Genomic DNA, 132524 nt, shown 5'->3' on the forward strand with positions numbered 1-132524 from the left:
TTTCCCTCCAAATCCCCCTTTTTTCCCCAATTTTCCTCCCCAAATCCCCATTTTTCCCCAAATCCCCATTTTTCCTCATTTTTTCCTCTCCAAATCCCCATTTTTCGCATCCAAATCTCATTTTTCCCCCAAATCCCCATTTTTTCCCCATTTTCCCTCCCAAATTCCCAATTTTTCCTCATTTTTCCCCCCCCAAATCCCCATTTTTCCTCCCCAAATCCCCTTTTTTTCCTCATTTTCCTCCCCAAATCCCCATTTTTTCCTCATTTTTCCACCCAAATCCCATTTCCCCCCCCGCCCAAATCCCATTTTTCCCAGGTAGGAAATTCCCAAAAATCTGGGATTTCCTGGAATTCTGCCCCTTGGAAGAGCTTTAAATCCAGTTAAATATCCACGTTCTGCTCTGCCAGGGGATCCAAGCTGGAATTGGGCACTGCCAGGGATCCACTGGAATTCCATCCTGGGAATTCCATCCTGGCCAGGAATTCCTTCCCAAAATCCCATCAAATCTCCCCTTTCCCAGTTCAATCCATTCCCTGTGTCCCATCCCTTATCCCAAATCCCTCCCCAGCTCTCCTGGAGCCTCTCCAGGTTCCAGAATTTCCTTGGATCTTTTCCAACTTTCTTTGGACACTCCCAGGGATCCACAGGAATTCCTCCTGGGAATTCCATCCCAGCCAGGAATTCCTTCCCAAAATCCCACCCCAATCTCCCCTTTCCCAGGTTAAATCCATTCCCTGTGTCCCATCCCTTATCCCAAATCCCTCTGCAGCTCTCCTGGAACCCCTCCAGGCTCCAAGATTTCCTTGGATCTTTCTCAACTTTCATTGGACACTGCCAGGGATCCACAGGAATTCTTCCTGGGAATTCCATCCCAGCCAGGAATTCCTTCCCAAAATCCCACCCCAATCTCCCCTTTCCCACTTAAATCCATTCCCTGTGTCCCATCCCTTATCCCAAATCCTCCCCAGCTCTCCTGGAGCCCCCGCAGCCTCTGGAATGTGCTGGGAGCTCTCCCTGGATTTCCCTTCTCCAGGGGAACATTCCCAGGCGGGCTCCAGCCCCGGAGCATTCCCTGGCTCTGAGCATTCCCTGCTTTTCCCGCAGATCCCAGCGGCTCCAGTTCGATGTCTCCTCTCCCAACGGGATCCTGCTCTTCCGCGAGACCAGCAAGATGATCACGACCTACGGTGAGGGAGCCTGGGATGCATCCATGGAAAAATCCTGGATAAATCGTGGAAACGTTCTGGGTTCATCCATGGAAAAATCATGGATGGATCCATGGAAAAATCATGGATTCATCCATGGAAAAATCATGGATGGATCCATGGAAAAATCCTGGATAAATCATGGAAACGTCCTGGGTTCATCCTGGAAACATCCTGGGTTCATCCTGGAAAAGTCATGGATGGATCCATGGAAAAATCCTGGATAAATCGTGGAAACGTCCTGGGTTCATCCATGGAAAAATCCTGGGTGGATCCATGGAAAAATCCTGGATAAATCGTGGAAACGTCCTGGGTTCATCCTGGAAAAATCATGGATGGATCCATGGAAAAATCCTGGATAAATCGTGGAAATGTCCTGGGTTCATCCTGGAAAAATCATGGATGGATCCATGGAAAAATCCTGGATAAATCGTGGAAATGTCCTGGGTTCATCCTGGAAAAATCATGGATGGATCCATGGAAAAATCCTGGATAAATCGTGGAAATGTCCTGGGTTCATCCTGGAAAAATCATGGATGGATCCATGGAAAAATCCTGGATAAATCGTGGAAATGTCCTGGGTTCATCCTGGAAAAATCATGGATGGATCCATGGAAAAATCCTGGATAAATCGTGGAAATGTCCTGGGTTCATCCTGGAAAAATCATGGATGGATCCATGGAAAAATCCTGGATAAATCATGGAAATGTCCTGGGTTCATCCTAAAAACGTCCTGGGTTCATCCTGGAAAAATCATGGATGGATCCATGGAAAAATCATGGATGGATCCATGGAAAAATCCTGGATAAATCGTGGAAACGTCCTGGGTTCATCCATGGAAAAATCCTGGGTGGATCCATGGAAAAATCCTGGATAAATCATGGATAAATCCTGGGTTCATCCTGGAAACATCCTGGGTTCATCCATGGAAAAATCCTGGATAAATCATGGAAACATCCTGGATTCATCCTGGAAAAATCATGGATGGATCCATGGAAAAATCCTGGATAAATCGTGGAAATGTCCTGGGTTCATCCATGGAAACATCTTGGAAACATCCTGGATGATGGAATGGTTTGGGTTGGAAAGGAGCCACATAAATAATTCCTAGATTTCCTGGAAAGGATTTGGAATGCCATCCCAATTCCCAGATTTTGGGTTGGGATGGATTAGAAATCCCATCCAGTTTGGAATTCAGGGGATCACGGGATGGTTTGGGTTGGGATGGATTTGAAATCCCATCCCAATTCCCAGATTTTGGGTTGGGATGGATTTGAAATCCCATCTCAATTCCCAGATTTTGGGTTGGGATGGATTTGAAATCCCATCCCAATTCCCAGATTTCGGGTTGGGATGGATTTGAAATCCCATCTAGTGTGGAATTTATAGGATCATGGAATGGTTTGGGTTGGGATGGATTTGAAATCCCATCCCAATATCCAAATTTCAGGTTGGAGTGGATTTGAAATCCCATCCGCTTTGGAATTCACGGGATCAGGGAATTGTTTGGGTTGGAAAGGAACCACATAAATAATTCCCAGATTTCAGGTTGGGATGGAATTGAAATCCCATCCCAATATCCAATTTTGGGTTAGAATCGAGTTTAAATTCCATCCCATTTCCCAGATTTTGGGTTGGGATGGATTAGAAATCCCACCCAGAGTGGAATTCGAGGGATCACGGGATGGTTTGAGTCGGGATGGATTTGAAATCCCATCCCAATTCCCAGATTTTGGGTTGGGATGGCTTTGAAATCCCATCCCAATATCCCAATTTCAGGTTGGGATGGAATTGAAATCCCATCCCAATATCTTCATTTTGGGTTGGAATGGATTTGAAATCCCATCCCAATATCTTCATTTTGGGTTGGAATGGATTTGAAATTCCATCCAGAGTGGAATTTGAGGGATCACGGGATGGTTTGGGTTGGGATGGATTTGAAATTCCATCCCAATATCCCGATTTTGGGTTAGAATAGAGTTTAAATTCCATCCTAATTCCCAGATTTCGGGTTGGGGTAGATTTGAAATCCCATCCCAATATCCAAATTTCAGGTCAGGATGGATTAGAAATCCCACCCAGAGTGGAATTTGAGGGATCACGGGGTGGTTTGGTTGGGATGGATTTGAAATCTCATCCCAGTATCCAAATTTCGGGTTGGGATGGAATTGAAATCCCATCCCAATATCCAAATTTCAGGTCAGGATGGATTAGAAATCCCACCCAGAGTGGAATTCGAGGGATCACGGGATGGATTTGAAATCCCACCCAGAGTGGAATTTGAGGGATCACAGAATGGTTTGGGTTAGGATGGATTTGAAATCCCATCCCAGTATCCCAATTTCGGGTCGGGATGGAATTGACAGCCGGGGCGGGGATGGGAGTGGTGATCCCGAGCCGGAATTCCCGCAGGGAATCGCATCCTGACGCTGGGCGAGGTGCCCAAGGACCAGGTGTACGCGCTGAAGGGAATGGAATGGATTTGAAATCCCATCCCAATATCCCAATTTCGGGTCGGGATGGCTTAGAAATCCCACCCAGAGTGGAATTTGAGGGATCACGGGATGCTTTGGGTTGGGATGGGTTTGAAATCCCATCCCAATATCCAAATTTTAGGTTGGGATGGATTTGAAATCCCATCCCAATATCCCAATTTCAGGTCAGGATGGATTAGAAATCCCATCCAGAGTGGAATTCGAGGGATCACAGAATGGATTTGAAATCCCATCCAGAGTGGAATTTGAGGGATCACGGGATGCTTTGGGTCAGGATTGGATTTGAAATCCCATCCCAATATCCCAATTTCAGGTCGGGATGGGTTAGAAATCCCACCCAGAGTGGAATTCGAGGGATCACGGGATGGTTTGGGTTGGGATGGGTTTGAAATCCCATCCCAATATCCCAATTTCAGGTTGGGATGGATTTGAAATCTCATCCCAATATCCCAATTTTGGGTTGGGATGGAATTGAAATCCCATCCAGTGTGGAATTCAAAGGATCACGGGATGGATTAGAAATCCCATCCAGGGTGGAATTCAAGGGTTCACAGAATGGATTTGGGTCGGGATGGCTTTGACAGCCGGGGCGGGGATGGGAGTGGTGATCCCGAGCCGGAATTCCCGCAGGGAATCGCATCCTGACGCTGGGCGAGGTGCCCAAGGACCAGGTGTACGCGCTGAAGCTGAAGGGAATCTCCATCTGCTTCTCCATGCTGAAGGCGGCGCTCAGCGGCAGCTACGTCAACTTCGGCGTCTTCCGGCTCTACGGCGACGACGCGCTGGACAACGCGCTGCAGACCTTCATCAAACTGCTGCTCTCCATCCCGCACAGCGACCTGCTGGTCAGCCCCGGAATGCCGTGTCCCGGGAATTCCGGCCCTGGGAATGCTGGCCCCGGGAATGCCGTGTCCTGGGAATGCTGGCCCCGGGAATTCCGGCCCTGGGAATGCTGGCTCCTGGGAATTCCAGCCCTGGGAATGCCGTGTCCCGGGAATTCCGGCCCTGGGAATGCTGGCCCCGGGAATGCCGTGTCCTGGGAATGCTGGCCCCGGGAATTCCGTGTCCTGGGAATGCTGGCCCTGGGAATGCTGGCTCCTGGGAATGCCGTGTCCTGGGAATTCTGGCCCCTGGGAATGCCGTGTCCTGGGAATGCTGGCCCCGGGAATGCCGTGTCCCGGGAATGCTGGCCCTGGGAATGCTGTCTCCTGGGATTCCGGCCCCTGGGAATTCTGGCCCCCGGAATGCCGTGTCCTGGGAATGCTGGCCCTGGGAATGCTGGCCCCGGGAATGCCGTGTCCTGGGAATGCTGTGTCCTGGGAATTCTGGCCCCTGGGATTCCAGCCCTTGGGAATTCCATCCCTGGGAATTCCGGCCCCTGGGAATGCTGGCCCCGGGAATGCTGGCTCCTGGGAGTGCTGTGTCCTGGGAATTCCGGCCCCTGGGATTCCGGCCCCTGGGAATTCCGGCCCCTGGGAATTCCAGCTCCTGGGATTCCAGCCCTTGGGAATTACAGCCCCTGGGAATTCCGGCCCTTGGGAATTACAGCCCCTGGGAATTCCGGCCCTTGGGAATTACGGCTCCTGGGAGTGCTGTGTCCTGGGAATTCCAGCCCCTGGGAATTCTGTGTCCTGGGATTCCGGCCCCTGGGAATGCTGGCTCCTGGGAATTCCGGCCCTGGGAATGCTGGCTCCTGGGAATTCCAGCCCTGGGAATGCCGTGTCCCGGGAATTCCGGCCCTGGGAATGCTGGCTCCTGGGAATTCCAGCCCTGGGAATGCCGTGTCCCGGGAATTCCGGCCCTGGGAATGCTGGCTCCTGGGAATTCCGGCCCTGGGAATTCTGGCCCCTGGGAATGCCGTGTCCTGGGAATGCTGGCCCCAGGAATGCTGGCTCCTGGGAGTGCTGTGTCCTGGGAATTCCGGCCCCTGGGAATTCCGGCCCCTGGGAATTCCAGCCCCTGGGATTCCGGCCCCTGGGAATTCCAGCCCTGGGATTCCGGCCCCTGGGAATTCCGGCCCCTGGGAATGCTGGCTCCTGGGAATGCTGGCTCCTGGGAGTGCTGTGTCCTGGGATTCCATCCCCTGGGAATTCTGGCCCCTGGGAATTCTGGCCCTGGGAATTCTGGCCCTGGGAATTCCGGCCCCGGGAATGCCCGTGTCCTGGGAATGCTGGCTCCTGGGAATGCCGTGTCCTGGGAATGCTGTGTCCTGGGAATGCTGGCTCCTGGGATTCCGGTCCTGGGAATTCCGGCCCTGGGAATTCCGGCCCTGGGAATTCTGGCCCCCGGAATTCCGTGTCCTGGGAATTCCGGCCCTGGGAATTCTGGCTCCTGGGATTCCGTGTCCTGGGAATTCCGGCCCCTGGGAATTCTGTGTTCTGGGATTCCGGCCCCTGGGAATTCCAGCCCCTGGGAATTCCGGCCCCTGGGAATTCCGGCCCCTGGGAATTCCGGCCCTGGGAATTCCGGCCCCTGGGAATTCTGGCCCCTGGGAATTCCGTGTTCTGGGATTCCGGCCCCTGGGAATGCTGTGTCCTGGGATTCCGGCCCCTGGGATTCCAGCTCCTGGGAATTCCGGCCCCTGGGAATTCCATCCCCGGGTATTCTGGCTCCTGGGATTCCAGTCCCTGGGATTCCAGCCCTTGGGAATTACGGCCCCTGGGATTCCAGTCCCTGGGAATTCCGGCCCCGGGAATGCTGTGTCCTGGGAATTCCGGCCCTGGGAATTCCAGCCCTGGGAATGCTGTGTCCTGGGAATTCCGGCCCCCAGGAATGCTGGCTCCTGGGAATTCTGGCCCCTGGGAATGCTGTGTCCTGGGATTCCAGCCCCTGGGAATTCCAGCCCCTGGGAATGCTGTGTCCTGGGATTCCAGCCCCTGGGAATTCCAGCCCCTGGGAATGCTGTGTCCTGGGATTCCGGCCCCTGGGAATTCCAGCCCTTGGGAATTCCGGCCCTTGGGAATTATGGCCCTGGGAATTCTGGCTCCTGGGAATTCCAGCCCCTGGGAATTCCGGCCCCTGGGATTCCAGCCCTTGGAAATTACGGCCCCTGGGAATGCTGTGTCCTGGGAATTCCGGCTCCTGGGAGCTCCAACCCCTGGGAGTTCCAGCCCCTGGGAATTCCATCCCCTGGGAATTCCATCCCCTGGGAATTCCATCCCCCAGGAGTTTCATCCCCCTGGGAGTTCTATCCCCCTGAAATTCCAGGTGATTCCTGGCGGGCTGGATTTCAGAATTCCTGGCTGGATTTCAGAATTCCTGGCTGGATTTCAGAATTCCTGGCTGGATTTAGGAACTTGCCGCTCCCAGAAAACCCCGTGAGCGTCTTTCTCCCGCTCTTCCCGCAGGATTATCCCAAGCTGAGCCAATCCTACTATTCCCTGCTGGAAGTGCTCACGCAGGACCACATGAACTTCATCGCCAGCCTGGAGCCCCACGTCATCATGTACATCCTGTCCTCCATCTCCGAGGGCCTCACCGCGCTCGGTAACGCATCCCGGGATTCGGCGTGGGGGCGGGAAGAGCTCGGAGCCCAGAGCCCCGATGTCCATGGGGGGTTGAATCCCGATTTCCATGGGGGGTTAAATCCCAATTTTCCACGTGGGGTTAAATCAAATCCCAATTTCCACGTGGGGTTAAATCCCAGTTTCCACGTGGGGTTAAATCCCAGTTTCCACGTGGGGTTAAATCCCAGTTTCCACGTGGGGTTAAATCAAATCACAATTTCCACGTGGGGTTAAACCCCAATTTCCATGTGGGGTTAAACCCCAATTTCCACGTGGGGTTAAATCCCGATTTCCACGTGGGGTTAAATCCCGATTTCCACGTGGGGTTAAATCCCAGTTTCCACGTGGGGTTAAATCCCAGTTTCCACGTGGGGTTAAATCCCAATTTCCACGTGGGGTTAAACCCCATTTTCCACATGGGGTTAAATCCCAATTTCCACGTGGGGTTAAATCAAATCCCAATTTCCATGTGGGGTTAAATCCCAATTTCCATGTGGGGTTAAATCAAATCCCAATTTCCATGTGGGGTTAAATCCCAATTTCCACGTGGGGTTAAATCAAATCCCAATTTCCACGTGGGGTTAAATCAAATCCCAATTCCCACGTGGGGTTAAATCCCGATGTCCACGTGGGGTTAAATCCCGATTTCCACGTGGGGTTAAATCAAATCCCGATTTCCACATGGGGTTAAATCCCGATTTCCATGTGGGGTTAAATCCCAATTTCCATGTGGGGTTAAATCCCAATTCCCACGTGGGGTTAAATCCCAATTTCCACGTGGGGTTAAATCCCAATTTCCACGTGGGGTTAAATCAAATCCCAATTTCCATGCGGGGTTAAATCCCAATTTCCACGTGGGGTTAAATCAAATCCCAATTTCCACGTGGGGTTAAATCCCTCTGTTCCACATGGAGTTAAATCCCAATTTCCACGTGGGGTTAAATCCCAATTTCCACGTGGGGTTAAATCCCAATTTCCATGTGGGGTTAAATCCCAATTTCCACATGGGGTTAAATCAAATCCCAATTTCCATGTGGGGTTAAACCCCAATTTCCACGTGGGGTTAAATCCCAATTTCCACGTGGGGTTAAATCAAATCCCAATTTCCACGTGGGGTTAAATCCCAGTTTCCACGTGGGGTTAAATCAAATCCCAGTTTTCCACATGGGGTTAAATCAAATCCCAGTTTTCCACATGGGGTTAAATCAAATCCCAGTTTTCCACATGGAGTTGAATCCCAGTTTTCCACATGAGGTTTAAAATCCCAATTTTCCACTTGAGATTAAATCCCAATTTTCCACATGGGCTTAAAACCAAAAATTCCCAAAAATCCAGCATTTCTTGGAATTCTGCAACTAGGAAGGGGTTATTTCATCCTCTGTGAGGTTATTGCCCCAAATCCCCATTTCCCCCCCATTTTTCCCCCATATCCCCACAAACCCCCATTTTTTCCTCATTTTCCCCATTTTCTCCCCATTTTCCCCATTATCTCCCCATATCTCCCCATTTTCCCCAATTTTATCGCCATTTCTCCCCATTTTTTCCCATTTCCCCCGTTTTCTCCCCATTTCCCCCCTGTTTTCTCCCCATTTCCCCCCATATCCCCTGATTTTTCTCCCCATTTTCCCCAATTTCCCCCCCATTTTCCCCATTTTCCCCCCATTTTCCCCATTTCCCCCCATTTCCCCCATTTTTCACCCCATTTCTTCCCATTTTCTCCACATTTTTCCCCTATTTTTCCCCCATTTCTCCCCATTTCTCCTTTTCCCCATTTCTCCCCATTTCCCCCATTTCTCCCCATTTCTCCCCATTTTCCCCCCATTTTCCCCCATTTTCCCCATTATTCCCCATTTCCCCCATTTTTTCCCCCCAAACCCCCATTTTCCCCGATTTCCCCCCCATTTCTCCCTATTTCCCCAATTTTCCCCCCATTTCCCCCAATTTTCCCCATTTCCCCCCCTTTTCCTCATTTCCCCCCATTTCTCCCCATTTCCCCCAATTTTCCCCATTTCCCCCCATTTTCCCCCATTTCTCCCCATTTTCCCCATTTCTCCCCATTTCCCCCCATTTCTCCCTGATTTCTCCCCATTTCCCCCCATTTCTCCCTGATTTCTCCCCATTTTCTCCCCATTTCCCCCCATTTTTCCCCCATTCCCCCCATTTTCCCCCATTTCTCCCCATTTCCCCCCATTTTCCCCAATTTCCCCCCATTTTCCCAATTTCTCCCCATTTCCCCCCATTTCCCCCAATTTTCTCCCCATTTCTACCAATTTTCCCCATTTCTCCCCATTTCCCCCCATTTCCCCCCATTTCTCCCCATTTCCCCCAATTTTCCCCCCATTTCCCCCAATTTTCCCCCCATTTCCCCCAATTTTCCCGATTTCCCCCCATTTCCCCCCATTTCTCCCCATTTCCCCCATTTTCCCCATTTCCCCCCTGTTTTCTCCCCATTTCCCCCCATTTTCCCCCCAACCCCCATTTTTCACCCCATTTTCCCCCATTTCTCCCCATTTCCCCCCATTTTTCACCCCATTTTCCCCCATTTCTCCCCATTTTTCACCCCATTTTCCCCCATTTCTCCCCATTTCCCCCCATTTTTCACCCCATTTTCCCCCATTTCTCCCCATTTTTCACCCCATTTTCCCCCATTTCTCCCCATTTCCCCCCATTTTTCACCCCATTTTTCCCCATTTCTCCCCATTTTCTCCCCATTTCCCCCCATTTTCCCCTTTTTCCCCGGTGCCCGCGGGCTCTCACTGTCCCGCCGTGTCCCGCAGACACCATGGTGTGCACGGGCTGCTGCTCCTGCCTGGACCACATCGTCACCTACCTGTTCAAGCAGCTCTCGCGCAGCACCAAGAAGAGATCGACGCCCCTGGCCCAGGAGAGCGATCGCTTCCTGCACATCATGCAGCAGCACCCCGAGATGATCCAGCAGGTGAGCCCCAAAATACCAAAAAAACAAAAAAAACGCACCTGGGGAGGCCAGAAAGTACCAAAAACGCACCTGGGGAGGCCAGAAAATACCAAAAACGCACCTGGGGAGGCCAAAAAACACACCTGGGGAGGCCAGAAAGTACCAAAAATGCACCTGGGGAGGCAAAAAAATACCAAAAATGCACCTGGGGAGGCCAGAAAATACCAAAAATACACCTGGGGAGGCCAGAAAATACCAAAAATACACCTGGGGAGGCCAAAAAACGCACCTGGGGAGGCAAAAAAATACCAAAAATGCACCTGGGGAGGCCAGAAAATACCAAAAATGCACCTGGGGAGGCCAAAAAATGCACCTGGGGAGGCTAAAAAATACAAAAAAACGCACCTGGGGAGGCCAGAAAATACCAAAAACACACCTGGGGAGGCCAGAAAGTACCAAAAATGCACCTGGGGAGGCAAAAAAACGCACCTGGGGAGCCCAAAAAATACCAAAAATACACCTGGGGAGGCCAAAAAACGCACCTGGGGAGGCCAGAAAGTACCAAAAATGCACCTGGGGAGGCCAGAAAATACCAAAAATGCACCTGGGGAGGCAAAAATTCATGGGATGGGATCCATGGGATTGGGATGGCATCCATTAGATCCATGGGATTTGGGATGGGATCTGTGGGATTGGGGTGGGATCCATGGGGTTGGGATGGGATCCATGGAATCTGTGGAGTTGGGATGAGATCCATGAGATTCATGGGATGGGATTTGGGATGGGATCCATGGGATTGGGATGGTATCTGTGGGATGAGATCCATGCAATCCATGGGATTGGGATGGGATCCATGGGATTGGGATGGGATCCATGGGATGGGATTTGGGATGAGAACCATGGGATCGGGATGGGATGGGATCTATGGGATGAGATCCATGGAATCCATGGGATTAGGATGGGATCCATGGAATGGGATGGTATCTATGGGATGAGATCCATGGAATCCATGGGATTAGGATGGGATCCATGGAATCCATGGGATTGGGATGGGATCCATGGGATGGGATTTGGGATGAGAACCATGGGATTGGGATTGGGATGGGATCCATGGGATGGGATTTGGGAGGAGATCCATGGAATCCATGGGATTAGGATGGGATCCATGGGATGGGATTTGGAATGGGATCCATGGGATGGGATCCATGGGATGGGATTTGGAATGGGATCCATGGGATGGGATTTGGAATGGGATCCATGGGATGGGATCCATGGGATGGGATTGGGATGGGATCCATGGAATGTATGGGATTGGGATGGGATCCATGGGATGGGATTTGGGATGGGATTCATGGGATTGGGATGGGATCCATGGAATGTATGGGATTGGGATGGGATCCATGGGATGGGATCCATGGGATGGGATTTGGGATGGGATCCATGGACTCCATGGGATTGGGATGGGATCCATGGGTTGGGATTGGGGATGCCTTTAACCCTTGTCTCCCCGTGCCAGATGCTCTCGACGGTGCTGAACATCATCATCTTCGAGGACTGCCGGAACCAGTGGTCCATGTCCCGGCCTCTGCTCGGCCTCATCCTGCTCAACGAGAAGGTGAAGCATCCCTGCCGCCGGAAGAGGCGGGCTGGGCAGGAGAGCATTCCCAGAAATCCTGGGAATGAGCCCGTGGCCAGGGTGATCCCATGGACAGGACAATCCTTGGAATGATCCCGTGGCCAGGGTGATCCTTGGAATGGTCCCGTGGCCAGGATGATCCCATGGCCAGGATGATCCTTGGAATGGTCCCATGGACAGGGTGATCCTTGGAATGATCCCATGGCCAGGATGATCCTTAGAATTATCCCAGTTTTGGAATGATCCCATGGCCAGGACAATCCTTGGAATGATCCCAGTTTTAGAATGATCCCATGCTCAGGATGATCCTTGGAATGGTCCTGTGGCCAGGATGAATCCTTGGAATGATCCCAATTTTGGAATGATCCCATGGCCCAGATGATCCTTGGAATGATCCCATGGCCAGGACAATGGAATCATTTTAAGGATTCCATGGCCCAGATGATCCTTGGAATTTTCCCATGGCCAGGACGATCCTTGGAATGGCCGTGTGGCCAGGATGATCCTTAGAATTATCCCAATTTTGGAATGATCCCATGGCCAGGATGATCCTTGGGATGATCCCATGGCCAGGAGGATCCTTGGAATGATCCCAGTTTTGGAATGATCCCATGGCCGGGATGATCCCATGGCCAGGATGATCCTTGGAATGATCCCATGGCCAGGATGATCCTTGGAATGATCCCATGGCCAGGATGATCCCATGGCCAAGGACGATCCTTGGAATGATCCCAGTTTTGGCATGATCCCATGGCCAGGACGATCCTTGGAATGATCCCAGTTTTGGCATGATCCCATGGCCAGGATGATCCTTGGAATGATCCCAGTTTTGGAATGATCCCATGGCCAGGACGATCCTTGGAATGATCCCAGTTTTGGCATAATCCCGTGGCCAGGATGATCCTTGGAATGATCCCAATTTTGGCATGATCCCATGGCCAGGACGATCCTTGGAATGATCCCAGTTTTGGCATGATCCCATGGCCAAGGACGATCCTTGGAATGATCCCAGTTTTGGCATAATCCCATGGCCAGGATGATCCTTGGATTGATCCCATGGCCAGGATGATCCCATGGCCAGGATGATCCTTGTAATGATCCCATGGCCAGGATGATCCCATGGCCAGGATGATCCTTAGAATGATCCCATGGCCAGGATGATCCCATGGCCAGGATGATCCTTGTAATGATCCCATGGCCAGGATGATCCCATGGCCAGGATGATCCCATGGCCAGGATGATCCTTAGAATGATCCCATGGCCAGGATGATCCCATGGCCAGGATGATCCTTGTAATGATCCCATGGCCAGGATGATCCCATGGCCAGGATGATCCTTGGAATGATTCCATAGCCAGGACAATGGAATCATTTTAAGGATTCCATGGCCCAGATGACCCTTGGAATTTTCCCATGGCCAAGGACAATCCTTGGAATGATCCCATGGCCAGGATGATCCCATGGCCAGGACGATCCTTGGAATGATCCCAATTTTGACATGATCCCGTGGCCAGGACGATCCTTGGAATGATCCCATGGCCAGGATGATCCTTGGAATGATCCCAATTTTGACATGATCCCGTGGCCAGGACCATCCTTGGAGCAATCCCCCTCCACACGGGGTCGCTCCCTCCTGATTCCCAGATGCCGAGGGGGGCGGGCCGTGTCCCGGATCCCGGATCCCGCGGGAATTAACCGCTGGCTGTCCTGCTCCCGCAGTACTTCTCGGACCTGAGGAACAGCATCGTCAACAGCCAGCCCCCGGAGAAGCAGCAGGCCATGCACCTGTGCTTCGAGAACCTCATGGAGGGCATCGAGCGCAACCTGCTCACCAAGAACCGCGACAGGTCAGCGCGCAGCGGGGACGGGCGCAAACGGGGGAGCGGGAACGGCACCGGGGGAGAGGGAACGGTGCTGGGAGAGAGGGAACGGCGCCGGGAGAGAGGGAACGGTGCTGGGAGAGAGGGAACGGCAACGGGAAAATGGGAACGGCAACGGGAGAGAGGGAACGGTGCTGGGAGAGAGGGAACGGCACCGGGGGAGCGGGAACGGTGCTGGGAGAGAGGGAACGGCAGCGGGGGAGAGGGAACGGCAGCGGGGGAGCGGGAACGGTGCTGGGAGAGAGGGAACGGTGCTGGGAGAGAGGGAACGGCAACGGGAAAATGGGAACGGCAACGGGGGAGAGGGAACGGTGCTGGGAGAGAGGGAACGGCAACGGGAAAATGGGAACGGCAACGGGGGAGAGGGAACGGTGCTGGGAGAGCGGGAACGGCAGCGGGGGAGCAGGAACGGCGCCGGGGGAGCGGGAACGGTGCTGGGAGAGCGGGAACGGTGCTGGGAGAGAGGGAACGGCAGCGGGGGAGCGGGAACGGTGCTGGGAGAGAGGGAACGGTGCTGGGAGAGAGGGAACGGCAACGGGAAAATGGGAACGGCAACGGGGGAGAGGGAACGGTGCTGGGAGAGCGGGAACGGCAGCGGGGGAGAGGGAACGGCAATGGGAGAATGGGAATGGTGCTGGGGGAGAGGGAACGGCAACAGGAGAGAGGGAACAGCAATGGGAGAGAGGGAACGGTGCTGGGAGAGCGGGAACGGCAACAGGAGAGAGGGAACGGTGCTGGGAGAGAGGGAAGGGCAACGGGAGAGAGGGAACGGCAACGGGGGAGAGGGAACGGTGCTGGGAGAGCGGGAACGGCAACGGGAGAGAGGGAACGGCAACGGGAAAATGGGAACGGCAACGGGAGAGGGAATGGTGCTGGGAGAGAGGGAACGGCAACGGGAGAGAGGGAACAGCAACGGGAAAATGGGAACGGCAATGGGAGAATGGGAATGGTGCTGGGGGACAGGGAACGGCAACAGGAGAGAGGGAACGGCACCGGGGGAGCGGGAACGGTGCTGGGAGAGCGGGAACGGCAACGGGAGAGAGGGAACGGCAACGGGAAAATGGGAACGGCAACGGGAAAATGGGAACGGTGCCAGGAGAGAGGGAACGGCAACGGGAAAATGGGAACGGCACCGGGGGAGAGGGAACGGCAACGGGAAAATGGGAACGGCAACGGGAAAATGGGAGCGGCACTGGGGGAGAGGGAACGGCAACGGGAGAGAGGGAACGGCAACGGGAGAGAGAATGGTGGAATCATGGAATGATCAGAATGATGGAATGGTGGAGTGGTAGAATCATGGAATTATGGAGTGGTGGAACCATGGGATGATGGAATGTGATGGAATGCTGGAATGGTGGAATGTGATGGAATGGTGGAAGGATGAAATGATGGAATGATAAAACACTGGAATGATGGAATGGTGGAATCATGGAATCACAGAATGATAGAATGGTGAAATGATGGAATGGTGGAATTTTGGAATGATGGAATGATAAAATATTGGAATGATGGAATGATAGGGTGGCATGATGGAATGATGGAATGTGATGGAATCATGGAATGATGGAATGCTGGACTGGTGGAATGGTGGAATGGTAGGATGATGGAATGATGGAATGATAAAATATTGGAATGATGGAATGATAGGGTGGCATGATGGAATGATGGAATGTGATGGAATCATGGAATGGTGGAATCACGGAATGGTGGAATCATGGAATGGTGGAGTACTAGAATCATGGAATGATGGAATGCTGGAGTGGTGGAATAATGGAATGGTGGAATCATGGAATGTGATGGAATGATGGAATCATGGAATGGTGGAGTGATGGAATGGTGGAATGATGGAATGATAAAATACTGGAGTGGTGGAATGATGGAATGGTAGAATGATGGAATGATAAAATATTGGAATGATGGAATGTGATGGAATCATGGAATGGTGGAATGCTGGAGTGGTGGAATGATGGAATGGTGGAATCATGGAATGTGATGGAATGATGGAATGATGGAATGGTGGAATGATGGAATGATAAAATATTGGAATGATGGAATGTGATGGAATCATGGAATGGTGGAATCATGGAATGTGATGGAATGGTGGAATGCTGGAATGATAAAATACTGGAATGGTGGAGTGCTGGGATCACGGAGTGCTGGGATCACGGAACGCCGGGATCACGGAGCTCTGGAATCACGGAGCTCTGGGATCACGGAACGCTGGGATCACGGAACGCCGGGATCACGGAGCTCTGGGATCACGGAGCTCTGGGATCATGGAGCTCTGGGATCACGGAGCTCTGGGATCACGGAACGCCGGGATCACGGAGCTCTGGGATCACGGAGCTCTGGGATCACGGAACGCCAGGATCATGGAGCTCTGGGATCACGGAGCTCTGGGATCACGGAGCTCTGGGATCACGGAGCTCTGGGATCACGGAGCTCTGGGATCGCGGAACGCCAGGATCGCGGAACGCCGGGATCAATCTCCTCTCCCATCTCCCCCAGGTTCACCCAGAACCTGTCGGCGTTCCGGAGGGAGGTCAACGACTCCATGAAGAACTCGAGCTACGGCGTCAACAGCAACGACATGATGAGCTGACAGGCGCAGAGCCCCCGGATCTCCCTTCCCGAGGGAAGATCCCAGGGATCCCCAAATCCCCGGGGAGGAGGGAGCAGCAGGTGGAGCTCACCTGGGCAGGTGTTTTCCCGTGGGAAGGGCAGAATCCAGGTGCAGGAATTCCAAGGTGTCCGTGTCTCTCTCTTTTTCCTTCCCTGGCCGGAACGTGGAACCGGCGGCGCTCCGCTGCGAAAAGCCTGCCTTGTATAAAAAACAAAAAAAAAAAAAACAAAAAAAAAAAAAAAAAAAGAAAAAAAAACATGTACATTTTTTCATAACATTTTGGAGCAAGGTTTATATTGAGTTTCAGAAAAACGAGATGAAAAAAAAAAAAAAAAAAAAAAAAGGAGAAAAAAAAAAAAATTAAAAAAAAAAAGACAAAAAAAAAGGCCAAAAAAAAAAAATCACAAAAAAAAAAAAAAAAAAAAGATGATATAAAAAAAAAAAAAAGACAAAAGGACAAAAAAAAAAAAAGTGTGATTGAAATTTTTACAGAGTCCTGGTGCAGCCGGTGCTGGTGTGAGGGTTGTGAATGCGAGTGAGGATTTCCTGGGCGAGGGGGTGGCTGTGTGAAAATGCAGAGATTATTTAGTGAGACGAGCTGGAGAGAGAGAGAGAGAGAGAGAGAGAGAGAGAGAAGCAAAAACTCAAACAACACAAAAAAAAAAAAAAAAAATTAATTAAAAAAAAAAAAAGCAACAAAAAAAATTTAAAATAATAATGATAATAATAATAATAATAATAAAAGAAAAAACAACCACAAAAAAAAAAAAAAAAGGCATTGTAAAATTCCAAATGTTTATTTTTTTTCTTATTCAGCCCCCCCTCAAAAATGGCAATTCCCCGCTCCCGTCTCGCCCTCGTTCTCGGGAACTCGGAGCCGTGGCGGGATCCCTCCCGTGCTGCTTGCTCCCGGCTGTCCCCTCCCAGGGCCCCTTTTCCCGTCCCTTTTTCCCATTTTCCGGGCTTTTCCCCCTTTTCCCGTCCCTTTTTCCCATTTTCCGGGCTTTTCCCCCTTTTCCCGTCCCTTTTTCCCATTTTCCAGGCTTTTCCCATCCCTTTTTTCCCATTTTTCAGGCTTTTCCCATCCCTTTTTCCCATTTTCTGGGCTTTCCCCGTCCCTTTTTTCCCATTTTCCGGGCTTTTCCCCCTTTTCCCATCCCTTTGTTCCCATTTTCCAGGCTTTTCCCATCCCTTTTTTCCCATTTTCTGGGCTTTTCCCGTCCCTTTTTTCCCATTTTCCGGGCTTTTCCCATCCCTTTTTTCCCATTTTTCAGGCTTTTCCCGTCCCTTTTTTCCCATTTTCGGGCTTTTCCCGTCCCTTTTTTCCCATTTTCCGGGCTTTTCCCCCTTTTCCCATCCCTTTGTTCCCATTTTCCAGGCTTTTCCCATCCCTTTTTTCCCATTTTCTGGGCTTTTCCCGTCCCTTTTTTCCCATTTTCCGGGCTTTTCCCATCCCTTTTTTCCCATTTTCCGGGCTTTTCCCATCCCTTTTTTCCCATTTTCCGGGCTTTTCCCGTCCCTTTTTTTCCACTTTCCGGGCTTTTCCCGTCCCTTTTTTCCCATTTTCGGGCTTTTCCCGTCCCTCTGTTCCCATTTTCTCGGGGCTGCAGTGGGAGCGGCGGCGCCTCCCCGCGGCAGCGCCCGGGAACGGCACCCGAGCGGGTTTGGGATGGGGGAGCGGGATCCGGGGATCCGGGGGATTCGGGATGGAGCAGGGATCCCGTGGGATCAGGGTTTGGGGTATGGATGGAGCAGAAATCCCCTGGATCCAGGGGCAGGATCGGTTTGGGATGGAGCAGGGATCCCGTGGGATCAGGGTTTGGGATGGAGCAGAAATCCCCTGGATCCAGGGGCAGGATCGGTTTGGGATGGAGCAGGGATCCCGTGGGATCAGTTTGGGTGTGGATGGAGCAGGGATCCGGTGGGATCGGGGTTTGGGATGGAGCAGGGATCCCGTGGGATCGGTTTGGGGTATGGATGGAGCAGGGATCCATCCCCTGGATCCGGGGATCCCTGTGCCGTGTCCCCCTGCGCTGCAGCCGCTCGTGTCCCTGTCCCTGTCCCTGTCCCTGTCCCTGTCCGTGTCCGTGTCCTTGTCCGTGTCCGTGTCCCTGTCCCTGTCCCTGTCCCTGTCCGTGTCCCTGTCCCTGTCCCTGTCCGTGTCCGTGTCCGTGTCCCTGTCCCTGTCCGTGTCCGTGTCCCTGTCCCTGTCCCTGTCCGTGTCCCTGTCCCTGTCCGTGTCCGTGTCCCTGTCCCTGTCCCTGTCCCTGTCCGTGTCCCTGTCCCTGTCCCTGTCCGTGTCCGTGTCCGTGTCCCTGTCCCTGTCCCTGTCCCTGTCCGTGTCCGTGTCCGTGTCCGTGTCCCTGTCCCTGTCCCTGTCCCTGTCCGTGTCCGTGTCCGTGTCCCTGTCCCTGTCCGTGTCCGTGTCCCTGTCCGTGTCCGTGTCCGTGTCCGTGTCCCTGTCCCTGTCCGTGTCCGTGTCCGTGTCCGTGTCCCTGTCCCTGTCCGTGTCCCTGTCCGTGTCCCTGTCCGTGTCCCTGTCCCTGTCCGTGTCCCTGTCCCTGTCCCTGTCCGTGTCCGTGTCCGTGTCCGTGTCCGTGTCCGTGTCCGTGTCCCTGTCCCTGTCCGTGTCCCTGTCCGTGTCCCTGTCCCTGTCCGTGTCCCTGTCCGTGTCCGTGTCCGTGTCCGTGTCCCTGTCCGTGTCCCTGTCCCTGTCCGTGTCCGTGTCCGTGTCCGTGTCCCTGTCCCTGTCCCTGTCCGTGTCCCTGTCCGTGTCCCTGTCCCTGTCCCTGTCCGTGTCCCTGTCCGTGTCCGTGTCCGTGTCCGTGTCCGTGTCCCTGTCCGTGTCCCTGTCCCTGTCCGTGTCCGTGTCCGTGTCCCTGTCCGTGTCCGTGTCCCTGTCCGTGTCCGTGTCCGTGTCCGTGTCCGTGTCCCTGTCCGTGTCCGTGTCCCTGTCCGTGTCCCTGTCCCTGTCCCTGTCCCTGTCCGTGTCCCTGTCCGTGTCCGTGTCCGTGTCCCTGTCCCTGTCCGTGTCCGTGTCCCTGTCCGTGTCCCTGTCCCTGTCCGTGTCCCTGTCCGTGTCCGTGTCCCTGTCCCTGTCCGTGTCCCTGTCCGTGTCCCTGTCCGTGTCCCTGTCCCTGTCCGTGTCCGTGTCCGTGTCCGTGTCCGTGTCCCTGTCCGTGTCCGTGTCCCTGTCCGTGTCCCTGTCCGTGTCCGTGTCCGTGTCCGTGTCCCTGTCCCTGTCCGTGTCCGTGTCCGTGTCCCTGTCCCTGTCCCTGTCCCTGTCCGTGTCCGTGTCCCTGTCCGTGTCCGTGTCCCTGTCCGTGTCCGTGTCCGTGTCCCTGTCCCTGTCCGTGTCCGTGTCCGTGTCCCTGTCCCTGTCCCTGTCCGTGTCCGTGTCCCTGTCCGTGTCCGTGTCCCTGTCCGTGTCCGTGTCCGTGTCCGTGTCCCTGTCCGTGTCCGTGTCCGTGTCCCTGTCCCTGTCCCTGTCCCTGTCCGTGTCCGTGTCCGTGTCCGTGTCCCTGTCCCTGTCCCTGTCCCTGTCCGTGTCCGTGTCCCTGTCCCTGTCCGTGTCCGTGTCCGTGTCCGTGTCCCTGTCCGTGTCCCTGTCCGTGTCCCTGTCCCTGTCCGTGTCCCTGTCCCTGTCCGTGTCCGTGTCCGTGTCCCTGTCCGTGTCCGTGTCCCTGTCCGTGTCCGTGTCCGTGTCCGTGTCCGTGTCCGTGTCCCTGTCCGTGTCCGTGTCCGTGTCCGTGTCCGTGTCCCTGTCCCTGTCCCTGTCCGTGTCCCTGTCCGTGTCCCTGTCCCTGTCCGTGTCCCTGTCCGTGTCCGTGTCCGTGTCCCTGTCCGTGTCCCTGTCCCTGTCCGTGTCCGTGTCCGTGTCCCTGTCCGTGTCCGTGTCCCTGTCCGTGTCCGTGTCCGTGTCCGTGTCCGTGTCCCTGTCCGTGTCCGTGTCCCTGTCCGTGTCCCTGTCCGTGTCCGTGTCCCTGTCCGTGTCCCTGTCCCTGTCCGTGTCCCTGTCCGTGTCCGTGTCCGTGTCCGTGTCCCTGTCCGTGTCCGTGTCCCTGTCCGTGTCCGTGTCCGTGTCCCTGTCCCTGTCCCTGTCCGTGTCCGTGTCCGTGTCCGTGTCCCTGTCCCTGTCCCTGTCCGTGTCCGTGTCCGTGTCCGTGTCCGTGTCCCTGTCCCTGTCCGTGTCCCTGTCCCTGTCCGTGTCCGTGTCCGTGTCCGTGTCCGTGTCCCTGTCCGTGTCCGTGTCCCTGTCCGTGTCCGTGTCCGTGTCCGTGTCCGTGTCCCTGTCCGTGTCCGTGTCCGTGTCCGTGTCCGTGTCCCTGTCCGTGTCCGTGTCCCTGTCCGTGTCCGTGTCCGTGTCCCTGTCCCTGTCCCTGTCCGTGTCCGTGTCCGTGTCCGTGTCCCTGTCCCTGTCCCTGTCCGTGTCCGTGTCCGTGTCCGTGTCCGTGTCCCTGTCCCTGTCCCTGTCCGTGTCCCTGTCCGTGTCCCTGTCCCTGTCCGTGTCCCTGTCCGTGTCCGTGTCCGTGTCCGTGTCCGTGTCCCTGTCCGTGTCCCTGTCCGTGTCCGTGTCCGTGTCCGTGTCCGTGTCCCTGTCCGTGTCCCTGTCCCTGTCCGTGTCCGTGTCCGTGTCCCTGTCCGTGTCCGTGTCCCTGTCCGTGTCCGTGTCCGTGTCCGTGTCCGTGTCCCTGTCCGTGTCCGTGTCCCTGTCCGTGTCCGTGTCCGTGTCCGTGTCCGTGTCCCTGTCCGTGTCCGTGTCCCTGTCCCTGTCCGTGTCCCTGTCCGTGTCCGTGTCCGTGTCCCTGTCCGTGTCCGTGTCCCTGTCCCTGTCCGTGTCCCTGTCCCTGTCCGTGTCCGTGTCCCTGTCCCTGTCCGTGTCCGTGTCCCTGTCCGTGTCCCTGTCCCTGTCCGTGTCCCTGTCCGTGTCCGTGTCCGTGTCCCTGTCCGTGTCCGTGTCCCTGTCCGTGTCCCTGTCCGTGTCCCTGTCCGTGTCCCTGTCCCTGTCCGTGTCCGTGTCCGTGTCCCTGTCCGTGTCCGTGTCCCTGTCCGTGTCCCTGTCCGTGTCCGTGTCCGTGTCCGTGTCCCTGTCCCTGTCCGTGTCCGTGTCCGTGTCCCTGTCCCTGTCCCTGTCCCTGTCCGTGTCCCTGTCCGTGTCCGTGTCCGTGTCCCTGTCCGTGTCCGTGTCCGTGTCCGTGTCCGTGTCCCTGTCCCTGTCCCTGTCCGTGTCCGTGTCCCTGTCCGTGTCCGTGTCCCTGTCCGTGTCCGTGTCCGTGTCCGTGTCCGTGTCCGTGTCCGTGTCCGTGTCCCTGTCCGTGTCCCTGTCCGTGTCCGTGTCCCTGTCCCTGTCCGTGTCCGTGTCCGTGTCCCTGTCCGTGTCCGTGTCCCTGTCCGTGTCCCTGTCCGTGTCCGTGTCCGTGTCCGTGTCCCTGTCCCTGTCCGTGTCCGTGTCCGTGTCCCTGTCCCTGTCCCTGTCCGTGTCCGTGTCCCTGTCCGTGTCCGTGTCCCTGTCCGTGTCCGTGTCCCTGTCCGTGTCCGTGTCCCTGTCCCTGTCCGTGTCCGTGTCCGTGTCCGTGTCCGTGTCCCTGTCCGTGTCCGTGCCCGTGTCCGTGTCCGTGTCCGTGTCCGTGTCCGTGTCCGTGTCCCTGGGCTCCCCCGAGCGCCGGTGCCTCGCTGGCTTTCTCCGCAGCCGGTTCTGGTTCCCTTTTCCCTCCCTGTCCCCTCGGGGTCTCCGCTGGGATTTGCTCCGCGGGATTTTCCCGGCCCCGGTCCCTGGAGCAGCTCCGGGCGCTGCTCCCGGCGGCCGCGGCCGTCGGACCCGGGACTGCAGAGAAACTCTGCTTTGTACCGGCCTGAGTGACCGGGAGTGACCAGTGAGTGACCAGTGAGTGACCAGTGAGTGACCAGTGAGTGACCCTGAGTGACCATGAGTGACCCTGAGTGACCCTGAGTGACCGCAGGGCACTGTCGGGTGTTCACTGCCGCGGCCGTCGGACCCGGGACTGCAGAGAAACTCTGCTTTGTACCGGCCTGAGTGACCGGGAGTGACCAGTGAGTGACCAGTGAGTGACCAGTGAGTGAACAGTGACCCTGAGTGACCAATGAGTGACCATGAGTGACCATGAGTGACCAGTGAGTGACCAGTGAGTGACCATGAGTGACCATGAGTGACCAGTGACCAGCGAGTGACCAGTGAGTGACCATGAGTGACCAGTGACCAGTGAGTGACCAGTGAGTGACCAATGAGTGACCAGTGACCATGAGTGACCAATGAGTGACCAATGAGTGACCAGGAGTGACCATGAGTGACCCTGAGTGACCAATGAGTGACCAGTGAGTGACCAATGAGTGACGAGTGAGTGACCCTGAGTGACCCTGAGTGACCCCTGAGTGACCACTGAGTGACCAGTGAGTGACCATGAGTGACCATGAGTGACCATGAGTGACCAATGAGTGACCATGAGTGACCAGTGAGTGACCAGTGAGTGACCAGTGAGTGACCCTGAGTGACCAATGAGTGACCATGAGTGACCAGTGAGTGACCAATGAGTGACCAATGAGTGACCATGAGTGACCAATGAGTGACCAATGAGTGACCATGAGTGACCAATGAGTGACCATGAGTGACCAGTGAGTGACCAATGAGTGACCAATGAGTGACCATGAGTGACCAGTGAGTGACCAATGAGTGACCAATGAGTGACCAATGAGTGACCATGAGTGACCAATGAGTGACCATGAGTGACCATGAGTGACCAATGAGTGACCAATGAGTGACCAGTGAGTGACCCTGAGTGACCCTGAGTGACCATGAGTGACCATGAGTGACCAGTGAGTGACCAATGAGTGACCCCGGGACTGGCCTGAGCCCCCCGAGTGACCGCAGAACCCCAAAACCGGGGTCACCCCAAAACCTGGAGTTTCACCCCAGAACTCTGAAAGATCCCCCCGACCCCAAAATCCCCCCGACCCCAAAATCCGCCATAAACCCCAAAATCCGCCATAAACCCCAAAATCTTCCATAAACCCCAAAATCCCTCCCTGCACCCCAAAATCCGCCATAAACCCCAAAATCCCTCCCTGCACCCCAAATCCCCCCGACCCCAAAATCCCCCATAAACCCCAAAATCCGCCATAAACCCCAAAATCTTCCATAAACCCCAAAATCCCTCCCTGCACCCCAAAATCCGCCATAAACCCCAAAATCCCCCCTGCATCCCAAATCCCCCCCGACCCCAAAATCCGCCATAAACCCCAAAATCCCTCCCTGCATCCCAAATCCCCCCCCGACCCCGCGTTTTCCCCCTGCACCCCAAGATTCCCCCGGTACCCAAAACCTCCCCATTCCTGGAGCGCTTCCCCAGAATCCCCCCCTGAGATCCCCCAGACCCCAAAATATCCCCCAGACCCCAAAACCTCCTCCAACACCTCAAAATCAACCCCGGAACCCAAATTCTCCCCCAGACCCCAAAATATCCCCCAGAACCCCAAAATCAACCCCAGAACCCCAAAATCAACCCCAGACCCCAAAAATCTCCCCCAGACCCCAAAATATCCCCCAGACCCCAAAATCAACCCCAGAAACCCAAATTCTCCCCCAGACCCCAAAATCAACCCCAGAACCCCAAAATCAACCCCAGACCCCAAAAATTCTCCCCCAGACCCCAAAATCAACCCCAGAACCCCAAATTCTCCCCCAGACCCCAAAATCAACCCCAGAACCCCAAATTCTCCCCCAGACCCCAAAATCCGAGCAAACCCCGAGGAATTTTTTTTTAGGATTTATCAAAGGAATGTGAGGAGTGAGGGAATTTCTGCAAATAAACCCAATGTTGACGCTCTTTTAGGATTTTTGAAGATCTTTTAGGATTTATTGAAGTAATTGTAGGATTTATTGAAGATCTTTTAGGATTTATTGAAGATTTTTTAGGATTTATTGAAGTAATTGTAGGATTTATTGAATCTCTTTTAGGATTTATTGAAGAACTTTTAGGATTTATGAAAATTCCCTTATCATTTATTGAATCCCTTGTAGGATTTTTGAAGATCTTTTAGGATTTATTGAATCTCTTTTAGGATTTGTTGAATCTCTTTTAGGATTTATTGAAGATCTTTTAGGATTTATGGAATCTCTTGTAGGATTTATTGAATCTCTTGTAGGATTTTTGAAGATCTTTTAGGATTTATGAAAATTCCCTTATCATTTATTAAATCTCTTGTAGGATTTATTGAAGACCTTTTAGGATTTTTGAAGATCTTTTAGGATTTATTGAAGTAATTGTAGGATTTATTGAAGATCTTTTAGGATTTATTGAATCTCTTGTGGGATTTTTGAAGATCTTTTAGGATTTATTGAAGATCTTTTAGGATTTATGAAAATTCCCTTATCATTTAATGAATCCCTTGTAGGATTTTTGAAGATCTTTTAGGATTTATTGAATCTCTTTTAGGATTTATTGAAGATCTTTTAGGATTTATGAAAATTCCTTTATAATTTATGGAGTCTCTTGTAGGATTTATTGAACCTCTTGTAGGATTATTGAAGACCTTTTAGGATTTTTGAAGATCTTTTTAGGATTTATGGAATCTCTTGTAGGATTTATTGAATCTCTTGTAGGATTTATGAAAATTCCCTTATCATTTATTGAATCTCTTGCGGGATTTATGGAATCTCCTGTAGGATTTATGGAATCTCTTGTAGGATTTATTGAATCTCTTGTAGGATTCATGGAATCTCTTGTGGGATTTATGGAATCTCTTGCGGGATTTATGAAAATTCCCTTATCATTTATTGAATCTCTTGCGGGATTTGTGGAATCTCCTGTAGGATTTTTGAATCTCTTGTAGGATTTTTGAAGATCTTTTAGGATTTATTAAATCTCTTGTAGGATTTATTGAATCTCTTGCGGGATTTATGGAATCTCTTGTAGGATTTTTGAAGACCTTTTAGGATTTATTGAAGTTCTTTCAGGATTTATGAAAATTCCCTTATCATTTATTGAATCTCTTGTGGGATTTATGGAATCTCTTGTAGGATTTATGGAATCTCTCGCAGGATTTATTGAATCTCTTGTAGGATTTTTGAATCTCTTGTAGGATTTTTGAATCTCTTGTAGGATTTTTGAATCTCTTGTAGGATTTTTGAAGATCTTTTAGGATTTATTAAATCTCTTGTGGGATTTATGGAATCTTTTGTAGGATTTATTCAATCTCTTGTAGGATTTATGAAAATTCCCTTATCATTTATTGAATCTCTTGTGGGATTTATGGAATCTCTCGCAGGATTTATTGAATCTCTTGCAGGATTTACGGAATCTCTTGTGGGATTTATGGAATCTCTTGTAGGATTTTTGAAGACCTTTTATGATTTATTCAATCTCTTGTAGGATTTATGAAAATTCCCTTATCATTTATTGAATCTCTTGTAGGATTTATGGAATCTCTTGTAGGATTTATTGAATCTCTTGTAGGATTTATTGAATCTCTTGTAGGATTTATTGAATCTCTTGTAGGATTTTTGAAGATCTTTTAGGATTTATTGAATCTCTTGCAGGATTTATGAAAATTCCCTTATAATTTATTGAATCTCCTGTAGGATTTATGGAATCTCTTGTAGGATTTATTGAATCTCTTGTAGGATTTTTGAAGACCTTGTAGGATTTATTGAATCTCTTGCAGGATTTATGAAAATTCCCTTATCATTTATTGAATCTCTTGTGGGATTTATGGAATCTCTTGTGGGATTTATGGAATCTCTTGTAGGATTTATTGAATCTCTTGTAGGATTTATGAAAATTCCCTTATCATTTATTGAATCTCTTGCAGGATTTATGGAATCTCTTGTAGGATTTATTGAATCTCTTGTAGGATTTATTGAAGACCTTTTAGGATTTATTGAATCTCTTGCAGGATTTACGGAATCTCTTGTGGGATTTATGGAATCTCTTGTAGGATTTTTGAAGATCTTTTTAGCATTTATGGAATCTCTTTTAGGATTATTGAAGCTCTTTTAGGATTTTTGAAGACCTTTTATGATTTATTGAATCTCTTGCAGGATTTATGAAAATTCCCTTATCATTTATTGAATCTCTTGTGGGATTTGTGGAATCTCTTGTGGGATTTATGGAATCTCCTGTAGGATTTATGGAATCTCTTGTAGGATTTATGGAATCTCTTGTAGGATTTATTGAATCTCTTGTAGGATTTATGAAAATTCCCTTATCATTTATTGAATCTCTTGTAGGATTTATGGAATCTCTTGTAGGATTTATTGAATCTCTTGTAGGATTTATGGAATCTCTTGTAGGATTTATTGAATCTCTTGTAGGATTTATTGAAGACCTTTCAGGATTTATTGAATCTCTTGTAGGATTTTTGAAGATCTTTTAGGATTTATTGAATCTCTTGCAGGATTTATGAAAATTCCCTTATAATTTATTGAATCTCCTGTAGGATTTATGGAATCTCTTGTAGGATTTATTGAATCTCTTGTAGGATTTATGGAATCTCTTGTAGGATTTTTGAAGACCTTTTAGGATTTATTGAATCTCTTGCAGGATTTATTGAATCTCTTGCAGGATTTATGAAAATTCCCTTATCATTTATTGAATCTCCTGTGGGATTTATGGAATCTCTTGTAGGATTCATGGAATCTCCTGTAGGGTTTCAGGCTCCTGCCCCCCTCGCCCCCCTCATCCCGCTCCCCCCGGCGCCGTTCCCTCCTTCCCGCCTCTCCTGTGGATCTCCTCGTTGCAGCCCTCCCTGTTCCGCGCGATCTCGATGGCCAGGAACTGGATCCTGGTGGCTGCAAAAGGGGACAGGGACGGGCTGTGGGGTGGATCCGTGGCTTTGGGGTCGCCGCCCCGGACCCCCAAAACCCCAAACCCACCGAGGATGGTGTTGTCCTCGGTGTAGGCGCCGCGCGCGTCCAGGCGCAGCAGCGTCCCGAAGTTGAAATCCTCCACCACGCCCTCGAAGCTGAGGCAGAACGGGCGCCACTTCTGGGGGGGGGGGGGTCAGAACAACCTCAGCACCCCCAAAAAAAAAAACCCAAAAAAGGGAGAAAATCCCACTAAAAATGTTCCAAAGCCCGCTAAAACCACCCAAACCCCACTGAAACCACCCAAATCCCACTGAAACCCATCCAAAATCCCACTGAAACCCTTCCAAATTCCCACTAAAACCTCCCAAACCCCACTAAAACCACCCAAACCCCAATACAGCACCCCAAAATCCCACTAAAACCACCCAAACCCCACTGAAACCATCCAAACCCCACTGAAACCCATCCAAAATCCCACTGAAACCCATCCAAAATCCCACTAAAACCTCCCAAAATCCCACTAAAACCCATCCAAAATCCCACTGAAACCCATCCAAAATCCCACTGAAACCCATCCAAAATCCCACTAAAACCTCCCAAAATCCCACTGAAACCCATCCAAAATCCCACTAAAACCTCCCAAAATCCCACTGAAACCACCCAAAATCCCACTAAAACTTCCCAAAATCCCACTAAAACCCATCCAAAATCCCACTGAAACCCATCCAAAATCCCACTGAAACCCATCCAAAATCCCACTAAAACCTCCCAAAATCCCACTGAAACCCATCCAAACCCCACTGAAACCACCCAAAATCCCACTAAAACCTCCCAAAATCCCACTGAAACCCATCCAAAATCCCACTACAACCACCCAAACCCCATTGAAACCACCCAAAATCCTACTAAAACCACCCAAACCCCACTGAAACCCATCCAAAATCCCACTGAAACCACCCAAAATCCTACTAAAACCACCCAAACCCCACTGAAACCCATCCAAAATCCCACTAAAACCAGCCAAAATCCCACTAAAATATCCCAAACCCCACTAAAACCCATCCAAACCCCACTGAAACCACCCAAACCCCACTAAACCCATCCAAAATCCCACTAAAACCAGCCAAAATCCCAATAAAATATCCCAAACCCCACTAAAACCCATCCAAAATCCCACAAAACCCCACAAAAACCCCATAAAACCCCCCCCCAAACCCCCCCCACCTCCTTGGCCGCCTCCGATTTGAGCTCCTCGGGGTCCAGGCGCTCGAGGCGCAGCTCCCGGAAGGTTCCGCGGAACTCGGCGTAGATGCGCTCGTCCAGCGGGGTCAGCCTCAGGAACTTGGGGTCCACGGAGGAGATGAGCTGGGGGGGGAGAGGGATCAGCTGGGGAGCCCCAAAAACCACACCCCAAAATGCATGGGGCACCCCAAAAACCACACCCCAAAAACCCACAGGGAACCCCAAAAACCACACCCCAAAACACCACCCCAAAACCACACCCCAAAAACCCACAGGGAACCCCAAAAACCACACCCCAAAACACCACCCCAAAACCACACCCCAAAAACCCACAGGGAACCCCAAAAACCACACCCCAAACCCCTGGGGCTCCCCAAAACCCCACCCCAAACCCCTGGGCACCCCAAACCCCTGGATCACCCCAAATCCCCCCCAAACCCTGGGGCACCCCAAAAGCGTACCCCAAAACCCCTGGATCACCCCAAAACCCCTCCCCAAAACCCCGGGGCACCCCAAAACCCCACCCCAAACCCCTGGGCACCCCAAATCCCCCCCAAACCCCGGATCCCCCCAAATCCCCCAAACCCTGGATCCCCCCAAATTCCCCCAAACCCTGGATCCCCCCAATCCCCCCAAACCCCTGGATCACCCCAAATCCCCCCCAAACCCGGATCCCCCAATCACCCCAAACCCCGGATCACCCCAAATCCCCCCAAACCCCCGGATCCCCCAATCACCCCAAACCCGGATCACCCCAAATCCCCCAAACCCCGGATCCCCCAATCCCCCCAAACCCTGGATCCCCCCAATCCCCCCAAACCCCTGGATCACCCCAAATCCCCCCCAAACCCGGATCCCCCAATCACCCAAACCCCGGATCACCCCAAATCCCCCCAAACCCCCGGATCCCCCAATCACCCCAAACCCGGATCACCCCAAATCCCCCAAACCCCGGATCCCCCAATCCCCCCAAACCTGGATCCCCAAATCCCCCCAAACCCGGATCACCCCCAAATCCCCCCAAACCCCTGGATCCCCCCAGTCCCCCCAAACCCCTGGGCACCCCAAACCCCAGATCCCCCCAAATCCCCCCAAACCACTGGATCCCCCCAAATCCCCCCAAACCCCGGATCCCCCAATCCCCCCAAACCCGGATCCCCAAATCCCCCCAAACCCCGGATCCCCAAATCCCCCAAACCCTGGATCCCCAAATCCCCCCAAACCCGGATCACCCCCAAATCCCCCCAAACCCCGGATCACCCCAAATCCCCCCCAAACCCCGGATCCCCCAAATCCCCCCAAACCCCGGATCACCCCAAATCCCCCCAAACCCCCGGATCCCCCAATCACCCCAAACCCTGGATCCCCAAATCCCCCCAAACCTGGATCACCCCAAATCCCCCCAAACCCCTGGATCCCCCCAATCCCCCCAAACCCCTGGGCACCCCAAACCCCGGATCCCCCCAAATCCCCCCAAACCACTGGATCCCCCCAAATCCCCCCAAACCCCGGATCCCCCAATCCCCCCAAACCCGGATCCCCAAATCCCCCCAAACCCCGGATCCCCAAATCCCCCAAACCCTGGATCCCCCCAATCCCCCCCAAACCCGGATCACCCCAATCCCCCCAAACCCCTGGGCACCCCAAATCCCCCCAAACCCCGGATCACCCCCAATCCCCCCAAACCCCGGATCCCCAAATCCCCCAAACCCCGGATCCCCAAATCCCCCCAAACCCTGGATCCCCCCAATCCCCCCAAACCCCGGATCACCCCAATCCCCCCAAACCCCTGGATCCCCCAATCCCCCCAAACCCGGATCACCCCAAATCCCCCCCAACCCCCGGATCCCCCAATCCCCCCAAACCCGGATCCACCCCAAATCCCCCCCAAACCCCGATCCCCCAATCCCCCCAAACCCCCGGATCCCCCAACCCCCCAAACCCCCGGATCCCCCAAACCCCACCCAAACCCCTGGGCACCCCAAATCCCCCCAACCTTGGATCCCCCCAATCCCCCAAACCCCGGATCACCCCCAAATCCCCACCCCAAACCCCGGATCACCCCCAATCCCCCCAAACCCCGGATCACCCCCAAATCCCCACCCCAAACCCCGATCCCCCAATCCCCCCAAACCCCCGGATCCCCCAATCCCCCCCAAATCCAGATCCCCCAATCCCCCCAAACCCCGGATCACCTCAATCCCCCCCAAACCCTGGATCATCCCAAATACCCACCCAAACCCCTGGACACCCCAAATCCCCTGGATCACCCCAAATCCCCTGGATCCTCCCAATCCCCCCAAACCCCTGGGCACCCCAAACCCCCGGATCACCCCAAATCCCCCCAGACCCCCGGATCCCCCCAACCCCGGATCCTCCCAATCCCCCCCAAACCCCCGGATCCTCCCAATCCCCCCAAACCCCTGGATCCCCCCAATCCCCCCAAACCCCTGGGCACCCCAAACCCCGGATCCCCAAATCCCCCAAACCCCGGATCCCCAAATCCCCCCAAACCCCGGATCACCCCAAATCCCCACCCCAAACCCCACCCCAAATCCCCCCGTCCGGGCCCCCGCAGGCCGCACTCACGTTGAAGTAGACCCGGGCGTGCTGCAGCGCCCTGTGCGCCCAGGCCAGCTCCACGCGGGGCTGCGGGGCGGGCACGGCCGGGCTGCTGCGCACGCGCGGCGCTGCCCGGCCCGGACCCGCCTCCTTCTGGGGTCCCTCCCTCCTTTCATGGGGGTTTCCCTCCCCTTGGGGCTCCCAGTGCTCCCAGTGCTCCCAGTGTCCCCATTCCCTGTATTCCCAGTATTCCCAGTCCCCCATTCCCAGTATTCCCAGTCCCCCCAGTCTCCCCATTCCCAGTGCTCCCAGTCCCCCCATTCCCAGTCCCCCCAGTCCCCCCAGTGTCCCGATTCCCAGTCCCCCCATTCCCAGTATTCCCAGTCCCCCCAGTCCCCCCATTCCCAGTCCCCCCAGTCCCCCCAGTGTCCCCATTCCCAGTCCCCCCATTCCCAGTATTCCCAGTCCCCCCAGTCCCCCCATTCCCAGTAGTCCCAGTATTCCCAGTCCCCCCATTCCCAGTCCCCCCAGTGTCCCCATTCCCAGTCCCCCCAGTCCCCCCAGTGCTCCCAGTCCCCCCAGTATTCCCAGTGTCCTCAGTCCTCCCAGTATCCACAGTATTCCCAGTCCCCCCAGTAGTCCCAGTATTCCCAGTCCCCCCATTCCCAGTATTCCCAGTCCCCCCATTCCCAGTACTCCCAGTGCTCCGAGTCCCCCCATTCCCAGTATTCCCAGTCCCCCCAGTCTCCCCATTCCCAGTGCTCCCAGTCCCCCCAGTGCTCCCAGTCCCCTCAGTATTCCCAGTGTCCTCAGTCCTCCAGTATCCACAGTATTCCCAGTCCCCCCAGTAGTCCCAGTATTCCCAGTCCCCCCATTCCCAGTATTCCCAGTCCCCCCATTCCCAGTACTCCCAGTGCTCCCAGTCCCCCCATTCCCAGTATTCCCAGTCCCCCCAGTGTCCCCATTCCCAGTCCCCTCAGTATTCCCAGTCCCCCAGTATCCCCAGTATCCCCAGTCCCCCCAGTCTTCCCAGTACTCCCAGTCCCCCCATTCCCAGTATCCCCAGTCCCCCCAGTATTCCCATTCCCCCCAGTATCCCCAGTCCCCCCAGTATCCCCAGTCCCCCCAGTATTCCCAGTATCCCCAGTATTCCCAGTCCCCCCAGTATTCCCAGTAATCCCAATCTCCCCAGTATTCCCAATCTCCCCAGTATTCCCAGTCCCCACTCCCAGTTTCCCCAGTCCCCCCAGTTATCATTCCCAGTGCCCCCAGTCCCCCCAGTATCCCCAGTCCCCCCACCCCCCCCAGTATTCCCAGCCCCCCCAGTCCCCCCATTCCCAGTCCCCCCAGTATTCCCAGTATCCCCAGTATCCCCAGTCCCCCCAGTCCCCCCATTCCCAGTAGTCCCAGTATTCCCAGCCCCCCCAGTATTCCCAGCCCCCCCAGTATTCCCAGCCCCCCCAGTATTCCCAGTATTCCCAGTATTCCCAGTATCCCCAGTATCCCCAGTCCCCCGGTGCCGCTCACGTCGTTGCCGAAGGCCTCCGCGGGCAGCGCCAGCGCCTGAGCGGCCGCCGCGGCCTCGCCGGGACCCTGCGGGGGACACGAGGCTGCGACACGGGGACACGGGGACACGGGGACACGGGGACACGGCCCCCCAGTGCCCCCCAGTCCCTCCCAGTGCCCCCCAGTCCCTCCCAGTGCCCCCAGTCTCACCAGTGCCCCCAGCCCCGGCAGCGCCGCCGCCGCCATCGCTGCCGGAAGAGGAGCGGCGGCCCCGCCCCCGCACGGGAGGGGACACGGGGGGACACGGGGGGGGATAGAGGGGGACATGGGGGGACATGGGGGGACATGGGGGACATGGGGGACATGGGGGACACGGGGGGGGGATAGAGGGGGACATGGGGGGACATGGGGGGACATGGGGGGACATGGGGGACATGGGGGACACGGGGGGACACGGGGGGGGATAGAGGGGGGACATGGGGGGGACATGGGGGGACATGGGGGACATGGGGGGACATGGGGGGACATGGGGGACATGGGGGACATGGGGGGACATGGGGGACATGGGGGGGGATAGAGGGGGACATGGGGGGACATGGGGGGACATGGGGGACATGGGGGGACATGGGGGGACATGGGGGGACATGGGGGACATGGGGGGACATGGGGGACATGGGGGGGGATAGAGGGGGACATGGGGGGGACATGGGGGGACATGGGGGACACGGGGGGACACGGGGGGGGATAGAGGGGGACATGGGGGGGACATGGGGGACATGGGGGACATGGGGGGACATGGGGGGACATGGGGGACATGGGGGACATGGGGGGACATGGGGGACATGGGGGGGGATAGAGGGGGACATGGGGGGACATGGGGGGACATGGGGGACATGGGGGGACATGGGGGACATGGGGGACATGGGGGACATGGGGGGACATGGGGGACATGGGGGGGGATAGAGGGGGACATGGGGGGACATGGGGGGACATGGGGGGACATGGGGGACATGGGGGGACATGGGGGGACACGGGGGGACACGGGGGGACACGGGGGGACATGGGGGGACACGGGGGGACACGGGGTGGGATAGAGGGGGACATGGGGGGACATGGGGGGGACACGGGGGGACATGGGGGGGACACGGGGGGGACATGGGGGAGACACGGGGGGACAGAGGGGACATGGGGGGGGATAGAGGGGGACATGGGGGGACATGGGGGGGACATGGGGGGACATGGGGGGACATGGGGGGGACACGGGGGGACACGGGGGGGGACACGGGGGGACACGGGGGGTACATGGGGGGACACGGGGGGACATGGGGGACATGGGGGGACACGGGGGGGACATGGGGGACATGGGGGGGATAGAGGGGACACGGGGGGACATGGGGGGGGACATTGGGGGGATAGAGGGGGACATGGGGGGACACGGGGGGTCAGGGACACACGGGGACAGGGAGGGGACATCGAGGGACACGGAACAATATGGGGGGACACGGAGGGGACATGGAAGGACAAGGGGTGACATGGAGGGAACACGGGGGACATCGAGGGACACGGGGTGACACGGGGGACATCGAGGGACACGGGGTGACACGGGGGGACATCGAGGGACACGGAGGTGACATCGAGGGACACGGGGGGACATCGAGGGACATGGGGGGACATCGAGGGACACGGGGGGACATCGAGGGACACGGAACAATATGGGGGGACACGGAGGGGACATGGAAGGACAAGGGGTGACATGGAGGGAACACGGGGGACATCGAGGGACACGGGGTGACACGGGGGACATCGAGAGGACACAGAGGGGACATCGAGGGACACGGGGGGACACGGGGACATCGAGGAACACGGGGGGGACATCGAGGGATGCGGAGGGGACATCGAGGGACACGGAACAACACAGGGGACATCGAGGGACACGGGGGACATGGAGGGGACATCGAGAGGACACAGAGGGGACATCGAGGGACATCGAGGAACACGGGGGGGACATCGAGAGGACACAGAGGTGACATCGAGGGACACGGGGGGACACGGGGGTGACATGGGGGGACATGGGGGGACATCGAGCGACACGGAGGTGACATCGAGGGACATGGGGGGACATCGAGGGACACGGAGGTGACATCGAGGGACACGGGGTGACATCGAGGGACACGGGGGGACATCGAGGGACACGGGGTGACACGGGGGGACATCGAGGGACACGGAGGTGACATCGAGGGACACGGGGGGACATCGAGGGACACGGGGTGACATCGAGGGACATGGGGTGACATGGGGGGACACGGAGGGGACATCGAGGCACACACACAGAGCGCGGGGACACGCAGGACGGCGCCACCACCAGCGTGTCACCACGCGGTGACCCGTCCCGCGCTCATCCCCCCCCCCACCTGAGGGGCTAATTAACCAATTAACGCTAATCACACGGGCGGGGGGGGGCCCTATAAGCGCCGGCTGCGGGGCGGCCCCGCTGTCTGTGGGGTTCCCTCGGGGCCGACGCTCGCGCCGCTGCTTTGGGTGAGTTTTGGGGCGGCGGGGGGGGGGAAGATTTGGGGGCGCTGGAATTTTTTTTTTTGGGGAGGGGGTCCCACAGCTCCGCGTGCCCCCCCCCTCTCCAGGCCGTGCCACCACCCCCCCACCCTCGCCATGTCCTTCACGGACAGCACCGACAGCGGCTCCGACAGACCCGTGTCCGTCCTTTGGGGTGAGTGTCGCCCCCAGCCCATAAACCCCGCTCTGGGGGTGTCCCCCCCACCCCTCCCTGGGACCCCCCCCCCCCCCCATTTGTCCCCCCCGTGTCCCCCCCGCGCAGGTGCGAGCTGAGCAGCGCGAGGAGCTCCTGCACCTTCCGCGTGAGCGAGGAGTGGCGCTGCGAGCAGCAGCTGGTCCTGCGCACGGTGAGTGACACCCCCACCCCAAAAAAAATGTCCTAAAACCCAAAAAATTTCCTTAAAACCTCCCCAAAAAAAAATCCCTAAAAATCCCCCCCCAAAAAATGTCCCTAAAACCCAAAAAAAAATCCCTAAAACCCCAAAAAAATCCCTAAAATTAAAAAAAAAAAAAATCCCTAAAAATCCCCCCCCAAAAATGTCCCTAAAACCCCCCAAAAATATCCCTAAAACCCAAAAAAAAATCCCTAAAAATCCCCCCCAAAAATGTCCCTAAAATCCCCAAAAAAAATCCCTAAAACTACCCCCAAAATATCCTTAGAACTCCCCCTAAAAAAATGTCCCTAAAACCACCCAAAAAGTATCCCTAAAACCCCCCAAAAATTACCCCACCAGAAAAAAAAAAAAACCCAAAACCTAAAAAATACCGCCAAAAAAGCCCCAAAACAAACAAAAAATCCCTAAAAAAAAACCCCAAAACCCAAAAAATATCCCCTCAAAAAAAAAAAAAAAAAAAAAAAAGCAGGAAATACCTCAAAAAAAACCCCAAAACCCCTAAGAATGCTCCTAAAACCCCAATAAATACCCCCCCCAAAAAAAACCCCAAAACCCCAACAAAAGGGGGTTGGGGGCGGTTTGTTCTTCCCGCTGCCCGGGATTAATTCCGGCATTAATTAATTCATTCATTAATCGCGACGTGGGAGAGATGGCGCGTGGGGGGGGGGATTGTGTCCCTCAGCCCCCCCAAATTCCCGCGGGGTTGGGGGGAACCTCATCCCTGTTTTTTGGGGGGGTGAATTTGTGGGGATCGGGGCTGCGCCCCAAAAACCCCCGGCGGGTCCCGTGCGCTCTCAGGGGATTTTCCCCTCATTCCACGGAGTTCTGCACGATCAGGGGGTGCCCTCACCCCCCAAAAAAACCCCAAAAAAAGGGTGGGGGGTGCTGGTTGAATTTTGGGGGCGTTCTGCGGGAATTCCCTGAATTCCCTCCTGCCCCCCACGCCCAGGTGTGCCTGGGGGAGGCGGCGCGGGATGAGTTCCACGTGCTGGAGGTGCTGGCCGAGGACGGCGAGAGCCGCGCCCCGGTGCCGCTGGCCACGCTCAAACCCTCGGTGCTGCCCTCGGTGAGTGCCCGGGGAGGGGGCTCCGGGCTCGGGGGGCTGCCCCGGGGAGGGCTCCGGGCTCGGGGAGGGGGCTCCGAACTCGGGGGGCTGCCCCGGGGATGGATCGGGGAGAGCTCCGGGCTCCGGGGGCTGCCCCAGGGAGGAGCTCCGGGCTCGGGGAGGGGGCTCCGAACTCGGGGGGCTGCCCCGGGGAGAGCTCCGGGCTCGGGGAGGGGTTCCGGGTTCGGGGGGCTGCCCCGGGGAGAGCTCCGGGCTCGGGGAGGGGTTCCGGGTTCGGGGGGCTGCCCCGGGGAGAGCTCCGAACTCGGGGGGCGGCCCCGGGGAGAGCTCCGGGCTCGGGGAGGGGGCTCCGGGGGCTGCCCCGGGGAAGGGGCTCCGGGGGCTGCCCCGGGGAAGGGGCTCCGGGGGCTGCCCCGGGGAAGGGGCTCCGGGGGCTGCCCCGGGGAAGGGGCTCCGGGGGCTGCCCCGGGGAAGGGGCTCCGGGGGCTGCCCCGGGGAAGGGGCACCGGGGGCTGCCCCGGGGAAGGGGCTCCGGGCTCGGGGAGTTGCCCCGGGGAGAGCTCCGGCCCCGGGGAGGGGGCCCCGGGTTCGGGGGGCTGCCCCTGGGAGGGCCCCGGGTTCGGGGGGCTGCCCCGGGGAGAGCTCCGAACTCGGGGGGCTGCTCCGTGAGGAGCTCCGGGCTCGGGGGGCTGCCCCGGGGAGGGGCTCCGAACTCGGGGGGCTGCCCTGGGGAGAGCTCCGGGTTCGGGGGAGGGGTTCCGGGTTTGGGGGGCTGCCCCGGGGAGGGGGCTCCGGGCTCGGGGGGCTGCTGCTGTCCCAGAGGCCGTTGCTGCTCCGGGGGTCTCCGCCCGTGGCTCCGGGGGTCTCCGCCCGTGGCCCCGGGCAGGGCTCCGGGGTCTGGGGGCTGCTGCCGTCCCGGGGGGCTGCCAGCAATTGTTTGCACCCCCATTTTCCAGGCCTCGCTGGCCGGAGTGGAGCTGACCCCGCCAGTGACCTTCCGCCTGCGGGCGGGCTCCGGGCCCGTCTACGTCAGCGGCCAGCACGTGTCCAGTGAGTGTCGGGGTGTCCAGGGAGGGTTGGGGTCCCCCCCACGTGTCCAGTGAGTGTCGGGGTGTCCAGTGAGTGTCGGGGTGTCCAGGGAGGGTCGGGGTGTCCAGGGAGGGTTGGGGTCCCCCCCACGTGTCCAGGGAGTATCGGGGTGTCCAGGGAGGGTCGGGGTCCCCCCCCACGGGGTCCCCCCCACGTGTCCAGTGAGTATCGGGGTGTCCAGGGAGGGTTGGGGTCCCCCCCACGTGTCCATTGAGTATCGGGGTGTCCAGGGAGGGTTGGGGTCCCCCCCACGTGTCCAGTGAGTGTCGGGGTGTCCAGGGAGGGTTGGGGTCCCCTCCACGTGTCCAGTGAGTGTCGGGGTGTCCAGTGAGTATCGGGGTGTCCAGGGAGGGTCGGGGTCCCCCCCACGTCCCCAGTGAATGTCGGGGTGTCCCCAACCCCCTGACACCCTCCACATGTCCACTGAGTATTGGGGTGTCCCCCCCCGCGTGTCCAGCGAGTATCGGGGTCCCCCTGACCCCCCCACCCCCTGTCTAGTGAGTATCGGGGTCCCCTCCACGTGTCCAGTGAGTGTCGGGGTGTCCAGTGAGGGTTGGGGTCCCCCCCACGTATCCAGTGAGTGTCGGGGTGTCCAGGGAGGGTCGGGGTCCCCCCCACGTGTCTAGTGAGTGTCGGGGTGTCCCCAACCCCCTGACACCCTCCACGTGTCCACTGAGTATTGGGGTGTCCAGCGAGTATCGGGGTCCCCCTGACCCCCCCCACCCCCTGTCTAGTGAGTATCGGGGTCCCCTCCACGTGCCCAGTGAGTGTCGGGGTGTCCCCCCACCCCCTGACCCCCCCACGTGTCCCACGACTATTGGGGTGTCCCCCCCCCACCCCATATCCCGTGAGTTTTGGGGTCCCCCCCCCCCCCGACCCCCCCAGCGGGGTCTGGGGGCTCAGCCAGGCTCTCCCGCAGTCATGGACCTGAGCTCGGATGAGGAGGAGGAGGAGGAGGAAGAGGAAGCAGCAGAGGAGCCCCCCAAGAAGCCCCCCAAGGGCTCAGGTGCCCAGAAGGGCGGCGCTGCCAAGGTCAGCACCTGAGGGCTGGGGGGCCACAGGGGTTTTGGGGGTCCCCGCGGCACGGGGAAGGGGGGTGGGGACCCCAAATTCCTCCCTGTTACGGGGTGACCTTCATCCCCTCGGCGAGGAAGAGTCCCCATCCTCATCCCTTTCTCTCTCCCGTAGAAAAGGAAGCGGGAAAAGGAGGAGGAGCTGTGAGTACCCAAATCCTGGGGCGGGGGGTTGGGGGTCCCCCGTGGCCGGGACCCCAATCCCAAACCCCCCCTTCTCTCCCGAGCAGGAACAGCCTCGCCCCCGAGGGTCCCCCTCCCGCCAAGGTAGGAGCTGCTGGGGGCGTCCCCTGCTCCCCCTAATCCCGGGGGTTGGGGGGCAGAAGGGTCGGTCAGCAGCAGCTGGACCCCAAAAATGGGGGCGCAGCGCAGATTTGGGGGCTCCCCCAGCGCCTTCAGCCCCCTCCCCCGTTCCCGCAGGGACGCGGAGCCGGCCGGGGCAGGAAAGCAGCACCAAAGAAATGACGGGAATTCCATCCAGGTGAGGATTGGGGTGGGGGGTCCCCACAGAGCTGGGGGGGGGGAATTGGGGTGCCCCCAACGCGGGGCTGGGGCGGCTCCGACCCCACAGCGGGGTCAGCCCGGTAAAATCCCTTTTCCTCCTTTCCCTTCCAGGTGCCTGGAAGCAGCAGCTGGTGGTGTGGTGGTGGTCTCGATCCCAAAATAAAGCACATTTTGCACTCCTGGAGCCCCGTGCTGCTCTGGGGGGTGGGAGGGGGGGCTGTGGGAGCACCCCCCACCCTGGATTTGGGGGGCTGTGAGAAGGGGGATTTAGGGACAGGATGGGATCCCACTGGACCTGGCCGGGATTTGGGGGGCTCGGGAATCCCAGAGGGGACCTGACCCCCTGTTTGGGGCTTGGGGGGGGGGGGGGGTTTAATCCCGCTCACACCCCCGCGATGGGGTTGGGGACAGAGGGGACGGGGCCGGGGGCTGCCCCTTTTGTGCCTCCCGGGGGGGCTGCAAAGTTGGCGTTGGGCTGAATTCCAGTCCCGGGGGGGTTGATTTGGGTTGATTTGATGGAATCGGGCCCCCCCCCCCCACCCTCCTGCGGTTGGGGGGGGGGGGTGGGCTCCCTGCTGCTCCCCCTCCTGCCTCTCCCGGGGGGAAACCGAGGCACGAGTGCCAAGGCAGGTGAGCTCTGAACCGACCCCCCCCCTCTTCCCTTGTGGTGCCCTTTGGGGACCCCCCCAGGGCGGTTTGACCCCCCCAGGGCGGTTTGACCCCCCCGGGGTTCCCCAGCTCCCCGCCGCGGGATTTTTCAGGTATTTAACACCTCCCTGGCCAGCAAACGGTGCCCGGCGAGGGGGGGAGGGGGGGATCCCCGGCCTCCCCCTGCGAGGGGAGGGGGTCCCCAGAGCCCCCCCCCAGCGCTGGAGCAGCTGCTGAGCCCCTCCCCAGGTGGGTGAGGCACAGCCCGCGGCTGCGCTGGCACCAAGAGGTGACACAAGCCAGCCCTGTGTCCCCGGGGCGCGGTGCGCTTGGGGCGGGGGCAGCTGGGGACCCCCAAACCGAGCCCCCCATTCCCCCCCCGTCCCGGGCGGGCCCCAGCCCCTCCCTGCGGGCACCGGGCCCGGCACGGGCGGCTGATGGCGAGGGCACAGCACGGCGCTGGGCGACCCCCGGGGCCGCAGGGAGAGGAGGAAGAAGAGGAGGAGGAGGAGAAGCCCCCAGCCCCGCTGCCTCCCCCATGAGCTTCGGGCGTCGCGCGTGGGCTCGGAGCACCCCGGGCTTCACCCGCCCGTTCCCTCGGTCACCCCTGACCCTGCAGAACCTGTCCCTGTGACCCCCGGGCCCCCCCGCTGCCACCCCTGACCCTGCAGAACCTGTCCCTGCCACCCCCCCCGGGCCCCCGCTGCCACCCCTGACCCTGCAGAACCTGTCCCTGCCACCCCCGGGTCCCCGCTGCCACCCCCGGGTCCCCGCTGCCACCCCCGAGCCCCCCCGCTGCCACCCCCGGGTCCCCGCTGCCACCCCTGACCCTGCAGAACCTGTCCCTGTGACCCCCGAGTCCCCCCGCTGCCACCCCCGAGTCCCCCCGCTGCCACCCCCGGGTCCCCGCTGCCACCCCCGGGCCGTTCTCGGCTTTCCCCGGGCTGGGGGAAGGAGGAACCGCCCGCCCCCCTCCCCAAGAAAGTTCCCGGTTTCCTTTTTTTTTGGTTTTTTTTTTTTTTTTTTTTTTCCCCCCGCAGGTGTTTCCAGCTGCTCTCGTTCTCCTGTCGGACCCAGGTAGGTGCGGGGGCTTTGCGGACCCCGGGGTGGGCGAAGCCGCCCTTGGTGACCCCCCGAGCTGCCCCTTGGCTTTGGGGGGGGGTTCCCGGGGTCCCATCCCGAGTGGCTCCGGGCAGGACAGGGATGGCGCCCCGGGGGTCGTGTGTGACCTCGAGGGGGTTCAGCGATGCCGATGCCCCCCCCCCAGACCCCTCTGGAGGGTCCGGGCGAGGCTGGCACGGACCCCAGCCCCGCTCGGGCTCGCCCCGAGGGGGTTAACGGGGTCCGCACCCTCCTAGCGGGGGCTGCGAGGTTCGACACCCCCTCCCCTCTCCCCCGCACCCTCTGGGGCTGCTGCGACCCCTTTTTTTTGTGAGCTTTTAAAATCCGCTGTTCCATATCGGCACCCTCTGCTGCCCGCGGCCCCGCGGCCTTAAAACATCCTCGGGACCTTTTTTCTTCTTTTTTTTTTTTTTTTTTTTTTTTTTCCCTTCCCAAGGTAAATTCTTTGAAAACGAAGAGGGGAAGGGAAGCGCCTTTGATGGAGAAAGGCCCCCCCCAGTCCCATCCCACCTCCCCCAAAGGCGTTAAAGCGGATCCCGGGCAGGAAATGAGTCCTGGCCGCGCACAAAGGTGGTGGAGAGGGATTTGGGGCGCTGGCAGCGCCCCCCGCCCTCCCCGGGCCGGACCCCCTTGTGCGTTCCCACCCAGCGAGGCGATTCCGCATCCCGGGAATGCGGGAGGCAGCTCCTGACCCCCCCTTCCCCCCGAGGTGATGTGTGGAGCCCAAAGTGGCAGCGCGACCCCAAACGTTGCCCTCTCCCCCGCCTGGGGCTCATCCTCTGCCCGCAGCCCCTTCAGGGCCGGTTTTGGGGTCTCTCGGGTGCTGCTCGCACCGGGATCGAGCCGAGTTTTCCCCAGGGTGGCACCCACTGCTCCCCCATAGGGGTACCCAGGGTGGCACCCACTGCTCCCCCATAGGGCAGCACCCCAGGGTGGCACCCACTGCTCCCCCATAGGGCACCAGGGTGGCACCCACTGCTCCCCCATAGGGCACCAGGGTGGCACCCACTGCTCCCCTATAGGGCAGCACCCCAGGGTGGCACCCACTGCTCCCCCATAGGGCACAAGGGGGGCATCCACAGTTCCCCTCTAGGGGTACCCAGGGTGGCACCCACTGCTCCCCTATAGGGCACCAGGGTGGCACCCACTGCTCCCCCATAGGGCAGCACCCCAGGGTGGCACCCACTGCTCCCCCATAGGGCAGCACCCCAGGGTGGCACCCAGTGCTCCCCCATAGGACACCAGGGTGGCAGCCACAGTTCCCCTCTAGGGGTACCCAGGGTGGCACCCCCTGTTCTCCACACTCAGGGCATCACTCTGGTACCCCCTGATCCCCACCCAGGGCATCCCCCGCCGCCTGGTACCCCCAAACCCCATCTCCTCATCCTGGTTACCCCCAAACCCCATCACCTCAGCCTGGTCCCTCCTGTTCCCCCAAATCCCATTCCCCTCATCCTGGTACCCCAAACCCCATCACCCACAGCCTGGTACCCCAAATCCCATCACCTCATCCTGGTACCCCCATTCCTCTCATCCTGGTCCCCCCAAATCCCCTCACCGTGTCGCCCCAAACCCCATTCCCCTCATCCAGGTACCCCCAAACCCCATTCCCCTCATCCTGGTACCCCAAATCCCATCCCCTCATCCTGGTACCCCCAAACCCCATCCCCTCATCCTGGTGCCCCCATTCCCCTCATCCAGGTACCCCCAAACTCCATCCCCTCATCCTGGTACCCCAAACCCCATCCCCTCATCCTGGTGCCCCCATTCCCCTCATCCTGGTACCCCAAATCCCATCCCCTCATCCTGGTGCCCCAAACCCCATCCCCTCATTCTGGTACCCCAAACCCCATCCCCTCATCCTGGTACCCCAAATTCCATCACCCTGTCCCCCCAAATACCCTCACCGTGTCCCCCCCAAACCCCATTCCCCTCATCCTGGTACCCCAAACCCCATCCCCTCATCCTGGTACCCCCAAACCCCATTCCCCTCATCCTGGTACCCCAAACCCCATCCCCTTATCCTGGTACCCCCAAATCCCATCCCCTCATCCTGGTACCCCAAATCCCATCCCCTCATCCTGGTACCCCCAAACCCCATCCCCTCATCCTGGTACCCCCAAACCCCATCTCCTCATCCTGGTACCCCAAACCCCATTCCCCTCATCCAGGTACCCCAAATCCCATCCCCTCATCCAGGTACCCCAAATCCCATCCCCTCATCCTGGTACCCCCAAATCCCATCCCCTCACCGTGTTGCCCCAAACCCCATCCCCTCATTTTGGTCCCCAAACCCCATCTCCTCATCCTGGTACCCCAAATCCCATCCCCTCATCCTGCCACCATCACCGTCCCCCCTGTTCTCCCTGCCGGGGTCACCCGCCCGGCTGTCCCCCCGACCCCGCTGCTGTCCCCCGACCCCGCTGCTGTCCCCCCTCCCCATAATCGCAATGCCCGGGGATTGCGGCCGGACAGACCCCGGGGGGGGCCGCAATCCCCGAACCGGGGCTCCCCCCGCCCCACAAAGCGCGGCTGGGCTTGAGGGGGGGGTCACAAAATTATAACAGATCGAGTTGAACGGAGCCTTAAAGCAGGAGGGAAACGCAACACCCGGCAATTAGTGACGGCCGGAATTAGCCCAGCGGCCGCGGTGATTTTATTTTTCCCCTCCCGTTTCCTTCAGCCCCACAGCCCCGGCTCCTTGTTCCTGCAGGAAATTCGAGACGTTCTCGAAAGGAGAAGGCTTTGCTAAAGAAGCCGATTGGGCCCGGACCCTCCCCGCCCCCGCCGCCCCCTCCTCAATTTAGCCAAAGCTTCAAAGGTAGAGGAGTTCCCTTTGTGTAATCTCCGCTTTAATTTTTCCCCTGACCTTTTTTTTTTTTTTTTTTTTTTTTTTTTTTCCTCTCTTCTCCTTCCCAAGCCCTTCCTCTCTTTTCTTTCAGGGTTTTTCCCCTTCCTCCCCTCTCCTTCTTCTCGAAAGGGCTCGGAAGGGTGACTCCTTTTTAATTATGGCTGGAGAAGGAGAGAGAAAAGAAAACCCTCGCACGGCTTTTTTCTTGTTTTTAGAGGTGAGACCCGGGGCGGAGGTGGGGACAGGAATGTCCTCTGTGCAGAAAGGGCACTGGAGGGTGTCTGCTCCCAGCCTTTCCCAGGGGCTGGGGGTGCCCTGGGGGGGCCGAGGGCACCTCCCCAGAGCCCCCCTGGCTGCAGAGGTGCTGCCATCCCAAACCCCCTGGTCCTTGCCCTCCAGAGGTGCCATGAGCTGGACCGGGGGTGCCACTGGGGTGGTGACAGGGCTGGTGTCCCCTGCGGCGTGTCCAGGCCAGCCTGGAGGTCACCGAGCTCCTCTGGGTGCAGCCCCAGAGCCCTGCAGGGAGGCGGAGGGGGCGGTTTGGGGTCCTCCATCCCTGTGAGTGCCCAGGGGATTGTCCTGCACTCCCTCATCCCTCTCTGCATCCACAGGATTGTCCTGCACTCCTCCATCCCTGTGTGTGTCCAGAGGATTGTCCTGCACTCCTCCATCCCTCTGAGTGTCCACAGGATTGTCCTGCACTCCTCCATCCCTGTGCATGCCCAGGGGATTGTCCTGCACTCCTCCATCCCTCTGAGTGTCCAGAGGATTGTCCTGCACCTCCTCCATCCCTGTGAGTGTCCCCAGGATTCTCCTGCATTCCTCCATCACTCTCTGAGTCCAGAGGATTGTCCTGCACTCCTCCATCCCTCTCTGCATCCACAGGATGCTCCTGCACCTCCTCCATCCCTGTGTGTGTCCAGAGGATTGTCCTGCACTCCCTAATCCCCCTCTGAATCCTCAGGATGCTCCTGCACCTCCTCCATCCCTCTGAGTGTCCAGAGGATTGTCCTGCACTCCCTCATCCCCCTCTGAATCCTCAGGATTGTCCTGCACTCCCTCATCCCCCTCTGAATCCTCAGGACGCTCCCGCACCTCCTCCATCCCTCTGAGTGTCCAGAGGATTGTCCTGCACTCCCTCATCCCTCTCTGCATCCTCAGGATTGTCCTGCACTCCCTCATCCCTCTGTGTATGTCCAGAGGATTGTCCTGCACTCCTCCATCCCTCCCTGCATCCTCAGGATTGTCCTGCACTCCCTCACCCCCCTCTGAATCCTCAGGCCGCTCCCGCACCTCCTCCATCCCTCGCCGAGCCCCGGCGCCGCTCCTGCCCGCCCTGCAGCTCCCGGCGAGCCCCGAGGCCGCTCCCGCACATCCTCCGCGCCCATCCCGCGCCTGCGGCGGGAGGCGGTCGCTGTGGCAACGTGCGTGCGGCGCAGGGGCGGCAGGGGATGCTCGGCGCGGGGATGGCTCCCGGCGGACGGGCAGCGGGCCATGGGCTCCCCTGAAGGTAGGGCCTGACCCCCCGGCACCCCCCGGCCATCCGCCCGCGCCGGGCCCGGCTCTGAAGGGGGTGACCCAGCGGGGTCCGGCGAGCGCGGCCGGGCTTGGATTTGGGGTGCGTGGGCCGCTGCGTGCTGCGGGTTGGAGCCGCCGCATCGGGGCGTCCCCAAACTCCTCCGGCAGCCCCGGCGTGCCGGGCCGCGAGGCCGAGCCCCGGCGGCTGCCACGGCCGGGTCAGGCGCCCGAGCAGCCCCCCGGGCGCAGGTGGCAGCCCGCCGAGCAGCCGCTGCGATCGTCTTCATGCTTGAGAAACTGGGTTAGTGGCGGGGGAGAGGCGGCCGCAGCCTCGATTATTCACGGGCACGGCCCCGGGGGGCGGCGGGGGCCGGCGGAGCCCCCTCGGCGCGGGGGGACGGCGGCGCGGCGGAGCCCAGGCCGGGATGCTCCGGCGAGCCAGGCCGGCCCTGGCGCTAAAGGACACGCGTGTGGATCCCCCTGGGGGTGTATCCCCGCCAGATGTTCACCTCTGGGCCTGTAGCCCCCCCAGATGTGCAGCCCGGGGTGTGTTTCCTCCCGGATGTGTCCATCCCCGGACACACCCCAGGCTCTGCCTCCCCTGCGTGTCCATCCCCCCCACCCAGATGTGCGTCCGGAGGGGTCCGGCAGCCCTTTCCTGAGCCGGGTGGGGGGGAAACTGAGGCAGCAAAGAGCAGAAGCAGCGAAGAGGAGCCCCAGAAAGGGAGCTGCTGTCACCAGGCAGCGCTCCCACACAGAGCCGGGAATAGACTCCGGCTCCCGGCGCTGCGGCACCAACGCAGCCCCGCCGCCCCCGGCGGGGCCCGGCCGCGGCCCCGCTCCCGTGCCGGATGCCGGGATCACCTTCCGAGCGGCTCCGGAGGGATGATGGAGGTGCCGCAGCCTCCCTGCCCTGCCCAGCCCGGCCGCGCTGCCCAGCCCTTCCCCCGAGCCGGGGCTGGACCGCGACCCCCTGGGCGTGGCTGGGGGGGCTTGGGGTGTGGGAGCATCAGCTCTCCCCGCCAGAGCCCAGCGCTCCATTCTGGCAGATTCCCGGCACCTCCCAACCCTCCCTGGGCTGCGGATGGAAATTCCCGCTGGATTTCCCCTCCCGGGGCAGCGAGGGGTGGGCGCAGCACCCCCAGACCCAGCCTGGGGGTCGCGTTGGGCGGGAGGTGCCATCGCCCACCCCCGCCCCGCGCTGCCGCAGCCCCGTGAGGTGCTCAACCCCCCCCCCCGAGAGGGGCTGGGGGTGCCAAAATCCCTGCGGGGGGAGAGGGGGCTGCCGCGCCCGGTGCCCAGCGGGGGCTGGGGGGGTGCCGGGGGTCCGGGCTGCCCCTGTCCAGAGGGGCAGGCCGGGTTTATTCCTGTTTTCCTCCCTCTTTGTGCCGGGGAAGCGGGAGGAGCGGCGGTCAATACTGCTTCGTCATGATGCCGGCTAATTCTCCTCTTGTCGGGAAAGCCAGCAGCGAGCTGGGGAGAGGGCGAGCGGCACCCACGCGGCCACCAGCCCTCCCCCGCCGGGCAGCCGCGCACTCCTCCACCCTCCCACGCAGCGCTCCACGCAGCCTCCCCCGCACGCCCGCCCAGGCGCGGTTATCGGGCGGCGGGGCTGGCGGGGGGTGATAGGCTCGCTCGCCCGCCCGCTCGCCCGCCCGCTCGCCCGCCCGCGCCCCGCTGTCACGCTCTCGGATGCGCCGCAGCCCCGGTAGCCCACGCGCGAGTCGGGGCCTCCTCTCGCCCAGGGCATCCCCGCGCGGCCGGAGGGATGCGGTGTCGCCGGCCTTAGGTGAGTGAGCGGCCGCGCGGCCCGGGAGGGACGGGGACAGCGCTGGGGACACGGCTGGGGACAGCGCTGGGGACAGGGCTGGGGACACGGCTGGGGACAGGGCTGGGGACACGGCTGGGGACACGGCTGGCGCCGGGGGCGCCGGTTCGTGGCGGCCGCTCTCCGTTTTCCCGTCGCTTTCCGCTGCCGCCGCTCCCGGGGGGAGCCCGGGGGTGCCCCACGGTTTGTCCCCCACCTTGTCCCCACACCCGGCGCTGCTGCCATCGCTGGGGGAAGGGTGGAGGGAGGGGGGGGACGCGGGGACCCCTCCCCGAGCCCCCCCCCGCGGCACCGCAGCGCTCTCGGCGTCCCCCCCCGGGACACCCGTGTCCCCTTTCCCTGGGGACATCGCCACGGGCACCGCGGATGCCAAGGGAGGAGGAGCCCCACCTGAGCAGTGAATTTGGGGGGGTCTCAGCGCTGTTGCTGGGGGGGCACCCCCTAATCCCACCCCCCTGTGAAGGGTTTGACTCTCCCGCGGACACGGAATTTTGGAGCGCCCCAACCCCCCCCCCGGCAAAGCCCGGAGGGGCCGAATTCCCGTTTCCCCACCGCCACGGAGCATCGGGGGGTGATTTAGGGGGAGAATTTGGGGCGCAAATTTGGGGCGTCCCCCCTCCTCTCTTGGCCGTGGATGGAGCCGTCTCCGGGGGGGGTTCAGCTGCTGCCTGCGGGCACGCAGGGTGGGTGGCCAGGCTGGGCTAATTCCGGGGCCACCACCTGGCACCTCGGGACCCCCGGGCACCTCCCGGTGTCCTGTCAGGTGTGAGCCCCGCTGCGGCCGCCCCAGGCGCGGTTTTGGGGTGCCCAGGCCCCCCCCCCCCCCCCCCCGGGGTACCCAACGCTGGGCGTGCCGTGGGGCCGACCCCAGGGCTGGCAGAACCGCGGGGTTTTTGGGGCGCCGGGGGCACCCCCAAACCCCCAGCGGGAGCCCCGGAGGGGCGCGGCCTCCTCACACATCCGCAGCGGGTCCCGCCGCGTGCGGGATGAGCAGGCTAATCCCACTTTAATCCCAGATTACGAGCCACGTGAGGCGCGGCCCAACGCGGGCTGCCGGGTGGCCATCGGGGCAGGGGGGCCGGGCAAGGAGCCCCCCACCCCCGGTAGTTTTTGGGGTTCAGGCTGCGCCTCCCCCCCTCTGAACCTGCGGGGCTCGGAGCCTCCTGGCAGGGCCGGGGGCAGCTGCGCTGGCCCAGACTCCGCGGATGGGAGGAACCGAGGAGGTGGAAATTCCTCCTTCATCTCCGTCCGCTCCGGGGTGAGGTGGGCGGATTGTTGTTACCCACCCCACCCCCGCCCCATCCACCTTCCATGCAGGGAAACTGAGGCACGGAGCATCCCCGTGCCCGCGGCAGGTCCATCCCAGCCATGGAAAAACGCCCGGGGCTGGCAGCCGGTGGCTTTTGAGGCCACCGAGGTGCCCGGGCAGCGGCGCGGAAGCGATGGCTGTCAATAGCCACGGGCTCGCTGCCGCTGGCCCGGCGGGGATGGCAGCGGCAGAAACAGGACAAGGGAGGAACCGGACACCGGCGAGCCGCGGGTCGGGGACCCACGCGCTGCCCGTGGCTCGTCGCTGTCGCGATCAAGTTGCCGGTGGGGCCCCGCGTGCGGCGGTGCCTCAGTTTCCCCGGTGAGCGGGGAGGATGCTCGGGGCCTCGCCTGCGCTGTTTGTTTGGAGGTTGTGGTGGGAGGAGGAGCAGCAGGAGGAGGAGGAGGAGGCCGGGGCTGGGCTGGGAAGCACCGGACACCGTTCCCAGGGCTGGCGGGAACCGTCTGTTCAGGGAACTTGTGACCCCGGGTGTCCCCCCCGCCCGTCGCTGCTGGCCGCGAGCCGCGACAGCCGCGCCACAGCTCGGGCACGCGGTGGCACGGGCAGGGAGGGAGGGTGAGGAGGAGGGCCATGGAGGAAGGCTGGGGGTCCCCTCCTGCTCCCCCCCGGGCCGTGGCGGGGGGGGTTCTCACGGCCTGGCCCCTGGCCCGGGGCCGGGCCCTGATGGCTTTGGCGGCTGCGAAAAGTCAAATCCGGATTTCCTCGGGGTGGGGAGGAGGGAACCGGCGGCTTCTTCCCGCGGCAGCACAGCCCTGGCTCCCCGTCACGGGGTGGGGTGGGGGGGGGGACCGGCACCCCTCCATCCCGGTGAGCCCCGCCCGCACGTGCCCTGTCCGTCCGTCCGTCCATCCATCCTTCCTTCCTTCCTCCATCCCCTCTCCCTCTTCCCACGCTCCCTGCCCGGCCCTTTTCTTTCCCCGCCGTGGATCCCCCCCCCCCCCCCCATCAGCATCGCCCTGAGAGGGGGACACGCTGCGTGTCCCCCCCCCCCCCCCGCTCCCCTCGCCCTCCTGGCCAGGAAAATCCCAAACAGCCGAGCCGCCCTTATCTCGGGCCACGCGGGGGACCTGGCGGCGGATCTGCGGGGACATTGGAGGTTGCCATGGGGAACGCGGCTGCCATCGGGGCGGTGGCTCCCTGCCCGCGCCTGATAAGCTGTCCCCGCGTCCCCAGAGCGCGGGGAGGGGCGGGGGACCGTGGCCGAGGTGGCTGTGCAGGCCTGGCACCCCTCGCTCGGCGCCCCCGGCTCGGGTTTGTTTTCCTCCCGCCGCCCCGGCCCCGCACCCACCCTCCCGCCGCTCCCTCTGCTCCCGTTCTCCGCCATCGCATCCATCTGCTCGCTGTCACCGCGTCCCCGCCGGTGTCCCGAGCGCCCCGGAGCGCCACCGGGGGCGGGGGGCAAGGCTGGGCTCCGGCACTGGAAAGTGTGAGCTCACGGCTGTGCCCGCCCGGACAATGCCGCCCTTGTGCCGGGCCGGGGGTGCCCATCCCAGCGGTCCCGGATCCCCCGGGAGGGCGGGGAGGCGCTGGGGGTGGGGGTCAGCGCCTTAAACCCCGTCCCAGCGCCAAATCTGGGGGGTCTTTTGTGCCGGGGGTCTCACGGGAGGGACACGGGGCTGCCGGCGGAGCTCCCTCCTCCCGCGCCCCGCGGCTGCCCCAGGATGCTCCCGGATCTCTCCGATCTGCTCCCGCTCCGTCTCCGCATCCCACGGGAGCGAGCTCTGCGCTCGCGGGGCTGGGGGACAGCGGGCTCGGTGTCCCCAAAGGCGGTGCCACCGCCGTGCCCGGCCTGCAGGGCTGGGGCTCAGGGCCGGAGCTGCCCGCGCTGCTGTCGCTGCCGCTGCCGCTGCCCGGCTCGCTTTGCCCAATTCCCTCCCTGGTGAAAGGAGAAGTTTGGAGCAGAATGGGGAATTTTCCCCTTTGTGCGCGGCATTGTGGCTTTAGAGCGCGGCCAGGCCCGAGCCCCGGGGGCTCTGCGGGGCCGAGCCCGTTCCGCTGCCGCTGGAGCCTTCTGGAGGCCGCGGGACAAAAGGGCGTCGCTGCCGCCAGCACCGTCAGCAGCCACCGGGCAGCGACACGCAGCAGGCACGGGGACAGCGTGGGGACAGCGTGGGGACAGCGTGGGGACAGCGTGGGGACGAGGGCTGGCTTCGTCACCCTGCGAGTCACCGCCACCTCTGTCCTCTCCTCGCAGAGGGAACACCCGAGCCCCAGCCCGGAGTCGGCGCCCAGAGGGATGTGGAGCCGCGGAGGCAGCGGTGAGTGCGGCGTCCCCGCCTGTCCCCTGCCCTGGCGACAGTGGCATCTCCTGGCAGGCCCGTCCTGCTGCCAGCACAGCGATGTTTGGGCACGGGGGACGTGCCACCGCTGTGGGGCACGCAGGGCTCAGCCCGTGCCAGGAGGGCGGTGGGGACGTGCCACCCCCGTGCCCGCTGTGGCTCAGCCCCGTGCCAGGAGGGCGGTGGCATTTGGGACCCCCCCAGCCCGGGGTGGGGGGGCTCTGTGCCCACCCTGGCAGTGCCCAAACCCCGCTGTCCCCACAGGAGCCTGTGACTGACACAACCCCCAGCCAGAGCTGAATGGAAAGACTGCAGAAGGTAAGGGGGGGGGGCTGGGGGTCCAAGGAGGGTGCTGGGGGCCCAGGGAGGGTCTTGGGGGTCCAGAACCGGGTACTGAGGGTCCAGAGAAGGACTTGGGGGTCCAGGGAGGTCTTGGGGGTCCAGGGAGGGTGTTTGAGGTCCAGGGAGGGTGTTGGGGGTCCAGAACAGGGTACTGGGGGTCCAAAGAGGGTCTTGGGGGTCCAGAATAGAGTTCTGGGGGTCCAGGGAAGGTCTTGGGGGTCCAAGGAGAGTCTTGGGGGTCCAGAACAGGGTTCCGGGGTCCAGGGAAGGTCTTGAGGGTCCAGAGAGGGTGTTGTGGGTCCAGGGAGGGTGTTTGGGGTCCAGAACAGGGTACTGGGGTCCAGGGAAGGTCTTGGGGGTCCAAGGAGGGTCTTGGGGGTCCAGAACAGGGTTCTGGGGGTCCAGAGAAGGTCTTGGGGGTCTAGGGAGGGTGCTGGGGGTCCAGGCAGGGTGCTGGGGGTCCGGAGAATGTTTCGGAGACCCAGGGAAGGGTGTTGGGGGTCCAAGAAAGTTCTGGGAGTACAGAAGAGGGTGCTGGGAGTCCAGGTAGGGTTTTGGGGGTCCAGGCAGGGTGTTGGGGGTCCAGGGAAAGTGCTGGGGTCCAGGTAGGATGCTGAGATAGAGAACAGGGTGCTGGGGGTCCGGAGAAGGTTCTGGAGGTCCAGGGAAGTGTGTTGGGGGTACAGGGAAAGTTCTGGGAGTACAGAACAGGGTGTTGGTGGTCCAGAGAAAGTTCTGGAGGTCCAGGGAAGGGCGTTGGGGTCCAGGGAAAGTGCTGGGCGTCCGGGAAAGGTGTTGGGGTCCGGGAAGGTTCTGGGGGTCCAGGGACGGGTGTTGGGGGGTCCAGGCAGGGTGCTGGGGGTCCGGGAAGGTTCTGGGGGTCCAGGGAAGGGTGTTGGGGGTCCGGGAAAGGTGCTGAGGGTCCAGGGAAAGTGCTGGGGGTCCAGGAAGGGTGTTGGGGGTACAGGGAAAGTGCTGGGGGTCCAGAGAAGGTTCTGGGGGTCCAGGAAGGGTGTGGAGGTCCGGGAAAAGTGTTGGGGTCCAGGAAGGTGCTGGGGCCACAGGGAAAATGCTGGGGGTCCGGGTGGGGTGCTGGAGGCGCTGGGGGTCCTGGCAGGGCGTGGGACAACGGGGAGCCCTGCACGCAGGGAAGGCACGCGGGGCTGGTGGCCAAGGGCAGGGGCTGGTGGCCAAGGGCATGGGCAGTCATGGGCTGCTGTTAGCCGGGCCTTGCCTTCCTCCTCCTCCTCCTCCTCCTCCTCCCGCCCAGCCTGGCAGCCCCATCTAGCGGCAGCGTGTCCTGGCCAAGCCGCTGTCGCCTCCCAGCTGTCCCCTGCCTGCCCGGCGCCCACCAGCAATCCCAGTGCCCAAGGAATCTGGGATCCGCGGGATTTGGGAGCTCAGGGGGCTCCCCTGAGCCCCTTCCTGGGCTGAAATCCCCCCTTTTCCCTCCAGCAGCCACTGACCTCCCCTGGGAGCGTCTGCTCTTCCCGCGGATCCAGCGTTCCTGGCTCTCCCTCCAGCATCGTGGTAAGAAGCCATTCCCACCTTCCCACCTCATCCCTAAATCCATGGGGGATGTGGGATGTGACCCCCTCCCCTAAACCCTCCCCATCCCTCTGGCACGGCCTTGGCGGGTGTGATCCCTCCCCATTCCCAAAAATTCCCTTCTGCACCCCAAACGACGGCGTTTTCCCCTTCCTCCCAGGCCAAAATGGACAACGAGGTCCTGGGCTACAAGGACCTGGCTGCCATCCCCAAGGACAAAGCGATCCTGGACATCGAACGCCCCGACCTGATGATCTACGAACCCCATTTCACCTACTCGCTGATGGAGCACGTGGAGCTGCCCCGGAGCCGGGAGGTGAGGAGGAAATCCCCGGTTTTTGGGGTTTTTTTTGAGGGGATAGAAGGATCGCCGAGCTGGAATAGAATTCTAGAAGAATCGAATAAAATTCCAGCACAAAAATACCTTAAATTGATTCAAATCCTTCAGAATTCGTAACAGTTTGTGAAGGTTATTAAAATTGTTAAAATTCAGTAAAAAAAAAAATTAAAATTCATTCCATCCTTGCCTTCTGCAGCGCTCCCTGTCTCCCAAATCCATGTCTCCTCCTCCGTCCCCGGAGGTGAGTACCGCGAGAGGAGGGGGTGGTGCTGAGCTGGGGAGGGGTCTCGCTGATCCCGATCCCGTTTTCCCGCAGGTGATCCGGGAGTGGCTGGAGAGCCGGCCCCCCAGCAGCACCCCGGTGCCCCCCTCGCGCCAGGGCGCCGCCCCCACCCGCAGCAGCGTCCAGCACTTCCACCGACCCGGTAACGGCGCCGGCACCCCAAAGCGGGAGCCCAGCGCTGCCGGCCCCAGCCAGGCTGTGCTGGAGCCTCTTCCCGACCCCGCAAGCCCCCACTCCCAATCCCATCAGCTCCCACTCCCATCAATTCCCAATCCCAACCCCATCAGCTCCCAGCCCCACGAGCTCCCACTCCCAATCCCATCAGCTCCCACTCCCAATCCCATCAGCTCCCAACCCCATCAATTCCCAATCCCAACCCCATCAGCTCCCAACCCCATCAATTCCCAATCCCAACCCCATCAATTCCCAATCCCAACCCCATCAGCTCCCAACCCCATCAATTCCCAATCCCAACCCCATCAATTCCAATCCCAACCCCATCAGCTCCCAACCCCATCAATTCCCAGTCCCAACCCCATCAGCTCCCAGCCCCACGAGCTCCCACTCCCATTCCCATCAGCTCCCAGTCCCAACCCCATCAACTCCCATTCCCATCAGCTCCCAACCCCACGAGCTACCATTCCCATTCCCATCAGCTCCCAACCCCATCAACTCCCATTCCCATCAGCTCCCAATCCCAACCCCATCAGCTCCCAGCCCCACGAGCCCCCACTCCCAACCCCATCAGCTCCCAACCCCATCAATTCCCAATCCCAACCCCATCAATTCCCAATCCCAACCCCATCAGCTCCCAACCCCACGAGCTCCCACTCCCATTCCCATCAGCTCCCATTCCCATCAACTCCCAATCCCAACCCCACAAGCTACCATTCCCAACCCCATAAATTCCCAATCCCAACCCCATGAGTTCCCACTCCCATTCCCATCAGCTCCCAACCCCATCAGCTCCCATTCCCATTCCCATCAGCTCCCAACCCCATGAGTTCCCACTCCCATTCCCATCAGCTCCCATTCCCATTCCCATCAGCTCCCAACCCCATGAGTTCCCACTCCCATTCCCATCAGCTCCCATTCCCATTCCCATCAGCTCCCAGCCCCATGAGTTCCCACTCCCATTCCCATTAACTCCCAATTCCAACCCCATGAGTTCCCATTCCCATGAGTTCCCATTCTCATTCCTATGAGTTCCCATTCCCAACCTCATGAGCTCCCACTCCTAACCCCACAAATTCCCAATCCCAACCCCACGAGCTCCCAATCCCCACCCCATGAGTTCCCATTCCCACGAGCTCCCACTCCCAACCCCATGAGTTCTCATTCCCAATCCCAACCCCTCGAGCTCCCAATCCCAACCCCATGAATTCCCATTCCCACGAGCTCCCAATCCCAACCCCATGAATTCCCATTCCCACGAGCTCCCACTCCCAACCCCATGAATTCCCATTCCCACGAGCTCCCACTCCCAACCCCAAACCCCTTTTTCCTTCCAGAGACCGACACGACAGAGCTCAACATCTACAAGAAGCCGCCGATCTACCGGCAGAAAGGTGAGTGTGGGGAGGGGGGGTCTATCCCACGGGATGGCGCATCCCGGGATGCTGCCTCACCCCCTCCCCGTGCCCCCCCAGAGCACCACTCCAGCGCCCACCACGGGAAAAATCTCATCGAGGACCTGATCATCGAATCCTCCAAATTCCCGGCGGCGCAGCCCCCGGATCCCAACCAGCCCGCCAAGATCGAGACCGACTACTGGCCGTGCCCGCCGTCGCTGGCCGTCGTGGGTAGGTGGGCACGGCGGGGTTTTCCCTCCTGGAGAGCCCGAGGAAGGCTGGGAATGGCTGGAACGTCCCTTTTCCCGCAGAGACGGAGTGGAGGAGGCGGATGGCGTCCAAGAGAGGGGAGGAGGAGGATGAGGATCTGTCGGAGGAGATGAAGAACCTGCGGGAGCTCCAGCGGCAGGAGCTGAGCAAGGTCGGGGCGGGGCGGCAGCGCTGAGGGGCTGGGGGCGCGCTGGCACCGATGCCAACGCGTGTCCCGGGGTTCCCAGGTCACCTCCAACCTCGGGAAGCTGATCCTGAAGGAGGAGATGGAGAAGTCGCTGCCGATCCGGAGGAAAACTCGCTCGCTGCCGGACCGGACGCCTTTCCACACGTGTGAGTGGGATTGTTCTCCTGACGGCCACGGCCCTTTGCCTCCTCAGCTCTGCGTGCCTGTACCCCCTTCTGTCCCCCAAATCCTGCCTGTGCATCCCAAAATTCCAACTGTACCTCCCAAATCCCACCTGCACCTCCCAAATCCCGCCTGTGCATCCCAAACCCTGCCTGTGCATCCCAAATCCCGCCTGTGCATCCCAAACCCTGCCTGTGCATCCCAAATCCCGCCTGCGCCTCCCAAATCCTGCCTGTGCATCCCAAAATCCCAACTGTACCTCCCAAATCCCACCTGCACCTCCCAAATCCCGCCTGTGCATCCCAAACCCTGCCTGTGCATCCCAAATCCTGCCTGTGCATCCCAAATCCTGCCTGCACCTCCCAAATCCCTCCTGCACCTCCCAAACCCTGCCTGTACATCCCAAATCCTGCCTGCACCTCCCAAATCCCTCCTGCACCTCCCAAATTCTGCCTTCACATCCCAAATCCTGCCTATACATCCCAAAATCCCAACTGTACATCCCAAATCTTACCTGTACCTCCCAAAATCCCATGAGCACCTCCCAAATCCTGCCTGCACCTCCCAAAATCCCAACTGTACATCCCAAATCCCTGCCTGCACCCCTGCCTGTCCCTGTCCATCCCTTCCCATTCCTGATGGTCCCTGCCTGTCCCTAAATGTCCCTAAATGTCCCTAAAGGTCCTTGCCCGTCCCTAAAGGTCCCTGCCTGTCCCTAAATGTCCCTAAATGTCCCTAAAGGTCCCTGCCTGTCCCTAAATGTCCCTAAAGGTCCCTGCCCATCCCTAAAGGTTCCTGCCTTTCCCTGCTTGTCCCTGCTTGTCCCTGCTTGTCCCTAAATATCCCTAAATGTCCCTAAGGGTCCCTGCCTGTCCCTAAATGTCCCTAAGGGTCCCTGCCTGTCCCTGCCTGTCCCTGCATGTCCCTAAAGGTCCCTGCCCATCCCTAAAGGTCCCTGCCTGTCCCTGTCTGTCCCTTAAGGTCCCTGATGGTTCCTGCCGATCCCTGCCCATCCCTGGTGGTCTCTGCCCATCCCTGGCTGTCCCTAAATGTCCCTGAATGTCCCTGCCTGTCCCTGAATGTCCCTGAATGTCCCTGAATGTCCCTGAATGTCCCTGCCTGTCCCTGAATGTCCCTGAATGTCCCTGAATGTCCCTGAATGTCCCTGCCTGTCCCTGAATGTCCCTAAATGTCCCTGCCTGTCCCTGACGGTCTCTGCCTCTCTCTCAGCCCTGCACACGAGCTCCAAGAGCTCCTCCCTCCCCGCCTCTGGCCGGAGCACCCTCACCCGGGTAAGCGGCTGCCAGCGGTCCCCCACCCTGCCGGGGTCACCCCACCCTGCCGGGGTCACCCCACCCTGCCGGGGTCACCCCACCCCGCTCAGGGCTTCGGGGTCACCCCTGTGTCCCTGTCCCTGTGACCCTGTGTCCCTGTCCCTGTGACCCTGTCCCTTCCATGTGTCCCTGTGACCCTGTCCCTGTGTCCCTGTCCCTGTGACCCTGTGTCCCTGTCCCTGTGACCCTGTTCCTTCCATGTGTCCCTGTGACCCTGTCCCTGTGTCCCTGTCCCCGTGACCCTGTCCCTGTCCCTGTCCCTGTCCCCGTGACCCTGTCCCTGTGTCCCTGTCCCCGTGACCCTGTCCCTGTCCCTGTGTCCCTGTCCCTGTCCCTGTCCCCGTGACCCTGTCCCTGTGTCCCTGTCCCCGTGACCCTGTCCCTGTCCCTGTGTCCCTGTCCCTGTCCCTGTCCCCGTGACCCTGTCCCCATCCCTGTGTCCCTGTCCCTGTCCCCGTGACCCTGTCCCTGTCCCCGTGACCCTGTCCCCATCCCTGTGTCCCTGTCCTGTCCCCGTGACCCTGTCCCTGTCCCCATGACCCTGTCCCTTTGACCCTGTCCCTGTCCCTGTGTCCCTGTCCCTGTCCCTGTGACCCTGTCCCCGTGACCCTGTCCCCGTCCCTGTGTCCCTGTCCTGTCCCCGTGACCCTGTCCCTGTCCCTATGACCCTGTCGCTGTCCCTGTGTCCCTGTCCCTGTCCCTGTCCCTGTCCCCGTGTCCCTGTCCCTGTGTCCCTGTGACCCTGTCCCTATGACCCTGTCGCTGTCCCTGTGACCCTGTCCCTGTCCCCGTGACCCTGTCCCTGTCCCTGTCCCCCCGCAGCTGCAGTCGGCAGAGTTCGGCTCGGCGGGGAGCGACAAGGGCAGCCCTGGTGAGGAGCGGGACAGAGTGGGGGTGTCCGGGGGTGTCCCTGGGAGTCTGGGGGTGTCCCTGGGGGTCTGGGGGTGTCCTGGGGGTGTCCTGGGAATGTGGGGGTGTCCAGGGGTGTCCCTGGGGGTGTGGGGGTGTCCTGAGGATCTGGGGGTGTCCCGGGGAATGTGGGGGTGTCCCCGGGGATGAGGGGGGTATCCCTGGGAGTGTGGGGATGTCCTTGGGATGAAGGGGTGTCCTGGAGGTGTCCCTGGGAGTCTGGGGGTGTCCCTGGGAATTTGGGGGTGTTCTGGGGATATGAGGGTGTCCCTGGGAGTGTGGGGGTGTCGTGGGGATTCTGGAATGTCCTGGAGGGATGTGGGGGTGCCCTGGAGATTTGGAGGTGTCCCAGGGGATGTCTCCGGGAACGTGGGGGTGTCCTGGGAATGTGGGGGTGTCCTGGGAACGTGGGGGTGTCCTGGGAGATGTGGGGGTGTCCCCAGGGACGGGGAGTGGTGGCACAAGCCCGGGCTCAGCAGGAATGAGGGGGCACAGCGGGGTCCCCAGGCTGAGCCCCCTCCTCTCTCTGTCCAGCCCTGCAGGTAAGAGCTCACCTGGCCCGGACACCGAGACCCAGCGAGAGGGTGACGTGGGGGGGGAGGGAGGGGGACACGGCCACCGGGGCAGGGACGGAGGGCCTGGCACCCCCAGGCTGGAGCCCCCTCACCTCGGCTCGGCTTCAGAGGGAGAAATTGGGGGGGTGGGCGCCGGGCTGACCTCAGGTTTGCCCCCCCAGAACGGCCAGCGCGGGCGCATGGACAGAGGGAACTCCCTGCCCAGCATGCTGGAGCAGAAGGTGAGCGGGGCTGGGGGCTTGGATGGGGCCGGGGGGGGGGGGTTGGAAAGGCTTGGGGGGGCTCTCTGAGGGTCTCACAGCCCCCCACCCACCCCCTTTGCAGATCTACCCCTATGAGATGCTGATGGTGACAAACCGAGGCCGCGTGAAGCTCCCGCCCGGCGTGGACAGGACCAGGCTGGAGGTAGGGGCTGGGTCAGGCTCGGGGGGCTCCTGGGGGGGGTCCCTGCGCTGTGTCACCCCCCTCTGTCGCCCCCTCCCCTCCTCGCAGCGCCACCTGTCCCCCGAGGACTTCCTGAAAGTGTTCGAGATGCCGCCGGAGGAGTTCGGCAAGCTGGCCCTGTGGAAGCGCAACGAGCTGAAGAAGAAAGCCTTCCTCTTCTGAGTCCTCCTCTTCTGAGCCTTCCTCTTCTGAGCCCTCCTCTTCTGAGCCTTCCTCTTCTGAGCCCTCCTCTTCTGAGCCTTCCTCTTCTGAGTCCTCCTCTTCTGAGCCCTCCTCTTCTGAGCCTTCCTCTTCTGAGCCCTCCTCTTCTGAGCCTTCCTCTTCTGAGCCCTCCTCTTCTGAGCCTTCCTCTTCTGAGTCCTCCTCTTCTGAGCCCTCCTCTTCTGAGTCCTCCTCTTCTGAGCCTTCCTCTTCTGAGTCCTCCTCTTCTGAGCCCTCCTCTTCTGAGCCTTCCTCTTCTGAGTCCTCCTCTTCTGAGCCTTCCTCTTCTGAGCCTTCCTCTTCTGAGCCCTCCTCTTCTGAGCCCTCCTCTTCTGAGTCCTCCTCTTCTGAGCCTTCCTCTTCTGAGTCCTCCTCTTCTGAGCCCTCCTCTTCTGAGCCCTCCTCTTCTGAGCCTTCCTCTTCTGAGTCCTCCTCGGCCAGCTCAGTCCGTGTCGTGCCGTGTAGCCGCTTTAGGGCTCTCAGCCGGTTTTTCCTGGGGTCCCCCCCCACTTCCCCCGCGCCCCCAGCCCCCCAGATCTGCCCCCCACCCACCCCTCGCCTCACTCCTGCTGCAGGGGGTGGCACCGGGGGGGTTCGAACCCGCCTGGCTGCAGGGCTGGGGCTGGGGCAGCCAAAAAAAAACCTAAAAAAACCCCAAAAAACCAAAAAAAAAAACCCCAAATTTCCCCGATTTCCTCACATCTGCTCCCTCATTTTCTTGAATTCGTCAAAGAGCTGCAGGGCAGTGCTGAGCCCATCGGCGATCAGGCTGCAGCTCTCGCTGCACGAACCTGGGGAAATTTTGGGGATTTTTGGGGGGATCCGACCCACCTCCCCCAAAATTCCCCCAAAAACCCTCGAAGGTTTTTACCCCCAAAAATTTGGAGGTTCCCCCCCCCCCAAAAAACGGGGTTAAAATCTGATTTTTGAGGTTGAAATTGGGGTTTTAATGATGTGAAATTGGTTTTTGTTTTGACGAATTTGCAGCTGCTAAATCCTAAAAATTATCTAAAATCCTAAAATCCTAAAATCTGGGACCCAAATTTGGAATTTAGGATCCCGCGGCGGGCACGGCTCGGCCGGGAAGGGAGGTTTGGGGGGGGGGGGGGTCTCTGGGTTTTGTGCCCCCCTTTTTCCCCCTGGGAACGTGCCTGGCTCTGCTTTTGGCTCCACTGCGGGGGTCCCCTCCTCTCTGGGGGTCTGCTGCCCCCAGCCCCACCCCGGGGCGCCCCCCCCCAAGGTGCCCCTGTGCTTGGGAAGGGTCTGGCCAGCCAGACCGATGTTCTCCCGGCAAAGCCAGACCCAAATCCCAAATCCCCCCCCAACCCTGCAGCCCCCCATTTCTGTACCCCCCCCCGGTCCCTCCTGTGCCAGGCGCTGCAGAGGGGACCCCAAGGACGCTGCCAACCCCCCCCCCCCCCGGGCAGAGGGGCAGGGGGAGCAGCCGGGGGTGGCAGAGCTGGGCTGGGGGGTCCCTGGGGCAGCTGTGGGTGGGGGGGATGCAGGGGGGTGCTGGGGCGATGGTTTGGGGGGCACAGGCAGGATGATTTGGGGGGCACAGGAGGGCGCTGGGGCGATGATTTGGGGGGCACTGGTGAGATGATTTGGGGGGCTCAGGAGGGCACTGGTGAGATGATTTGGGGGGCACTGGTGAGATGATTTGGGGGGCTCAGGAGGGCACTGGTGAGATGATTTGGGGGGCACTGGTGAGATGATTTGGAGGGCTCAGGAGGACACTGGTGAGATGATTTGGAGGGCTCAGGAGGGCACTGGTGAGATGATTTGGGGGGCACTGGTGAGATGATTTGGAGGGCTCAGGAGGGCACTGGGGTGATGATTTGGAGGGCTCAGGAGGGCTCTTGTGAGATGATTTGGAGGGCTCAGGAGGGCACTGGGGTGATGATTTGGAGGCCGCTTGTGAGATGATTTGGAGGGCTCAGGAGGGCGCTGAACTGGCCTGGATGATGAACTGGAGCGATGGACTGGAACAGGGCACAGCTCGATGGGCACCGCGGCCACCCACCGGGGGCCGGCCGCTGTCCCCGTCCCCTCCCGGCCGCGCGGACAGGGCTCGGCACCGGGCAGCACCTTCCCTTCTCCCCCCTCCCCTCTCCAGGCACACGTTTTGGGCAGGACCCTCTCTCCCCGCACCCCCCGGCCCCTCCACGCTCCCCGGTTTTTGTTTCCAGCCACTTCCCAGCCGCTAGACCTTGTTGGGATGTAAAGAATGTAATTTCTCGGGAATTCACTGGCCCATACTTGCCTTTCACTGCTACAAACGACATATCTATAAATATATATATAAATATGGGTTGTTTTCGGACTGGACTACAGTGATTCACTTTCTCTGTTTTTGTTAGAGTTTATTTTATTTGCTGGTGTCGGAGAATCCGCGTGAGAGTGATTTTTTGCTTACAATTAAAGGTGAAATGGCTTTATCCAGCCCGGCTCCGCAGCTTTGTTTCCCCCCTCCCTTATCCAAAAATCCCACCCGGACCCGGCCTCGTCCCCAGCCCGGGTCCCTGCAGATGGCGGTGCTGCTCCGAGGAGGATGCGGAGCCTTCCCCGCCTTCCTCCCGCCCCGGCCGGGCTGTGCTGGGGGCCCGCAGGGCGTGTGCGAGCCGAGCCGAGCCGGGCCGGGACAGCGCTGCCCCGGTCGGATCCCGGTTCCGGTCCCGATCCCGATCCCAGTCCCGATCCCCATCCCCATCTCGATCCCGGTCCCGGTCCAGGTCCCGATCCTGATCCCCATCTGTCCCCATCCCGATCCGGATCCGGATCCCGATCCCGATCCCGATCCCCATCTCTGTCCCCATCCCGAATCCCGGTCCCGATCCGGATCCCGGTCCCGATCCCCATCCCTGTCCCGGTGCCGGTGCCGGTCCCGCCGCGATGTGAGCGCTCCCGCACCATGTCCCGGCAGCGAGGTACGGGGGGGGGCTCCGAGGGGATGCGAGGCTGGGGGGGACAAACTCAAACACGGGGGGAAAGGGGGCTCCGCGCCTGGGGGAGGCTGCGCGGGGGCGCCCGCGGGGGCGTGGGAGGGAAAAGGGGGCTCGGGAGAAGAGCTGGGGTGAAAAGGGGGTGGTGGGAGGTGCGGGGGGCTGCGGGATGGGAGCTGGAGGGGAAGGGACGAACGTGAGGGGACAAGGGTGTCCCCCGCGACATTGGGGTGCCATGGCAGGGCGGGAGGGAGGGGGGGGACAGCGCCCCTTCCAGCGCCCTCCCAGGGGAAATTTGGGGGTGCAAGAGCCGTGGGGGGAGCGTCCCCACCCTGCAGCCGTGGCCTGGAGCCTCCGCACATGACGAGTCACGCTGTGGCCGCGAGCAGCTCCCTGCAGCCTCCTCTGAGTCATCCCGCGCTGGGCCAGAGCCACCCCCGGGGTCCCCCGGGTCACCCCCGCACCCCCCGGACGCCTCACGGCACGGACGAAACCCCGCGTGGGCGCCGACCCCAAACGGCAGCCGCGAAGCGCTGGCATCGCCCGGGCACCGCGCGTTCCCATGGCATCCCTGGGGCCGCCCCGTCCTTCCTCCTCCTCCGCCGAGGGTGAGGAGGATGGCACGAGGATGAGGATGCCACACGTCCCGCGGGAGCGGGGAGCTTTGCTAGGAGACGCTCTGTGTGTGTGTTTGGGGTGGGGGGGGAGGCGTTTTCCTCCCGCCCTGGAGACCGAGGCAGATGTTTTCCATCCCGGCCGCTTTCCCTTGGCACGGCGGCAGGCAGCGGGCACCGGGCCAGGGCTCGGGGCAGCCTCTGCCCGCCCTGCACCGGCTGCGGGCACGGCTGGGCACGGCTGGGCACCGCCGGGCACGGATCGCTGCCCCGGCCAGGGCACCGCGGCCGGGGGGAGCGCGGGGTGGGGGGCCGCAGCGAGGGCAAAAGGGTGAGTGGACGGAGATGTCATTGCCGAGGAATTCGGCCTGGGCGGAGGAGAGGAGAAAGGGAGGGAGGGGAAAAGCCGGGCCCGCTGGCCAGGGGGGGACAGTCGCCGTGTGCCCCACACCGCCCGCAGGTCCCTTCAGCCAGCCCCTGCCCCAGCCCCCGCCGCTTTTCCCGCAGGGAGCTCTTTGCCCCCCTCCCCTTCCCCGGTTTCCAGGGAAATCCAGATGTTTGGGCCCGGCTCCGGCGCTGCTCAGCCGGACCGCGCTGCCAGATGTTTCCTCTCCCCGCGGGCAGGGTGTGTGCTCCCCGTCCGGGGACGCGCGGAGGGGACGGGGGTCCCCCGTGCCAGCACCTCCGGGGGAGGAGAGAGCGCTTCACACACGTGGCAGGGCGGGGGGCTCCTTCCCCCGCCTGCCCTCGCCTCACCCGGGGGGGGTGCCACCTCCTTTTTGGGGTGCACTGCCTCCCTGTTAACCCGGAGAAACGCGGGATTCAGGGATGTGGGGCGGGGGGGGGGTCGCGCTCACCCGGGGCCGTGCAGGAGGAGCAGCGGCTGGTGGTGGCTTGGCTGGGACTGTCCCTTTCCAGCTGGGAGATGGCAGGGGGACCGGAGCAGGGATCAGGGTGCTCTGGGGGCAGCTGGCACCTGTGCCAGGCGGCGCTGCAACGTTTGATCCCAGCCGGGAGCAGCGAGCAGAGCCCGCAGCGGGAAGATTCCGCAAATCCAGATGGAAGGAGCCTGAGGAGAGACGGGCAGCGACCCCGGGGGGCTGAGGGATATCTGCCCGCTCCTGTGGTGGCAGCTGGAGCTGCCCAGGGCTGGGAGAGGCGACAGACTGAGGGTGCTCCTGGTCCTGCTCTGCAACACCTGCGTGGACCCCCAAACTGCCCCCAGCGGGGACAGAGGGACCCTGTGCCCGTGCCCGGAGTCTCTCGGGGACCGCGGGCTGGAGGCGGTGCTGGCCCGGCTCTCCCGCTGTCCCTGGGAGAGCCGGGGTGTCCCATGTGCACCTCCGGGCACAAAGCCGCTCCTTGTCCCTCTCTGTCCTTGCCGGAGTGGCAGTGCCGGGGTCCCCGCCTGGCGCTGAGCCCCGACCCCCGTCCCCGCCCTCGGTGGGTGAACGGCGGGCATTTCAGCCTTCATCAGCCGCTCCAGCCTGCCAGGGCTCCTCTTCCTCCTCCTGATCCTCCTCCTTATCTTCCTCCTCATCCTCCTCCTCGCCGGCACGCGGAGCAGCAGCGGCGCAGCCCCCGCCGCGGCTGCCCCGGTCCAACCGGGAACAAACCGGCTCTGTGAGCACAACAGAGGAGCCTTCATCGCCTCAGGGCGCCCTCCTCATCCTCCCCCGGTCCCCCCGGGCCCGTCAATGGCCGGATTGTGCCCGGCCGGGGCAGGTGCCGGAGCAGGGAAGGGCCGGTGGGAGCGGGCACGTAACCCCCATGGCACTGGGGACCCTCCATGGCAATGGGGACACCTTCATGGCATGGGGGACACCCCATGGCATCGGGGACACCCCCATGGCACTGGGAACACCCTCATGGCATGGGGGACACACCATGGCATCAGGGACACCCTCATGGCAATGGGGGACACACCATGGCATCAGGGACACCCTCATGGCACTGGGGACACCTTCATGGCATCGGGTACCCTCCATGGCACTGGGGACCCTCCATGGCACTGGGGACACCCCCATGGCACTGGGGACCCTCCATGGCACTGGGGACACCCTCATGGCACTGGGGACCCTCCATGGCACTGGGGACACCCTCATGGCATCGGGGACACCCTCATGGCACTGGGGACCTCCCATGGCATTGGAGACACCCCCATGGCACTGGGGACACCCTCATGGCACTGGGGACCCTCCATGGCACTGGGGACACCCTCATGGCACTGGGGACCCTCCATGGCACTGGGGACCCTCCATGGCACTGGGGACACCCCCATGGCACTGGGGACCCTCCATGGCACTGGGGACACCCTCATGGCATCGGGGACACCCTCATGGCACTGGGGACACCCTCAATGCATGGTGGACACCCCATGGCATCGGGGACTTTCCATGACTTCGGGGACACCCCCATGGCATTGGGGACCCCCATGGCACTGGGGACACCTTCATGGCATCGGGGACACCCCCATGGCACTGGGGACCCCCATGGCACTGGGGACACCCCCATGGCACTGGGGACCCTCCATGGCACTGGGGACACCCCCATGGCACTGGGGACACCCTCATGGCACTGGGGACACCCTCATGGCACTGGGGACCCTCCATGGCACTGGGGACACCCCCATGGCACTGGGGACCCTCCATGGCACTGGGGACACCCCATGGCACTGGGGACCTTCCATGGCTTCGGGGACACACCTATGGCATCGGAGACACCCTAATGGCACTGGGGACACCCCCATGGCATGGGGGACACCCCATGGCTTCGGGGACCCCTCATGGCTTCGGGGACCCTCCATGGCATCGGGGACCCTCCATGGCATCGGGGACCCCCATGGCATCAGGGACCTTCCATGGTATCGGGGACACACCCATGGCTTTGGGGACCCCTCATGGCACTGGGGACACCCCCATGGCACTGGGGACACCCCATGGCATTGGAGACACCCCCATGGCACTGGGGATAATCTCATGGCACTGGGGACACCCTCATGGCACTGGGGACACCCCATGGCATTGGAGACACCCCCATGGCAATGGGGACACCCTCATGGCAATGGGGACACCTTCATGGCATGGGGGACACCCCATGGCATCGGGGACACCCCCATGGCACTGGGAACACCCTCATGGCATGGGGGACACACCATGGCATCAGGGACACCCTCATGGCATGGGGGACACACCATGGCATCAGGGACACCCTCATGGCACTGGGGACACCTTCATGGCATCGGGTACCCTCCATGGCATCGGGGACACCCCAGCCCTGCCCGGTGCGGGGGACAGGGATGGGGACCCGCGCCCACAGGGTCCCCTGGAGGGTGCGGTGGCACGTCCCTGTCCCTGTCCCCTGCAGACCTGGACAAGCTGCTGTCGGACCTGCGCTCCTTCCTGCTCCTCCTGGACCGCGAAAGCCTCAGCGCCGCAGCTCGGGCCAAGAAAAAATCCGTGTCCGACCTCCTGGCCCGGCTGCAGGGCCCGCCGTGTGAGTGCGGGTCTGGGGGCGGGGGGAGCCCCCGGCCGGTGCCCGGTGGGCAGCGGGGCGGGCGCGGCAGCGGGGCCGTGACCCGGCGCTGCCCCCGCAGCAGAGGATGCAGAGTACATGATCATGCGCTGCCTCTCGCCCTCCCCGGGGACCCCGCAGGGCCGGACCAGCCCGGGTGAGTCCCACGCTCCGATCCACCCCCTCCACGCGTGGTTTTTGGGGGGGGGGGGGCGGTCCCCGACCCCTCAGCACCCCGGCACGGCGCTGCCGGTCCTGCTTTTCCCCGCAGGCTCCAGGAGGGCGGATGCAGCGGGAGGCAGCGCCCTGAGCCTGCACGGAGCGGTGAGAGGGGGCAGCAGGGGCTGGGGGTCTTGGGGGGGGGGGGTGGGAGAGGTGCCCGGCCATGCCAGGGATGGCATCGCTGGCTAGGATTGCTCGCGGACGGGGGGGGGGGGGGGGGTCCAGCCAGGCTTTGTGGTGCCCACCCGCCCCCGGCAGTGACTTGGGGACCCTGCCCCGAGGGGGGCAGCACCTTTGGAACATCCCTTGTACCCCCAGAACAAAGAGCCGGGCGCCCCCCCCGCCCCCCCCAGCCGATGACTCCTACGAAGACGCCGAACCCCCCGGCCACGGCAGAACCGGTGAGGAATCCCCGCGCCCCCTCCCCAGCGCCCCCGCGCCCCCCCTGCCCTGACCCCATCCCGGCTCCCAGGCGGTGGCGACAGCGACAGCAGCCACTACGAGTCGTACGGAGAGGAGGAAGAGGAGGAGGAGGAGGAGGAGGAGGAGGAGGGGGGGGTGACGGACCGGGCCCATTACCTGCGCTGGCCATCGGCCACCAGCGGCGAGGCCGAGCCCCCCGGGCGCCCCGAGGCGCAGCTCTGCGGCTTCCTCTGGAGGAAGCGCTGGCTCGGGCAGTGGGCGAAGCAGCTCTTCATCGTCCGGGAGCACGTGCTGCTGGTGAGGGGCTGGCAAGGAGGATGGATAAAGGGACGGAGGGTGGCAGCGCGGCTCCGTGCCCCTCTCGGCCGCTCCGTGCCCCCCCCCGACCCCGCCGTGCCCCCTCCCAGTGCTTCAGGTGCGCCGCGGACCTGCAGCCGGTGCTGGAGCTGGACCTGCGCGGCTGCCGGGTCACCTACAAGGACAAGCGGGGCAAGAAGATGCCCCACGCCCTGAAGGTGACAGGGACGGCGGGAGAGGTGCTGGTCATCGGCTTCCAGAGCCGGCAGCAGGCTGAGGACTGGAGGAAGGTTTGGAGGTGTTGCAGCCGGGCAGGAGCGGGGTGGGCAGCGGGAAATGGAGGCACGGCCCTGCTCCGGTGCTGCCGGGCGGGCTGGGGATGATCCGGTGCGTCCCCAGCTCCCTTCTCGGGGTTGTGCGGAGCTTTTTTAGCTGCGGAGCTGGAGCGCGGGGTGCAGCGCTGCCCGTTTCCCTCGGCAGGTGATCGAGGAGGTGAGCAGCGATGCCCCGAGCGGGCTGGCAGTCCTCAGTGTCCCTGCGCCGCCTTCCTCGAGGCTCAGCGGGGTGAGTTCCTCCCCCGGGGAAACCCAGGGATGGGAACGGCTCGGGAATACACCCCAACCCCACATCCTGGGGTCCCTCTGGGGAGAGCTGCCTTGGGGAGGGGGTGCAGGGCGCAGAGTTGGGGCTCCCCCCGTGCCCACTCTCGGCCTGCCGCGCCCCAGCTCGGCAAGGAGGAAGAGGAGGAGGGGAATGGCTCCCGGCAGAGCCCTGCGCGCAGCCCGCGGCCCGGAGAGGACGCCAAAGGAGGTGGGGGCTGCGAGGGGACGGGGTGAGGGGGGGGTGCCGCCCCCCGTGCCCGCTGACGGGGCTGCCCGCAGGGTTCCTGGCGGTGCGGGTGCGCGGGCGCTGGCAGCGCCTGTGGTGCGCGGTCCGGCACGGAGCGCTGCGCATGTTCCCGGAGCCCGGCGCTGCCCAGCGCCCCGTCTGTGCCCTGCGCCTGGACGGCTGCGAGGTGTCCCCCGGGGCGGCCGCCGGCTCCCCGCAAAACCTGCGGATCCGCATCGCCCAGCGCGGCCGGGAGCTCGCCCTGCTGCAGGTGAGTGACCACCGGGGTACCCCCGTGTCCCTCCCGGGGGGCACCCCCTGAGCCCGGACCCTGCTGCAAGGGCATCACCTGAGCATGGACCCTGCCCTGGGGGCACCCCTGAGCCCAGACCGTGCCTTGGGGGTGCCCCGTGAGCCCAGGCCCTGCCCCGGGGATACCCCCTGGGCACGGACCCTGCTGCAAGGGCATCCCCTGAGCCCAGACCCTGCTGCAAGGGCATCACCTGAGCATGGACCCTGCCCTGGGGGCACCCCTGAGCCCAGACTGCCCCGGGGAGCACCCCTGAGCCCAGACCGTGCCCTGGGGGTGCCCCCTGAGCCCAGACCCTGCCCTGGGGGCACCCCTGAGCACGGACCGTGCCCTGGGGGCATCCCCTGAGCCCAGACCCTGCCCTGGGGGCACCCCTGAGCACGGACCCTGCCCTGGGGGCACCCCTGAGCCCAGACCGTGCCCTGGGGGCATCCCCTGAGCCCAGACCCTGCCCCAGGAGCACCCCCTGAGCCCAGACCCTGCCCTGGGGGCATCCCCTGAGCCCAGACCCTGCCCCAGGAGCACCCCTTGAGCCCAGACCCTGCCCTGGGGGCATCCCCTGAGCCCAGACCCTGCCCCAGGAGCACCCCCTGAGCCCAGACCCTGCCCCACACCAGGCCCGTTCAGACGAGGAAAGGGAAGCCTGGCTGAAGACCCTGCAGGCCAGGGGAGGAGCGGAGCCAAAGAAGGGTGATGGGCCCCCCCCGAGACCCCCCAGGCCGAGCAGCCGCCCCGCTGCCGGGTAAGGGCTTTGGCCACCCCCAGCCCTCCCGCTCCGTGTGGGCTGGGGGAGGTAAAGGCCTCCCCTCCTGCTCGCAGGGGGCTGCTGCTGCGCCGTGTCCCCACCCCCAACGCCTACATGGACGACCCCTTCGGGCAGCCCCCGCCAGCCGAGACCCCCAAACATCTCTACTCCAACGCGGAGCGGCTGCAGCAGCTGGTAACCTCTGCTGGCGCTCTTTGCCCCCCACTCGTGCCCCTCAGGGTGGGGTGGATCCACTCCCACCGTCCCTTTGCCCCCCGGGTTTCACCATCCGCTCGCCCCCGGGCTTCCTTCCGCAGCAGCAGAGCCTGGACCGGCCGGGGCAGCGCAGGAGACCCGCGTCTGCCCTGCCCACCTGTGCCAGCAGCCACGCCCCGGGCGGTGCCCGCGCCTCGCAGGCAGGTGAGGGGGGCGCGCTGCTCAGCCAGGGGTGCGGAGGGGGGGTCCCCACATTCCCCAGCTCCCCTGCTGCCGCGGAGGCTGCGGTGCCCACGAGAGCCGGGATTTCTGTGTCCTTCCCCTGGCTTTCCTGCCCAGCGTTCCTCCTCTTCTCTTCCTCCTGATTATCCGGGATCGTTCCCGCAGACTTTCCCAGCTGCTTCCTGGTGCTCCTCAATAATTTAAATTTAAATTTAAATTTAATTTTTTTTTTTTTTTTTTTACTGGGAACGGGAGTTTGTGAACTGCGAGGTGGTCACAGGGCTTGGTGGGTTTTTTTTTTTGGTTTTTTTTTTGGGGGGGGGGAATCAGCTTTTTTGGGGGAGATAATTTGCCTTTCTCTCTCTTCCTCCTGACCCTTCCTGTCTTTCCTTCCTCCTGATCTTCCCTCCTTCTCCCTTCCTGCTGATCATCTTTTCTCTTCCTTTCCTCCTGATCACCCTTTTTCTTCCCTTCCTCATCATCCTTTCTGTTCCCTTTCTCTTCATCATTCTTTCTCTTCTCTTCCTCCTGATCATCCTTTCTCTTCCCTTCCTTCTCTTCTCTTCTCTTCTCTTCTCTTCTCTTCTCTTCTCTTCTCTTCTCTTCTCTTCTCTTCTCTTCTCTTCTCTTCTCTTCTCTTCTCTTCTCTTCTCTTCTCTTCTCTTCTCTTCTCTTCTCTTCTCTTCTCTTCTCTTCTCTTCTCTCTCTTCTCTTCTCTTCTCTTCTCTTCTTCTCTTCTCTTCTCTTCTCTTCTCTCTTCCTCCTGATCACCCTTTTCCTCCTGATCACCCTTTTTCTCCCCTTCCTCCTCACCACCCTCTCTCTTCCCCTTCTCCCCCGCGTCCCTCCTCTCTCTGCCCCCTGAGCCTTCCTCCTGACCCTCCCTCCTCTTCCCTTCCTCCCCAGCTCCACCAGCAGCTCTCCGGGCCAGGCCTGCCAGCGCCCAGCTGCCAAAGGACAGCCCCAGCGTGCCGGGCAGGGATTTCTCCCGCTCCCAGCACTCCCTGACCCTGCTGGAGAGGAAGGGGACGCGGGACGGGCTGGATGCCCTCATCGGTGGGAGCACGGGGGGGCTCTGGGGCCGGGCACTGCCCGCTCCCGGCCGGAGCCCGGCCTTGGCAGCGCTCCCGCTGTCCTTGCAGGGAAAAGAGCCTTTCCCAAGCTGGAGGAGAAGGTGGGGCAGCTGGAAAGAGGCGTGAAGGGCAGGCTGAAAGCCGGCTCCGAGATGAACCTGCTGGCCCTCGGGAAGTCGCTGAAGGGTCACATCGCTGCCACCGCCAGCTCGGCTGGCTCCGAGGTGGGGGACGCCGGAGGAGGTGTGAATTACACGGGTGGCATCCTGAGGGCATCCCTGACCCTTTTTGGCGCTGCTTTTTCCCTCAGGGATCGTTCCTCAGGCCGCTGCTGAAGCGCACCACGTCGGCCAGGAGCGCCCTGAGGCCGCCACCATCGCCGGTCACGGCGGGGAAGGGAAATGTGATGCAGAAGACGAAGGTAACTCCGCGGGAATGGGAAGGGTTTAGGGGATCCTATAGAGCGGGGAAGTGAAGCGGGGATTGTGAAGGGAAGTGAGGGATTGACCCCCCCCCAATTTGTCCAGGAGTGGGAGATGAAATCTGCCATGTGAGCACGCAGCGGGAGTCTCCCAGAGACCATCGGGCTGCACGTGGATCGTGCAGGACCAGCCTGGATTCAGCCTGGAATTCGGCTTTTTATCCATCACTAGCAACGCTACGACTACGCACGTCTATTTTTTATATGCAGATGTATCGATAGACACATATCAGCTCTCCACCTCTCCCCGCTGCACCCCCGCCCTTCCCTTCGTTTTTGGGGTACACAATTGCCGGGTACACCTCCAGGAGCTGCTGGCTCTGTCCCCAGTGTGGGCCCAGTCCATCAGCGGCACCCCAATCCCCCTCCAGCACCCCGAATTTACAGGGATGGGTACGGATCAACCCTGGGGGACACAGATTTGGGGGGGCATCCGATTGGCCATTCCCTGGAGTCAGCGGGACCCGGGCTGGGCCCTGGGCGCTTTTCCAGCAGCTGTGCTTGTCAGGGCTTGGTTTTAATTGGAGAAATGTTTGGGTTTTTTTTTTTTTAGAGAATTAAAAAAAAAAAAAAAAAGTTGTAAAACTGGGGTTTCATGGGAAAAGGTGAGCTGGGAAGGGGGGGTGTCCTTGTCCTTATCCTGGTGAATGCGGGCTCCATCCCGGTGAAGGGGTTTGTGGGGTCAGTCCCGATCCCAGGGAAGGGGTTTGTGGGATCCACCCAGATCCCAGGGAAGGGGTTTGTGGGATCCACCCAGATCCCAGGGAAGGAGTTTGTGGGGGTATCCTGATCCCAGTGAAAGGATTTGTGGGGGTATCCTGATCCCAGTGAAGGGATTTGTGGGATCCACTCAGATCCCAGGGAAGGGGTTTGTGGGGTCAGTCCTGATCCCAGGGAAGGAGTTTGTGGGATCCACCCAGATCCCAGGGAAGGGGTTTGTGGGGGTATCCTGATCCCAGTGAAAGGATTTGTGGGGTCAGTCCCGATCCCAGGGAAGGAGTTTGTGGGATCCATCCCGATCCCAGGGAAGGAGTTTGTGGGGGTATCCTGATCCCAGTGAAGGGATTTGTGGGATCCACTCAGATCCCAGGGAAGGGGTTTGTGGGGTCAGTCCTGATCCCAGGGAAGGAGTTTGTGGGATCCACCCAGATCCCAGGGAAGGGGTTTGTGGGGGTATCCTGATCCCAGTGAAAGGATTTGTGGGGTCAGTCCCGATCCCAGGGAAGGAGTTTGTGGGATCCATCCCGATCCCAGGGAAGGAGTTTGTGGGGGTATCCTGATCCCAGTGAAAGGATTTGTGGGATCCACCCAGATCCCAGGGAAGGGGTTTGTGGGGTCCATCCCGGGTGGGTTGATGCCCCCCCGGTGTGTGTGGGGTTTGTTCCCCTCCAGATGCGTGGGGTCCATCCCCATCCCGGTGCCTGGGTCCATCCCCACCAGAACCGCCCGCGGAACAATTTTAGGGCTGCGGCACCTTCCCAACCCCTCCGTCCTCCACCCTTCTCGCTCCCACCCCGCCCCATCCCGCCGGGAGCCGGAGCGGAGCCGCCGGGGGCGGGACCGGGCGGGACCGGGCGGGACCGGGCGGGACCGGGCGGGGCGGGGCCGGCGGCGCGGGCGGGGGCGGGGGCGGCGGGGCGGGAGCGGGGCCGGGAGCGGGGCCGGGAGCGGGGCCGGGGCCGGTCCCGGGGGTTCCCAGCCATGCTCAGCCGTCTGGGAGCGCTGCTGCAGCAGGCGGTGGAGACGGTGAGCGGGGCTGGGGGGGGGACACAGGAGGAACGGGACCGGAACCGGGACCGGGACCGGGGGATTCCGTGCCCCGCTGACCCCGATCCCGGTGTGAGCAGCGGGAGCCCAGCGTGGATCTGCTGGAAGCCTTCACCGAGCACTGGACGGGCATCACCGGCTACTACCTGGAGGCCACAGGTGAGTGGGGTGCGGGGAGAGGGTCCTCGTGCCCCGGGCTTGGGGGTGCTTTTGTCCCGGGATGAGGTCCCTGTTTCCCGGGATGGAGTCCTTTTTCCCGGGGCTGGGGTCTCTGCAAGGTGGGAATAAAGTCCTTGTGGTGTGGGAACAGAGTTGTGGTGTCCTGGGAGAGGTCCTTGTATCCTAAAGTAGGGTGTCCTAAGAACGGGAATGAGGTCGCTGTGCCCAAGGAGGGGGGGTCGCAGTGCTCTAGGAGGGCACCCCATTCCCTGGGACACGATCCCATATCCTGGGAGGGGACCGTGTGTCCTGGGAGAGGGTCCCTGTGTCCTAAAACAGCGTCCCCGGCCTAGGAATGACACCTGTGCCCTGGGGCGGGGGCAGGGGACACGTCCCGGGACAGGACCCCATGTCCTGGGACAAATCCCTGCACCCTGCCATGGGACCCCACGGCCTGGGACACGACCCCAGTGCACCGTGGCTGCCCTGGCACGTGGGGACAGGCCACGGGACGCCCCTTCCCAACCCCCGGCGGGATTTACCCACGCGGGGTTGGTTCTCTGCCCTGCCCCGGCACGGCGCTGGGGTCAGCACGGGGAGTTTGGGGTGGGTGGGGACGCGCTGCACCCCGGCAGCACCGGCGCAGCGCCGGGAGAGCTCCGGCCCCAATTCCCAGCCGGGGCTCGGTCCTGGCTTTGCCGGGGGGGGGGTCTCCGGTGCCCACCGGGGGAGCGGGCAGCGGCGGGCGGAGCGGGATGTCCGGCAGCGTCCTAGGCCGGAGCGGAAGCAGCTGTTCCATCCTCACATTGCCATCTAGCGTCGTTCCCGCTCCGGAGGAGCAGGATTTTAGGGATGGCACGGATCAGGGAAAAACCCCTGGCAGAACCCCACTGGCACGGCTGGCACCTCACCGGGGCATCCCTCCCGCTGCCGTGCCCGGGGGGGGCCCGCAGCAGCCCCCATCCCTGAATCCATGAATCCAGGAATCCCCGGGTCCCTGAATCTCTGAATCCCCGAATCCCCAAATCCCTGGATCCCTGGATTCTTGAATCCCTGAATCCCCAAACCCCCAAACCCCTGAATCCCCGAATCTCCAAATCCCCAAATCCCCAAATCCCCGAATCCCCAGAACCCCTGATACCCAAATCCCTGATCAAATCCCTGATCCCCGAATCCTGAATCCCCAAACCCCCGATCCCCCAAATCCCCAAATCCCCAGAACTCCCAATCCCTGAACCCTGAATCCCCAAACCCCGGATCCCCCAAATCCCCGATCCCTGAATCCCCAGAACCCCTGATCCCCCAAACCCCCAATCCCCAAACCCCCGACCCGCAAACCCCCAATCCCCAAACCCCTGACCCTCAAATCCCCAAACCCCCGATCCCCCAAACCCCCGATCCCCAATCCCCAAATCCCCGATCCCCAAATCCCCAAACCCCTGACCCCCAAATCCCCAAACCCCCGACCCCCAAACCCCTGACCCCCAAATCCCCAAACCCCCGATCCCCAAACCCCCAATCCCCAAACCCCCGATCCCCCAAACCCCTGACCCCCAAATCCCCAAACCCCCGATCCCCAATCCCCAAATCCCCGATCCCCAAAGCCCTGACACCCAAATCCCCAAATCCCCTAATCCCAAACCCTCAAATCCCCAAACCCCCGATCTCCCAAACCCCCGATCCCAAATCCCCAAATCCCCGATCCCAAAAGCCCTGACCCCCAAATCCCCTAATCCCCAATCCCCAAACCCTCAAATCCCCAAACCCCCGGTCTCCCAAACCCCCGATCCCCAATCCCCAAATCCCCGATCCCAAAAGCCCTGACCCCCAAATCCCCTAATCCCCAATCCCCAAACCCTCAAATCCCCAAACCCCCGATCCCCAAACCCCCAAATCCCCAAACCCCCAAATCCCCAAACCCCGGACCCCCAAATCCCCTAATCCCCTAATCCCCAGAACCCCCGATCCCCCAAACCCCCGTTCCCCAATCCCCAAATCCCCCATCCCCAAAGCCCTTACCCCCCAAACCTCCAAATCCCCAAACCCCCGATCCCCCAAACCCCTGACCCCCAAATCTCCTAATCCCCAATCCCCAAATCCCCCAAACCCCTGATCCCCAAACCCTCGATCCCCAAACCCCAAATCCCCAAACCCCAAATCCCTGACCCGCAAACCCCCAAACCCCTGACCCTCAAATCCCCAAACCCCGGATCCCGAAACCCCTGACCCCCAAATCCCCAAATCCCCCAACCCCCGATCCCCAAACCCCCGATTCCCAAATCCCCGAATCCTCAATCCCCTAATCCCCAAACCCCCGACCCCTCAAACCCTGACCCCCAATTCCCAAGACCCCAAACCCCCGACCCCCAAACCCCCGATCCCCCAACCCCTGACCCCCAAATACCCAAACCCCCGGTCCCCAAACCCCCGACCCCCAAACCCCCGATCCCAAACCCCCAATCCCCAAACCCCCGACCCCCAAACCCCCGATCCCCCAAACCCCCAAATCCCCTAATCCCCAATCCCCAAATCCTCAAACCCCCGACCCCCAAACCCCCGATCCCCAATCCCCAAATCCCCAAATCCCCTAATCCCCAATCCCCAAATCCCCAAACCCCTGACCCCCAAACCCCCAAATCCCCTAATCCCCAATCCCCAAATCCCCCAAACCCCCGATCTCCCAAACCCCCGATCCCCAATCCCCAAATCCCCGATCCCAAAAGCCCTGACCCCCAAATCCCCTAATCCCCAATCCCCAAACCCCCAACCCCCAAACCCCCAAACCCCCAAATCCCCTAATCCCCAATCCCCAAACCCCCGACCCCCAAACCCCCAAACCCCCGATCCCAAACCCCCAAATCCCCAAACCCCCGATCCCAAACCCCCAAATCCCCAATCCCCAAATCCCCAATCCCCAAATCCCCGATCCCCAAAGCCCTGACCCCCCAAACCTCCAAATCCCCAAACCCCCGATCCCAAACCCCCAAATCCCCAAACCCGCGACCCCCAAATCCCCGATCCCAAACCCCAAATCCCCAACCCCCAAACCCCAAATCCCCAATCCCCAAATCTGCAAACCCCTGACCACCAAATCCCCTAATCCCCAATCCCCAAACCCCCGATCCCCCAAACCCCTGACCCCCAAATCTCCTAATCCCCAATCCCCAAATCCCCCAAACCCCCTAATCCCCAGAACCCCCGATCCCCCAAACCCCCGATCCCAAACCCCCAAATCCCCAATCCCCAAACCCCCGATCCCCAAACCCCCGATCCCAAACCCCCAATCCCCAAACCCCTGATCCCCAAACCCCAAATCCCCAAACCCCGACCCCCAAATCTCCTAATCCCCAAACCCCCGATCCCCAAACCCCCAAATCCCCAAACCCCAAATCCCTAATCCCCAATCCCCAAACCCCCAACCCCCAAACCCCCGATCCCAAACCCCCAAATCCCCAATCCCCAAACCCCCAACCCCCAAACCCCCGATCCCCAAACCCCCAAATCCCCAAACCCCCGATCCCAAACCCCCAAATCCCCAAACCCCCAAATCCCTAATCCCCAAATCCCCAAACCCCCGATCCCAAACCCCCAAATCCCCAAATCCCCAAACCCCCAAATCCCCAAACCCCCAACCCCCAACCCCCCGATCCCCAAACCCCCAAATCCTCAATCCCCAAACCCCCAAACCCCAAATCCCCAATCCCCAATCCCCAAATCCCCCAAACCCCTAATCCCCAAACCCCAAATCCCCAAACCCCCGACCCCCAAATCCCCGATCCCCAAACCCCCAAATCCCCAAACCCCCGATCCCCAAACCCCCAAATCCCCAAACCCCCGATCCCAAACCCCCAACCCCCAAACCCCCGATCCCCAAACCCCCAAATCCTCAATCCCCAAACCCCCAACCCCCAAACCCCAAATCCCCAAACCCCGGACCCCCAAACCCCCGATCCCAAACCCCCAAATCCCCAAACCCCCGATCCCCAAACCCCAAATCCCCAATCCCCCGATCCCCCAAACCCCCAAACCCCCGCTCCGGGGCCGCCAGCTGCCGCTTCCCGCAGACGAGAGCGTTCCGGCGCGGCGCACCGACATCCCGTGGCGCCTGCGGCAGCTCTTGGACATCCTGGCGCACGAGGAGAGGCAGCGCCCGGCGCGGGACGCGGGGCCGTGCCTCGAGTACCTGCTGCAGCACAAACTGCTGGAAACGCTGGCCACGCTGGGAAAGGCGGAGGTGAGCCCCGGAACCGGGAAAATCCCTCGGGAAAGGCTCACCTCCGGCACCCGGGACAATCCCTCGGGAGCGGCTCACCGAGCCCGCAGCTCCTTTGCGGGGTGCCCCGCCAAATCCTTTCACTTTCGGAGCGGTTTTTTTTAACAAGAGAACGGGGGTTTGTGAAGTGTGAGGTGCTCACAGGGCTTGGGGTTTTTTTGGGGGGAAAATCGACTTTTTTTTTTTTAGAGGGTAATTGGCCTTTTTTGGGGAAAATCGGCTTTTTTTGGAGGGTAAATGGGAGGAAAATTGGCTTTTTTTGGAGGGTAATTGGCCTTTTTTGGGGAAAATCGGCTTTTTTTAGAGGGTAATTGGGGGGAAATTGGCTTTTTTTGGAGGGTAATTGGCCTTTTTTGGGGAAAATCGGCTTTTTTTAGAGGGTAATTGGGGGGAGATTTGGCTTTTTTTTGGAGGGTAATTGTCATTTTGGGGAAAATTGGCTTTTTTGGGGGGGAAATTGGCTTTTTTTGGAGGGTATTTGGCCTTTTTGGGGGAAAATTGGCTTTTTTTGGAGGGTAATTGGCCTTTTTGGGGAAAATTGGCTTTTTTTTGGAGGGTAATTGGCCTTTCTGGGGAAAAACGGCTTTTTTGGGGGGAAATTGGCTTTTTTTGGAGGGTATTTGGCCTTTTTGGGGGAAAATTGGCTTTTTTTTAGAGGGTAATTGGCCTTTTTGGGGAAAATTGCCTTTTTGGGGGGGGGTAATTGGTCTTTTGGGGGAAAATTGGCTTTTATGGGGGGGGAAATTGGCTTTTTTGGAGGGTATTTGGCCTTTTTGGGGGGAAATTGACTTTTTTGGAGGGTAATTGGCCTTTTTGGGGGAAAATAAAAATAAATCAAAATATCTGGCACTAGGATGAAGTGCCAGGTGTGGGGAAAAAAAGTAAACATTTCCCAAATACCTAACAAATATAACATCTCTGCTGTCCCTTTGCTGCTCATAGGAGCAACAAGGCCCTTAAAATAGATTTTTATTCAAATGGGAGTGGAAACACGCCGGTCCTTTGGCACCCAGGAGGATTTGGGAAATGGGAAATAATCCCCCAGATTTTTTTTTTTTTTTTTTTTTAAATTTTGACGCAGCGAATTGAGTTAAAGCCCCGATTGCTAAAGGGAAGGGGGGGCGGGGGATCGTTTGGGGCAGCTCGAGGGAAATGGGGGCACGTGGCTGACCGCTGTCCCCGTGTCCCCGTGCCCAGTATCCCCCTGGCATGAGGCAGCAGGTCCTGCTCTTCTTCAGCCGCCTGCTGGGCCAGCTGCAGCACCCGCTCCTGCACTACCTCAACGTCCACCGGCCCGTGCAGGTGAGCTGCCACCTGTCCCCGGGAGGTGCCACCCCATGGGGGACGGGGTGGCACTGCCACATCGCCATCCCCGCCCCTCCTCCTCCAGAAGCTGCTCCAGCTCAGCGGGGACCGCCTGGGCTCCGGCGCCGAGAAGGAGGAGGTGCAGCTCGCCGCCGTCCTCTGCGCCAAAATCCGGCAGGATGCCAGCCTGCTGCCCTATGTCCTGGAGGTGGGACAGGGCAGGGTGCCCCGCGGGGTTCGGGCTCCTGTCTTTGGGGTTTTGGAGCCTCTTTGCAGCCTCCTCCCTGCCACAAAACTCCTCCTCCTCCTCCTCCTCGGAAACTCCTCCTCCTCGGAGGAGGAAGGTGGTGGTTACGATGCTTTGCTGCTCTTCCTCCTCTCCCAGGGAAAGAGCATCCTGAACGGGAGGAGAGCCGCGGAGAGCAGCAGGGAGGAGGGTTTGGAGCATCGCCCGGGCGCCGCTGCCAGCTGCCCTCCTGCCCAGCCCTCCCCGCCGCGCAGGGACGGCGACCTCGTCACCTGCCTGGTGGCGCTGTGCCGGAGCAAGGTACGGCCGCGGGGGTGGCACCGCAGGGACAGCGGGCAGTGCCAGGCGCGTGGCGACCCCTGTGCCCTCCTCCTCTTCCTCGCAGAAGAGCCGGGTGGCGCTGAAGGCTCGGGAGAACCTGCTGCTTCTGGCGGGGCTGTCCCAGGAGGCGGCTGCCACCTGCCTGGCGCGGGGCAGTGCCCTGTGCCAGCTGCTCACGGGCCACCTCTGTGAGCTGTACGGCGCCGTGCCCGCTGGCACCGACCCCGCCGACGTCCTGGCCATGGACAGGGCCAGCTGGAGGTGAGAGGGCGCTGGGCTGGGGGTCCCAGGTGCCAGCCAGGCGGTGTCACAGCGCCGCGTTCTCCATCCCGTGCAGGTCGCAGGGGGATGGTGCCGGGGACGGGGGTTTCCCGGGGAAGGAGAGCCTGGCTGAGTTCCTGGGCTGGCTGGACTTCCTGGATGAGCTGGTGATGGGCGCCCACCCGGTGAGAACCACGGGATTCATTCATCTGGGGATTAATTCGGGCCTGATCCCCACCTTGTCCCCAGCCCAGAGCTCCGAGTGCCACCTCCAGGGATGGCGACTCCACCACTTCCCTGGGCAGCCCCATTCCAACATCCAATCACCCTTTCTGTGGAGAAATTCTTCCTGATCCAACCTAAACCTCCCTGGGTGCAGCTTAAGGCTGTGTCCTCTTCTCCTGGGGGGTCCCCACTCTCAGCCCCTCCCTCCCCTGCCCCAGCTCGTGGCCGATGCCATCACCGAGGCCGTGGAGGAGAAGTTTTTCCAGGGAATCCTGCAGCCGCAGCTCCTGCAGATGTGAGTGACCCCAGCTGGGGAGCTCTGCTCCTCAGGACCCCCTCGGAGCCAGGAGTTCCCCTTTTTCCCTGGACAACCCCCCCGCCTTGCCCACCCCGCAGGTCGGAGCTGGCCGTGCTGGGCGCCACGGCCGTGCTGACGGGGACGGTGCGGCAGCTCCGCGCGCCCGCCCTGCTCCACCGCCTCGTCCTCTTCCTGCTGGGGCCCCAGCGGCACCCCGAGACCCCCGGGGACGCCCCCCACCCCCTGCGGGCGCAGCTCATCGACCGCTGCGACCACCTGTGCGACGAGGTGAGCTCACCTGGGCGGGCTGGGCGGGCAGCGCCGGCAGTGCCGGGGGTCTCACCCTGCCGGCCGCGCCCAGATCAGCCTGGCCAGCCTGCGGCTCTTCGAGGAGCTCCTGCGGAAGCCCCACGAGCACGTGGCTCACAACCTGGTGCTGCGGAACCTGGAGGCCAGGGCTTACCTGCAGCGCGGCCCCCACGCCCCCGAGGAGCGCGGGCCCCCCGAGACGGACCCCGAGGAGGACGGGCTGTGAGCGAGGGGGGCTGGGGCAGGGCGAGGGGGGCGGCCCCCACTGCCCGCCCCGCTAACGCTGACCCCGCGCAGGGACCTGGAGGAGGATCCCTATTTCAGCGATGGATTCCCAGACAGCTTTGGGGCGGCGAAAAATCCTTCCCCGGCATCGACCCCGCTGGGGAAGGGGCAAGTGAGCGAGGTGGTCAGCAGGTAGGGGTTTGGAGGGGCATTGTAAAATGCAGGTGAACCCAGTGGGAAGAAACGCTGATGTCCAACTTCAGAAGGCTGAATGATTTCTTTATTATAACTACACTATAATACGTTAATATACTATTTAAAGGAGGTACTAAAACTACAAACCTACTTCTAACTACCAAATCTAACTCACAACTTGTGACCCTCTCTGAGAGTCCAGCCACAGGTGGGTTGGGTTGGGTTGGATTGGATTGGATTGGATTGGGTTGGATTGGGTTGGATTGGGTTGGGTTGGGTTGGATTGGGTTGGGTTGGATTGGATTGGGTTGGGTTGGGTTGGGTTGGATTGGATTGGACTCAGTTGGATTGGATTGGATCGGACTGGATTGGATTGGATCGGACTGGATTGGGTTGGATTGGATTGGATTGGATTGGATTGGATTGGGTTGGATTGGATTGGATTGGATTGGATTGGATTGGGTTGGATTGGGTTGGATTGGATTGGATTGGGTTGGATTGGATTGGATTGGATTGGATTGGATTGGCCATCAGGCTCAAACAATCCTCCCCAGAATCCAACCAAGCAATCACCCCAGGTAAACAATTCTCCAGACACATTCCACATGGGGAAAAAACAAAGAGCAGAAAATAAAAAATATTTTCTCTTTCTCTCTCTCTGTACACCTCTATAAAAAATCCTGAGGGGGAGAGAGAGAGAGAGAGAAATGTGCTTGCCACAGAGGGGCTGGCCTGGAATAGGGGGGCTGCATCCTCCTGCCCCCATCCTCTCCTCCCTCTCTTCCAGCTTCCTGTGCCTGGTCCCCGAGGAGGCCAAGACCTCCTCGTGCATGGAGGAGGGCGGATACGACACCTACGTGCACGATGCCCTGGGCATGGTGGGTGCCTGGGGGGGGTCCCCAGCCTGCTGGTGGCTGTCCCCGCTGTGGCTCTCAGCCGCTGTCACCCCCGGCCAGGTCCAGGCGTGCCGTGCCAGCGCGGCCCCGTGGGGGTGGCCCTCGTCGCCCCGGCCCCTGGACTCCTGTCACCCCGGCGTGGCTTTTTACGAGGGACACTTCCTCAAGGTGCTGTTTGACCGCATGAGCCGGATCCTGGATCAGGTACCAGGAGTACACCTGGGTGCCCACCGGGCTCTGCCCCGTGCCCCCCCCCCCCCCACCCTCCCCAGGACCCCCATCGTGGCGACAAAGCGGCCGAAAGCATCACCTTGCTGGGGCTGTGCTCAGAGCGAGGGGATGGTGGGGGGGTCACCCCCACACCAGGTCCTGAGCATCCCCCCCCCCCCCCCAACCATGCCAGCCCTACAGCCTGAACCTGCAGGTGACCTCGGTGCTGTCCCAGCTGGCCGCCCTGCCCCACCCCCACCTCCACGAGTACCTGCTGGACCCCTACCTCAACCTGGCCCCCGGCTGCCGCTCGCTCTTCTCCGTCCTCGTCAGGGTAATGTCACCCACTGGGGGGTGGGGACACGGGGACACCCCCAGGCTGGGGGGGGTGACTCTCTCCTCCCTCCCCAGGTGATCGGGGACCTGATGCAGCGGCTCCAGCGCGTGCCCCACTTCAGGGCCAAGCTGCTCCTGGTGCGCCGGCAGCTCCTGGGGCTGGTGCCGGGAGAGCAGTGAGTGCCCCAAAATGCCCTTTTGGGGAGGGGTTGTACCCCACAGACACCCCCCCCCACACACATCGCTCATGTCCCCGCAGGATGGATCACACGGTGCTCTTCAAGGGGGTGGTGGTGCTGGAGGAGTTCTGCAAGGAGCTGGCTGCCATCGCCCTGGTCAAGGGGCCACCCGAGGGGCCACCCTGAGCCCTTCCCTGAGCTCCCCCTCTTCGGCCGGGCTCTGGTGGCCTCTGGGCATGGCCCAGCCCGCGTTCTGGTGGCCCTGCAGTAGCCAGGAATGGCCGTGGCACCGCGGGAAGGACCTCGAGGAGGCGCCGAGTCCTTCGCTGTCGCCTCGGCCAGCCCCGAGGTGTCACCACGTGCCCGTGCTGGGTGCGGGGCCGCGGCTGCCGTGGCTCCTCCTGGGTGGTGGTTCCTGCTCCCCCCGCGCTGTCGGAGCTGCCCCCAACCCCCCAAGGCTCCAGCAGGGAATTTTTAGGCAATAATGGGGCGTGTGGGACACAACCCCCCCCCCCTTCCCTCAGCGGCAAGGACTCGATTGTCCCCTGCCCTGGCTCCGTGGCAGGGGGAGTGTGACATGTGTGACATGTGTGACATGTCTGTGTGCGACGTGTGTGTGTGTGTGTGTGCGCTCTGGTGGGGGACTGTCCCCCCAGACCCCGCAAAGCCCCTCCCCAGGGTGATGGGACTCTGCTCCAATAAAGCTGTGACTCAGCACCACCTCCTGTGCCCCTTCCCAAACATCCCAAAACCCCACTCTGCATTTCCCCCAAACAGCCCCAAACCCCACTCTGCATTTTCCCCCAAACATCCCAAAACCCCACTCCCCATTTTCCCTAAACCCACTCTCCATTTCCCCCAAACACCCCCAAACCCCACTCCCCATTTTCCCCAAATACCCCCAAACCCCACTCCCCATTTTCCCCCCAAACTTCCCCAAAACCCTACCGCCCATTTCCCTCCAACACCCCCAAACCCCACTCCTCATTTTCCCCCAAACACCCCAAAACCCCACTGTGCATTGTCCCCCAACACCCCACACCCCACTCTCCATTTCCCCAAACACCCCAAAACCCCACTCTGCATTTTCCCCAAAACACCCCAAACCCCACTCTCCATTTCCCCCGAACACCTGAAACCCCACTCCCCATTTTCCCCAAACCCACTCCCCATTTTCCCCCAAAACCCCACTGCCCATTTTCCCCCCAAAACCCCACTCCCCATTTTCCCCCCAAAACCCCACTGCCCATTTTCCCCAAACCCACTGCCCATTTTCCCCCCAAAACCCCACTGCCCATTTTCCCCCCAAAACCTCACTCCCCATTTTCCCCCCAAACCCCACTGCCCATTTTCCCCCCAAACCCCACTGCCCATTTCCCCCCACACCCCACTCCCAACCGCAGCCGGGGGCAGGGAAGCAGCAGCAGCAGCAGCAGCCGCGTTGATTTTATTTCTGCTCCCAGCACCCCCAGACCACAACCCAGCCCCGCAGCACCCCCCAACCAAGGGCAGCACATCCCGGGGCTCCCCCTTCGGCACAGCCGCGCCCTCTCGCCCCCCCCATTCCCGAATCCATCCTTTCCTAACTCCGGACGGGCACGGTGGCACGGAGCCTGTGCAGGACGCGGCCCCGCAGCCCCTCGTCCCGCACGGGCCACCAGCGCAGCGCGGCGTCGCGGGGCTCGGGGGGCCGCTCCCGCTGCCTCCCCGGGGGCACGCTCAGCAGCACGTTGAAGCAGATGCCATCGGTGTCCCCGGAGCCCCCGGGGCGGTGCTGCAGCCCCAGCAGCCCCAGAGCCGCGGGCTGCGGCTCCCAGGCCAGGCGGTCCCGCAGCAGCCGCAGCAGCGGCGGGCGCAGCCCCGCACGCAGCTCGGAGGGCGACGTGCCGCAGGCCACCACGGGCAGGTGCGGGGTGCCGGCGGTGGCCAGCAGCAGCCACAGGTCGCCGGCGGCGTTGGCGAAGGGCAGCAGGAGGCGCAGGCAGAGCGGGGAGCAGGGCAGCTCCCGCGGCAGCGTCGGGGGGTGCGCGGGGCTCCGGCGGTAGCGGGCGGCCAGCTCCAGCACGGGCAGGATGTCCGGCGAGCGCAGCGGCAGCGAACGCGGGTCCCCGGGCCACCAGGTGGCTTGGAGGGACTCGGCGTCCGCCTCCTCGAGGGTCTTCAGGGTCCCACCTGTGCGCACAGGAGTTGGGGGGGACAGCGGGACGGGACTGAGAGGGGACACTGGTGTGGCATTGAGACCCCCCCGAGGTGGCCTGAGAGGGGACACTGGTGTGGCATTGAGACCCCCCCGAGGTGGCCTGAGAGGGGACACTGGTGGCCCTGCGTGGGGGCTGGGGGGTGGTGGCAGGGGACAGCAATGGCCTGGCACAAAGGTGCTAAAATCCATCACGGGGTTTGCAGGGGACACCAGAGAGCTGGCACAAAGGTGGCAGGGGACACTGACCTGGGCACGGGGGAGGGGTGGGGACACCGATACCCACCATGGGACTGGCAGGGGACAGGGAGACCCATCATGGGGGTGCCACTTGCCACCCTGGGGCTGGCAGGGGACAGGGACACCCACACAGGGGTGCCACTTCCCATCATGGGGGGCTGGCAGGGGACAGGGACACCCATCATGGGGCTGGCAGGGAACAGGGACAGGGACACCCATCATGGAACCGGCAGGGGACAGGGAGACCCATCATGGGGGTGCCACTTATCACAGGAGTGGCAGGGGACAGGGACACCCATCATGGAGATGCCATTTTCAATTATGGGGCTGGCAAGGGACAGGGACACCCACACAGGGGTGCCACTTCCCATCATGGGGGGCTGGCAGGGGACAGGGATACCCATCATGGGGGTGCCACTTGCCACCCTGGGGCTGGCAGGGGACAGGGATACCCATCATGGAGATGCCATTTTCGATTATGGAACTGTCAGGGGACAGGGACACCCACCACGGGGCCAGCTGGGGATGCTCCCCCCAAGCCCCCCGTGCCCCTCGCAGCCCCACAGACCTGTGGCCCGTGCCAGGAAGGCGAAGCGGATCCAGGCCGGGCCCCTCTCCTCCAGCGCCAGCAGCGTGAGGGGCTCGCAGTCCAGCCCCGACTCCTCCCGCACCTCCCTCCGCAGCGCCGCCACGATGCCCTCGCCCGGCTCCATGCGGCCCGCGGGGAGGTACCAGCGGCCCCGGCACTCGGGCTTGGCCTCCTGCACCAGCAGCACCGCGTCCTGCGGGCGGGACGGGGGCACTGGGGCACTGGGGCGGGACTGGGGATACTGGGGGCACTGGGGCGGGACTGGGGGGACTGGGGGTACTGAGGGCATGGGGCGGGACTGGGGGGACTGGGGGGACTGGGGGCACGGGGCTGGACTGGGGGGACTGGGGGTACTGCGGGCACAGGGCGGGACGGGGGGACTGGGGCGGGACTGGGGATACTGGGGGCACTGGGGCGGGACTGGGGGGACTGGGGATACTGGGGGTACTGGGGCGGGACTGGGGGGACTGGGGGCACTGAGGGCATGGGGCGGGACTGGGGGGACTGGGGTGACTGGGGGCACTGGGTGGGACTGGGGGGACTGGGGGTACTGGGGGCACTGGGTGGGACTGGGGGCACGGGGCGGGACTGGGGGCACGGGGGGCACGGGGGCGGGAATGGGGCTACTGGGGAGAAAGGGTGGCTGGACTGGAGCCACTGGGGGGCACTGGGGGAATGGCCTGGCTGCACTGGGGGGCACTGGGGGGCACCGGGGGAATGGCCTGGCTGCACTGGGGGGCACTGGGGGGCACCGGGGGAATGGCCTGGCTGCACTGGGGGGCACTGGGGGGCACCGTGGGAATGGCCTGGCTGCACTGGGGGGCACTGGGGGGCACCGGGGGAATGGCCTGGCTGCACTGGGGGGCACTGGGGGGCACTGGGGGGCACCGGGGCCGGGGGCTGCCTCACCTCCTGGTTGAAGAGCACGGCCAGCACGACGTAGCAAACGTTCCTGCCCAGGCGGACGGGCCCGGGGGGCGCGGGGGACCCCTCGAAAGTCGCCCCCACGTCCCAGGCGCCTCCATCCAGCACCGCCTCCAGCTCCGGCAGCGGCGCGTCCCCCATGGGGGCGGGGGTCCCGCGGCAGCTGCGGGCGGCAGCGGGGCCGGCTCAGGGCGTGGCGGGGTTTTGGGGGGGCGAGGGGACCCCCCAGAGGTGCAGGCGAGGGGACAGAGAGCGGCGGCGCCGGGGGGGCTGCAGGGGGTGGTGAGGGAGGGGCTCCGGCGATTGTGGGGTGCACGGGGAGGGGGGCTCAGGGGTGCTGGGGGAGGGGAAGGGTCTGCTGGACTGGGGGATGTGCAGGGGGGTGTAAATGGGGAGGGGTCTGCTGGGCCGGGGGGGGGGCGTAGCACGGGAAGAGCTCGGCGGCCTTGGCGACGCAGGGGGGGGTGCAGAGGGGAAGGGGCGGCTGGACTGGGGGACCCCCGGGGGGGCGTAGGCGGGGAGGGGCTCAGGGGTCGCTTTGGGCAGCCGGGGGGGGCTGCGGTAGGACAGGGGCTGGCCGGACTGGGGCAGGCACGGGGGGGCGCAGGACGGGAAGGGCTGGCTGGACTGGGGGGGGCACAGGGCGGCGGGAGGGAAGAGCTGGCGGGATTTGGGGGGCCGGGGGGGGCTGCGGTACGAGAAGGGCTGGCTGGACTGCAGGATGCACGGGAAGCTGAAGGAGGTGAAGGGCTGGCTGGACTGCAGGATACTGGGAGAGAAAGGCTGGCCGGACTGGAGGATACTGGGGGGAAAGGGGTAGCTGGACTGGTGGTTACTGGGGGGAAAGGGCTGGCCAGACTGGAAAATACTGGGAGGAAAAGGCTGGCCAGACTGGAAGATACTGGGAGGAAAGGGCTGGCTGGATTGGAAGATACTGGGAGGAAATTGTTGGCTGGACTGGAAGATACTGGGAGAGAAGGGCTGGCCAGACTGGAAGATACTGGGAGGAAATGGTTGGCTGGACTGGAGGATACTGGGGGAAAAGGGGTAGCTGGACTGGTGGTTACTGGGAGGAAAAGGCTGGCCGGACTGGAGGGTACTGGTGGGGAAGGGCTGGCCGGACTGGAGGATACTGGTGGGGAAGGGCTGGCCGGACTGGGGATACTGGTGGGGAAGGGCTGGCCGGACTGGGGGATACTGGGGGGGAAGGGCTGGCCGGACTGGAGGGTACTGGGGGGGAAGGGCTGGCCGGACTGGGGGATACTGGTGGGGAAGGGCTGGCCGGACTGGAGGGTACTGGTGGGGAAGGGCTGGCCGGACTGGGGGATACTGGTGGGGAAGGGCTGGCCGGACTGGAGGGTACTGGTGGGGAAGGGCTGGCCGGACTGGGGGATACTGGTGGGGAAGGGCTGGCCGGACTGGGGGATACTGGTGGGGAAGGGCTGGCCGGACTGGAGGGTACTGGTGGGGAAGGGCTGGTCGGACTGGGGGATACTGGTGGGGAAGGGCTGGCCGGACTGGAGGGTACTGGTGGGGAAGGGCTGGCCGGACTGGAGGGTACTGGTGGGGAAGGGCTGGCCGGACTGGAGGGTACTGGTGGGGAAGGGCTGGCCGGACTGGGGGATACTGGTGGGGAAGGGCTGGCCGGACTGGGGGATACTGGTGGGGAAGGGCTGGCCGGACTGGAGGGTACTGGTGGGGAAGGGCTGGTCGGACTGGGGGATACTGGTGGGGAAGGGCTGGCCGGACTGGAGGGTACTGGTGGGGAAGGGCTGGCCGGACTGGAGGGTACTGGTGGGGAAGGGCTGGCCGGACTGGAGGGTACTGGTGGGGAAGGGCTGGCCGGACTGGGGGATACTGGTGGGGAAGGGCTGGCCGGACTGGAGGGTACTGGTGGGGAAGGGCTGGCCGGACTGGGGGATACTGGTGAGGAAGGGCTGGCCGGACTGGGGGATACTGGTGGGGAAGGGCTGGCCGGACTGGAGGGTACTGGTGGGGAAGGGCTGGCCGGACTGGGGGATACTGGTGAGGAAGGGCTGGCCGGACTGGGGGATACTGGTGGGGAAGGGCTGGCCGGACTGGGGGATACTGGTGGGGAAGGGCTGGCCGGACTGGGGGATACTGGTGGGGAAGGGCTGGCCGGACTGGAGGGTACTGGTGGGGAAGGGCTGGCCGGACTGGGGGATACTGGTGGGGAAGGGCTGGCCGGACTGGAGGGTACTGGTGGGGAAGGGCTGGCCGGACTGGGGGATACTGGTGGGGAAGGGCTGGCCGGACTGGGGGATACTGGTGGGGAAGGGCTGGCCGGACTGGGGATACTGGTGGGGAAGGGCTGGCCGGACTGGGGGATACTGGTGGGGAAGGGCTGGCCGGACTGGGGCGCACTGGGAGGATACGGCCGGCTGGACTGGGGGATGCCCGGGCTGGGGTAGAAGAGCTCGCCGGGCTGGGGGGTGCCGGGGGGGCTGGAGCTGGGGGGGGGACGGGGGGGTCCCAGGGCGGGAGGGGCTGCAGGGCGCGCTGGGGGAGGGGCTGCTCCCAGCCTGGGGGGCACGGGGGGCACGGGGGGCACGGGGGACACGGGGGCGAGCTGGGCTGCAGGGTGCAGGGGGGGGCTGGGGGTGCGCTAGGGGCGGGGGACTGGGGGGGCTACAGGGGAGGGTTTGGGGGGGCTACAGGGGAGGGTCTGGGGGGCTACGGGGGAGGGTTTGGGGGGGCTACAGGGAGGGTTTGGGGGGTGCAATGAGGGTTTCGGGGTGCAATGAAGGTTTGGGGGGCTACAATGAGGGTTTGGGGGTGCAATGAGGGTTTGGGGGTGCAATGAGGGTTTGGGGGGTGCAATGAGGGTTTGGGGGTGCAGTGAGGGTTTGGGGGGTGCAATGAGGGTTTGGGGGTGCAGTGAGGGTTTGGGGGGCTACAATGAGGGTTTGGGGGGTGCAATGAGGGATTGGGGGGCCACAATGAGGATTTGGGGGTGCAGTGAGGGTTTGGGGGGTGCAGTGAGGATTTGGGGGTGCAGTGAGGGTTTGGGGGGTGCAGTGAGGATTTGGGGGTGCAATGAGGGTTTGGGGGTGCAATGAAGGTTTGGGGGGCTACAATGAGGGTTTGGGGGTGCAGTGAGGGTTTGGGGGCTGCACTGAGGGTTTGGGGGTGCAATGAGGGTTTGGGGGGTGCAATGAGGGTTTGGGGGTGCAGTGAGGGTTTGGGGGGTGCAATGAGGGTTTGGGGGGCTGCAATGAGGATTTGGGGGGCTGCAATGAGGGTTTGGGGGCTGCAATGAGGGTTTGGGGGTGCAATGAGGGTTTGGGGGGTGCAATGAGGGTTTGGGGGGCTACAATGAGGGTTTGGGGGGCTACAGGGGAGGGTTTGGGGGTTGCAGTAAAGGAGGGGTTTGGGGGGGGCTACGGGAGGATTTGGGGGCTACAGGGGAGCGTTTTGGGGGGACTACAGGGCGCAATTAAGGGAGGGTTTGGGGGGCTGCAGGGAAGGGTTTGGGGGGCTGCAATGAGGGTTTGGGGCTGCGATAAGGGGAGGGTTTGGGGGGGCTAAAGTGGGAGGGTTTGGGGGGGGCTACAGGGCGCAGGAAGAAAATGGGTAGGGGGTGCAATAAAGGTTTGGGGGGTGCAGTAAAGGAAGGGTTTGGGGGGGGCTACAGGGCGCAGTTAAGGGAGGGTTTAGGGGGTGCAGTAAGAGCAGGGCTTGGGGGGGCTACAGGAGGAAAATGGGTTGGGGGGCTGCAGTAAATTTTGGGGGGCTACGGGCTGCTCTACGGAGGCTGCAATAAAGATGTGGGGGTCCGCAATGCGGGCACGGTTTTTTGGGGGGGGGGGGCTGCAGCAAGGCTCGGGGCGAGGGGGGGGGGGCTGCACTAAGGACGCGCGGGATGCAGAAAGAGTCGGGGGGCTGCGGGAAGGGGGGTGGGCTGCAAGGAGCATCAGGAGCATGGGGAGGGGGCTGCAGGAAGCGCCAGGAGGATGCGATAGGGCTGCAGTAAGAGTGGGGGGGCCGCAGAGAAGCTCGGGGGGGTGCAGCAGCAGCGGGGGCGGCTCCGGGGGTCGCCGGGCGAGCTCCGGGACCCCGCCGCCCCCCGCCCCCGGCCCGCGCATGCGCCGCGCACTCACCGCGCCGGGGCTCCGCCGCGCCGGCCCCGCCCCCTTGCTCGCCGCCTATTGGTCATGCCGCCGGCGCGGCTCGCTGCTCATTGGTTGAGCCTGCTGCCACTCACGTCGGGCGGGACTTGGCCTTAAAGGGGCCGCGTGGGAGCGTGGCGCAGAGTTAATTAGGCGGGGTTAATTAGGCGGCGCTGATTCTGCGGGGGTCATCGCATGGTGCCCATCGCCTCTTGTTCATAGCCCAGTGCCCTTTGGCCAGTGCACATTGCCCGGTGTTAATTAATTGCCCGGTGCCCATTGCTGGGCGTTAATTAATTGCCCAGTGCCCATTGCTGGGCGTTAATTAATTGCCCCGTGCTAATTGCCCGGCGGTGTTGGGTCGTTTTGCTCCATGGGACAGGATGGAGCAGGCTCTGGGCCTGCCATGGGATGGTGGTGGTGAGGCTGGAGCACCCTCGGACCCGAGGGGATGGAGGGGAATGAAGGGAGAGCACCCCTGACCCCAATGGGATGGGGGGAATGAAGGGAGAGCACCCCTGACCCAAATGGGATGGAGAGGGGGTGAGGGGAGAGCACCCCTGACCCCAATGGGATGGGGGGAATGAAGGGAGAGCACCCCTGACCCCAATGGGATGGGGGGAATGAAGGGAGAGCACCCCTGACCCCAATAGGATGAAAAGGGGATGAAGGGAGAGCACCCCTGACCCCAATGGGATGAAAAGGGGATGAAGGGAGAGCACCCCTGACCCCAATAGGATGAAAAGGGGATGAAGGGAGAGCACCCCTGACCCCAATAGGATGAAAAGGGGATGAAGGGAGAGCACCCCTGACCCCAATAGGATGAAAAGGGGATGAAGGGAGAGCACCCCTGACCCCAATAGGATGAAAAGGGGATGAAGGGAGAGCACCCCTGACCCCAATAGGATGAAAAGGGGATGAAGGGAGAGCACCCCTGACCCCAATAGGATGAAAAGGGGATGAAGGGAGAGCACCCCTGACCCCAATGGGATGGGGGGAATGAAGGGAGAGCACCCCTGACCCCGATGGGATGAAAAGGGGATGAAGGGAGAGCACCCCTGACCCCAATGGGATGGGGGGAATGAAGGGAGAGCACCCCTGACCCCGATGGGATGAAAAGGGGCTGAAGGAAGAGCACCCCTGACCCCAGTGGGATGGAGGAAGATGAAGGGAGAGCACCCCTGACCCCAATGGGATGGAGGAGGATGAAGGGAGAGCACCCCTGACCCCGATGGGATGGAGGAGGATGAAGGGAGAGCACCCCTGACCCCGATGGGATGAAGGCAGACACCGAGGTGGGTGCTGGTGCACCCCTGGAGCACCCCTGACCCCCATGGCACGGAGGGGGGGACAAAGGGAGACACCGAGGTGGGTGCTGGTGGTGCCAGCAGCCCTGGCGTGCTCTGCACTCTTTATTCCTCCTGCCCCGAGCCCCCTCCCCGGCAGCTCTGGGAGCAAAGCACCGCGCAAAAGGCGCCCGGTGCCGGCTCCCCGCGGTGTCCCGGCCGTGACCGAGGCTCCCGGTGTCCCGGCCGTGACCGAGGCTCCCGGTGTCCTCCCGTCGCTCCGTGCCCTCACTGGCAGCCCCGCAGGACCCCCAGGGCTTCCCGCACGGCGGCGAAGATCATCCCGTCCAGCTGCGAGGGCGCAAAGAAGGGGCTCAGCACGGCTCACCCCACCCCGGCACCCCCCAGATTTCCCCCCCAGAGCACCCACCTGGGCGCGGAGGCGGCGCGGGGTCCCGGCGGGGCCGCTGCCGAGGTGCCGGAGGCGCACGGCGCTCTCCGGGGACAGGAATTGCTGCTCCACGCTGATGGTGCCGCTGAGGCTCTGCACCTGCCCGGCCGCATCAGGGTTTGCCGTGCCTCAGTTTCCCCGGGGTGGGGTGGGGGGATCGGCACAGCCTCTCGGGGTGGGGAAATCAGGGCCGCCTACCTGGTGGGGAGCCCCGGCGGGGACCAGCACGGCGTCCCCCGGGAGCTGCAGGAGGCTCCAGCCGCTCACCCCGCACTCGTCCCGCAGCCGCCGCCGCAGCGCGGGGTCCAGGTAACGCCCGGGGGGCTCCGCCGTGGCCGCCCCCTCCTGCCCCGGCTCCGGCGCTGCCTGTGGGGTGCCAGGGGTGAGCGGAGCCGGGGGCTGGAGCGGGGCCGGGGGTGGTGGCACCCACCTTGCGCAGGAAATCGCGGATCCGCGCGGCGTCCTCGGCGCGGAAGATGTGCCACAGGGCGCCGGGCCCGCCGCTCTCCCCGAGCCGCTCCCGCTGCGGCGCCTCCAGCTCGTCCGCGTCCGCTGGCAGGAGCAGCTCTGCGGGCACACAGGGGTCAGCGGGATCCCGGGGGGCACGGGGTGGGCATGGGGGGACCCGCAGCCCGGCCCGTACCCCGCGGTGCCGGCGCTGCGTGCGCCAGGACGCTGATGGAGTCGAGCGCTTCCACCGTCAGGTTTTTGGTGCCAAAGTTCCGCTCCTGCGGACGCACGCCTGGAAGGGGATTGGGGATTGGCGCGGCCGAGGGGAGCCCGGTGCCCCCCAAAGCCTCAGTGTCCCCCAAAACCCGGGTAACCACCAAAACCCGGGTGACCCCAAAGCCCCGGTGCTCCCCAAAGCCCCGGTGTCCCTAAAAGCCCCGGTGCCCCCCAAACCCCCGTGCTCCCCGAAGCCCCGGTGCCTCCTAAAAGCCCCGCTGCCTCCCAAAGCCCTGGTACACCCCAAAGCCCAGGGTACCCCCCAAAGCCCGGGTGACCGCAAACCCGGCTGCCACCCAAAGCCCCGGGTACCCCCAAACCCGGGTGACCCCAAAGCCCCGGTGTCCCCAAAAGCCCCGGGTACCTCCCAAAGCCAGGGTGCTGCCCAAAGCCCCGGAGCCCCCAAAGCTCTGGCTGCCCCCCAGGACCCGGGTGCCAACCAAAGCCCCGGTGCCCCCCAAAGCCCTGGTGGCCTCCAAAGCCCCAGTGCCTCCTTAAGCCCCGGTGCCCCCCAAAAGCCTGGGTGACCCCAAACCCAGGTGCCCTCCAAAGCCCCGGGTGCCCCCCAAATCCTCGGAGCCCCCAAAGCTCCGGCTGCCCCCCAGAACCCGGCTGCCCCCCAAAGCCCCGGTGTCCCTAAAAGCCCCGGTGCCCCCCAAAAGCCTGGGTGACCCCAAACCCGGGTGCCTCCCGAAGCCCCGGGTACCCCCCAAAGCCCCGGAGCCCCCAGAGCTCCGGCTGCCCCCCAGAGCCCGAGTGCCCCCCAGAGCCCGGCTGCCCCCCAAAGCCCCGGTACCGCTCTCACCGTAGGCCACGCAGACGCGCGGGCGCAGCCAGCGCTGGCCCCGCTGGCCCCGCAGGTAGGTGGCCAGGTTGAGGCGGCCGCTGGCGCCGCAGTACTCGGGCAGGGGCAGGCTGGCCCGCAGGTTGGTGGCCCTGTGGCGCAGGGGGGTGCGGTGACACTCAGGACCCCCCCACAACCCCACTGAGCCCCGCTGGTCAAGCCAGCTGGCGTGGGGAGGGGACATCGGGGTGATGGCACCCCGTGCTGTCACCCACCGGTTCAGCTCCGTGTCCCCAAAGCCACTCTCCAGCTTCAGCAGGTCCCCGCTGCTCTGCTCCTGCTCGGGGCACGCTGTGGGAGAGAGCCCGGTGCCACATCAGGCACGGAGCCAGGGGTGCACAGCCTGGCTCCCCTCACGCCTCACCCCAAAATCACGCCGGGGACCCCACGGACTCCTCGTCCCCTCACCTGTGCTGGCGGCAAAGCCACCCCAAAACTCCCGGCTGCTCATCCGCACGCGGCTCCGCGGTGCCCGCAGGTTCACCGCCTCCACCTCCTCCTCCTCCTGTCCCGAGGGCTGGAAGGATTCGGGCGCCCACAGCCGCGGCTCCAGCCTCTTCTGCAGCCCTGAAACCAGCACAGGCTGCCGGGGCAGCCAGGGCTCAGTGGGGAAGCTGGGGGGCTCCCGGCTGTCCCCCCAGCCGCACGGACGGGGGGGGGGGGCTCACCTGGCCCTGCCTCCAGTGCTCCTGGAACAGTTTGTAGTCGCTGGCGTGGCCGGGGTCGTGCAGCCAGAGCAGCCCGCTGGGCGCCAGGATGCAGTGGGATGCGGGGGGGTCCGGCGAGCCGGGGGGGCTCAGCTCGGCGCCCGCCTGCCTCTCCTGGATCTTCTTCTCCACCACGCGGGCGATGATGCTGTCCAGGATGCTGGTCAGGCGATTATCCTGGGGGGGGGGGGACGTGATTGGGGAGCCCCTCAGCCCACGCGGACCCCCCCAACCTCAACAGAGCGGGGTGGGCAGCGGGGCACGGGGTGGGCAGCAGGGCACGGGGTGGGCAGCAGGGCACGGGGTGGGCCAGCAGGGCACGGGGTGGGCAGCAGGGCACGGGGTGGGCAGCAGGGCATGGGGTGGGCCAGCAGGGCACGGGAGGGGCCAGCAGGGCACGGGGTGGGCAGCAGGGCACGGGGTGGGCAGCAGGGCATGGGGTGGGCCAGCAGGGCACGGGAGGGGCCAGCAGGGCACGGGAGGGGCAGCAGGGCACGGGAGGGGCCAGCAGGGCACGGGAGGAGCCAGCAGGGCACGGGAGGGGCCAGCAGGGCACGGGGTGGGAAGCAGGGCACGGGAGGAGCCAGCAGGGCACGGGAGGGGCCAGCAGGGCACGGGGTGGGCAGCAGGGCACGGGAGGGGCCAGCAGGGCACGGGAGGAGCCAGCAGGGCACGGGAGGGGCAGCAGGGCACGGGAGGGGGTCAGCAGGGCACGGGGTGGGCCAGCAGGGCACGGGGTGGGCAGCAGGGCACGGGGAGGGCCAGCAGGGCACGGGAGGGGCCAGCAGGGCACGGTGGGGTGGGCCAGCAGGGCATGGGGTGGGCAGCAGGGCACCGGGGGGCCCGAGGGCCGCGGGACTCACGCTGGGCAGGGCCGGTGCCACGGGGGCGAATGCCATTCGCACCCCGTCCTGCCCCAGGCACAGCTTCACGGCGGTGGAGGCCAGGAGGTCGCAGAGGGTCGTGGTCTGCACGGCCCCCCCCCCGCGCCGGGGGCTGCCCCGGGGACGGCGGCCCCCCCTCGGGGCTCTCTGCTCGGGGGAGAACGCGGTCAGGGTTGCTCACGCCGTCCTCCGCACGACACCCCCTACCCAGCACCCCGAAAGGGGACGGGGTGCGGCATCCCTGACCCCCCCGGAGCGGGGCCGTGCCCGCGGCGGGGGGGTCGCAGCCGGCCCTACCTTCCTTGATGGGCCGGGCGGGGTCGGCGGGGCCGTGGCTGCGGGGTGGCAGGGTGGGCACCGCGGCCCCCGGCGGCTCCTGAAACACCCCGGAGCACTGGGGATCCAGGTGGGAGCCACATCCCACGCCCTGTGCAGGGTTGGGGTGCACCTGCACCCCCCTTTTCCCCAGCACCCAGAGCCACCCCCCGTACCTGCCTGCCCGGGGGCTCCGCCAGGCTCTGCTCCGCAGCCCCCTCCCCGCAGGGGCAGTGGGATTCGATGCCAAACTTGACCCTGACCTCGTGCAGAAGCTTCCAGAGCCGGGTCAGGACTGCGGGCGGATGGGGACAGGGGTGTCAACCCCCCGGCAGTGACCAAAGTGGGGTTTTTGGGGCTGGGGGACACACTCACCACGGGTGGGGACGAACTGCGTGGGGACCAGGGATGACACGTGGTGGTCCCGCCCGGGGGTGCACTCCGGTGGCAGCGCCGGACCCTCTGTGTCAGAGAGAGGCTTGTCCCCACTTTGTCCCCGCTGACATCCCCTTTTTCCACCCCTCCCCGTCCCCATACCAGGGCCACTCTCCTCCCGCCTGCTGCGGTGGCAGTCGGGGCACAGCTGGAAGCCACATCTGGCGCAGCTCCAGTGGGAGTTGAAGAAGCCACGCTGGCAGGCGTCACAGAGCTGGGGGGCTCCTTCCCCCCGCCTCCAGCCCGTCACCCCTGCGGGAAACACAGCCTCAGCCTCCCCGTGTCCCCAGTGTCCCCAGTGTCACCCCCACCCTGGTCCCTGCTTACCCCCGGGCCCGCCGGGGGCTCCCGGCCACGTGTCCCTGTCCCTGCGGACGGCGGCGCAGAAGGGGTCCCCCAGGACCCCCAGCAGGTACTTGGCCAGGCAGAGGCTGCTCCCCACGTTCCTGACCCCCACGTTCCTGACCCCCGGATCGGGGCCAGCCCCTTCCAGCAGCTCCCCCTGGGCCTCCCCCAGGCTGCAGAGGCCATCGACGCTCAGCTCCCCGTTGTCCCCCAGGGCGAACCTGCGGGGAGAGGGGACAGAGCCGGGGGCGCTCAGAACGGGGTGATGAGACAAGGGCTGAAAACTTGGGGTGGTGGGGGAGGATGTGAGAAAAGGGCAGGATGAGGAAGGGATGCTCAAAAGTAGGGGGAGGGGACTCCCTAAAGCGGGGTGACAGGAGGCGATGCTCCGAAGTAGGGTGACAGGAGAGGGTGCTGTGAAGCGGGGTGACAGAGAGGGTGTCCCAAAGAGGGGTGACAGGAAGGGATGCTCCAAAGTGGGGTGAAGGCAGGGGATGCTCTAAAGAGTTGGGAGAGAGGAAGGAAATGCTCTGAAAGGGGGTGATACAAGGGGACTTTCCCAAGTGGGGTGATCAAAAGGGATATTCCAAAGAAGGGGATGCTCCACCGCTGCCCCACACGTCCTGCTGGACCCTTTTCCCCCGCCCTGTGAGCTCACCCCGGGCTCACCTGCGGAAGTGCAGCAGCCTGCAGGTGCTCTCGGGGGGCTCCTCCTCCTCCTCCTCGCCCTCGGGGTCCCCCCCGGCGCGGGGGGCGCAGGCACAGCAGCGGGGGATGCTGGGGGGCAGCGCCGTGCAGGGCAGGCTCTGCAGGCACCACGGCTCCCCCGCACGGCTCGGCGGCTCTGGGGACACGGGAAGCGCTTGGGGACACCGCGGAGCCCCATCCACACCAGCTGGGAGGGACTGGCAGCGCCCAAGGCCAGCTTGGACGGGGCTTGGAGCAGCCTGGGGTGGTGGGAGGTGTCCCTGGGGCATGGCAAGGGGTTGGGACTGGATGGGTTTTAGGGTTCCTTCCGACCCAAAGCATTCCGGGATTCTGGGATCCTGTGACTGGCACGCTGCGGCGGGGGCTGGAAACTGGGCCAGAAAGTAGGGCTGGAAAGTAGGGCTGGAGCTGAGCGGAGGTCAGGCCCGGGGTGCCAGCACCTCCTGCCTCGGCAATCCCACCCCAGGGTGTCACGCTGCCCCAAAGGGACATTTCGATCCGTGCCCACCCTGGGAATCGCTGCCAGACCCGGTCACGCCGGGGAAAAACCCCAGCGCAGCAGGTTCCGCAGCCCACACGTGTTCCCAGCTGGTGTTGTGGGCGCCGGGAGCCGGGATGCAAAATTCCCTTGGGATCGGGCGCTGCCCCCGCCCTCTCCCCGGCCCCGCTGCGCATCCTGTGCATCCTCACCTTCATCTCCCAGCTCCATCCTCCTCTCCTCGGGGTCCCCCGCGCTCTCCGTGCCATCATCCGGGCACGCGGTGGCCTTGGTGCCCCTCTTGGCCGCCCCGGCGCCCTCGCCGGCAGGGCGGGGCCCATCGGCGGTGCCGTGGGGGCGTTTGGCCGAGCGCTTGCCCTCCCCGGGGGGCTCGGGACCCCCGTCCCGCCGGGAAGCTTTGGGGCGAGGCAGCGACTGCTCCGAGTGCCGCGTCAGCCACGTCTTCTTCAGCTTGGTGTGGTTGCTGGGGGGGCACGGGAAACGCCCCCCGGCCATGCCCAGGGTGGGCTCGAAGGGGTTGGGCACCCCGCAGCCCACCCCCGGGCACCCATCGCAGCCCGGGGTGGGGCAGAGACAGCCCGGGGGGGGCTCCGGCTTGGCCAGAGCCGCTGGGTAGTGCCCGTCCGCCAGCAGGGGCGAGGGGCTGGGCTCCCCGCGTGCCGGGGGCGAGCCGGCCTGGGCGCTTCGGTAGCCCAGGCGCTCATCTTTGGGCTCCGAGGGCCGGCCCGGCCCCGCGTCCATGGAAAAATCGGCGCCGTGGGGCCGTGCGCCCACCCAGGCCCCCCCGCAGCCCCCCGAGCCGGGCTGCAGGAGGAACAGGGGGTGGCTGGCGCCGGGGGGAGGCGTGCGGGGATGGGGAGCGGGCACCGCCGAGCTGCCCCCCGCCCGGCCATCCCTCCACGGGGCTCCCGGCAGCTCCGGCACCGCCGGCTCCCCCTCCCCGTCTCTGTCCTGCCCTGCTTGGCTCTTGCCCAGCAGCTGCGGCGCCGCGTGGTTCTTGGTCGAGGAGTGGAACCCGGGTCCTTTCTTGGCGTAAAACTCCTGGAAGGGAGCAGAGGTGCGGTGTCACCCCAGCTGGGGGTCCCCGTCCCGCCTCTGTCACCCACATCCCTGCGAGGCGGTGATGGGGAACATTCCGTTCCCCTGCCTCAGTTTCCCCCACGGCCCTGCCAGGCTGGGCAGCCGCCCGGCGCTTCCCGGTGCTCGGGGTTGGCTTCTGGGGTGCCCGTGTCCCCCGCTGCCAGCGTGGGAAAGGAATGGGGAGCCGCAGCGGCACCGGCGGGGTGCGACGGGCGCGCCCAGGGCTGGCAGCGCTGCCTCCCGCCGCCCCCGTGCCGCGGCTCCCGCCGCCGTGACTCAGCCCGGGGGTGGCATCACCCGCGGGGACACCGCGGAGCGCAGCGTCACCCCGGCGGCGCTCGGGGGGCTGGGACCCCCCTGCCGAGCTGTGGCGGGGAGCAGAGGGTTGCGCCCCCCCCCCACCCGGGGGTGCTGCCAGGCCCTGCCCTGGCTGCGGGCGGCAGCGTCGCCTTTCGCAACCCGCCTCTCCCAGCCGCGTTCAGGCAGGGCTGGAGCCGCTGTCACCTCCGGGACCGCCGAGCATCCTCGCTCCGGAGCCTCTCCGAGGTGTCCTACCTTGTTCCCTGAGCTGGAGCACTCGTCGAAGGGGGCCGGAGCGGCCTTGCACCTCGGCGGGACCCCCAGGTAGAGGGGCTGTCCCCAGGCGGGCGCGTAGGGGCCCAAACGCCAGTCCAGGCCGGCGAAGCGCCCGTCGCCCACCGCCCCCGGCCCCTCCGCCCCTGCCCCGCCGAACGGGGGCTCGGCCGGGGGCCCGGTGGGCAGCAGCGAGGACAGGAGGAAGGGGCTGTGCTTGGCCTCCACGAGGAAGGGGCAGTGGCGGAAAGCCGGGGGCTCTCCGGCCGCGTCCCCCGCCGCGCTGCGGGGCTTGCCGGCGGTGCCGGGGCGCGGCGCGTCCAGCCCCGGCACGGGCAGGGGGTAGCGGTGGTACGCGTGGCTGTAGAGGGCCAGCGGGGCCAGCACGGCCTCGGCCCAGCGCGGCCCCGGGTGCTCCTTGCAGGGCTCCCCCCAGCCCGCCTTGGGCTGCCCGTTCCGGGGGGGCAGCAGCGGGGGGAGCTCGGCTCCGTCCTTGGGGCGGCACAGGGAGTCCCGCAGGCACGGCGGGGCCGGTGGGTAGGGGCAGCTCAGGCGGCCACCGGCGAGCTCCCGGACGGGTCCCAAACATCCCTCGGAGCCCCTCCAGGGACATCCTTTCTCCATGCCGTAGCTCAGCTTGCCGGGCTCCGGGTAGCCCTGGAGTCCCAGCTCGGCAGCGGCGCCTCGGGATAAGAGCATCCCGCTGCTCTCCATCGCCCGGGAGTCCTGCGCTGCCTCCGGGGCTCTTCTCCACCGCGCCGGGGTCTCCCCCATCCTCGCGTCGCTGGCCATGCTGCTCCGACACTCATGTGGTGCTCAGCGCCGTCCCGGGCAGGCCGGATCCTGCAGGCAGTGAGGGGGACATTAGGGGGGAACAGCACCCACCCCTGCCCGGGCAGCGCTGCTGGGGAAACTGAGGCACGGGGATGCTTGGGGGCGTTGCTGGGGGGGGCTGCCTTCAATCCCCCCAGCTCCATCCTCCCGTGTTTGGTGGGAGGCGCCCCGGCACGGCGGGGGGATGCCCGGCTCCCGTGCCCCGCGGCATCCGTCGGGACGCACGATCCGGGCGGACACGTGTCTGGGCCGTGTGTCCCCGTCCCATCCCGGCCCTCCTGCGCCCATCCCGGCGGGGCCGGCGGCCGGGACGCACCTCGCGCCCACCAGTCCCTCCGCACCCAGGCTGGCCCCGCGCCCGGCCGCTGGCACCCAGCGTGGGGAGGCCGTGCCCCGCGCAGGTATTCGCCTCCGGCCAGGGCTGGGCTGCGCTTCCCAGGAGGGCTTCCAGCGAGGGGGGAGCTCCCCGCTCGCAGGGGCCCCTCCTGGGAGAAATGCCTGGGGGGATTTGCAGGATTAACCCTCCTCCGGGACCCGGGCCACACGCAGACGCGGGTGCGGAGCCAGAGCTCGCAGCGCCGGCGGTCGCATCCCTTCCCCGTGTCCCCCAGCCCGCCGTGTCCCGCTGCCGGAGCAGCCGAGGGGGACAGAGCCGAGCTCAGCCAGCTCCCGGCCCTGCTGCGGGGTGGGACAGAGCCGCCCCGAGGGTCGCGATGGGGACAGGAGCAGGGTGGGGACATGAGCGTGTGTCCCCAGAGCCGCCTGTTCCCGTCACATCTTCCTCCCAGAGAGGGCAAAGTCCCCATTCCCACGATGCTCGGGCACCGTGCCTGTCCGAGCTGGGGCACCCTGGGGCACAGGGACACCCTGGGGACAGCCACGCCATCCCTCCAGGGCCAGGCTCTCCCACCCAGCCCCATCTCGGGAAGCTCTCCCAGCACAGCCCCGAGGCTGCCCCACCACCTGCCCTCGTCGCGGTCACCCCGAGGGTGACACTGCCCCAGGGTGACGTTGTGCCCTGTCCTCCATCCCAGCCGGAGCACAGGAAGCTGCTCCCGCTGCTCGGCGAGCATCCCCACTGCCCCACAGCTACCTGGAGGGTCCATCAGGGACCCCAGCGCCGAGGACGAGCGGGGTCTCCGCCGGTGACACCGGGTCCCGGAGAGGCGAAGCCGGGCGGGCGGGAGCACCTAAACCCACAGGCTGAAGGGGTCCGGCTCCGGGATCTGGAGGAGGCAGAAAGCCGCCCGGGCGGCCCTGGGGATGTTCTTCTCCTCGTGCTGGAGCTGGAGTTTTTGATCCATTGGCTTGGGAGGCTCCGTGCTCCTCCTGCCTTTCGTCCTGCGAGCTGGGGCTCCCGGCGGGCTGGGATTCGGGGACGGGGGTGCCCAGGGAGCAGCGGCAGCACGAGCGGGACCTTCCCCCGGCTCTAGGCGGCCCTGAGCATCCTGGGGCGATGACCACGGGACAAGGAGGTGGCAGTGGCTCTGCTCCCCACGAGCGTGCAGCCTCCGCCGGCTCCGGCAGCGACTGGGCGGGCGGGAGGGATGCTGGGGCTGCTGACGCCCGGGAACCGGGAATCGGCGCGGTGCCGGCGGTGCCGCCCAGCCCCGGGGGCACCGGCGGCGGTGCCAAGGCGGGCAGGTGTGCTCTGCCCCGTGCGGGTGAAGAAAGCGCCCTTTGTTCGCCAAGGCCGCCCCGTCACCAATGAAAGGCTCCAGCCGCCCGCTCCGGGCGAAACTGGAACGGGAGAAACACCGGGACGGGCCAAAAGTCCCTGTCCTGGTGCTGGGGAGCTGCTGGGGGGGGCATGTCCAGCACGGAGCGTGTGGCCATCCTACGGGATGGGAGTCCCCAGGACCCCAAACCCCTCCGGCTTTGGCCAAAGGTTACAGATCTGGCCTCAAGTCGTGGTCCAGAGCCGTGCCCGTGGCTCCTGCAGCTGCCTGGGGAGCAGGCAGAGCTCCTCGTGCCCCTGCAGACCCCACAGCAGCCGCCTGGGGAGAGCGGGGTGTGCTCCAAGGGGTGCAGGGGGCCTTGTGGAGCACGGGGATGCTGTGACAGCATCCTGGAGGTGCCACCGTGACCGGGGATGGGGAGGGAGTGCCTGGGGCCTCTCATCCCTGCCCTGCAGCCCACCAGGATAACACCCATGGCAGCCGTGCCCACTGGGGTCACACAGATCCCAGCTGTGCCCACCAGGATCACACAGATCCCAGGATCACACAGATTTGAGCCGTGTCCACCAGGATCACACCCATGCCAGCCGTGCCCACCGGGATCACACAGATCCCAGCTGTGCCCACCAGGATCACACAGATCCCAGCCATGCCCACCAGGATCACATCCATCCCAGCCATGCCCACCGGGATCACATCCATCCCAGGTGTGCCCACCAGGATCACACAGATCCCAGCTGTGCCCTGCAGCCCACCAGTATCACACCCATGCCAGCTGTGCCCACCAGGATCACACAGATCCCAGCTGTGCCCACCACATCACACAGATCCCAGGATCACACAGATTTGAGCCGTGCCCACCAGGATAACACCCATGCCAGCCGTGCCCACCAGGATCCCACAGATCCCAGGATCACACAGATCCCAGGATCACACAGATCCCACCTGTGCCCACCACATCACACAGATCCCAGGATCACACAGATCCCACCTGTGCCCACCACATCACACAGATCCCAGGATCACACAGATCCCAGCCATGCCCACGAGGATCACACAGATCCCAGCTGTGCCCACCACATCACACAGATCCCAGGATCACACAGATCCCACCTGTGCCCACCGGGGTCATACAGATCCCAGGATCACACAGATCCCAGGATCACACAGATCCCAGCCATGCCCACGAGGATCACACAGATCCCAGCTGTGCCCACCACATCACACAGATCCCAGGATCACACAGGTTTGAGCTGTGCCCACCAGGATCCCACAGATCCCAGGGTCACACCCACCCCAGCCATGCCCTGCTGCCCACCAGGCAAAAGCCGGGACCCTGTGTGTGCCCCCACACCGTTCCCAAACCCCAGGACCCCCATCACGAGGACACCCGACCCCAAACCCACCAGCACCCACTGCAGACGAGCCCTGGAGAGCGAGCAGCAGATCCAGGGGGGTCTCCCAGGTGGACCCCCCCCCCGCTCCTGGGCTCCCGAGGGGCTGGCACTGATGCCAGCAGCGCCGTGCGGGTTTATGTAACCCGCGTGTGTCCCCGGGACGTGCCCGCCTTACATAAACCGCATCCCTGGGCACGGCTGGCCCGGCACGGCTCGGCACGGCTCGGCAGCGGGCAGGGGGCACGGGAGAAGGGCTGAGGGCAGGCCGGGGCCCGCGGGAGCCCAGCAGAGCCGCGGGCTGCCCGCAGCTCAGCAGCTTCCTCGCGGTCCGGTCCCGCTGGGAGCTGGCAGCGGGGGTTAACCCTTGCTGGGCACGGCTCGGGCCACCGCGTGCCACCGGGGTCACCCGGCCGTGCCAGCTGGCCCCATCCCATGGCCGGCCATAGCGGCACCCCCGAGCCCTGCTCGCCCAGGAGGTTTTGGGGTGCTGCTGGCTGCACCCAGTGGGTGCCAGGGAACAGGGAGGGGACCCAGACAGGGCTCGGGGCGAGGGAGAGCCCGCGCCTGCCTGCGATGAGAAGGTGCTGAAAGACGAACTCTTCCCGTGCCCTCCCTCCGTTCCTCAGGAATGATGGATCCGGAAGGGCTGGCACGGAGCTGGCAGCCGGGAGGGACCCCGGGGAAGGGTCCGCAGCGTCCCGGCGTGCCCGGGGGGCTCTGGGGGTGCCCGGGCATCTCGGGGATGTCGCGAGGGAGGGGACAGGTGGGGAGAGGGATGGACGCACCACGCCGAAAACACCAAGGAGGGTCGGTGGCAGCCATTGCTGGGGCAAGGAGCAGGGGGATGATGGAGGGACAACGGGGAATTTCCCACCATGCACCGGGGCAGCATCCCTGGGCACTGTCCCCTCCCCACGCCACGCTGCCCTCGGAGTGCCAGGCAGCCTGAAGCCCTGGTGGTGCCTTCCCGGGGCCAGTGCGGTCCCCACGGGGTAGCCACGCTGTGGGACGCTCTGTTGGGGCTCAGCCACTGCTCCCCGATCCCAGGAGCAGATCCGTGCCTGCTCCCACAACCCCTGGCCGGGTCCCTCCACACCCTGCCCGTCCCAGCGCGACCCCCAGAGTGAACGGGGGGGGGTCCAGGCTGGGTTTGAGTTCTGCCAGCTGGGAGATAACCCCCGAGGGGTTCTGCCTTGGTGGCTTGGCACAGAGCTCCGAAATCCTTGGTTTTGCCCCAAATCAGAGGGCGAGCAGAGGGACGGCAACACCCAGGAGCCGAGTGCTGGCCAGAACGCCACCGCGGGAGGCCGGAAACTCCCGAATTAGAGACCTTGGCATCCCTGCCCCGCTCCAGCATGGGGGGGACGCTGTGGGGACGTGGGGCGGAGGGACATTGTCCCCACGGTGTCCCCTGGGATCATGGGGGGACGCTGTGAGGACGTGGGGTGGAGGGACAGTGTCCCCTCGGTGTCCCCTGGGATCGTGGGGGGTTCTGTGGGGACGTGGGGCGGAGGGACAGTGTCCCCACGGTGTCCCCTGGGATCGTGGGGGGTTCTGTGGGGACGTGGGGCGGAGGGACACTGTCCCCACGGTGTCCCCTGGGATCGTGGGGGGTTCTGTGGGGACGTGGGGCGGAGGGACACTGTCCCCACGGTGTCCCCTGGGATCGTGGGGGGTTCTGTGAGGACGTGGGGCGGAGGGACACTGTCCCCACAGTGTTCTCTGGGATCGTGGGGGGTTCTGTGGGGACGTGGGGCGGAGGGACACTGTCCCCACGGTGTCCCCTGGGATCGTGGGGGGTTCTGTGAGGACGTGGGGTGGAGGGACAGTGTCCCCACGGTGTCCCCTGGGATCGTGGGGGGTTCTGTGGGGACGTGGGGCGGAGGGACACTGTCCCCACAGTGTTCTCTGGGATCGTGGGGGGTTCTGTGGGGACGTGGGGCGGAGGGACACTGTCCCCACGGTGTCCCCTGGGATCGTGGGGGGTTCTGTGAGGACGTGGGGTGGAGGGACAGTGTCCCCACGGTGTCCCCTGGGATCGTGGGGGATCCCAGTGCAGGACAGGGGATCCCCAGAATGATCCAGCGCTGGCGGTGGGGGGATGGATGAGGGTCCCCCAGAACCTCCCTGCTGATGTCCCAGCAGGCTCCTGCCAGCCCCATCCCGGTGCCCACAGCACCCGCCCGGACCAGGGCACCCCCAGACCCACAAACCGCCTCTGCCCGGGGAAGAACCCAAAATCCAGCTTTTTCCTCATGCAAAATGGATCCCCGCTCCGGCTTGCCCGGAGAGCGCACACAGAACCCCAGCCCTTCCTCTTCCTCCTCCTCCTCCTCCTTCCTCCTCCTCCTCCCAGCCCCGGCACAGAGCCCGGCACGCACCTACCTGCCTCCACCGCGGCGCAGGTGAGGAAGCTGAGGGCGCAGGCGGAGGAAGCAGCCCCGATCCCCCCCACCCCGTGCCCAGCACCGGGCGCGGTGGCCGGGAGAGCTTTTGTTAATCTGCACCCGGCGCTTAAATTAAAAAAAAAAAAAAAGAAAAAAGAAAAAAAAAAAAAGGAAAAAAAAAAAACCCCACGTCAAACCTTCAGGAGTCTGGAGGCTGCGGCGGAGCGGAGGGCACGGGAGGACACTCACTCCCACACGAGCAGCTTTCTGGGAATTAGGGCCACAGCCCAACTGCTCTGGCAGCCTGCGCTCCCCTCCAGCCCTGGCTGCCGGTACGGCGGGGCCTGGGCAACCTCCCCGGTGCCGGTGCCGGTTCCGGACAGCCTCAGCGGCCCCGTCCGGCCCCGCCGCCGCAGGGTCGCACGCTTCTCCCGACCCTAATCTCCCGCTTTTCCCCAGGGAGGTGAGTAAGCATCGCTAATCCCGCTCGCTTCGCTGCCGGGGACGGACGAGCCGCTCCCCCCGGGGCTGCGGCCGCTCCCGACGCCCCCAGGGCGCCCTGCCCAGCCCGGGTCGCCCCTTCCCCGGGTGCCGCACGCCCTCGAGGCGAAGCTTGGGATGGACGGAGCGAGGAGAAGGAGCGAGGAGAAGGAGAGAGGAGAAGGAGAGAGGAGAAGGAGCGAGGAGGAGAGAGGAGAAGGAGAGAGGAGAAGGAGCGAGGAGAAGGAGAGAGGAGAAGGAGAGAGGAGAAGGAGAGAGGAGAAGGAGAGAGGAGAAGGAGAGAGGAGAAGGAGAGAGGAGAAGGAGCGAGGAGAAGGAGAGAGGAGAAGGAGAGAGGAGAAGGAGAGAGGAGAAGGAGCGAGGAGGAGAGAGGAGAAGGAGAGAGGAGAAGGAGCGAGGAGAAGGAGAGAGAAGAAGGAGAGAGGAGAAGGAGCGAGGAGAAGGAGAGAGGAGAAGGAGAGAGGAGAAGGAGCGAGAAGGAGAGAGGAGAAGGAGCGAGGAGAAGGAGAGAGAAGGAGAGAGGAGAAGGAGAGAGGAGAAGGAGAGAGGAGAAGGAGCGAGGAGGAGAGAGGAGAAGGAGCGAGGAGAAGGAAAGAGGAGAAGGAGGGAGGAGAAGGAGCGGCTGCTCCGCGTCAGAGGGCACGGCGGGATGTCGCATCCAACCCACCTCTGCCGGTGTCCCCCATGCCGCTGTGCCAGCCCCGCGCGCGGCCCGGGAATGCCGGGGGGGACGCAGGAGGACCCGGAGGCGATGGATGCTGCCGGATGCTGCCGTCCCCGCATCCCTCCTTCCCGAGGAGGACGAGCCGTCCCGGCAAGCCCCGGTGCGGGGGCACGGTGCCCGTCCTGTGCCACCCCCTGGCCCCCCCCTCCACGTGCCCGGGACTCCTGTTTACCCAGCGCCAGGAACCGGCTTCAAATACCTTGATGTAATTAAAAGCTCACCCCGGGGCCAAGGGCTTAGGACGGCAGCCAGGGACACGGGCAGCCCGCTGCCACCTGCGTGCCGCACCGGCAGGGCTGGCAGCTGCCCGCGCTCCTGGCAGCACCTACCTGGCAGCGCCCGGCGGCTCCTGCCCTCAGCCCGGGCCCCTCCGGCGATGCGGTGACACGGATCCTGCTGCGGGGACGCGGGACAGGAGCGATGGGCAGCCCCTGCTCGCTGCCTCGGTTTCCCTCGGCGGCTGGAAATGCTGTGCCTCAGTTTCCCCCGGTGGCCGCAGATGCTGTGCTGTCCCCAGAGCGGCGTGCCCAGCACGCCCTGGAGGTGGTGCCCAGCTCCCCACCAGCCTGGGGATTGCGGTCCCCAAAAAGTCCTCAGCCCAGCGCCCGTGGTGTCACGGCAGGGACACGGAGCCGGAACCGTCCTCGGGCCAGCGCGGGCTGGCTGGGGACAGACGGGTCCCCGGGGGGACAGGCGGCTGCGGGGAGGAGCGGGGGGGATGCAGCAGCGTTCCTTCAGCTGCGTCCTCCCACACTCCCGTCACCTCGAACGCCCTTTCCCCGACCCCTCCCGCCACCGCCGCGCTTCCCACCCGTCATCCTCTTCCTCGCCATCCTCCTCTTCCTCCTCCTCATCCTCACCAGCGGCTCACCGGCAGCCTGGGGGCATGTGCGCGCTTGAGACACGGTGTGGGGGCGCAGCGGGAGCCCCCCCCCCAGAACGAGGAGGGGAGGTCTCACCTGCGCGGCAGCGCTGGGGAGGGACCGGGGGGGGGGTCTCATCCCCCGCGCCCGCGGCTCCTCAGCCCGCCCTCGCTGCCCTCTGCGGCGGGAGGCAGCTGAGAGCTCCCGGGGCTGCCAGAAAAGAGGCTGCGTTTAAACAACAGACATAATTATGCTTTTGATACCGTCTGCTAAAAATACAGCGCGGTGCCGCGCGGGGAGCCATGTGTGCGCGGCCTCACATGGCTCCCGGCCCCAACAGCTGACTCAGGCCGCGGCCACCGACAGGGGACAGCCGTGGGGGGAGCCCCGTGGGGAGCGGGGGGGTCACACCCTCACCCGGGACCCCCAAACAGCCGGTCTGGGGGGGAGAAGGGCAGCCCGGGGGCGGCAGGAGCATCCCACAGCAAAGGCAGCGGAGGGAAATCAGCTGGGGATGGGGCAGGGAAGGAGGGGGGGGGGGGGGTTGCAGGAGCGTGGATGTCACTCGGTGGGTTTTGGGGGGGGGCTCGGGCTGCTCCCGGGGGTGGGGGGGGGCTCGGAGGATGTTGGCGAGTGCAGTAGGGGGGCAACCCCAAGCACCCGGCAGCTCCCCGGGGAGGTAAATCCCGTTCGGGAGGAATGACCCCAATTTCCCTGAGCCTGCACCGCCCGGGGAGAGACAGGGGTGGGTGACACCCCCGCAGGGCCCGGCCATGGCACCCCCGGCCCTCCGGGAAGGGGCAGTGAGGGCACCACGGCCCGGGGTTGGCAGCACAGCATCAGCCGCGTCCCTGACAGCTGGCACGGAGCAGCCCTGCGTCACCCGGTCCCCTGCCAGCTCCCGGGGATGCAGGCAGGGAGCCATTCCCTGTGTCCTGTCCCTCCCTGTCTCGTCCCCAGCCCCTCTCCAGCTCTCCCGGAGCCCCTTCAGGCCCTGGAGGTGTCCCTGGAGCTTCCCTTCCCCAGGTGAGCACCCCCAGCTCTCCTAAGCTGGCTCCAGAGGGGCTCCGGTTTTGGAGCATCTCCGTGGCCTCCTCTGGACTTGCTCCAGCAGCTCCACGCCCCTCTGATATTGGGGACCCCCGAGCTGCAGGTGGGGTCTCACCTGAGCGGAGCAGAGGGGGAGAATCCCCTCCCCGAGCCCGCCGGGAATGCAGCCCCCGAGCCCTCCCCCCTACTGATGTCACCTCCTTCACCCCCCCCAGTCCCACTGTCCCCCCCACTCCAGCCATGCAAAGCCTGCCCGGGGGTTTGGGGTGGCACAGGGGGTCCCCACAGCGGTGCCAGCCGGGGCTCAGCCTGGCACCCCCTCCCCGGAGGGGACGGTGGCAGCGGGCGAGCTCAGGTCAGGCGCTTAAACTGCTGTGCTGGGGCGGTGCCAGGCGAGCCGGGGGGGATTAGGGCTTTGCTGATGCAGCCTGGCACTGGCCCGTGCGCTGACACAGCTGGGATCAGCGCTGGCACCGCCGGAGCTGCCTCGGCCCCGGGGGGGGACGGGCTGTGCCACCCCGCCCGGCTCCTCCTTGGGTTTCAACCCCCCGGGGGACACACGGATCTACCAAAGCAGGACAACAAAACTCCTTGTTCCTTCCCAGGCGCCCGCTTTCCCCTCCTCGGAAGGCGCTGGTGTCGTGCCTCAGTTTCCCCAAGCTGCGAATCCCTGACCCCGCACTCAGGGGATGCAACACGGCGCTGCTGTTAGCCCACCTGGGAGCACCCCAACATGCAAGAACCCCCCCCCACTTTTGACCCCCTGGTGGCCCCAGCAGCCTCGCTGGGCCGTATCCTTGGAGGAACCGCGCTCCCTAAGCGGCTTTAGGGGGATTACAGGCAGCCCCCTGGCCCTCGCTGTCCCCACCCAGCCTTCCTTCTCGGCTGCTTTAAGTAATCGTCTCGCAGGCAGTTTTACGGGGCTAATCCAGCCACCTCCACCTAATCTGCTCCAACACCCCTGCCTGCCCCGGGCCGCCCCGCAGAGCCCGGCCCGGGCGGGCCCGGACGCTCCCGCTTGCCCTGGGAAGACCCCCGAGATCGGGCGGCAGCCAAGGGCTAAAAATACAGCTGGCCCCAGGGGCGAGGGCAAGGGAGGATTGGGAGCGAGGGGATTGATGCCAGGGAGCAGGGGCACCGCGGGACAGGGCAGGCCACAGAGTCACCTCGTGTCACCCCCGCATCGCCCACCCCGGTGGGGGATGAGCCCCCCGGGAAGGAGCGGGGTTTGCCGGTGGGATGGGCCGGGGAGAGGGGACAAACCCGGGGATGTCCTGCTGCTGCTGCCACGCCGTGGGGGACGCGGCTACTGCAGGGATCCCGGCTCCCCGGGAAGTTTGGGAATGTCACCGGCGGCCTCGGGGACATAAAGCGGGTGGCAAAAAGAGCCTGGGAGATGCCCGTGAGGAGCATGGGGTGGGATTCCCAAAGATTCCTTCCAAATGAGAAAATGGTCTCGGGAAGCATCCCTGGGGGAGTCTGGGGATGCTAGCCGGGGTTCTGGAACCTGAAATGTGGGGGAAAGCCCCTGGGAGATGCCTGGAGGGAGTTTTGGATGGATCCCTGAGGGTAGAACTTCCTCCAAAGGAAAAAAATCTCAGGAAGCTTCCCTGGAGGAGTCGGGGGATGCTATCCAGGGTTCTGGAACCTGAAATGTGGGGGAAAGCCCCTGGGAGATGCCTGGAGGGATCCCTGAGGGAACAGCTTCCTCCAAAGGAAAAAAAAAAAAAATCTCAGGAAGCTTCCCTGGAGGAGCCTTGGGCTGTACCTGGGATCCTGGAACATGGGTGGAAACACCGGGAGAGGCCCTGGAGGAGTCTCAGATGGATTCCAGAGCTCCCTCTGAGAGAAAAAAACAATCTCAGGGCGGGGACAACTCCTGCTTCCCAAAGTCTGAAACAAACCTTTATTTTTCCAGGTACAAAACCCTCTTTTCGGAGAGGGGAATGTTAAAAGCCGTGTGCTGCCCAGTGCTCAGGGCTCAAGTATGGGGGTGTCAGTCTGTGTCTGGGGGGGCCCCGGGCAGGGGCCATGGCTTTGGCTTCAGAGGGACAAGGCACATCCACTCCTGGCTCCCAGGGGAACGGGAATGTTGTGAGCAAGGCACCATGGCAGCAGGAGAGTGGGGGGGAGCGTGTAGTGTTCGTGGGATGGGAGGAAAAGGAGGGGCCAGACCCCACAGGAGAGGTGCCAGCACCGAGCTGGGGGGTCTGGGAGTGGGGGGATGAGCTGCTCCCCCCTCCTCCCCTCCTCGAGGGGCCACATGGAAGGGATTTACAGTGTGAGGATCCCCCGGGGTGCAGGAGCCACAGCTCCCTCCTGATGCCACAGCAGCAAACTCCTCTGCAGCCTCCTGGCAGAGGTTTCCCGGGATTTTCAGCTGTCCTGCTCCGACAGAGCCGCTCTCCTCCTGGCCCGGCTGCGCAGGAGCCGGGAAGAGCCCTGGGCAGGGAAAGGGACAGGGACAGTCAGGACCCCCTGACCTGTCCCCACGCCCCCAGAGCGCGTCCCCCTCTCACGTCACCTCTTTTGCCGGGTTCTTCCTCAGGGTTCTCAGGCTCTGGCTGCGGGACAGGGGTCTGGGACCCCGGCGTGGGGACACCGAGGGGGACACCTGCGAGTCCGACCACAGCTCCTCATCGTCCGACTCGCTCTCGTAGCGCAGCCCGGCGCCGTAGGCTGGGGACAGAGGGGACACGCCAGCTCCAGCACGGCCACCGTGGGCTTTGCTGGACCCTCACAGTGAGGGGGGCACCGTGACCCCCCCCAGCTGCTCACCCAGGGGCTGCTGGAGGCTCTCCTGCTCCTCCAGGTACAGCGGGTCCTGGAAGTGCACGGGGGCCTGCTCGGGCAGGGAGCGCAGGTCCTGCATGCTGAAGCTGCGGAGCCGCCCGGCCAGCGCGCCCTGGCTCTGCATCGGGGACACGGAGCGGACAGATCAGACCCCAGCCCAGGGGACATCACCCTCTCCTGTCACCCTGCTGGGGGGGTACCTTGGTGGCCGCCTGGACGGCGGCGGTGGCCGCCAGGTTGAGGCCCCTCTTGCCGAAGCGCAGCGCGGTCTCGTAGCCGCGCTCGCGGGCCCGGACGAGGAACGCGTCGATGTCCTGGGAGACAAGAGGGGAGGTGCTGGCAGTGCAGGATGGTGGCCCGGGGCATTGTCACCTCTGTCCCTGGGCATTGTCACTGCCAGGGAACTGTCACCCCCCAGAGAAATCACCCTGTCCCTGGGAGACAAGAGGGGAGGTGCTGGCAGTGCAGGATGGTGGCCCGGGGCATTGTCACCTCTGTCCCTGGGCATTGTCACTGCCAGGGAACTGTCACCCCCCAGAGAAATCACCCTGTCCCTGGGAGACAAGAGGGGAGGTGCTGGCAGTGCAGGATGGTGGCCTGGGGCATTGTCACCTCTGTCCCAGGGCACTGTCACCTCCCAGGGCAATGCTGTGTCCCTGGGCACTGTCACCCTCAGGGAACTGTCACCCGCCAACGCATCACCATGTCCCAGGGCACTGTCACCTCCCAGGACATTGTCACCTCCCAGGGCATTGTCACCACCCAGGGCAATGCCAAGACCTGGGGCATTCCCTGAGCATTGTCACCCCCCAGGGCATCCCCATGTCCCTGAGCACTGCCACCTCCCAGGGTGTTGTCACTCCCAGGCAACTGTCACCCCCATGTCCCTGGGTATTGTCACCCTCCAGTGCATCCCCATGTCCCTGAGCGCTGTCACCTCCCAGAGTGCTGTCACTCCCAGGGAACTGTCACCCTCCAGGGCATCCCCATGTCCTTGAGCACTGTCACTGCCAGGGCAATGCCATGTCCCTGGGTATTGTCACCCCCAGTGCATCCCCACATCCCTGAGCTTTGTCACCCCCAGTGCATCCCCATATCCCTGGGTATTGTCACCTCCAGGGCAGTGCCATGTCCCTGAATGCTGTCACCCCCCAGTGCATCCCCATGTCCCTGAGCGCTGTCACCTCCCAGAGTGCTGTCACTCCCAGGGAACTGTCACCCCCACGTCCCTGAGCTTTGTCACCTCCCAGTGCATCCCCATGTCCCTGGGTATTGTCACCTCCAGGGCAGTGCCATGTCCCTGAACACTGTCACCCCCAGTGCATCCCCATGTCCCTGGGTATTGTCACCCCCCAGGGCATCCCCATGTCCCTGAGCACTGCCACCTCCCAGGGTGCTGTCACTCCCAGGGAACTGTCACCCCCACGTCCCTGGGTATTGTCACCCCCAGTGCATCCCCATGTCCCTGGGTGCTGTCACCTCCCAGGGTGTTGTCACTCCCAGGGAACTGTCACCCCCATGTCCCTGGGTATTGTCACCCCCAGTGCATCCCCGTGTCCCTGAGCTTTGTCACCCCCCAGTGTATCCCCACATCCCAGAGTGCTGTCACCTCCCAGGGAACTGTCACCCCCAGTGCATCCCCGTGTCCCTGAGTGCTGTCACCTCCCAGGGTGCTGTCACTCCCAGGGAACTGTCACCCCCATGTCCCTGGGTATTGTCACCCCCCAGTGCATCCCCACATCCCAGGGCGCTGTCACCTCCCAGGGAACTGTCACCCCCAGTGCATCCCCGTGTCCCTGGGTATTGTCACCCCCCAGTGCATCCCCATGTCCCTGGGTATTGTCACCTCCCAGTGCATCCCCGTGTCCCTGGGTATTGTCACCCCCCAGTGCATCCCCATGTCCCTGGGTATTGTCACCTCCCAGTGCATCCCCGTGTCCCTGGGTATTGTCACCTCCCAGTGCATCCCCGTGTCCCTGAGCACTGTCACCTCCCAGGGTGCTGTCACTCCCAGGGAACTGTCACCCCCCCAGTGCATCCCCATGTCCCTGGGTATTGTCACCTCCCAGTGCATCCCCGTGTCCCTGAGCACTGTCACCTCCCAGGGTGCTGTCACTCCCAGGGAACTGTCACCCCCACGTCCCTGGGTATTGTCACCCCCCAGTGCATCCCCATGTCCCTGAGTGCTGTCACCTCCCAGGGAACTGTCACCCCCCCAGTGCATCCCCATGTCCCTGGGTATTGTCACCTCCCAGTGCATCCCCGTGTCCCTGAGCACTGTCACCTCCCAGGGTGCTGTCACTCCCAGGGAACTGTCACCCCCACGTCCCTGGGTATTGTCACCCCCCAGTGCATCCCCATGTCCCTGAGTGCTGTCACCTCCCAGGGAACTGTCACCCCCCCAGTGCATCCCCATGTCCCTGGGTATTGTCACCCCCAGTGCATCCCCATGTCCCTGGGTATTGTCACCCCCAGTGCATCCCCATGTCCCTGGGTATTGTCACCCCCAGTGCATCCCCATGTCCCTGGGTATTGTCACCCCCAGTGCATCCCCATGTCCCTGAACACTGTCACCCCCCAGTGCATCCCCATGTCCCTGGGTGCTGTCACCTCCCAGGGAACTGTCACCTCCCAGTGCATCCCCGTGTCCCTGAGCACTGTCACCCCCCAGTGCACCCCCACATCCCTGAGCGCTGTCACCTCCCACATCCATGTGCCAATGCCACATCCCCGGGCCATCACCAGCCCAACTCGGGGTGGGGGGCTGAACCCCCCCAGGCTGGGCAGGGAGGAGCCCCAGAGCCGCGGGGGTTTTCACCTTCTCCCTGCGGGCCAGCGTGGGGTGCACGAAGCGGCGGTAGAGCAGGCTGGCCCCCCGCGTGTACGGGGACAGCAGCCAGATGACAAAAGCCATCTTCACCTCGTAGTAGAAGGGGAGCCTGGGCGAGAGGGGCAGGAGTTGGGGGGGGGTCCAAAGGCACCCCGTGTCCCCTCCACGCATCCCCTCCACGCATCAGCCTCACCAGGAGATGAGGAGGTCGGTGAAGGTCTCTGAGGCCATGAAGAGAGCGAAGACGATCCAGTACATCATCCATCGCACCTGGGGGAGCCACGGGGAGCCCGTCAGGGGGGCTGGGCCTGGGAAAGGGGGCTGAACCCCAAAAAGGGGGGCTGGAGACTGGGAAAAGGGGGGCTGAACCCCAAAAAGGGGGGCTGGAGACAGGGAAATGGGGGCTGAGCCCCAAAAAGGGGGGCTGGAGACAGGGAAAAGGGGGCTGAAGCCCAAAAAGGGGGGCACTGGAACCCAGGGAAAAGGGGGCACTGGAACCCGGGGAAAAGGGGGGGGGGCACCGGAGCCCCGGGGAAAAGGGGGCTGAACCCCAGAAAGGGGGGCTGGAACCCAGGGAAAAGGGGGGCATTGGATTCCGAGGGAAAAGGTGACTGAACCCCAGAAAGGGGGGCACCGGAGCCCCGGGGAAAAGGGGGCTGAACCCCAGAAAGGGGGGCACTGGAGTCCCAGGGAAAAGGGGGGCACTAGAGCCTCAGGGAAAAGGGGGCTGAACCCCAGAAAGGGGGGCTGGAGTCCCAGGGAAAGGGGGGGGCACTGGAGCCCCAGGAAAAAGGGGGTTGAACCCCAGAAAGAGGGGCACTGGAACCCGGGGAAAAGGGGGGCACTGGAGCCCCAGGGAAAGGGGGGCTGAACACCAGAAAGGGGGGCTGGAGCCCAGGGAAAAGGGGGGCTGAACCCCAGAAAGGGGGGCTGGAACCCAGGGAAAAGGGGGGCACTGGAACCCAGGGAAAAGGGGGCTGAACCCCAGAAAGAGGGGCACTGGAACCCAGGGAAAAGGGGGGCACTGGAGCCCCAGGGAAAGGGGGACTGAACCCCAGAAAGAGGGGCACTGGAACCCGGGGAAAAGGGGGGGTGCACCGGAGCCCCGGGGAAAAGGGGGGTGCACCGGAGCCCCGGGGAAAGGAGCTCCCCAGGCTCTGGACTCACGTATTCCCGGATGTTTTTTGTCTTCACGGCCTTGTAGGAGGCGTAGGCCGGGTAGAGCATCCCGAAGAGCAGCCTGTAAGGCAGGGGGGCGGTGAGGCAGCGCGGCCAGCCCGCGCAGAGCAGCGGCCACAGGGCCCGCAGCCCGGCCTGGAGCCCCTCCAGCAGCACCCCGAGACCGGCAGAGAGCCCCGCGAGGTTCCGGGGAGTGCGCAGGGTCGCACCCACGGCCCCGGGACCGGCCCGACCTGTCGGGGCTGGGCTCGCTCCCGCTCCCCGCGGGCTCCACCGGTGCCGGTGCCAAGCTGGCTCCCGGGGCGCTGGGTGAGGTGCCGCCACCCCCCCCCCCAACACCCACCTGGTGTCCCGGCACCTGCTCAGGGCAGGGACCCCCGCCAGAAAATGGGGGGGGTTCTCTGAGCAGAGACCCCCGCGGATGGGGCAGGGACTCCTCCAGGGGACCCCCACCCATGGGTGATGCCGGGGACCCCAGCCCGTGCCCACCCTCCCCACGGCGGGCACGGAGCCCCAGCAGCGGCTCAGGGATCCATTTTGGGGTGGGACATGTTTTTTGGGGGGTGGTGTTGGTTGCCCCCATATAGAAATTTGGGGTCGCCCCCACCAAACCCCGCCTGGGGCCACTCCGAGGAGTCCCCGCTGCGGGCCCAGCACGGGGGACCCCCAATAATGGAACAGCGGGAGGGGGGAGCGGGGATGGGGGATCCCTGTGACCCCCCCAAGCCCTGCAGCCCCCCCACCCCCACGCCGTTACACCGGACCCCACTCACTCAATCACCCGGCTGAGGATCCAGGACACCATGGTGCGGCCGGGGCAGGAGGGGCGGTGCTGTGCCCCCCTCCCGGAGCTCCAAAATCCCCCCAAATTCCCCCCGGACCCCGAGGGAGCGAATCCCAAAAGTTGAAAGTTGCAGCAACACAGCCGCGCATGCGTGGTCCGGGCCCCACCGGCCGCTCTTAAAAGGGCAACGCGCTTAAAAGGGCAACGGAGCTTCTTAAAAGGGCAATGCCCTTAAAAGGGCAACGGAGCCTCTTAAAAGGGCAACAGGGCCCCTGAAAGTGTGACCCACGTGCCGCAGCTTTATAAAATAAAAACATTTTATAAATTCCCTAAATATATTAAATACCAATATATTTATATAATAGATAAAAAAATAATTATATTAATATATATAGATTATGCATTATAGATGATATGTTAATGTATATAATCTATTGATATATATTATACCGATAATTAATATATTATATAAAAATAACAATCTATCAATATATATTATATATTATATATTATATATTATATATTATATATTATATATTATATATTATATATTATATATTATATATTATATATTATATATTATATATTATATATTATGTATTATATAATATGTGTTGATATATTAAATCAATATATTAATATATTGTACATAAAATATCAATATATTAATATATTTATCATATATTACACATCAATATTTAAAATAGGTATCGATCTATTATCTCAATCTATTAACATATTATATATTAAAATATCAATATATTAAATAGCCTAAATATCCTAAACATACCTAAAAATGTCGTCTTTAAAATTCCCCATCTATATCAAATACCACTACATTAATATGCAATATATTAATATGTAATCTATATTAAATGCTCCTTAAAGCTTCAACGTTATTTCCCTAATATATATATTAATTTATCTGTTAAAACATACACTTTTTAAATCAATAAACTGGGGAGAGCCACTCTGGTTGATGTTAAAGGATTTTTTTGGGGGGGGTTTGGAGGGGATGAAGGACAAAGGACGATGGGGATCACTCCACTGTAAGATGTTCCAAAAAAACAAAAATTGCTTTCTGGACCACCTCCCCCTTGACCCTGCAGCCCCAAAACTGATCCAGGCTTCCCCAAATTCCCCAGCGTGGAAGTGCCCAGAACCTTCCAGCAGCGCTCCCTCTGCCAGGGAAACTGAGGCAGGGACGCGTGGCTGTGCGAACCCAGCCGTGCCCCGGGGGCGCAAGTTTCCTGCCTGGTTCCTGCGCTGCATTGGTGGTTTTGCACATGAATATTCACCCGCCTGGGAGCCAGGGAAAGGCTCCCCTGGAAAACCAGTCCAGCGGGGACTCCCCTCCCTGGGGAAACACCTCCTGCTTCCCACCCGCGCCCTGGGCTGAGCTTTCTGCTGGATCAAACCCCAGTGCAGCCAAAATGAGGAATTCCCTCTCCCTGGGGGAGCAGAATGTCGGGTGGAGAGGGCACTGAGGCTGGCTGAGCTTTCTGCTGGATCAAACCCCAGTGCAGCCAAAATGAGGAATTCCCTCTCCCTGGGGGAGCAGAATGTCAGATGGAGAGGGCACAGAGGCTGGCTGAGGTTTCTGCTGGATCAAACCCCCACGTGCACTCAAAAATGAGGAATTCCCTCTCCCTGGGGCTGTGGAATGTCAGGTGGAGAGGACACTGAGGCTGGCTGAGGTTTCTGCTGGAAAAAAACCACAAATGCAGGGCCAGGAACGCCCAAAAATGAGGAATTCCCTCTCCCTGGGGGAGCAAAATGTCAGATGGAGAGGGCACTGAAGTGAGCCAAGGTTTCTGCTGGAAAAAAAAACACAAATGCAGGGTCAGGATCACCCAAAAACAAGGAATTCCCTCTCCCTGGGGCTGTGGAATGTCAGGTGGAGAGGGCACCGAGGTGGGCTGAGGTTTCTGCTGGAAAAACCCCACGTGCACCCAAAAATGAGGAATTCCCTCTCCCTGGGGCTGTGGAATGTTGGGTGGAGAGGGCGCTGAGGTGGGCTGAGATTTCTGCCAGAAAAAAACCACAAATGCAGGGCCAGGAACGCCCAAAAATAGGAATTCCCTCCCCCCCGGGGCAGCAGAACGTCAGGTGGAGAGGGCACTGAGGTGGGCTGAGGTTTCTGCCGGAAAAAAAAACCCCAGTGCACCCAAAAATGAGGAATTCCCTCTCCCCGGGGCTGTGGAATGTCAGGTGGAGAGGGCACAGAGGTTGGCTGAGGTTTCTGCTGGATCAAACCCCCACGTGCACTCAAAAATGAGGAATTCCCTCTCCCTGGGGGAGCAGAATGTCAGGTGGAGAGGGCACTGAGGCTGGCTGAGGTTTCTGCTGGAAAAAAAAAACCCAGTGCACCCAAAAACGAGGAATTCCCTCTCCCTGGGGCTGTGGAATGTCAGGTGGAGAGGGCACAGAGGTTGGCTGAGGTTTCTGCTGGAAAAAAACACAAATGCAGGGCCAGGAGCACCCAAAAATGAGGAATTCCCTCTCCCTGGGGGGAAAAATGTCAAGTGGAGCGGACACCGAGGTGAGCCAAGGTTTCTGCTGGAAAAAGAACACAAATGCAGGGCTTGGAACACCCAAAAATGAGGAATTCCCTCTCCCCGGGGCAGCAGAATGTCAGGTGGAGAGGGCGCCGAGGTGGGCTGAGGTTTCTGCTGGAAAAAAAAACCCAATGCAGAGCCAGGAGCACCCAAATATGAGAATTCCCTCTTACGGGGGAAAAAAATGTCGAGTGAAGCAGGCACCGAGGTGAGCCAAGGTTTCTGCTGGAAAAAATTGCATGTGAACCCAAAAATGAGGAATTCCCTCTCCCCAGGGGAGCAGAACGTCAGGTGGAGAGGGCACTGAGGCTGGCTGAGGTTTCTGCTGGAAAAAAACCCCAATGCAGGGCCAGGATCACCCAAAAATGAGGAATTCCCTCTCCCTGGGGGAGCAGAATATCAGATGGAGAGGGCACTGAGGCTGGCTGAGGTTTCTGCCGGAAAAAAAAACCCACGTGAACCCAAAAATGAGGAATTCCCTCTCCCCGGGGCAGCAGGGTGTCGGGTGGAGCGGGCACGCCGTGGCTGGAAGGACACACGGGCAGGGCTGGGGGTCACAGTGCGTTTATTGGGGGGGTTTGGTGGGCACGGGCACCCCGCTGGCACGCTGGGTCCTGCCTGGCAGCGGGGCCGTGGGCACGGGGAGCTGCTGGGCATGCACGGAGAGGGACAGGAGGTGCTGGCCTGGAGCATTCCGCTGTCCACTGCTGCATCCTGGAGCATCCCATCATCATCCTCAGCATCCATCATCGTCCTCGGGGCATCCTGGAGCATCCCATCATCATCCTCAGCATCCATCATCGTCCTCGGGGCATCCTGGAGCATCCCATCATCGTCCTCAGCATCCCATCATCATCCTCAGCATCCCATCATCATCCTCAGCATCCATCATCATCCTCAGCATCCATCATCGTCCTCGGAGCATCCTGGAGCATCCCATCATCATCCTCAGCATCCCATCATCATCCTCAGCATCCATCATCATCCTCAGCATCCCATCATCATCCTCAGCATCCATCATCATCCTCAGCATCCATCATCATCCTCAGCATCCATCATCGTCCTCGGAGCATCCTGGAGCATCCCATCATCATCCTCAGCATCCCATCATCATCCTCATCATCCCATCATCATCCTCAGCATCCCATCATCATCCTCAGCATCCATCATCGCCCTCGGAGCATCCTGGAGCATCCCATCATCATCCTCATCATCCCATCATCATCCTCAGAGCATCCTGGAGCATCCCATCATCATCCTCAGCATCCCATCATCGTCCTCGGAGCATCCTGGAGCATCCCATCATCATCCTCAGCATCCATCATCATCCTCAGCATCCCATCATCATCCTCAGCATCCATCATCATCCTCAGCATCCATCATCATCCTCAGCATCCCATCATCATCCTCAGCATCCATCATCATCCTCAGGATCCCATCATCATCCTCAGCATCCCATCATCATCCTCAGCATCCATCATCATCCTCAGCATCCCATCATCATCCTCAGCATCCATCATCGTCCTCGGAGCATCCTGGAGCATCCCATCATCATCCTCAGCATCCATCATCGTCCTCGGAGCATCCTGGAGCATCCCATCATCATCCTCAGCATCCATCATCATCCTCAGAGCATCCTGGAGCATCCCATCATCATCCTCAGCATCCCATCATCATCCTCAGAGCATCCTGGAGCATCCCATCATCATCCTCAGCATCCCATCATCATCCTCAGCATCCCATCATCATCCTCATCATCCCATCATCATACTCAGCATCCCATCATCATCCTCAGCATCCATCATCGTCCTCGGAGCATCCTGGAGCATCCCATCATCATCCTCAGCATCCATCATTGTCCTCGGAGCATCCTGGAGCATCCCATCATCATCCTCAGCATCCCATCATCATCCTCATCATCCCATCATCATCCTCATCATCCCATCATCATACTCAGCATCCCATCATCATCCTCAGCATCCATCATCGTCCTCGGAGCATCCTGGAGCATCCCATCATCATCCTCAGCATCCATCATTGTCCTCGGAGCATCCTGGAGCATCCCATCATCATCCTCAGCATCCCATCATCATCCTCATCATCCCATCATCATCCTCATCATCCCATCATCATCCTTGGAGCATCCTGGAGCATCCCATCATCATCCTCATCATCCCATCATCATCCTCAGCATCCCATCATCATCCTCAAAGCATCCTGGAGCATCCCATCATCATCCTCATCATCCCATCATCATCCTCAGAGCATCCCCGTGGCCTTGGAGCATCCCATCATCATCCTTGGAGCATCCCACCGGCCTTGGAGCATCCCATCCTCATCATCCTCATCATCCCATCATCATCCTTGGAGCATCCTGGAGCATCCCATCATCGTCCTCATCATCCCATCATCATCCTCATCATCCCATCTGCATCCCTGGATAATCCTTGATCATCCCATCATCATCCTCATCATCCCATCATCATCCTCATCATCCCATCTGCATCCTTGGATAATCCTTGATCATCCCATCATCATCCTCATCATCCCATCATCATCCTCATCATCCCATCTGCACCCACCTCGGAGCACCCCATCCTCCCCAGAGCATCCCACCACATCCGCCTTGGCCATCCCATCCACTTTGGAGCACCCCAAAGTCCCTCAGCGTCCCGGGAACCCCCCCCCACCCCTCCTGCCACATCCCTGCCCGCTGTCCCCCTTCCCTTCCTGCCACCAGCTCCCAGCCCATGGCCTGAGCAGACAAAGACCCCCCCCCAGACCCTCTCCACCCACCCCAGGGGTGCAGCTCTGCAGCGCAAGGGCCGTCCCACCCTCCCTCCCTGCATCCCACGGGGCGAAACCGGGAGCGCCGCGGGGAAACTGAGGCACCGCGGGGCTGGGTGAAGGTGGAGGGCTGGGACAAGGGGTGGGGCGAGGGGTGGTGGGCACATGCATGCCCGGTGGCTCTCCGGGTGCCAGCTACAGGCTGAGGTCCACCACCACGTGCCGGTACACCAGCGTGTTGGCCTTGAAGCTGGGCGCCAGCAGCAGCTGCACGTCGGCCGCCGGCACCGCCCGGAACGCCCGCGGCGCCTGCACCGACAGCTCCTGGAACTTGGCGAACTTCTGCTTCTCCTCTTCCCACAGGTACACGTGGGTGAAGGAGAAGTCGCTGCCCAGCGCCAGGTACTGCCGCTGCCCCACGGCGAAGGGCTGCATCACCATGGAGCCGCGCGACGGCAGCGTCTGCACCTCCACGAAGCGCTGCCCTTCCCACCGCACCACCTTGGAGTCGCCGATGTAGCGGCTGAGGCAGAGGAACTGGTCCCGCTTGGCCCTGAAGTGCTTGACCATCTGCACGTCCAGCATCTCGCCCACCTCGCCCTGCGGCACGAATTGCTTCTGCGCCCGGCTCCACTGGTAGATGACGGGGGCCTGGGAGCTGCTGGAGATGATCAGCCGCGGTTTGCCGTCGTTCTCCACGTATTCCACGTCGGTGTCGCGGTGCCAGGCGTGGAGGGCTTGGTGGGAGTAAAACCCGTTCTGGTTGAGGCGGTAGAGGCTGGTGGAGCCCGCCTTGGAGCTGTCGGCGATGACGAAGTACCAGTCGCCCTCGATCTGGAAGGCCTCGATGTCGTTGGGCTTGCGGATCTTCTGGCTGTCGATGTCCTGGATCTTGATGAACTTGTCCACAGCCGTGTCCCAGCGGTAGATGTAGGAGCCACCAAAGAGCTGCGCCACCACCACGTAGAGCTGCTCCTGCGCCACGATGGGCTTGCAGTGCACCGCCGAGTGAGCTGGCAACAAAAACCACGTCACAAAAGGAGTTCACAAAACCTCACAGAGGCAGCTCAATTAGAGTCACTCCCAAATTTAGCCTTTAGACCTCGACCTTAGAAAGGTCGAGATTTGTCAAAGCCTGATGCAGATACTAAACCTGGTTTTACACAGCACTGATAATGCTTTAACCTAAAGTGATAGGGCTTAAAGTAAACAAAAAAAAAAGTGCCTTTATGTAGAAAGTTTAGAACATTTTTTCCTAAGGTAAGAAATATAAACAGTAGAGAAGCAATGTAACGCAAAGTAGTAAGTAAGTGACAAGCCAAAGATAGTTTATTTAGGGTTGAAAAAGAGAGAGGGAATTGTAGGGATATGAAAAGGTAAAAGACACTTTTTAAAGCTGAGAAAGGCTGGGAAATTTCTAAACCTTCTCATGGGAAGCTAGGAAGTTAAGAACCAAGTGAATACATTGATATTTACCATAAGGAACAAGAAAGAACCAGAACTTATTGATAGCTCAAGATGTGAAAAGTCCTAGATATATGCTTTGCAAAGATAGAAAAAGTTTCCATCTTCAATAATGAATTATTGTGTCTTGTTTGAGGTTCACAGAAGTCCTTTTGTTAATGTTAAACCCACGTGGGTCCTTTTCTAATTGGTGAGAGTATAATGGCTTTACACCTTTTCTTTTATGCTAATGGTTCAAAGAATATGTAGAAAAAGGCTTTGCATGGGCTGCCATGCTGTCTCTGATCTGTGTTTGCGTGGCTGTTGTTATTTTCCTCTGTCTCTTGCTTTTTGCTCGTATGGTACAGACAGATAATAAATCCTAAGTCTGCAGCCAGTCAGGGTCCGTCCCGTTTGTGAGACACGGCCCGATCCGGCAGAACCCCAAACAGGGTCCCAGGAGGCCACCCCCAGCCCAGGAGGGCACCCCCAGCCCAGGAGGGCACCCCCAGCCCGATTCCTCACCGGGGATGCGGTCGAAGTCGCGCAGTTTGCGCTCCACGTAGTCCCACTTGAGGATGGAGCAGCTGCTGGCGCTCGGCTGTGCCAGGGCCACGTACAGGTCGCTGGCGTAGGTGAAGGGCTCGGCCGACACCGCCTGGAAGGGCAGGACCTGGTGCATCACGAAATCTGGAGCAGGGAGAGGTGGCAGTGAAGGTCCGGACACCCAGGAGCGAGGTGACGTGTGACAGGTGGCAGGGGACGGTGGTGCCTTACCCGTGGTGATGCACTGGAAGTCACCGAGCGCCAGGTCCCGGATCCGCTGTCCCTCGAACTGCCCGGGGCTGCTGCAGAACACGGCGGGGACCGTGGTGTTGGTGCTCTCCAGCCACTCCACCAGCCACTTGATCTTGCAGTCACAGGCCAGCGTGTTGCCACGGAGGTCCCTGCCAGGGGTGGCACCGAGTCACCCCCAGCACCCACTGGTGTGTCACCCCCTCCCCAGCTCAATGTCCCAGGGTCCCTGCCACGGGTGGCACCGAGTCACCCCCAGCACCCACCACGATGTCACCCTTTCCCCAGCTCAATGTCCTGGGGGTCCCTGCCAGTGAGTCACCCCCAGCACCCACTGGTGTGTCACCCCCTCCCCAGCTCAATGTTCCAGGGTCCCTGCCAGGGATGGCACCGAGTCACCCCCAGCACCCACCACGATGTCACCCTTTCCCCAGCTCAATGTCCTGGAGTCCCTGCCAAGGATGGCACCAAGTCACCCGCAGCACCCGCTGCGATGTCACCCCCTCCCCAGCTCAATGTCCCAGGGTCCCTGCCAAGGATGGCACCGAGTCACCCCCAGCACCCACTGGTGTGTCACCCCCTCCCCAGCTCAGTGTCCCAGGGTCCCTGCCAGAGATGGCACCGAGTCACACCCAGGACACCGCGCCCTGCCCGAGTGCCAGCCCCTGGGATGTCACCCTCTCCCCAGCCCCGTGTCCCCAGTGCTGTGGCGGCCTCACAGGTCACTCAGGATGTCCAGAGGCTTGAAGAGGTCCCGTGGCAGCGTCTGCAGGTTGTTGTTGGCCAAGGACCTGGGGACAAGAAGCGTTGTGGAGGTGACACGTCCCTGACAGTGATGAAGGGACAGGGCCACCCCCACAGTGTCCCCCAGGTGCTCACAGGTGCGTCAGGGACTTGAGCCCGCGGAACGTGGCCTTTGAAAGGGCCTGGATGTCGTTGTTCTCAATGAACCTGGAACGGGAGCAGACAGTGACGGAGCCACCCCGAGGGTCCCCCGTGTGCCCTCCCTGTGCCCGTGTCCCCGTCCCCGTGTCACACACAGGTACTGCAGGTGCGAGAGCCCGGCGAAGGCGTTGTCCCCGATCAGCGTGAACTTGTTGGAGTTGAGGAGGCTGCAAAGACAAGGGGGATGGGTCAGCGGTGGGCTGGGCAGGGTGGGCACCGAGGGGAGCAGCGGGGGCACGGGAGACCTACAGGAACTGCAGGGAGGGGATGTGGGCGAAAGCCGCCTCGCGGATCTCCGTGAAGGCCGCGTTCACCATGGTCCTGCGGGAGAGACGGAGCTGCAGGAGAGGGGACGGCAGCAGCGTGGCACTGCCACCCCCCCGTGCCACCAGCACGGGCTCTGTGTCACCTGCTGCCCGCCGGTGCAGCCCGTGAGGGGTGCCGGCATTGGCAGAGGGACCCCAGCAGCCACCGTGCCCGGCGTGGGGACACAGAGGGCACGAGGGGCAGGGGGCTGGCACCCACGCCAGGCTGCCCACGCCCTGCGGCAGCCCCTGGGCCGGGGCCGTGTGCACACACGTGTGTGAACGCACGTGAATGGGTGTGTGAGTACGTGCACACAGGTGTAACACACAGAAACGGGTGTGCAAGCACACACAGACAGGTGTAACAAACACAAAGGGGTGTGCAAGCACACACGTGTAACAAACACAAACGGGTGTGTAAGCAAACACACACGTGTGTGAGCACACGTGAATGGGTGTGTGAGTACATGCACACAGGTGTAACACACAGAAACGGGTGTGTAAGCAGACACACACAGTGTAACACACACAAAGGGGTGTGTAAGCACACACACACGTGTGTGAACGCACATGAATGGGTGTGTGAGTACGTGCACACAGGTGTAACACACAGAAACGGGTGTGCAAGCACACACACAGTGTAACACACACAAACGGGTGTGCAAGTACACACATGTGTAACAAACACAAACGGGTGTGTAAGCACACACACATGTGTGTGAACGCACATGAATGGGTGTGTGAGTACATGCACACAGGTGTAACACACAGAAACGGGTGTGCAAGCACACACACACAGTGTAACACACACAAAGGGGTGTGCAAGTACACACATGTGTAACAAACACAAACGGGTGTGTAAGCACACACACATGTGTGTGAACGCACATGAATGGGTGTGTGAGTACATGCACACAGGTGTAACACACAGAAACGGGTGTGCAAGCACACACACACAGTGTAACACACACAAAGGGGTGTGCAAGTACACACATGTGTAACAAACACAAACGGGTGTGTAAGCACACACACACAGTGTAACACACACAAACGGGTGTGTAAGCAAACACACACGTGTGTGAGCACACGTGAATGGGTGTGTGAGTACGTGCACACAGGTGTAACACACACAAACGGGTGTGCAAGCACACACACGCAGTGTAACACACACAAACAGGTGTGTAAGCACACACACACACATGTGTAACACACACAAACAGGTGTGTAAGCACACGCACACAGTGTAAACACCCACATCTGCCACACGTCCCCGTGCCAGGCTCCGGGGAACAGCCCTGTCCCCAGGGATCCTCCATCTGACCCCCCCCCCCAGGCGTGTCCCCTCGGGGCTCCGGTGGCCAAGGTGACAGCCGTGTCCCCTCGGGGCTCCGGTGGCCAAGGTGACAGCCGTGTCCCCTCGGGGCTCCGGTGGCCAAGGTCACAGCCGTGTCCCCTCGGCCTTCTGCTGCCCAAGGTCGCGGCGGGGACGGGCTGCAGCCCCGCTCCGTTTGGCACTGCTGGCTGGCTGCGTGTGCCAGCACCGCAGGACACAGGGACATGTCCCCGGCTGTCCCCGGCTGTCCCCAGCCTCCTCCTTCCCCCGGAGCCCCCCACACTGACCGTACCCCGCCCTGCCGCGCGTCCCCCCCACCCCATGCAGCACAGCGGGGGCGTCCCTGCCCCTCCAGGACAGCCAGCAGCCCCTGCCAGCCCTGCGCTGCTGGCATGTGACGCTGTCCCCATCGCTGTCCCCACCCCGGCTACTCACAGCGAGATGATCTCGGGGGGCAGGTTTTTGGGCACGGCCTTGGAGTCCACGCAAAAAGCCGTGTCCCGGGTGCAGGAGCAGCTCGGGGGGCAAGGGGGAGGCCGGGGGGGCCGCCGCCCCTCCGCCGGCTGCCAGAGCCAGGCCACGGCGAGGAGGAGGAGGAGGAGGCGAGCAGGGAGCTGGTCCCTCGGCATCCTCCTGCCGCGCCGCAGCTCCATCACGCCCTGGCCTGATCCCTGCTCGGTCCCGGGAGCTGCTCCCAACGCCGCCGTGCCCGGGAGCTGCGGAAAACAAAAAAAACCTTTTTCCCCTCTCTTTTTTATTCCCCCGCGGACCTCAGGGTGGAGGAGAAGCGGCGGAGGCTGCGGGCGCCTGACCCGCGGCTCTGCAGCACACCATGCCCGGTGCTGCGGGAGGGAGGGAGGGAGGGAGGGAGGGAGGGAGAGAGGGAGGGAGGGAAGGAGGGAGGGAGGGATGCGGCTGAGTGGCAGCGCCAGCATCCCCGTGCACGCGTGTCCGTGCGCGCGTGTCCCCGGCAGCGACCAAACTCGGGGTTCCACGCCGGGCGGGGCGGCCACCGGCTGCTCTTGGGGTGCGCAGAACTGGGGGACACGACAGGGGTGACGCCCCCCCCCCCCCACCCCCCCCCCCCACCCACCCCGCAGCGGCTCCCCCAGCTCGGCGCTGCAGCGCTGCCCGCGCCAGCTCCTTCCCCTGCCCGCTGTGGCCGCAGCACACTGGGCACCCATCCACGCCACCCTGGGCACCCATCCACGCCGCCCCGGGCACCCGGCCGTCCCAGGCACCCATCTCTCCCATGCCAGGCGTCCATCTGCGCCGTCCCTGGCACGGAGCCCGCGGGAACAATGAGTCCAGCCAGCTCCTTCCCCGCCCCGGGGAGGGGGGGCTCACACAGCTGCCCGTGCAGAACCAGGGGTGCAGCCCCCCCCCACCCCGGGAACGTGCTAGGGGTGCTGGGGCCCCTCCTGCCGCAGCCCCGGGCTGGGTGTGGAGGGCGGGCAGTGGCCACTGTTTGCCTTGGCACACCCACCGCTGCCGGACAAATGCCATGGAAAGGCCCTCGGAGGTTTTGTGTCCCCTCCCTGGCTCTTCTGCGGGCTCAGCAAACAGCACAAGTGGCACTCGGCAGCTGGAGTGGCCCCAGCCTTCCCCGGCCACCCGGGATCCTATAAATGCCCCCGGGCTCGGGCTGGCAAAGGGACAGGAGCACACGGAGAGATGGACGACAGCTCCAAAGAGGCGCTGATGGAGGAGGCACCTCCGGTAAGGAGCACCCACCAACCACCCTGAGCCCCCGCTGCCACCCCCGGCGATGGCGGCTCAGCCGGCTGCTCCCCCGTGTCCCCAACAGAGGTACACGGAGTCCCCGCGCCTGCCCTGCATCCCCCACGAGCTCAAGACCCTCTTGCTGATGGTGGCCCTCGTGCTGGTGGCCCTCGTGGTGGTCAACGTCACCTTCCTCCTGCTGGGGCTGCACCTCAGCGAGTCACACGCCGAGACGGTGAGGGCAGGAAGGGAGCGCGGTGCCACCGGCTCCGGGAGCGGGGCTGGGATGGCCCCGCGGCTTTGTAGGGATGGGGTTCAGTCCCCGCGGAGCTCCCTGAGCCCTCTGCCCCTGGCAGGTGTTGCGAATGACCATCCACGGGCTGGATGGCGACGGGACCCCCCAGAAGCTCGCCATGAGCAAGAAGGAGCGGAGCGGGACGTTCGCGGTGCGGGACGGGCTCAACGCCTCGGCCACGGTGGTGTACGACTACAGCAAGGTGCGTGGGGACCGCGGGAGCGGCGCGACGGCGACAGGGCCGTGCCGAGCTGAGCCGGCTCTGTCTGCGAACAGCTGCTGGTCGGCTACAGGTCCTGGCGTCAGCGCGCCTGCTACATCACCCGCGTGGACAAGGACAACTTCCCGGGGCTGGACGCTGTCACCGAGACCTTCCAGCGCCGGCAGGTGAGTGGTGACCACCCCGCTGCCATGGGGGTGGAGCCGCACTGGGCTCAGCACAGCCCAGCCCCTGGGAAATGTGGGGCTGGGGGCTTGTCCCCTCTGGAGGGGACAGTGTGGCTGCCGAGGGTGGCAGCTCTGCTCCGTTCTCTGTCCTGCAGGATGAGGACGCTGGGGACAAGGCCGTGCCCCTGGCTGACCGCTCCATCCTGGGCACCACCATCAACATCCTCTGCAGCACCGTCCCCGTGTTCTGGGCGTAGGAGCAGCTCCCAGCGGGATGGGACAGCGACATGGGGATGTCACTGTCCCCCACGTTGCTTTCCAGAAGGGATAGCCGGGAATGTCTCCTCCTCCTCCTCGTCCCCACCCCGGGGACAGCCACCCTGCCACGGGGGCGCTCCATCCACTGTCGCTTGGCACCGCGGCTTTCCCACTGCTCTCGCCCTAAAAAAAAGTGGGATTTGCTTCGGGATTTGCTTCTGTCTACAAAGTAAAGCCTGTGCCCCCGCCTCCAAGTGTGCTCTTGCCCTTCCTGGGTGTTGGGGACAGGGACACCGTGTCCCAGGGGTGTCCCCTTGTGGGGTGCAGGGTGGGGAGGGGAATCCCTCATGTTGGGAGGGATCAAACACGGGGGGCCAGCAGCAGAACTTCACACGATGCTCCCATTGTCCCCATCCGTGCCCTCCCATTGTCCCCAATTGTGTCCCCTCAGTGTCCCCACCTGTGACCTCCCATTGTCCCCATCTCTGTCCCCCCAGTGTCCCCACCTGTGCCCCCCACTTTGGAGGATGGAGGGTGAGGAGGAAGGAGTAACCTCTGCACTTCCAGACTTTCAGGAAAAGCTCCCAACCCTGTCCCCTCCTCGAGCAGACGGGGACAGAGGGACTGTGCCACGTCCCCAGTGGGACCACAGACACCATGATCCACTTGCTCCAGCTCCAGCTCCCCCACATTCCCATCCCCATCCTCTCCCCTTTCCCATCCATTCCAGCCCTTCTTGCCCCTTCATCAGCTGGGAGCAACCTCTGGGGCCACTTCCAAGTGCTGCCCTGAAAAACAGAGGAGCAACGTGGCTGGGAGGGGAAAAAGAGGCCCCTGGAAATTGAATTGATCTTTCCAGAGCTGCAAACTCAGTGCTGTCCCCAAAATCACTGCCACGGGCAGAGAGCAGGGTCATAGCTCTGGGGGGTGACACTTTGCTGGGAACAGAAGGGACATTGCACATTTCCACGTGTTGCTCAGAGCCAGCAGCTCTGCTTCCCAAAAAACCCTGACCGTGATAAGGAGCTGGGTCAAGAGGGTGCCATGGGCCAGGAAAGGTGATAAGGGCTACCACGGTGACAGAACAAACAGCCAGGAGCCACTCAAGGGACTCTCGTGGCCCTTGACACCCTGGGAAAAGAGGCAGCATTCACCCCCCCCAATCGGTATTGTGGGTGTTGGGGGTCTCAGGGGTGGCTGGAGGGGTCCCAGGTACAGGAGGGGCTCATGGATGGGCAAAACCAAGGCCCAGCAGTGTCCTCCTCCCACCTGAGGGGGACATGCCAGAGCTGGGACCCCCTCACCCCAAACAAATCCACATTGTGGGCACCTGTGCTGGCCCCAAAAGCCACCAGCAGTGATGTCCAGGCAGCCTCAGGAGCAGGAATGAGGGTCAGGGACACTCCCCACGCCATGGTGACCCCGTTCCCACCCCATCCCTGCGGGATTACAGGAACTCTTTAATGTCCTCTTTGTTCCTTGCCACATCAAGCAGCTCCAGGTGCCCGAGCTGGCCAAGGGACACGGGCCAGATCTCGCCTACAGCCGGATGCTCCACCCTGGAGGGTTTGCTTTGGCCCTGCCACCTCGCTCCTGGGCAGCAGAGAAGTCCCCGTGCCTGGGGACAAGGGTCCTTGACCCAGTGCCCTCGGAGCCTCTTGAGCAGCCGGTTCCCGGGGGGATCCAGCTGGGAGTGGGCGCTCAGCAAACACCAGTGGAGAGGGTCACATGCCAGGGCCTGGCTGCGCCCCGGGGCCACCAAACCCTCCACAGGGTCCCCACCCCAGTGTCCCAGTATAAAGTTCCCAGTCCCTGCAGTTGGACTGGGCTGGGAATGGGAGGAGGAGGAGGAGGAGGAGGAGGCAGAGGCAGCCATGGAGAGCAGCATGAAGCAGGTGGTGCTTGAAGAGGAGGTGAGTCCCTGCAGGGTGGCACTGCCACACCGCGGTGTCCCTGCAGCCAGCTGGGCACAGGGCTTTGCCCAGTTTATCCCAGCAAGGCACCAGTGCCTGGGATGGGGGTTTGGACCGTGGGATGCCACATTCCCAGTGCCCAGGGGCAGTGGGATGCTGGGGGGCAGCAAGACAAGAGCTGTAATGCCAGCCCCAACCTCCTGCACCCCCCAGCTCCCACCTCCACCGCCCTGACCCCTTCTCCCTTCACTTTCCTGCACCCTCAGGACCCGGGGAACGGCTGCTGCTGCCCAGGCTGCTGCTTGCCCTGCGCCACGTGCTGCGCCAAATGCTGCACCAGATGCAGCTTGTGCTGCGCCAAATGCTGCACCAGATGCAGCTTGTGCTGCGCCAAATGCTGCTGCCTGCCCAAGTGCTGCAAGTGCCCCAAGTGCCCCACGTGCCCCAAGTGTCCTGGCTGCGGCAGCTGCTCCGGCTGCCTCAAGAAGTCCCTGTGCTTCGTCCCGCGGCTGCTCTGCTACCTGCCTCGCAAGCTCCTGAGCTGCGGCCGCCTCCGCTGCCTGCTCATCGTGGTGGTCGTGCTGGTCCTGCTGGCGGTCATCATCGCCGGCGCCCTGCTGATGTGGCTGAGCGTTGACCGGCGCCACGCCGACACCGTGAGTGGGCACCCCCCCCACCCAATGCCATCAGAAGGGACCCCCCCATGCCCAGGGGAAGGGGCTGCTGCAGCCTCTGAGATCCCCCCTCGGCCCCCTCCAGGTCCTGCGGGGCGAGCTGTGGGCTGGACCGGCCTGGGAAGAGGACGCGGTCACTTTCTACCTGGACAGCGGGGACGGGAACGCGGCCACGGTCATCTATGATTACAAGAATGTGAGTGGGGGGCTCTGGGGGCACGGGGAGGGGGAGATGGCATGAAGCTGACGTGGTTTTGGCTTCCAACAGCTGCTGGTGAGCTACAGGGCCCGGCTGCACCGCGCCTGCTACGTGACCCGCGTGGACAAGGACAACATCCCGGGGCTGGACACCGTGGTCGAGACCTTCCAGCGCCGGCAGGTGAGGACCTGGCTGGGCCAGGGGGGGCCAGGGGGCCTCAGTGCCTTGTGCAGCCCCTCCCTGAGGGGTGGAATGATGAAGAGGATGATGAAGAATGTCCCTTGTCCCCCCTGGCCAGGCTGAGGACAAGATCTCCGTGCCCCTGGCTGACCGCTCCCTCCTGGGCACCACGGCGGGCATCCTGTGCAGCCTCCTCCCTGTTTACTGGGCTTAGCCCCGCGGGGTGAGTCCGCAGGGTGGGCAGGGGGGGCTGCGGGACCCCCGCCCCCCCGGCAGCACCCTCACAGCGCCAGCTTTGCCTTGCAGCACCCCCGACGGGCACAGCCCCGCTGGGAGCATCGGGGGCTCCTCCGCGGCCGCCCCCGCGCCGCCCACCCCGATTTTGGGGTGCGGGGGGTGAGGAGGGGTCGGGGGTCGGCGCTGGGGGGGCTGCGGGCGTGGGGCCGGGGGCGGGGCGGGGGTGTCTGCGCTGTGCCGGGGGACAGCTGGTTTGTCACTTAAGTCTTCTCAGCTTCGCCAAACCCAAGTGCAAAAATGAGCTTAAAAAAACATGACATTTAAAGAAAACACAATTCTCCGTTCCAGTTCTTCGCTCCCGCCAGCTCCCGCCTTCCCCCTGCCTTAAAAAATGCCTTGAGGGGCTCCGGGCTTGAATTTTGGGGGAATTGCAGCCGCAGCCACAGCCTGGGGGCTCACTGAGAGCCCCCCTCCCGAGCGTGGCTGCCTGACCTGAGCTGGCCCATCCTGCTGCCAGAGCCTGGCTGGCCTGAAAAATGGGTCTGTCCTCTGCCAGGCGGGAATAAAGGAGAAGGGCAGGAATCGGGTCTGGGAGCTATTCCTGGAGACAG

General features: G+C 62.5%; 13 protein-coding genes across 18 annotated transcripts in view; 7 read left to right on the top strand and 6 right to left on the bottom strand.

Annotated features, from left to right (window-relative positions):
- The window catches only part of XPO7 (exportin 7), a 28239-nt gene extending 11665 nt beyond the window's left edge, over window positions 1-16574 (top strand). Inside the window, exons 6-12 of the mRNA XM_053966267.1 lie at window positions 1108-1190; window positions 4334-4548; window positions 7051-7189; window positions 9987-10147; window positions 11643-11741; window positions 13481-13608; window positions 16150-16574. Of these exons, the coding sequence (XP_053822242.1) occupies window positions 1108-1190; window positions 4334-4548; window positions 7051-7189; window positions 9987-10147; window positions 11643-11741; window positions 13481-13608; window positions 16150-16243 (919 nt within the window). The 3' untranslated portion in view covers window positions 16244-16574. The remainder of the gene's footprint in view (window positions 1-1107; window positions 1191-4333; window positions 4549-7050; window positions 7190-9986; window positions 10148-11642; window positions 11742-13480; window positions 13609-16149) is intronic.
- A 7719-nt stretch (window positions 16575-24293) lies between these two features.
- On the bottom strand, window positions 24294-32663 carry PBDC1 (polysaccharide biosynthesis domain containing 1). Its single transcript, XM_053966328.1, has 9 exons — window positions 32607-32663; window positions 32418-32483; window positions 30918-30977; window positions 28311-28451; window positions 27153-27264; window positions 26291-27068; window positions 26146-26228; window positions 25208-25810; window positions 24294-24979 (listed from the first exon to the last, which is right to left on the bottom strand). The coding sequence occupies exons 1-6, from the start codon at window positions 32640-32642 to the stop codon at window positions 26956-26958; spliced, it is 528 nt and encodes a 175-aa protein (XP_053822303.1). The 5' UTR covers window positions 32643-32663; the 3' UTR covers window positions 24294-24979; window positions 25208-25810; window positions 26146-26228; window positions 26291-26955.
- A 2047-nt stretch (window positions 32664-34710) lies between these two features.
- NPM2 (nucleophosmin/nucleoplasmin 2) lies at window positions 34711-39270 on the top strand. The gene is made up of 10 exons (XM_053966332.1): window positions 34711-34934; window positions 35036-35125; window positions 35230-35314; window positions 36312-36428; window positions 37385-37478; window positions 38437-38549; window positions 38706-38734; window positions 38821-38857; window positions 39011-39071; window positions 39206-39270. The coding sequence occupies exons 2-9, from the start codon at window positions 35064-35066 to the stop codon at window positions 39053-39055; spliced, it is 582 nt and encodes a 193-aa protein (XP_053822307.1). The 5' UTR covers window positions 34711-34934; window positions 35036-35063; the 3' UTR covers window positions 39056-39071; window positions 39206-39270.
- A 5870-nt stretch (window positions 39271-45140) lies between these two features.
- Window positions 45141-58890, top strand: DMTN (dematin actin binding protein). 6 transcript variants are annotated; one of them, XM_053966309.1, is made up of 17 exons: window positions 45141-45225; window positions 50586-50649; window positions 50935-50988; window positions 52468-52542; window positions 52721-52876; window positions 53097-53141; window positions 53217-53325; window positions 54695-54751; window positions 54833-54985; window positions 55066-55175; window positions 55252-55357; window positions 56604-56665; window positions 57530-57578; window positions 58151-58200; window positions 58353-58412; window positions 58516-58596; window positions 58684-58890. In XM_053966309.1, exons 3-17 carry the CDS (start codon window positions 50971-50973, stop codon window positions 58795-58797), a joined length of 1245 nt encoding a protein of 414 aa, XP_053822284.1. In that variant the 5' UTR covers window positions 45141-45225; window positions 50586-50649; window positions 50935-50970; the 3' UTR covers window positions 58798-58890. The 6 variants fall into 6 exon arrangements, 5 of the variants coding, with proteins under 5 accessions (XP_053822284.1, XP_053822286.1, XP_053822283.1 ...); XM_053966311.1 differs by lacking the exon at window positions 45141-45225 and adding an exon at window positions 46897-47022 and having other exon boundaries at window positions 52471-52542; XM_053966308.1 differs by lacking the exon at window positions 45141-45225 and adding an exon at window positions 46898-47022.
- Window positions 58891-61692: 2802 nt separating this feature from the next.
- On the top strand, window positions 61693-71274 carry LOC128800997 (actin filament-associated protein 1-like 2). Its single transcript, XM_053966575.1, has 17 exons — window positions 61693-61763; window positions 65759-65887; window positions 65988-66062; window positions 66177-66229; window positions 66453-66528; window positions 66600-66847; window positions 66958-67137; window positions 67328-67411; window positions 67573-67657; window positions 67729-67946; window positions 68603-68727; window positions 68805-68925; window positions 69048-69150; window positions 70075-70224; window positions 70311-70465; window positions 70552-70662; window positions 70769-71274. Exons 1-17 carry the CDS (start codon window positions 61748-61750, stop codon window positions 70793-70795), a joined length of 1956 nt encoding a protein of 651 aa, XP_053822550.1. The 5' UTR covers window positions 61693-61747; the 3' UTR covers window positions 70796-71274.
- A 1115-nt stretch (window positions 71275-72389) lies between these two features.
- FHIP2B (FHF complex subunit HOOK interacting protein 2B) lies at window positions 72390-82648 on the top strand. The gene is made up of 17 exons (XM_053966677.1): window positions 72390-72468; window positions 72570-72648; window positions 76713-76882; window positions 78119-78223; window positions 78312-78434; window positions 78612-78773; window positions 78859-79055; window positions 79132-79240; window positions 79499-79575; window positions 79677-79866; window positions 79940-80109; window positions 80185-80304; window positions 81095-81185; window positions 81264-81407; window positions 81607-81747; window positions 81825-81925; window positions 82009-82648. The coding sequence occupies exons 1-17, from the start codon at window positions 72424-72426 to the stop codon at window positions 82112-82114; spliced, it is 2130 nt and encodes a 709-aa protein (XP_053822652.1). The 5' UTR covers window positions 72390-72423; the 3' UTR covers window positions 82115-82648.
- A 780-nt stretch (window positions 82649-83428) lies between these two features.
- Window positions 83429-90021, bottom strand: NUDT18 (nudix hydrolase 18). Its single transcript, XM_053966695.1, has 4 exons — window positions 90000-90021; window positions 85864-86041; window positions 84934-85147; window positions 83429-84100 (listed from the first exon to the last, which is right to left on the bottom strand). The coding sequence occupies exons 2-4, from the start codon at window positions 86017-86019 to the stop codon at window positions 83511-83513; spliced, it is 960 nt and encodes a 319-aa protein (XP_053822670.1). The 5' UTR covers window positions 86020-86041; window positions 90000-90021; the 3' UTR covers window positions 83429-83510.
- On the bottom strand, window positions 86853-89984 carry LOC128800824 (uncharacterized). Its single transcript, XM_053966268.1, has 2 exons — window positions 89885-89984; window positions 86853-88398 (listed from the first exon to the last, which is right to left on the bottom strand). Exons 1-2 carry the CDS (start codon window positions 89982-89984, stop codon window positions 86942-86944), a joined length of 1557 nt encoding a protein of 518 aa, XP_053822243.1. The 3' UTR covers window positions 86853-86941.
- A 1462-nt stretch (window positions 90022-91483) lies between the features above and the next one.
- Window positions 91484-101144, bottom strand: HR (HR lysine demethylase and nuclear receptor corepressor). Its single transcript, XM_053966698.1, is given in 20 exon segments — window positions 91484-91645; window positions 91725-91844; window positions 91944-92111; window positions 92176-92312; window positions 92389-92487; window positions 93277-93407; window positions 93531-93606; window positions 93724-93898; window positions 93984-94199; window positions 94886-95005; window positions 95007-95053; window positions 95204-95282; window positions 95398-95516; window positions 95597-95683; window positions 95759-95908; window positions 95984-96222; window positions 96671-96845; window positions 97400-98249; window positions 98844-99704; window positions 100789-101144. Coding segments are annotated over 19 exon segments (3861 nt in total). The 5' UTR covers window positions 99654-99704; window positions 100789-101144; the 3' UTR covers window positions 91484-91582.
- Window positions 101145-110176: 9032 nt separating this feature from the next.
- Window positions 110177-115954, bottom strand: REEP4 (receptor accessory protein 4). Its single transcript, XM_053966676.1, has 8 exons — window positions 115872-115954; window positions 115087-115159; window positions 114113-114189; window positions 113908-114028; window positions 111290-111403; window positions 111075-111207; window positions 110821-110975; window positions 110177-110738 (listed from the first exon to the last, which is right to left on the bottom strand). Exons 1-8 carry the CDS (start codon window positions 115901-115903, stop codon window positions 110673-110675), a joined length of 771 nt encoding a protein of 256 aa, XP_053822651.1. The 5' UTR covers window positions 115904-115954; the 3' UTR covers window positions 110177-110672.
- A 5379-nt stretch (window positions 115955-121333) lies between these two features.
- LGI3 (leucine rich repeat LGI family member 3) lies at window positions 121334-126916 on the bottom strand. Its single transcript, XM_053966668.1, has 8 exons — window positions 126484-126916; window positions 124660-124731; window positions 124506-124577; window positions 124345-124416; window positions 124185-124256; window positions 123448-123617; window positions 123196-123360; window positions 121334-122240 (listed from the first exon to the last, which is right to left on the bottom strand). Exons 1-8 carry the CDS (start codon window positions 126699-126701, stop codon window positions 121423-121425), a joined length of 1659 nt encoding a protein of 552 aa, XP_053822643.1. The 5' UTR covers window positions 126702-126916; the 3' UTR covers window positions 121334-121422.
- Window positions 126917-127447: 531 nt separating this feature from the next.
- On the top strand, window positions 127448-128959 carry SFTPC (surfactant protein C). Its single transcript, XM_053966670.1, has 5 exons — window positions 127448-127767; window positions 127856-128005; window positions 128127-128267; window positions 128342-128452; window positions 128608-128959. The coding sequence occupies exons 1-5, from the start codon at window positions 127723-127725 to the stop codon at window positions 128707-128709; spliced, it is 549 nt and encodes a 182-aa protein (XP_053822645.1). The 5' UTR covers window positions 127448-127722; the 3' UTR covers window positions 128710-128959.
- A 1598-nt stretch (window positions 128960-130557) lies between these two features.
- Window positions 130558-132235, top strand: LOC128801042 (pulmonary surfactant-associated protein C-like). Its single transcript, XM_053966669.1, has 5 exons — window positions 130558-130623; window positions 130890-131279; window positions 131383-131493; window positions 131566-131676; window positions 131795-132235. The coding sequence occupies exons 1-5, from the start codon at window positions 130585-130587 to the stop codon at window positions 131888-131890; spliced, it is 747 nt and encodes a 248-aa protein (XP_053822644.1). The 5' UTR covers window positions 130558-130584; the 3' UTR covers window positions 131891-132235.
- The last annotated feature ends 289 nt before the right edge of the window (window positions 132236-132524 follow it).

Source organism: Vidua chalybeata, chromosome 28 (assembly GCF_026979565.1).
Source record: "Vidua chalybeata isolate OUT-0048 chromosome 28, bVidCha1 merged haplotype, whole genome shotgun sequence".
Taxonomy (NCBI): Eukaryota; Metazoa; Chordata; class Aves; order Passeriformes; family Viduidae; genus Vidua; species Vidua chalybeata.

Bases quoted from the DNA above. Each gene is read 5' to 3' on its own strand.
- PBDC1 (XM_053966328.1), bottom strand. From the start codon at position 32,642: ATGGCGGCGGCGGCGCTGCCGGGGCTGGGGGCACTG. The intron at 32,484-32,606 runs GTGAGACTGGGG...TGTCCCCCGCAG, and splicing joins TGCCGGGGCTGGGGGCACTG to GGTCCCGGCGAGGCCGCGGC. The intron at 27,069-27,152 runs GTGGGTTTGGGG...CCCCTTTTGCAG, and splicing joins CGAGGACAACACCATCCTCG to CCACCAGGATCCAGTTCCTG.
- NPM2 (XM_053966332.1), top strand. From the start codon at position 35,064: ATGTCCTTCACGGACAGCACCGACAGCGGCTCCGACAGACCCGTGTCC. The intron at 37,479-38,436 runs GTGAGTGTCGGG...GCTCTCCCGCAG, and splicing joins CAGCGGCCAGCACGTGTCCA to TCATGGACCTGAGCTCGGAT. The intron at 38,858-39,010 runs GTAGGAGCTGCT...CCGTTCCCGCAG, and splicing joins AGGGTCCCCCTCCCGCCAAG to GGACGCGGAGCCGGCCGGGG.
- DMTN (XM_053966309.1), top strand. The intron at 54,752-54,832 runs GTGAGTGTGGGG...GTGCCCCCCCAG, and splicing joins GCCGATCTACCGGCAGAAAG to AGCACCACTCCAGCGCCCAC. The intron at 56,666-57,529 runs GTAAGCGGCTGC...GTCCCCCCGCAG, and splicing joins GCCGGAGCACCCTCACCCGG to CTGCAGTCGGCAGAGTTCGG.
- LOC128800997 (XM_053966575.1), top strand. The intron at 67,412-67,572 runs GTGAGTTCCTCC...GCCGCGCCCCAG, and splicing joins CTTCCTCGAGGCTCAGCGGG to CTCGGCAAGGAGGAAGAGGA. The intron at 70,663-70,768 runs GTAACTCCGCGG...CAATTTGTCCAG, and splicing joins ATGTGATGCAGAAGACGAAG to GAGTGGGAGATGAAATCTGC.
- FHIP2B (XM_053966677.1), top strand. From the start codon at position 72,424: ATGCTCAGCCGTCTGGGAGCGCTGCTGCAGCAGGCGGTGGAGACG. The intron at 78,224-78,311 runs GTGAGCTGCCAC...CTCCTCCTCCAG, and splicing joins ACGTCCACCGGCCCGTGCAG to AAGCTGCTCCAGCTCAGCGG. The intron at 78,435-78,611 runs GTGGGACAGGGC...CTCCTCTCCCAG, and splicing joins TGCTGCCCTATGTCCTGGAG to GGAAAGAGCATCCTGAACGG.
- NUDT18 (XM_053966695.1), bottom strand. From the start codon at position 86,019: ATGGGGGACGCGCCGCTGCCGGAGCTGGAGGCGGTGCTGGATGGAGGC. The intron at 85,148-85,863 runs GTGAGGCAGCCC...TCCCGCCCGCAG, and splicing joins CCGTGCTCTTCAACCAGGAG to GACGCGGTGCTGCTGGTGCA. The intron at 84,101-84,933 runs GTCTGTGGGGCT...CTGTGCGCACAG, and splicing joins CTTCCTGGCACGGGCCACAG to GTGGGACCCTGAAGACCCTC.
- LOC128800824 (XM_053966268.1), bottom strand. From the start codon at position 89,984: ATGCGCGGGCCGGGGGCGGGGGGCGGCGGGGTCCCGGAGCTCGCCCGG. The intron at 88,399-89,884 runs GCCCCCCCACTC...CCCCTCCCCCAG, and splicing joins CCCCCCCGAGCTTCTCTGCG to CGCGCCCTGCAGCCCCTCCC.
- REEP4 (XM_053966676.1), bottom strand. From the start codon at position 115,903: ATGGTGTCCTGGATCCTCAGCCGGGTGATTGA. The intron at 115,160-115,871 runs GTGAGTGGGGTC...CCTGCCTTACAG, and splicing joins ATCCTCAGCCGGGTGATTGA to GCTGCTCTTCGGGATGCTCT. The intron at 110,976-111,074 runs GTGAGCAGCTGG...CTCTGTCCCCAG, and splicing joins GAGCCTCCAGCAGCCCCTGG to CCTACGGCGCCGGGCTGCGC.
- LGI3 (XM_053966668.1), bottom strand. From the start codon at position 126,701: ATGGAGCTGCGGCGCGGCAGGAGGATGCCGAGGGACCAGCTCCCTGCT. The intron at 124,417-124,505 runs GTGTGTGACACG...CTCCCGTTCCAG, and splicing joins CTCTCGCACCTGCAGTACCT to GTTCATTGAGAACAACGACA. The intron at 123,361-123,447 runs GTAAGGCACCAC...TCCCTGCTCCAG, and splicing joins CTTCCAGTGCATCACCACGG to ATTTCGTGATGCACCAGGTC.
- SFTPC (XM_053966670.1), top strand. From the start codon at position 127,723: ATGGACGACAGCTCCAAAGAGGCGCTGATGGAGGAGGCACCTCCG. The intron at 128,268-128,341 runs GTGCGTGGGGAC...GTCTGCGAACAG, and splicing joins TGGTGTACGACTACAGCAAG to CTGCTGGTCGGCTACAGGTC. The intron at 128,453-128,607 runs GTGAGTGGTGAC...TCTGTCCTGCAG, and splicing joins AGACCTTCCAGCGCCGGCAG to GATGAGGACGCTGGGGACAA.
- LOC128801042 (XM_053966669.1), top strand. From the start codon at position 130,585: ATGGAGAGCAGCATGAAGCAGGTGGTGCTTGAAGAGGAG. The intron at 130,624-130,889 runs GTGAGTCCCTGC...CTGCACCCTCAG, and splicing joins AGGTGGTGCTTGAAGAGGAG to GACCCGGGGAACGGCTGCTG. The intron at 131,280-131,382 runs GTGAGTGGGCAC...GGCCCCCTCCAG, and splicing joins ACCGGCGCCACGCCGACACC to GTCCTGCGGGGCGAGCTGTG.